Below are 144179 nucleotides of genomic sequence, written 5' to 3'. Positions count from 1 at the left end.
ACAACAATACTCAACTGACGACAAGAATATCACTAACAAACAACAATACTCAACTGACGACAAGAATATCACTAACTAACAACAATACTCAACTGACGACAAGAATATCACTAACTAACAACAATACTCAACTGACGACAAGAATATCACTAACTAACAACAATACTCAACTGACGACAAGAATATCACTAACAAACAACAATACTCAACTGACGACAAGAATATCACTAACTAACAACAATACTCAACTGACGACAAGAATATCACTAACTAACAACAATACTCAACTGACGACAAGAATATCACTAACAAACAACAATACTCAACTGACGACAAGAATATCACTAACTAACAACAATACTCAACTGACGACAAGAATATCACTAACTAACAACAATACTCAACTGACGACAAGAATATCACTAACTAACAACAATACTCAACTGACGACAAGAATATCACTAACTAACAACAATACTCAACTGACGACAAGAATATCACTAACTAACAACAATACTCAACTGACGACAAGAATATCACTAACTAACAACAATACTCAACTGACGACAAGAATATCACTAACTAACAACAATACTCAACTGACGACAAGAATATCACTAACTAACAACAATACTCAACTGACGACAAGAATATCACTAACTAACAACAATACTCAACTGACGACAAGAATATCACTAACAACAACAATACTCAACTGACGACAAGAATATCACTAACTAACAACAATACTCAACTGACGACAAGAATATCACTAACTAAACAACAATACTCAACTGACGACAAGAATATCACTAACTAACAACAATACTCAACTGACGACAAGAATATCACTAACTAACAACAATACTCAACTGACGACAAGAATATCACTAACTAACAACAATACTCAACTGACGACAAGAATATCACTAACTAACAACAATACTCAACTGACGACAAGAATATCACTAACTAACAACAATACTCAACTGACGACAAGAATATCACTAACTAACAACAATACTCAACTGACGACAAGAATATCACTAACAAACAACAATACTCAACTGACGACAAGAATATCACTAACAAACAACAATACTCAACTGACGACAAGAATATCACTAACAAACAACAATACTCAACTGACGACAAGAATATCACTAACAAACAACAATACTCAACTGACGACAAGAATATCACTAACAAACAACAATACTCAACTGACGACAAGAATATCACTAACTAACAACAATACTCAACTGACGACAAGAATATCACTAACTAACAACAATACTCAACTGACGACAAGAATATCACTAACAACAACAATACTCAACTGACGACAAGAATATCACTAACTAACAACAATACTCAACTGACGACAAGAATATCACTAACTAACAACAATACTCAACTGACGACAAGAATATCACTAACTAACAACAATACTCAACTGACGACAAGAATATCACTAACTAACAACAATACTCAACTGACGACAAGAATATCACTAACTAACAACAATACTCAACTGACGACAAGAATATCACTAACAAACAACAATACTCAACTGACGACAAGAATATCACTAACAAACAACAATACTCAACTGACGACAAGAATATCACTAACTAACAACAATACTCAACTGACGACAAGAATATCACTAACAAACAACAATACTCAACTGACGACAAGAATATCACTAACTAACAACAATACTCAACTGACGACAAGAATATCACTAACTAACAACAATACTCAACTGACGACAAGAATATCACTAACTAACAACAATACTCAACTGACGACAAGAATATCACTAACAAACAACAATACTCAACTGACGACAAGAATATCACTAACTAACAACAATACTCAACTGACGACAAGAATATCACTAACTAACAACAATACTCAACTGACGACAAGAATATCACTAACTAACAACAATACTCAACTGACGACAAGAATATCACTAACAAACAACAATACTCAACTGACGACAAGAATATCACTAACTAACAACAATACTCAACTGACGACAAGAATATCACTAACTAACAACAATACTCAACTGACGACAAGAATATCACTAACTAACAACAATACTCAACTGACGACAAGAATATCACTAACTAACAACAATACTCAACTGACGACAAGAATATCACTAACTAACAACAATACTCAACTGACGACAAGAATATCACTAACTAACAACAATACTCAACTGACGACAAGAATATCACTAACAAACAACAATACTCAACTGACGACAAGAATATCACTAACTAACAACAATACTCAACTGACGACAAGAATATCACTAACTAACAACAATACTCAACTGACGACAAGAATATCACTAACTAACAACAATACTCAACTGACGACAAGAATATCACTAACAAACAACAATACTCAACTGACGACAAGAATATCACTAACAAACAACAATACTCAACTGACGACAAGAATATCACTAACTAACAACAATACTCAACTGACGACAAGAATATCACTAACTAACAACAATACTCAACTGACGACAAGAATATCACTAACAACAACAATACTCAACTGACGACAAGAATATCACTAACAAACAACAATACTCAACTGACGACAAGAATATCACTAACTAACAACAATACTCAACTGACGACAAGAATATCACTAACAAACAACAATACTCAACTGACGACAAGAATATCACTAACAAACAACAATACTCAACTGACGACAAGAATATCACTAACTAACAACAATACTCAACTGACGACAAGAATATCACTAACTAACAACAATACTCAACTGACGACAAGAATATCACTAACTAACAACAATACTCAACTGACGACAAGAATATCACTAACTAACAACAATACTCAACTGACGACAAGAATATCACTAACAAACAACAATACTCAACTGACGACAAGAATATCACTAACTAACAACAATACTCAACTGACGACAAGAATATCACTAACTAACAACAATACTCAACTGACGACAAGAATATCACTAACTAACAACAATACTCAACTGACGACAAGAATATCACTAACTAACAACAATACTCAACTGACGACAAGAATATCACTAACTAACAACAATACTCAACTGACGACAAGAATATCACTAACTAACAACAATACTCAACTGACGACAAGAATATCACTAACTAACAACAATACTCAACTGACGACAAGAATATCACTAACTAACAACAATACTCAACTGACGACAAGAATATCACTAACTAACAACAATACTCAACTGACGACAAGAATATCACTAACAACAACAATACTCAACTGACGACAAGAATATCACTAACTAACAACAATACTCAACTGACGACAAGAATATCACTAACAAACAACAATACTCAACTGACGACAAGAATATCACTAACTAACAACAATACTCAACTGACGACAAGAATATCACTAACAAACAACAATACTCAACTGACGACAAGAATATCACTAACTAACAACAATACTCAACTGACGACAAGAATATCACTAACTAACAACAATACTCAACTGACGACAAGAATATCACTAACAAAACAACAATACTCAACTGACGACAAGAATATCACTAACTAACAACAATACTCAACTGACGACAAGAATATCACTAACAAACAACAATACTCAACTGACGACAAGAATATCACTAACTAACAACAATACTCAACTGACGACAAGAATATCACTAACAAACAACAATACTCAACTGACGACAAGAATATCACTAACAAACAACAATACTCAACTGACGACAAGAATATCACTAACAAACAACAATACTCAACTGACGACAAGAATATCACTAACTAACAACAATACTCAACTGACGACAAGAATATCACTAACTAACAACAATACTCAACTGACGACAAGAATATCACTAACTAACAACAATACTCAACTGACGACAAGAATATCACTAACAAACAACAATACTCAACTGACGACAAGAATATCACTAACTAACAACAATACTCAACTGACGACAAGAATATCACTAACTAACAACAATACTCAACTGACGACAAGAATATCACTAACTAACAACAATACTCAACTGACGACAAGAATATCACTAACTAACAACAATACTCAACTGACGACAAGAATATCACTAACTAACAACAATACTCAACTGACGACAAGAATATCACTAACTAACAACAATACTCAACTGACGACAAGAATATCACTAACTAACAACAATACTCAACTGACGACAAGAATATCACTAACTAACAACAATACTCAACTGACGACAAGAATATCACTAACTAACAACAATACTCAACTGACGACAAGAATATCACTAACAAACAACAATACTCAACTGACGACAAGAATATCACTAACAAACAACAATACTCAACTGACGACAAGAATATCACTAACTAACAACAATACTCAACTGACGACAAGAATATCACTAACTAACAACAATACTCAACTGACGACAAGAATATCACTAACTAACAACAATACTCAACTGACGACAAGAATATCACTAACTAACAACAATACTCAACTGACGACAAGAATATCACTAACTAACAACAATACTCAACTGACGACAAGAATATCACTAACTAACAACAATACTCAACTGACGACAAGAATATCACTAACTAACAACAATACTCAACTGACGACAAGAATATCACTAACTAACAACAATACTCAACTGACGACAAGAATATCACTAACTAACAACAATACTCAACTGACGACAAGAATATCACTAACTAACAACAATACTCAACTGACGACAAGAATATCACTAACTAACAACAATACTCAACTGACGACAAGAATATCACTAACTAACAACAATACTCAACTGACGACAAGAATATCACTAACTAACAACAATACTCAACTGACGACAAGAATATCACTAACTAACAACAATACTCAACTGACGACAAGAATATCACTAACTAACAACAATACTCAACTGACGACAAGAATATCACTAACTAACAACAATACTCAACTGACGACAAGAATATCACTAACTAACAACAATACTCAACTGACGACAAGAATATCACTAACTAACAACAATACTCAACTGACGACAAGAATATCACTAACTAACAACAATACTCAACTGACGACAAGAATATCACTAACTAACAACAATACTCAACTGACGACAAGAATATCACTAACTAACAACAATACTCAACTGACGACAAGAATATCACTAACTAACAACAATACTCAACTGACGACAAGAATATCACTAACTAACAACAATACTCAACTGACGACAAGAATATCACTAACTAACAACAATACTCAACTGACGACAAGAATATCACTAACTAACAACAATACTCAACTGACGACAAGAATATCACTAACTAACAACAATACTCAACTGACGACAAGAATATCACTAACTAACAACAATACTCAACTGACGACAAGAATATCACTAACTAACAACAATACTCAACTGACGACAAGAATATCACTAACAAACAACAATACTCAACTGACGACAAGAATATCACTAACTAACAACAATACTCAACTGACGACAAGAATATCACTAACTAACAACAATACTCAACTGACGACAAGAATATCACTAACTAAAACAACAATACTCAACTGACGACAAGAATATCACTAACTAACAACAATACTCAACTGACGACAAGAATATCACTAACAAAACAACAATACTCAACTGACGACAAGAATATCACTAACTAACAACAATACTCAACTGACGACAAGAATATCACTAACTAACAACAATACTCAACTGACGACAAGAATATCACTAACTAACAACAATACTCAACTGACGACAAGAATATCACTAACTAACAACAATACTCAACTGACGACAAGAATATCACTAACTAACAACAATACTCAACTGACGACAAGAATATCACTAACAAACAACAATACTCAACTGACGACAAGAATATCACTAACTAACAACAATACTCAACTGACGACAAGAATATCACTAACTAACAACAATACTCAACTGACGACAAGAATATCACTAACAAACAACAATACTCAACTGACGACAAGAATATCACTAACAAACAACAATACTCAACTGACGACAAGAATATCACTAACAAACAACAATACTCAACTGACGACAAGAATATCACTAACTAACAACAATACTCAACTGACGACAAGAATATCACTAACAAACAACAATACTCAACTGACGACAAGAATATCACTAACTAACAACAATACTCAACTGACGACAAGAATATCACTAACAAACAACAATACTCAACTGACGACAAGAATATCACTAACTAACAACAATACTCAACTGACGACAAGAATATCACTAACAAACAACAATACTCAACTGACGACAAGAATATCACTAACAAACAACAATACTCAACTGACGACAAGAATATCACTAACTAACAACAATACTCAACTGACGACAAGAATATCACTAACTAACAACAATACTCAACTGACGACAAGAATATCACTAACTAACAACAATACTCAACTGACGACAAGAATATCACTAACTAACAACAATACTCAACTGACGACAAGAATATCACTAACTAACAACAATACTCAACTGACGACAAGAATATCACTAACTAACAACAATACTCAACTGACGACAAGAATATCACTAACTAACAACAATACTCAACTGACGACAAGAATATCACTAACTAACAACAATACTCAACTGACGACAAGAATATCACTAACTAACAACAATACTCAACTGACGACAAGAATATCACTAACTAACAACAATACTCAACTGACGACAAGAATATCACTAACTAACAACAATACTCAACTGACGACAAGAATATCACTAACAAACAACAATACTCAACTGACGACAAGAATATCACTAACTAACAACAATACTCAACTGACGACAAGAATATCACTAACTAACAACAATACTCAACTGACGACAAGAATATCACTAACAAACAACAATACTCAACTGACGACAAGAATATCACTAACTAACAACAATACTCAACTGACGACAAGAATATCACTAACTAACAACAATACTCAACTGACGACAAGAATATCACTAACTAACAACAATACTCAACTGACGACAAGAATATCACTAACTAACAACAATACTCAACTGACGACAAGAATATCACTAACTAACAACAATACTCAACTGACGACAAGAATATCACTAACTAACAACAATACTCAACTGACGACAAGAATATCACTAACTAACAACAATACTCAACTGACGACAAGAATATCACTAACAAACAACAATACTCAACTGACGACAAGAATATCACTAACAAACAACAATACTCAACTGACGACAAGAATATCACTAAAAACAACAATACTCAACTGACGACAAGAATATCACTAACTAACAACAATACTCAACTGACGACAAGAATATCACTAACTAACAACAATACTCAACTGACGACAAGAATATCACTAACTAACAACAATACTCAACTGACGACAAGAATATCACTAACTAACAACAATACTCAACTGACGACAAGAATATCACTAACTAACAACAATACTCAACTGACGACAAGAATATCACTAACTAACAACAATACTCAACTGACGACAAGAATATCACTAACTAACAACAATACTCAACTGACGACAAGAATATCACTAACTAACAACAATACTCAACTGACGACAAGAATATCACTAACTAACAACAATACTCAACTGACGACAAGAATATCACTAACAAACAACAATACTCAACTGACGACAAGAATATCACTAACAAACAACAATACTCAACTGACGACAAGAATATCACTAACTAACAACAATACTCAACTGACGACAAGAATATCACTAACTAACAACAATACTCAACTGACGACAAGAATATCACTAACAAACAACAATACTCAACTGACGACAAGAATATCACTAACTAACAACAATACTCAACTGACGACAAGAATATCACTAACTAACAACAATACTCAACTGACGACAAGAATATCACTAACTAACAACAATACTCAACTGACGACAAGAATATCACTAACAAACAACAATACTCAACTGACGACAAGAATATCACTAACTAACAACAATACTCAACTGACGACAAGAATATCACTAACTAACAACAATACTCAACTGACGACAAGAATATCACTAACTAACAACAATACTCAACTGACGACAAGAATATCACTAACTAACAACAATACTCAACTGACGACAAGAATATCACTAACTAACAACAATACTCAACTGACGACAAGAATATCACTAACTAACAACAATACTCAACTGACGACAAGAATATCACTAACTAACAACAATACTCAACTGACGACAAGAATATCACTAACTAACAACAATACTCAACTGACGACAAGAATATCACTAACTAACAACAATACTCAACTGACGACAAGAATATCACTAACTAACAACAATACTCAACTGACGACAAGAATATCACTAACAAACAACAATACTCAACTGACGACAAGAATATCACTAACTAACAACAATACTCAACTGACGACAAGAATATCACTAACTAACAACAATACTCAACTGACGACAAGAATATCACTAACTAACAACAATACTCAACTGACGACAAGAATATCACTAACTAACAACAATACTCAACTGACGACAAGAATATCACTAACTAACAACAATACTCAACTGACGACAAGAATATCACTAACTAACAACAATACTCAACTGACGACAAGAATATCACTAACTAACAACAATACTCAACTGACGACAAGAATATCACTAACTAACAACAATACTCAACTGACGACAAGAATATCACTAACTAACAACAATACTCAACTGACGACAAGAATATCACTAACAAACAACAATACTCAACTGACGACAAGAATATCACTAACTAACAACAATACTCAACTGACGACAAGAATATCACTAACTAACAACAATACTCAACTGACGACAAGAATATCACTAACTAACAACAATACTCAACTGACGACAAGAATATCACTAACTAACAACAATACTCAACTGACGACAAGAATATCACTAACTAACAACAATACTCAACTGACGACAAGAATATCACTAACTAACAACAATACTCAACTGACGACAAGAATATCACTAACTAACAACAATACTCAACTGACGACAAGAATATCACTAACTAACAACAATACTCAACTGACGACAAGAATATCACTAACTAACAACAATACTCAACTGACGACAAGAATATCACTAACTAACAACAATACTCAACTGACGACAAGAATATCACTAACTAACAACAATACTCAACTGACGACAAGAATATCACTAACTAACAACAATACTCAACTGACGACAAGAATATCACTAACAAACAACAATACTCAACTGACGACAAGAATATCACTAAACAACAAACAACAATACTCAACTGACGACAAGAATATCACTAACTAACAACAATACTCAACTGACGACAAGAATATCACTAACTAACAACAATACTCAACTGACGACAAGAATATCACTAACTAACAACAATACTCAACTGACGACAAGAATATCACTAACTAACAACAATACTCAACTGACGACAAGAATATCACTAACTAACAACAATACTCAACTGACGACAAGAATATCACTAACAAACAACAATACTCAACTGACGACAAGAATATCACTAACAAACAACAATACTCAACTGACGACAAGAATATCACTAACTAACAACAATACTCAACTGACGACAAGAATATCACTAACAAACAACAATACTCAACTGACGACAAGAATATCACTAACTAACAACAATACTCAACTGACGACAAGAATATCACTAACTAACAACAATACTCAACTGACGACAAGAATATCACTAACTAACAACAATACTCAACTGACGACAAGAATATCACTAACTAACAACAATACTCAACTGACGACAAGAATATCACTAACTAACAACAATACTCAACTGACGACAAGAATATCACTAACTAACAACAATACTCAACTGACGACAAGAATATCACTAACAAACAACAATACTCAACTGACGACAAGAATATCACTAACTAACAACAATACTCAACTGACGACAAGAATATCACTAACTAACAACAATACTCAACTGACGACAAGAATATCACTAACTAACAACAATACTCAACTGACGACAAGAATATCACTAACTAACAACAATACTCAACTGACGACAAGAATATCACTAACGAACAACAATACTCAACTGACGACAAGAATATCACTAACTAACAACAATACTCAACTGACGACAAGAATATCACTAACTAACAACAATACTCAACTGACGACAAGAATATCACTAACTAACAACAATACTCAACTGACGACAAGAATATCACTAACTAACAACAATACTCAACTGACGACAAGAATATCACTAACAAACAACAATACTCAACTGACGACAAGAATATCACTAACTAACAACAATACTCAACTGACGACAAGAATATCACTAACAAACAACAATACTCAACTGACGACAAGAATATCACTAACTAACAACAATACTCAACTGACGACAAGAATATCACTAACTAACAACAATACTCAACTGACGACAAGAATATCACTAACTAACAACAATACTCAACTGACGACAAGAATATCACTAACTAACAACAATACTCAACTGACGACAAGAATATCACTAACAAACAACAATACTCAACTGACGACAAGAATATCACTAACTAACAACAATACTCAACTGACGACAAGAATATCACTAACTAACAACAATACTCAACTGACGACAAGAATATCACTAACAAACAACAATACTCAACTGACGACAAGAATATCACTAACTAACAACAATACTCAACTGACGACAAGAATATCACTAACTAACAACAATACTCAACTGACGACAAGAATATCACTAACTAACAACAATACTCAACTGACGACAAGAATATCACTAACAAACAACAATACTCAACTGACGACAAGAATATCACTAACTAACAACAATACTCAACTGACGACAAGAATATCACTAACTAACAACAATACTCAACTGACGACAAGAATATCACTAACTAACAACAATACTCAACTGACGACAAGAATATCACTAACAAACAACAATACTCAACTGACGACAAGAATATCACTAACTAACAACAATACTCAACTGACGACAAGAATATCACTAACTAACAACAATACTCAACTGACGACAAGAATATCACTAACTAACAACAATACTCAACTGACGACAAGAATATCACTAACTAACAACAATACTCAACTGACGACAAGAATATCACTAACTAACAACAATACTCAACTGACGACAAGAATATCACTAACAAACAACAATACTCAACTGACGACAAGAATATCACTAACAAACAACAATACTCAACTGACGACAAGAATATCACTAACAAACAACAATACTCAACTGACGACAAGAATATCACTAACTAACAACAATACTCAACTGACGACAAGAATATCACTAACAACAACAATACTCAACTGACGACAAGAATATCACTAACAAACAACAATACTCAACTGACGACAAGAATATCACTAACTAACAACAATACTCAACTGACGACAAGAATATCACTAACAAACAACAATACTCAACTGACGACAAGAATATCACTAACTAACAACAATACTCAACTGACGACAAGAATATCACTAACTAACAACAATACTCAACTGACGACAAGAATATCACTAACTAACAACAATACTCAACTGACGACAAGAATATCACTAACAAACAACAATACTCAACTGACGACAAGAATATCACTAACTAACAACAATACTCAACTGACGACAAGAATATCACTAACAAACAACAATACTCAACTGACGACAAGAATATCACTAACTAACAACAATACTCAACTGACGACAAGAATATCACTAACAAACAACAATACTCAACTGACGACAAGAATATCACTAACAAACAACAATACTCAACTGACGACAAGAATATCACTAACTAACAACAATACTCAACTGACGACAAGAATATCACTAACTAACAACAATACTCAACTGACGACAAGAATATCACTAACTAACAACAATACTCAACTGACGACAAGAATATCACTAACTAACAACAATACTCAACTGACGACAAGAATATCACTAACTAACAACAATACTCAACTGACGACAAGAATATCACTAACTAACAACAATACTCAACTGACGACAAGAATATCACTAACTAACAACAATACTCAACTGACGACAAGAATATCACTAACTAACAACAATACTCAACTGACGACAAGAATATCACTAACTAACAACAATACTCAACTGACGACAAGAATATCACTAACTAACAACAATACTCAACTGACGACAAGAATATCACTAACAAACAACAATACTCAACTGACGACAAGAATATCACTAACAAACAACAATACTCAACTGACGACAAGAATATCACTAACTAACAACAATACTCAACTGACGACAAGAATATCACTAACAAACAACAATACTCAACTGACGACAAGAATATCACTAACTAACAACAATACTCAACTGACGACAAGAATATCACTAACAAACAACAATACTCAACTGACGACAAGAATATCACTAACTAACAACAATACTCAACTGACGACAAGAATATCACTAACAAACAACAATACTCAACTGACGACAAGAATATCACTAACAAACAACAATACTCAACTGACGACAAGAATATCACTAACTAACAACAATACTCAACTGACGACAAGAATATCACTAACTAACAACAATACTCAACTGACGACAAGAATATCACTAACTAACAACAATACTCAACTGACGACAAGAATATCACTAACTAACAACAATACTCAACTGACGACAAGAATATCACTAACAACAACAATACTCAACTGACGACAAGAATATCACTAACTAACAACAATACTCAACTGACGACAAGAATATCACTAACAAAACAACAATACTCAACTGACGACAAGAATATCACTAACTAACAACAATACTCAACTGACGACAAGAATATCACTAACAAACAACAATACTCAACTGACGACAAGAATATCACTAACTAACAACAATACTCAACTGACGACAAGAATATCACTAACTAACAACAATACTCAACTGACGACAAGAATATCACTAACTAACAACAATACTCAACTGACGACAAGAATATCACTAACTAACAACAATACTCAACTGACGACAAGAATATCACTAACAAACAACAATACTCAACTGACGACAAGAATATCACTAACTAACAACAATACTCAACTGACGACAAGAATATCACTAACTAACAACAATACTCAACTGACGACAAGAATATCACTAACAAACAACAATACTCAACTGACGACAAGAATATCACTAACTAACAACAATACTCAACTGACGACAAGAATATCACTAACTAACAACAATACTCAACTGACGACAAGAATATCACTAACTAACAACAATACTCAACTGACGACAAGAATATCACTAACTAACAACAATACTCAACTGACGACAAGAATATCACTAACTAACAACAATACTCAACTGACGACAAGAATATCACTAACAAACAACAATACTCAACTGACGACAAGAATATCACTAACTAACAACAATACTCAACTGACGACAAGAATATCACTAACTAACAACAATACTCAACTGACGACAAGAATATCACTAACTAACAACAATACTCAACTGACGACAAGAATATCACTAACTAACAACAATACTCAACTGACGACAAGAATATCACTAACTAACAACAATACTCAACTGACGACAAGAATATCACTAACAAACAACAATACTCAACTGACGACAAGAATATCACTAACAAACAACAATACTCAACTGACGACAAGAATATCACTAACTAACAACAATACTCAACTGACGACAAGAATATCACTAACAAACAACAATACTCAACTGACGACAAGAATATCACTAACTAACAACAATACTCAACTGACGACAAGAATATCACTAACTAACAACAATACTCAACTGACGACAAGAATATCACTAACAAACAACAATACTCAACTGACGACAAGAATATCACTAACTAACAACAATACTCAACTGACGACAAGAATATCACTAACAAACAACAATACTCAACTGACGACAAGAATATCACTAACTAACAACAATACTCAACTGACGACAAGAATATCACTAACTAACAACAATACTCAACTGACGACAAGAATATCACTAACAAACAACAATACTCAACTGACGACAAGAATATCACTAACTAACAACAATACTCAACTGACGACAAGAATATCACTAACTAACAACAATACTCAACTGACGACAAGAATATCACTAACAAACAACAATACTCAACTGACGACAAGAATATCACTAACAAACAACAATACTCAACTGACGACAAGAATATCACTAACTAACAACAATACTCAACTGACGACAAGAATATCACTAACTAACAACAATACTCAACTGACGACAAGAATATCACTAACAAACAACAATACTCAACTGACGACAAGAATATCACTAACTAACAACAATACTCAACTGACGACAAGAATATCACTAACTAACAACAATACTCAACTGACGACAAGAATATCACTAACTAACAACAATACTCAACTGACGACAAGAATATCACTAACTAACAACAATACTCAACTGACGACAAGAATATCACTAACAAACAACAATACTCAACTGACGACAAGAATATCACTAACAAACAACAATACTCAACTGACGACAAGAATATCACTAACAAACAACAATACTCAACTGACGACAAGAATATCACTAACTAACAACAATACTCAACTGACGACAAGAATATCACTAACAAACAACAATACTCAACTGACGACAAGAATATCACTAACTAACAACAATACTCAACTGACGACAAGAATATCACTAACAAACAACAATACTCAACTGACGACAAGAATATCACTAACTAACAACAATACTCAACTGACGACAAGAATATCACTAACTAACAACAATACTCAACTGACGACAAGAATATCACTAACTAACAACAATACTCAACTGACGACAAGAATATCACTAACTAACAACAATACTCAACTGACGACAAGAATATCACTAACTAACAACAATACTCAACTGACGACAAGAATATCACTAACTAACAACAATACTCAACTGACGACAAGAATATCACTAACTAACAACAATACTCAACTGACGACAAGAATATCACTAACTAACAACAATACTCAACTGACGACAAGAATATCACTAACTAACAACAATACTCAACTGACGACAAGAATATCACTAACTAACAACAATACTCAACTGACGACAAGAATATCACTAACAAACAACAATACTCAACTGACGACAAGAATATCACTAACTAACAACAATACTCAACTGACGACAAGAATATCACTAACAAACAACAATACTCAACTGACAAGAATATCACTAACTAACAACAATACTCAACTGACGACAAGAATATCACTAACTAACAACAATACTCAACTGACGACAAGAATATCACTAACTAACAACAATACTCAACTGACGACAAGAATATCACTAACTAACAACAATACTCAACTGACGACAAGAATATCACTAACAAACAACAATACTCAACTGACGACAAGAATATCACAAGAATATCACTAAAACAACAATACTCAACTGACGACAAGAATATCACTAACTAACAACAATACTCAACTGACGACAAGAATATCACTAACTAACAACAATACTCAACTGACGACAAGAATATCACTAACTAACAACAATACTCAACTGACGACAAGAATATCACTAACAAACAACAATACTCAACTGACGACAAGAATATCACTAACAAAAAAACAATACTCAACTGACGACAAGAATATCACTAACTAACAACAATACTCAACTGACGACAAGAATATCACTAACTAACAACAATACTCAACTGACGACAAGAATATCACTAACTAACAACAATACTCAACTGACGACAAGAATATCACTAACTAACAACAATACTCAACTGACGACAAGAATATCACTAACTAACAACAATACTCAACTGACGACAAGAATATCACTAACTAACAACAATACTCAACTGACGACAAGAATATCACTAACTAACAACAATACTCAACTGACGACAAGAATATCACTAACTAACAACAATACTCAACTGACGACAAGAATATCACTAACTAACAACAATACTCAACTGACGACAAGAATATCACTAACTAACAACAATACTCAACTGACGACAAGAATATCACTAACTAACAACAATACTCAACTGACGACAAGAATATCACTAACAAACAACAATACTCAACTGACGACAAGAATATCACTAACTAACAACAATACTCAACTGACGACAAGAATATCACTAACTAACAACAATACTCAACTGACGACAAGAATATCACTAACTAACAACAATACTCAACTGACGACAAGAATATCACTAACTAACAACAATACTCAACTGACGACAAGAATATCACTAACTAACAACAATACTCAACTGACGACAAGAATATCACTAACTAACAACAATACTCAACTGACGACAAGAATATCACTAACTAACAACAATACTCAACTGACGACAAGAATATCACTAACTAACAACAATACTCAACTGACGACAAGAATATCACTAACTAACAACAATACTCAACTGACGACAAGAATATCACTAACTAACAACAATACTCAACTGACGACAAGAATATCACTAACTAACAACAATACTCAACTGACGACAAGAATATCACTAACTAACAACAATACTCAACTGACGACAAGAATATCACTAACTAACAACAATACTCAACTGACGACAAGAATATCACTAACTAACAACAATACTCAACTGACGACAAGAATATCACTAACAAACAACAATACTCAACTGACGACAAGAATATCACTAACTAACAACAATACTCAACTGACGACAAGAATATCACTAACTAACAACAATACTCAACTGACGACAAGAATATCACTAACTAACAACAATACTCAACTGACGACAAGAATATCACTAACTAACAACAATACTCAACTGACGACAAGAATATCACTAACTAACAACAATACTCAACTGACGACAAGAATATCACTAACTAACAACAATACTCAACTGACGACAAGAATATCACTAACTAACAACAATACTCAACTGACGACAAGAATATCACTAACTAACAACAATACTCAACTGACGACAAGAATATCACTAACTAACAACAATACTCAACTGACGACAAGAATATCACTAACTAACAACAATACTCAACTGACGACAAGAATATCACTAACAAACAACAATACTCAACTGACGACAAGAATATCACTAACTAACAACAATACTCAACTGACGACAAGAATATCACTAACTAACAACAATACTCAACTGAACAATCACTAACTCAAACTGACGACAAGAATATCACTAACTAACAACAATACTCAACTGACGACAAGAATATCACTAACTAACAACAATACTCAACTGACGACAAGAATATCACTAACTAACAACAATACTCAACTGACGACAAGAATATCACTAACTAACAACAATACTCAACTGACGACAAGAATATCACTAACTAACAACAATACTCAACTGACGACAAGAATATCACTAACTAACAACAATACTCAACTGACGACAAGAATATCACTAACAAACAACAATACTCAACTGACGACAAGAATATCACTAACTAACAACAATACTCAACTGACGACAAGAATATCACTAACTAACAACAATACTCAACTGACGACAAGAATATCACTAACAAAACAACAATACTCAACTGACGACAAGAATATCACTAACAAACAACAATACTCAACTGACGACAAGAATATCACTAACTAACAACAATACTCAACTGACGACAAGAATATCACTAACAAACAACAATACTCAACTGACGACAAGAATATCACTAACAAACAACAATACTCAACTGACGACAAGAATATCACTAACAAGAATAACAACAATACTCAACTGACGACAAGAATATCACTAACAAACAACAATACTCAACTGACGACAAGAATATCACTAACTAACAACAATACTCAACTGACGACAAGAATATCACTAACTAACAACAATACTCAACTGACGACAAGAATATCACTAACAAACAACAATACTCAACTGACGACAAGAATATCACTAACTAACAACAATACTCAACTGACGACAAGAATATCACTAACTAACAACAATACTCAACTGACGACAAGAATATCACTAACTAACAACAATACTCAACTGACGACAAGAATATCACTAACTAACAACAATACTCAACTGACGACAAGAATATCACTAACTAACAACAATACTCAACTGACGACAAGAATATCACTAACTAACAACAATACTCAACTGACGACAAGAATATCACTAACTAACAACAATACTCAACTGACGACAAGAATATCACTAACTAACAACAATACTCAACTGACGACAAGAATATCACTAACAAACAACAATACTCAACTGACGACAAGAATATCACTAACAAACAACAATACTCAACTGACGACAAGAATATCACTAACTAACAACAATACTCAACTGACGACAAGAATATCACTAACTAACAACAATACTCAACTGACGACAAGAATATCACTAACTAACAACAATACTCAACTGACGACAAGAATATCACTAACAAACAACAATACTCAACTGACGACAAGAATATCACTAACTAACAACAATACTCAACTGACGACAAGAATATCACTAACAAACAACAATACTCAACTGACGACAAGAATATCACTAACAAACAACAATACTCAACTGACGACAAGAATATCACTAACAAACAACAATACTCAACTGACGACAAGAATATCACTAACAAACAACAATACTCAACTGACGACAAGAATATCACTAACTAACAACAATACTCAACTGACGACAAGAATATCACTAACTAACAACAATACTCAACTGACGACAAGAATATCACTAACTAACAACAATACTCAACTGACGACAAGAATATCACTAACAAACAACAATACTCAACTGACGACAAGAATATCACTAACTAACAACAATACTCAACTGACGACAAGAATATCACTAACTAACAACAATACTCAACTGACGACAAGAATATCACTAACTAACAACAATACTCAACTGACGACAAGAATATCACTAACTAACAACAATACTCAACTGACGACAAGAATATCACTAACTAACAACAATACTCAACTGACGACAAGAATATCACTAACTAACAACAATACTCAACTGACGACAAGAATATCACTAACTAACAACAATACTCAACTGACGACAAGAATATCACTAACTAACAACAATACTCAACTGACGACAAGAATATCACTAACTAACAACAATACTCAACTGACGACAAGAATATCACTAACTAACAACAATACTCAACTGACGACAAGAATATCACTAACAAACAACAATACTCAACTGACGACAAGAATATCACTAACTAACAACAATACTCAACTGACGACAAGAATATCACTAACAAACAACAATACTCAACTGACGACAAGAATATCACTAACTAACAACAATACTCAACTGACGACAAGAATATCACTAACTAACAACAATACTCAACTGACGACAAGAATATCACTAACTAACAACAATACTCAACTGACGACAAGAATATCACTAACTAACAACAATACTCAACTGACGACAAGAATATCACTAACAAACAACAATACTCAACTGACGACAAGAATATCACTAACAAACAACAATACTCAACTGACGACAAGAATATCACTAACAAACAACAATACTCAACTGACGACAAGAATATCACTAACAAACAACAATACTCAACTGACGACAAGAATATCACTAACTAACAACAATACTCAACTGACGACAAGAATATCACTAACTAACAACAATACTCAACTGACGACAAGAATATCACTAACTAACAACAATACTCAACTGACGACAAGAATATCACTAACTAACAACAATACTCAACTGACGACAAGAATATCACTAACAAACAACAATACTCAACTGACGACAAGAATATCACTAACTAACAACAATACTCAACTGACGACAAGAATATCACTAACTAACAACAATACTCAACTGACGACAAGAATATCACTCAACTAACAACAATACTCAACTGACGACAAGAATATCACTAACTAACAACAATACTCAACTGACGACAAGAATATCACTAACTAACAACAATACTCAACTGACGACAAGAATATCACTAACAAAACAACAATACTCAAACTGACGACAAGAATATCACTAACAAACAACAATACTCAACTGACGACAAGAATATCACTAACAAAACAACAATACTCAACTGACGACAAGAATATCACTAACTAACAACAATACTCAACTGACGACAAGAATATCACTAACTAACAACAATACTCAACTGACGACAAGAATATCACTAACTAACAACAATACTCAACTGACGACAAGAATATCACTAACTAACAACAATACTCAACTGACGACAAGAATATCACTAACTAACAACAATACTCAACTGACGACAAGAATATCACTAACTAACAACAATACTCAACTGACGACAAGAATATCACTAACTAACAACAATACTCAACTGACGACAAGAATATCACTAACAAACAACAATACTCAACTGACGACAAGAATATCACTAACGACAAGAATAACAACAATACTCAACTGACGACAAGAATATCACTAACTAACAACAATACTCAACTGACGACAAGAATATCACTAACAAACAACAATACTCAACTGACGACAAGAATATCACTAACAAAACAACAATACTCAACTGACGACAAGAATATCACTAACAAACAACAATACTCAACTGACGACAAGAATATCACTAACTAACAACAATACTCAACTGACGACAAGAATATCACTAACAAACAACAATACTCAACTGACGACAAGAATATCACTAACTAACAACAATACTCAACTGACGACAAGAATATCACTAACAAACAACAATACTCAACTGACGACAAGAATATCACTAACTAACAACAATACTCAACTGACGACAAGAATATCACTAACAAACAACAATACTCAACTGACGACAAGAATATCACTAACTAACAACAATACTCAACTGACGACAAGAATATCACTAACAAACAACAATACTCAACTGACGACAAGAATATCACTAACAAACAACAATACTCAACTGACGACAAGAATATCACTAACTAACAACAATACTCAACTGACGACAAGAATATCACTAACTAACAACAATACTCAACTGACGACAAGAATATCACTAACAAACAACAATACTCAACTGACGACAAGAATATCACTAACAAACAACAATACTCAACTGACGACAAGAATATCACTAACAAACAACAATACTCAACTGACGACAAGAATATCACTAACTAAAACAACAATACTCAACTGACGACAAGAATATCACTAACTAACAACAATACTCAACTGACGACAAGAATATCACTAACTAACAACAATACTCAACTGACGACAAGAATATCACTAACAAACAACAATACTCAACTGACGACAAGAATATCACTAACTAACAACAATACTCAACTGACGACAAGAATATCACTAACTAACAACAATACTCAACTGACGACAAGAATATCACTAACTAACAACAATACTCAACTGACGACAAGAATATCACTAACTAACAACAATACTCAACTGACGACAAGAATATCACTAACAAACAACAATACTCAACTGACGACAAGAATATCACTAACTAACAACAATACTCAACTGACGACAAGAATATCACTAACAAACAACAATACTCAACTGACGACAAGAATATCACTAACTAACAACAATACTCAACTGACGACAAGAATATCACTAACAAACAACAATACTCAACTGACGACAAGAATATCACTAACAAACAACAATACTCAACTGACGACAAGAATATCACTAACAAACAACAATACTCAACTGACGACAAGAATATCACTAACTAACAACAATACTCAACTGACGACAAGAATATCACTAACAAACAACAATACTCAACTGACGACAAGAATATCACTAACAAACAACAATACTCAACTGACGACAAGAATATCACTAACAAACAACAATACTCAACTGACGACAAGAATATCACTAACTAAACAACAATACTCAACTGACGACAAGAATATCACTAACAAACAACAATACTCAACTGACGACAAGAATATCACTAACTAACAACAATACTCAACTGACGACAAGAATATCACTAACTAACAACAATACTCAACTGACGACAAGAATATCACTAACTAACAACAATACTCAACTGACGACAAGAATATCACTAACAAACAACAATACTCAACTGACGACAAGAATATCACTAACAAACAACAATACTCAACTGACGACAAGAATATCACTAACTGACGACAAGAATATCACTAACAAACAACAATACTCAACTGACGACAAGAATATCACTAACAAACAACAATACTCAACTGACGACAAGAATATCACTAACAAACAACAATACTCAACTGACGACAAGAATATCACTAACTAACAACAATACTCAACTGACGACAAGAATATCACTAACTAACAACAATACTCAACTGACGACAAGAATATCACTAACTAACAACAATACTCAACTGACGACAAGAATATCACTAACTAACAACAATACTCAACTGACGACAAGAATATCACTAACTAACAACAATACTCAACTGACGACAAGAATATCACTAACTAACAACAATACTCAACTGACGACAAGAATATCACTAACTAACAACAATACTCAACTGACGACAAGAATATCACTAACTAACAACAATACTCAACTGACGACAAGAATATCACTAACTAACAACAATACTCAACTGACGACAAGAATATCACTAACTAACAACAATACTCAACTGACGACAAGAATATCACTAACTAACAACAATACTCAACTGACGACAAGAATATCACTAACTAACAACAATACTCAACTGACGACAAGAATATCACTAACTAACAACAATACTCAACTGACGACAAGAATATCACTAACTAACAACAATACTCAACTGACGACAAGAATATCACTAACTAACAACAATACTCAACTGACGACAAGAATATCACTAACTAACAACAATACTCAACTGACGACAAGAATATCACTAACTAACAACAATACTCAACTGACGACAAGAATATCACTAACTAACAACAATACTCAACTGACGACAAGAATATCACTAACTAACAACAATACTCAACTGACGACAAGAATATCACTAACAAACAACAATACTCAACTGACGACAAGAATATCACTAACTAACAACAATACTCAACTGACGACAAGAATATCACTAACAAACAACAATACTCAACTGACGACAAGAATATCACTAACTAACAACAATACTCAACTGACGACAAGAATATCACTAACTAACAACAATACTCAACTGACGACAAGAATATCACTAACTAACAACAATACTCAACTGACGACAAGAATATCACTAACAAACAACAATACTCAACTGACGACAAGAATATCACTAACTAAAACAACAATACTCAACTGACGACAAGAATATCACTAACTAACAACAATACTCAACTGACGACAAGAATATCACTAACTAACAACAATACTCAACTGACGACAAGAATATCACTAACAAACAACAATACTCAACTGACGACAAGAATATCACTAACAAACAACAATACTCAACTGACGACAAGAATATCACTAACTAACAACAATACTCAACTGACGACAAGAATATCACTAACAAACAACAATACTCAACTGACGACAAGAATATCACTAACAAACAACAATACTCAACTGACGACAAGAATATCACTAACAAACAACAATACTCAACTGACGACAAGAATATCACTAACAAACAACAATACTCAACTGACGACAAGAATATCAACAACAAACTCAACTGAACAATACTCAACTGACTGACGACAAGAATATCACTAACTAACAACAATACTCAACTGACGACAAGAATATCACTAACAAACAACAATACTCAACTGACGACAAGAATATCACTAACAAACAACAATACTCAACTGACGACAAGAATATCACTAACAAACAACAATACTCAACTGACGACAAGAATATCACTAACTAACAACAATACTCAACTGACGACAAGAATATCACTAACAAACAACAATACTCAACTGACGACAAGAATATCACTAACAAACAACAATACTCAACTGACGACAAGAATATCACTAACTAACAACAATACTCAACTGACGACAAGAATATCACTAACAAACAACAATACTCAACTGACGACAAGAATATCACTAACAAACAACAATACTCAACTGACGACAAGAATATCACTAACAAACAACAATACTCAACTGACGACAAGAATATCACTAACTAACAACAATACTCAACTGACGACAAGAATATCACTAACAAACAACAATACTCAACTGACGACAAGAATATCACTAACTAACAACAATACTCAACTGACGACAAGAATATCACTAACTAAAACAACAATACTCAACTGACGACAAGAATATCACTAACAAACAACAATACTCAACTGACGACAAGAATATCACTAACAAACAACAATACTCAACTGACGACAAGAATATCACTAACAAAACAACAATACTCAACTGACGACAAGAATATCACTAACAAACAACAATACTCAACTGACGACAAGAATATCACTAACTAACAACAATACTCAACTGACGACAAGAATATCACTAACTAACAACAATACTCAACTGACGACAAGAATATCACTAACTAACAACAATACTCAACTGACGACAAGAATATCACTAACTAACAACAATACTCAACTGACGACAAGAATATCACTAACTAACAACAATACTCAACTGACGACAAGAATATCACTAACTAACAACAATACTCAACTGACGACAAGAATATCACTAACTAACAACAATACTCAACTGACGACAAGAATATCACTAACAAACAACAATACTCAACTGACGACAAGAATATCACTAACTAACAACAATACTCAACTGACGACAAGAATATCACTAACTAACAACAATACTCAACTGACGACAAGAATATCACTAACTAACAACAATACTCAACTGACGACAAGAATATCACTAACAAACAACAATACTCAACTGACGACAAGAATATCACTAACAAACAACAATACTCAACTGACGACAAGAATATCACTAACAAACAACAATACTCAACTGACGACAAGAATATCACTAACTAACAACAATACTCAACTGACGACAAGAATATCACTAACTAACAACAATACTCAACTGACGACAAGAATATCACTAACTAACAACAATACTCAACTGACGACAAGAATATCACTAACAAACAACAATACTCAACTGACGACAAGAATATCACTAACAAACAACAATACTCAACTGACGACAAGAATATCACTAACAAACAACAATACTCAACTGACGACAAGAATATCACTAACAAACAACAATACTCAACTGACGACAAGAATATCACTAACAAACAACAATACTCAACTGACGACAAGAATATCACTAACTAACAACAATACTCAACTGACGACAAGAATATCACTAACTAACAACAATACTCAACTGACGACAAGAATATCACTAACTAACAACAATACTCAACTGACGACAAGAATATCACTAACAAACAACAATACTCAACTGACGACAAGAATATCACTAACAAACAACAATACTCAACTGACGACAAGAATATCACTAACTAACAACAATACTCAACTGACGACAAGAATATCACTAACTAACAACAATACTCAACTGACGACAAGAATATCACTAACTAACAACAATACTCAACTGACGACAAGAATATCACTAACTAACAACAATACTCAACTGACGACAAGAATATCACTAACAAACAACAATACTCAACTGACAACAATACTCAACTGACGACAAGAATATCACTAACTAACAACAATACTCAACTGACAACAAGAATATCAATAATTAACAACGATACTCAACTGACGACAAGAATATCACTAACTAACAACAATACTCAACTGAGGACAAGAATATCACTAACTAACAACAATACTCAACTGACGACAAGAATATCACTAACTAACAACAATACTCAACTGACGACAAAAATATCACTAACTAACAACAATACTCAATTGACAACAAGAATATCACTAACAAACAACAATATTCAATTGAAGAGATGAATATCACTAACGATCAACAATACTCAACTGACAACAAGAATATCAATAGTTAACAACGATACTCAACTGACGACAAGAATATCAATAATTAACAACGATACTCAACTGACGACAAGAATATCACTAACTAACAACAATACTCAAATGACGACAAGAATATCACTAACTAACAACAATACTCAAATGACGACAAGAATATCACTAACAAACAACAATACTCAACTGACGACAAGAATATCACTAACAAACAACAATACTCAACTGACGACAAGAATATCACTAACTAACATCAATACTCAACTGACGACAAGAATATCACTAACTAACAACAATACTCAACTGACGACAAGAATATCACTAACAAACAACAATACTCAACTGACGACAAGAATATCACTAACTAACAACAATACTCAACTGACGACAAGAATATCACTAACTAACAACAATACTCAACTGACGACAAGAATATCACTAACTAACAACAATACTCAACTGACGACAAGAATATCACTAACTAACAACAATACTCAACTGACGACAAGAATATCACTAACTAACAACAATACTCAACTGAGAACAAGAATATCACTAACAAACAACAATACTCAACTGACGACAAGAATATCACTAACTAACAACAATACTCAACTGACGACTAGAATATCACTAACTAACAGCAATACTCAACTTACAACAATGTATACAGCAGTATATGGTTTCGTGGTTTTTTTTTTGATTTGTGAGCTGTATTTACTTTAGTTGGTTGATTTTGCTTTCTGTCTAGGTGGGTGCGTATAATGTTTTCTACGGTTTGTGGAGGAAACTTATACTGCTGTATACCATATATTCCTGATATCAGCAAACAAATAACCAACATTTGGCAAAAATTAGTAACAAAATATGACATTCCAATTAATACCAAATTTATTCAAAAACCCGGCACAAAAGTGAGGTCTATACTATGTAAAAACTACACTGACAAACACCACACCAACATTATTTATAAAATACAATGTGATAACTGCCACGACTTCTATATTGAGAAACAAGTAGAAAAATGGAAACCAGATTCAAAGAACATAAAAGTCACCTTCACACGTTTTCGAACACTGCAAGTCAATCAAACACAACATAACCATAGAAAACACTCAAATACTAAATAAAGAAACAAACATAAACAAACGCAAAATTAAAGAAGCCTTACTTATACAACAACTTAAGCCCAAAATAAACCAATATAAAGGAACGCCTTTATACCTATATTAATAAAATAAAATAAATAAAATTATATATTCAAACATCTAATACCGCCCTCTACATTTCGACACACAGTTACACAACCCCTTTCAAACATGTGGTCAGCTTCCGGTCAGTTACCTCTTTCTTTGTGAACCTGACGATGACCGAAGAAGGTCGAAACGTTGTTCGCTCTTCTATGTAAAAGTGTTTTCTCAGCCCAAACGAGCCGTTTTTGCATATAAATTTCTCAACAAGTGGGTTTCTCGTCATCACTAATCGGAAACTTGATTTTATTTGAAGTGTGCTATTTCCCCGAAAAGAAACCGAAGGTAACCTAGAGGACTCTTGTATTTTAACTACTCGCACCCCGGTACAGTGGACTTGTCCGGCAGGTAATCATCAGACACTAAAATGACGTCACATAAGAGAAGCTTTCACGTTGCAATTTGTACTGTCGTGACGTCATTAAAATGTACGAGAAGTACTATACACTCTCTACACTTCAACCCAGAGTGACATATGAATTTCAAAACCCTTAATTTGTAACCCTTAATTTGGGTTACATTTACTTATGAAGAACACTTTCGGGGACCTAACAGAAGTAATTCTAGTAATTTTTAATATAATTTTAATTACGGAAAGCAAAATATTCTTCTTTTAAGGTCTTCATAGTCCTTTGGATCCTTATCACCATCTTCTGCTTAAATTAGATTTTTCATAAAAACATAGACTGAAATGTAGCAGTTAATTAACACATCACGGAATATCCCCGAGAGGTTTCATAAAAAACCCGCTTTTAGAAAAGATAAGTTTATTATAAAGTTTTGTCATTTCCTAGTAAAGTCGTCGGAAAAAATTCACTGTCTTGAGACATTTGCAATAATTTAATAAATCTTATATGAAACAAATTAACTTGTCTATGTGTTCTTAATAATGTGTACAGTAAGATATGCGACACTACACTATTAACGGTCTTGAGAAATAACTACACTTCATTTTGAAAATAATTGTATTTTAAATTATAATTACTTTTACCATCAGAAACATAAGACGGATGAGAAGTAAGAAACAGTAAACTAATCAATAATGAAGTGAGTATATCCAATATTTTAACCTTTATTACAGACAAAACATGTACTTTGATAAACTGTACAGATGTTAGTATTTGTTAGTGAAAGGATAAAAGTGCATTCGAGTCCTTGTCAGTGAGATGACAGAGACAAAATTCGAATGTGCACTACAGCAAGAAGAGATACAATTATAGAAACTTATACTTTGGTGATTAAAATTATAAAAATAAAGAGTACAGGTCAATTAAAGTTAGTAAAGATAAAACTGATTTAAATTTAATTAGAGGATATGTAAGAGAAAACTTAATCACACTTTTAAAGAAAATGAAAGAAAACCCTGTAAAACGCTGAAAACACAAAGGAACGTGAAAGTTTCACGATATTTTTAAAGTAGTTATTCGTTTTTCAATAGAAAAGGTCCGGCATGGCCAGGTGGGTTAAGGCGTTCGACTCGTAATCTAAGGTTCGAATTCCGGCCACACCAAACATGCTCAACCTGTCAGCCGTGGGAGCATTATAATGTGATGGTCAATCTCACTATTCGTTGGTAAAAGAGTAACCCAAAAGTTGGCGGTGAGCGGTGATGACTAGCTGACTTCCTTCTAGTCTTACACTGCTAAATTAGGGACGTTTAGCGCAGATAGCAATCGAGTAGTTTGAGCGAAATTAAAAAACAACTTGAATAGAAAACAAAGTGCATTACAAAACCCAAGCTACTGTTTTCTTCCAAAAATTTCTAGGTGTCTGACAGATCGTATCTGTTTTAAAAAGATGTATAAATACTTTATCTGTGATATAAAGTTTACTACAAATATATACATGAGTCGAGCATACAAATCTGAACACCTCAGGAAATAGTAATATTATTTGAGATACCCACAGGTCTTACATCTCTTGCTACACATAGCTTTGTAGGATATAAGCTCTTTCGAAATTACTAAAGGTAAATCCATAAGATGCCAATGGATATCTGTCCAGTTCAGCTGTGTGAATGTGTTATATTGCAAACAGACACTATCAATGTGAACTCTTTGACAAAATTGTCCATTTTATTAGTCCATTACTCTGTATTTTACCTCCCAGGTGACTTAGGTTACCGTGGTTATAACGAGGCAGGAAAACAGTTTTTTCTATAAAGATGGATACAACTTTTTTTAGTGTGGAAGATCTAAAATATTTGTTGCTTACAGGTGTTTTTAAACTCGTAAATGTTGTTAATTTTAGAAGTCACACAAAGATCTAGAGGTGGAGTTAAAAGAATTGACAAGAAAAAAGTCGGTTCTACTGTAGAAGAACAGGATCTGGAACCTTTACCAACTGTATAATCTTAACGTTGTATTTACTCAAAAAGTTGACGAATGAATTTTCTCATTAATATTAGTTTTAAGTAAACTTTTAGCTTAATTATTTTTATTTACGTAAAATAAGATATTTGAACATTTTTTCTTGGAATGGCTATAATGATTCTCTATAAGTGTGTTTACTAAACGTTTATTTCTAAACATTTATTCAAACGAATCTTTACTTCTAGAGCCTGAAACTCACACCAAAAACACCTTAATTAGTCTAATGGTGGTTGTAATGTTGGTTCTGCTAAATAAATATAATTATAGAGCAACAAGCGTGTGAACAATGAAATATAATAAGGGTGACTTATTTTACATAAAATATTTTCGTTGCACTAACACAAGGATAAAATAAGAAAATTGATATTCTGATCAAAGTAGAAGAATGAGTACCTTTATGTGACTACAAAACTGATATAACTCTTGGGGAATTAAAGAAACTGTTTTATCTTCTCCCTTCACATTCAGCGATCATTGTGATTATGTGTATTTTTATAGGAATTAGAGAACATTGTATAATGAAATATTATGCTATAATTATATGTGTAGCAAAAACAACAACTATTTAATGATTTATGATTTTAGTATAAAATATTTTCTCACATTATTTTAAAATTTAATCGGATATATAACTTCTCATCCCCCTACTTTACAAGTCCCTGTCAAGCTACTGTTTGTTAACGTAATGAATAACACGTAACGTTGAAATATAAATCTACATGATATAGGGGTTAGGGGAAGCTGGATTTACCAAATATTCACAAACAATTAAACAGTAACAAGTAAATCTTAAAAAAAGTAAGCTAATAAAAATATATCACATTTTCTTGGACGATTTTGTGAGACCACACGACAGTGAGATTTGTAATTATTTATTTTTAAATCTTTTTTTCATTGAAACTCTACCATATGTTTCCAACAAAAGAAAACAATATCACCTTGACCTCTTCAGAACTCCTGCTGTGAATGCCGGTAATATTGGTTGTACGATATCAGAATTCATCAGGTCGTAATGGAAATACATTCGATAAAATAATATGGAAGCAGTAAAAAACATTTGTGACAAGATAAACGTTCTTAGTGTTGCGTAATGACACACCAATACAATAGATTCCATCTCACCAGCATGAAACATTATTTACTATCATAGATAATAGCCTGTATAGTGTCACTATCTGACACAACTTGTGTCATATTTACTCCCTTGTCTTTGTAAAACTTAAATAATATCAAACAGCTAACTTATTTCTCATAATATGTCTATAGTGGATTAGAAGTAGAACATTTCTCACATTTTTATTTGATTGTTTGTTTTTTTTTGCTTTGATGCAAGTGGAAATGTGAACATTCAATATGATTTTTGTCAACATGTTTGTAAACGTATCGTGGGTTCTTGGATAGTTTCCCTTCATCTTCTCTCTTCATTTCACTGAATTTACACTCTCAAGCTATTTCACGGGTTGCACCCTTTATATCCGGTACTGTCCGTGATGTAGTTTGTACAGTATTCAAGCTGAGAGGTGACTTAGAGTGTTGTATGAGTTACCATGACTTCCTTATTTGTTCGAGTTTTCATTCTTCTTCGTGTCTTAACTATCCTTGCAAAACGTCCCGACTGGTACGGCGGACTAACTGCTTGAAACCGGATTTTGATATCCGAGGTGTGCGGAGCACAGATAGCCCATTGTGTAGCTTTGTGCTTAATTCCAATTAATCATTCAATCAATCAGTATTTGCAAAATTTATCCTAAGTCTGCTGTATATTAACGATCCTTAAACTTTAACCTGCAGAGCATAAATTTCCTTTATATACTCTTCAAAAAAAGAAACGCAAAAGGGATATTTTGTTATTTTAAATAGAAATATATGTAATAACGTTACAAGCTCAAAGTATGTGATGTTACACGTGTTAAGGCACTGATCGTCAGACCAAAGTGACAATAAAAGTTGTGCACTTTGAAAACGGAGGAAAACATCGGATTTTTCGCCAAAACGGATGCGTGACCAATAAATTTGTTGCATGTTCTGCAAGTGCAACATGTGCAAAATCCCTATAAAAGTGACGGGTTCTCGGTTTCCATAGCTCAGTGTTAAGCCACCGACACGCAATACAGCTTCGCCATGACTGACTGAAGCACAACGCAACAACGCCATTGATCGCTTGGAAGCAGGCGAATCTCGATCAGATGTTGCCAGAGCTGTGAATGTCCACCAAAGCACCATCACAAGGCTATGGAATTGTCACCAACAACATGGATTAACTCGTGACCGTCCACGATCTGGCAGACCTCGTGTGACCACGCCCGCACAAGATCGCTACATTCGGTTACGTCACCTTCGGGATAGGACCACCACTGCGACGTCTACTGCCTCAAGAGACCTTTTGCACATTCGAGGGAATCTTACGGCTCAACGATACGTCGACGAGATTCTAAGACCCCATGTGCAACCCATCATGGTGAACTTCAATGACGTTTTTCAACATGACAACGCCCGTCCTCACACATCCCGACTCACCACTGTCTTCTTGAGACACCACAACATCAACGTTCTTTCCTGGCTCTCCAGATCACCACATTTAAGCCCCATCGAACATCTTTGGGACGAGTTCGACCGACGTCTGCGACGGAGACAACCTCAATCGCAGACTCTACCTCAGCTTGCAGCAGCTTTGCAGGCTGAGTGGACAGCCATTCCACAGGATGTGATTCGTCATATCAACGCTTCCATGGGCAGGAGATGCCAAGTAGTTATTGATGCTTACGGGAGGCATACTCGTTATTGACGTTGAGTGACGTTAAACTTCAACCAATGAGCGTGGACTTCGCCTTTGCAGACTTTGGATGTTCAGCAGTGAATGTGCAGTTTCACACATGTCAAACAGAACTACCTGAAATAAACTTGTTAACAATTTGTCTCATATTTTGCCTTTTGCGTTTCTTTTTTTGAAGAGTATATTAAGTAAAGTATCTGAAACCAAGTGATTCATCAACAGTCACCTAGAAATATCTGTTTCAATGAAATCCAAACCTCATCAGTAAATTGTGACTATTTAAAAAGATAAAAGAAAACAAGAGTTGTGGGATTTTATGAATGGTGTTTTTGATCATACCACTATATTTTATTGAAATTTCTAGAATATTTAAAATTGGTGCCATTCACGTATTGTTGAGAATTATTCATCCAAACAAGCTGTTTAAAATGATAAAAACTTGAAACCTAATTTACCACTTGTCATTGAGTTACACTGATTACAAAGAATTCCACTTGCCATTTTCAAAGTTGTATGTTTAATTACATTTTTCTTTAAATTCTTTTTACTTTTGTGTAATTTAAACTTGTCTAGGTTTTAAAATGGATCCATGCTATTAAATGAGTAATGGTTACATGAAGCTACAAGCCATGTCCTTAAACAATCTTAGTATTTTCGAAAACAGAGAGCCTGGCATGGCCAAGCGCGTAAGGCGTGCGACTCAAAATCCGAGGGTCGCGGGTTCGCGCCCGCGTCGCGCTAAACATGCTCGCCCTTTCAGCTGTGGGGGCGTTATAATGTTACGGTCAATCCCACTATTCGTTGGTAAAAGAGTATCCCAAGAGTTGGCGGTGGGTGGTGATGACTAGCTGCCTTCCCTCTAGTCTTACACTGCTAAATTAACGACGGCTAGCACAGATAGCCCTCGAATAGCGTTGTGCGAAATTCCAAAAACAAACAATCAAAAACAGAGTTTAAAAATTTCTGAGAAATATTTTCTCTATTGTGACTCAGGAAACATTTAAAAGTAAAGATATCGAAACTTCTAGAAGCGGGGTGAATGATTCTCATGTTGTCAATTTGTACCCACTTCTTCTGGTTTTTGATTAGGATTCTTCTTCTGTTTGTTTCTACTGTCCTGTCACGGGTGTTGATACATAATTGACGTAAGAAACGTCTTTCATAGCTGTGTTGAATTTCGTTTACTATTTGTTTAATGGCTTTAGTGAATTCATTATAACTGTTTTTGCATTTCTGATTTCTTCCTAGTTAACTTGTAAAACTTCGTACTTCAAAGTATTAATAGAGATTGTTTGGAGCATGGCCAGGTGGTTAAGGCACTCAACTCGCAATCTGAGGGTCGAGGATTCGAATCCCCTTCACACCAAATATGGTCGCCCTTTCAGCTGTGGGGCGTTAAAATGTGACGGTCAATCCCACTATTCGTTGGTAAAAGAGTATCCCAAGAGTTGGCGGTGGGTGGTGATGACTAGCTGCCTTCCCTCTAGTCTTACACTGCTAAATTAACGACGGCTAGCACAGATAGCCCTCGAATAGCTTTGTGCGAAATTCCAAAACAAACGATCAAAACAGAGTTTAAAATTTCTGAGAAATATTTTCTCTATTGTGACTCAGGAAACTTTTAAAAGTAAAGATATCGAAACTTCTAGAAGCGGGGTGAATGATTCTCATGTTGTCAATTTGTACCCACTTCTTCTGGTTTTTGATTAGGATTCTTCTTCTGTTTGTTTCTACTGTCCTGTCACGGGTGTTGATACATAATTGACGTAAGAAACGTCTTTCATAGCTGTGTTGAATTTCGTTTACTATTTGTTTAATGGCTTTAGTGAATTCATTATAACTGTTTTTGCATTTCTGATTTCTTCCTAGTTAACTTGTAAAACTTCGTACTTCAAAGTATTAATAGAGATTGTTTGGAGCATGGCCAGGTGGTTAAGGCACTCAACTCGCAATCTGAGGGTCGAGGATTCGAATCCCCTTCACACCAAATATGGTCGCCCTTTCAGCTGTGGGGGCGTTATAATGTGACGGTCAACTTAACTATTCGTTGGTAAAAGAGTAGCGCAAGAGTTAATGGGAATGAGTAGTCTTACCCAGATAAATAATAGAAACAACAAAAGTTTGGTCTTGGTGTCCGCTGATGCTTTCGTGCATTTGGAAGTTGGATATGCGAGGTATTAATTCATATAGAAAACATTTTCAAGTCTGGTATAAAGTAATGTATTATAATTATGATTGAGCGTGAAATGTTACTGTTAGATTTACACCGAGTCTATTTTTTGTTTTAATCATGTAAGATGGAGGATTTTATTAGTACTTATTTGAATGAGGCCCGTTTCAGAGTAATGGAAGATAATTAATATAAGCAGCATATAAAAAATGGCTATTCCTCTTTTGTTTGGAGACAATGTTGAAGTTAGGACACTATTATCGTTTAGTAATGTTTCACTAAACTTTTATTTTGGTAACTTGTTTTTATTACAGCAGGTTAAATCTTTTTTATTTATATTAATGTCAGGTTATCATTTGGATTTAACTTTGTGTAAAAGTGATGATAAAGAGCAACTTCAATTCTAGTTAATTTTTAAGGTTTTCTATTTAATTTCTTTCGTTTTGGAAGATGTTTTTAATGGAGGGATACACCCACCTGATAAGAGCTTTTATCTCGCTCTTACAAGTTTCATACAAACTGTTAAAATAGTTATCTTTGGTTTGCGTTTTTAAAATACCAATACATATTTTTTTGCAATATGCTCCACTTTACATTGATCTTTCCCACATAAAGTGAGTAACACAGTACAGTAGTTGGCTAGGACGATATGAACCTATTGGATCACTTCACCGACATTCAATAAATCAATCTTCAATCTCAGTTATTAAGTTATATGATGTATTGACGGTACTTGTGAAAATATCTGAATTTCAACTGTAAATATAAAGTACCAGATGTACTTCATTCTATTACTGTGCTCTAAAGCTGACGAGTTAGATGGTCGTGTAATTATTAAAAAACACCTACTCTTGTCATATTGTGAATATTAATGAAAAATTCAAAATGAGAAATATATTTTTGGTTTGCAGTTTTAATAATTTCGTATTAGAGGATTTGTAAAGGAAAAATCATGAATTTGTTTACAATGTATAATTACAAATATATGCTGCAGATTATGTACTTAACATTTTTTGTACGCATAAGTGTACGTCATAACATGTGATATATTTTAACACCATTAAAAACAACGTAAAATCAAGAATAATTGGCCTTAAAATTATTATGTGAAAGAAACAAGCTATTTTTATTGTTAGACTAAACAAGATAGGATAAAGAGTCATAAGATGAGAGTAAACAGATTATGTGAGGAAAGTGGAAAATTATTATAAAATTACTTAAGTAAATCTGTAAGAAGCTGAAAAGAATTGAGAAGATTATCAGAACTATTACAGACAAAACACAGTTAACAAAAAGAAACCTGAGAAATATTCAGAAACAAGGACAGGCTTAAGAAGAACATGTCGATACGTGAGGAAACAGGAATCTGAGACAAGTAGCAGGGAAAGAGTAAGGGTAATCTGTATAAATAAACAAAACTGAAAATTCAGGTTAGGCCGAGAACCAATTTTTCAAAGTAATTTTATTTAAAAACTGAGAAATTCCCTCACGCTACACTTTTATAAAGTCAAATATTACACTTTAAAAAATACACAATCTGTTCTACCAATATCAGCATGAATTTTAAAAACCATTTAATCCGTAATAAGTGAGACATCTTTAAGGTGTCCCCATTCTAAACACTATTCACATGAAATATGTACATACACAACAAAATCAAAACCAAGGTTCCTTGTTTCTCATATTAACTTCACGTTTTCAAGTGCCACACTCAAGGCTTACAAAAAACTTCTGGAGACTTTAGGTGGAGAAGAATCAAAAGAGTTGAACTGTCTTCTCCCTTATCTGTCTTTTGTTTTCTCATAGTTTGGTTCAACAAAGGGAATATCACTGACATCAAGAGGATTTTGAAAGGTTTTGTTGCTAATCACAACAGAAGGTGTGCTAATTGCCCTCTTCGAAAAGTAGAAATGACACTTTTCTTTGGAGTATGATGATTTGGAGTTTGAGAGTGTTCTTCAATTCTGCTCCTTTTCCTTACTTCACACTAATGCACACTAATTTCTTGTAGTTTTGTTTTAGCTGCCTCAACATCCATTCTGTCGAACAAATCAACTGAAAAACTAGCCAGCTTTACTCTGTTTAGTGCATTTTCTTGTCTACCACATAGAATCGTTTTCATCACATGTGTTTCTTGAACATTTTGCTCTTAATAACTGTCTTTGGGAAGAAATTAGCTTTGCTGCTTCCACAGTTTACTTTACTGAATTTATTAAGTTACTTTTTGGTGTGTGAATTCTGGAAACAGTGGATGGGGTGGCTAGCTCGGCAGAAGTAATGACTGGCTGAAGTGTGTTACCTTTCTCAGATGCTCTCTTCGAGTTTCTCTGCCTTAAAGCATTTTCAATGTTCTTGTTTTTCCTCCTCTTGCTGTTGTTCAAAGCAACGAAGATCAAATTCAGTCTTGTTGTCAAGTTGTTTGTCTGCTGACATTATTCTTTTACTTTTGGTTTCTTTCTGGTTCATTAACCAGTAATGAAAATATTTCCAAGCTAAAACATCTATAATTAACCTTAGCATGTCGTACCAACCAATGCAGCCATTTCAGCAAATGATCCAGTTGGAAAACATTTCAGTATATCTGTACAAGCTTTGGCTACTTTACATCTGAAGTCTGATTTATCAACAACTTTGGTACACAAGTGTTAGAAAAGAACTCTCACACCCTTCAATGAAGCTTCTTGGTTCTTCTTCATAAGGTAACAAATAAAATTAACAGCGTTATCTTTAACTATTTGCTGGGCTCGAGGGATAGATTGACTTCCCTCAACATCAGGATGTTTGGTAGTCATCATCAATCTGATGATGACTGTCAAAGAACAAACATTTTTCAGTTTCTACTTTTGTCAGTTATGTTAACTGCTGGATAACATGTTCAATGAGATGTATATTAAATTTCGGAGTAAAACCTTCCAATAAGGTAGTAAAATCAGAAAGTGCATTGGATAAGATACTGATTAATTTCTGAACCTCTTCAAGAGACAGGTCAGTTGTCTGCAGAACAACAGGAAAGTTGTTATCTCTAACGTACTGTGACGATCTTCTATCCAAGTCCAAATATGCTGGGATAGGGTTCCAGATTGAATAAATATCATATTACTTATCTCATTTCTGTCAGACTTACTTGGATGGCAAAACAAAAACCTACAGAGATAATAATAGTATAGTTGTTAATGATTTTGCTGTGAGACGTTTTCATACAAATACATCTTTAATAATTGGTTTTTAAACATTTGTATTTGTAGCAACAATGTTAACAATAGATCACTGGTATTTCATACATAGTATTTATTTTCAGGCCATAAGTATAAATACAGTGGTTTTAGATCAGTGTAACAGTTATGTGTTCATGTTTCATTAGATGTAATGTGTGGGTTTTATTTAGGAACTTAATACTGACATATACTTTTAATTTTACTTAATCTATGATAATATTGTCTTTAAGGATAATTTAATTAAATGTTAAGGTTTGTTTTTGTTTGTTTGTTTTGAATTTTGTGCAAAGCTACGCAAGGGTTATCTGCGCTAGCCATAACTAATTTAGCAGTGTAAGACTAGAGGGAAGGCGGCTAGTCATCACCATCCACCGCCAACTCTTGGGCTACTCTTTTTACTAACGAATAGTGGCTCAGCGGTATGCCTGAGGACTTACAACGCTAAAAACCGGATTTCGATACCCGTGGTGGGCAGAGCACAGATCGCCCATTGTGTAGCTTTGTGCTTAATCAAAACAATAACAACAACAAATACATATGTAATACGATTATTAATAAAAATGGTAACAGAGGTCCCAGTTTCAAATCTTCAATAATTAGCGGGTCAACGATGACCGACGGTCATGCATATTTTGTTCTGTAATGCGCTAAACTTTCGTCACCTGCGTAAAACAAACAATCTACTGAGCAAATTCAATGTTTCATAATCTCTCATCTGGGTTATGACCACTCCTCAAACCATCAAGACAATATATATGTATACATGAATCGTTGTAGGATTTAATCATTGTTACAGCGTTCTCTCTACCCAAATAAACTTCATCTAAAATATCTAACTAGCCTTGTTCGCCTATGTAAGTAAAGTTAAACACGAATATGAAATAGCCCGAAAAGTAGTATCCGTACACAGAAACAAAATGCTTGAAAATATAGATCGCGTTAACCAATTAAAATCTCTCTTACATCAAATTATCTTATTCTCGTTAATGATTCGACAGTTACAAATGATAAAACTGATGTTCTGTCCCAGTACTCTTTATCATTTTCTATAAGTAAGGATTTCCCAAACTGACAATTCATAATTCTAACAAATGAATCATAATGGTTATATTGAATGTTGTTCAAAAGTTTTTGGTATAAAAAATAATAACAATACACTGAATCTTTTTCTCGTTTTTGCCACGACATGAAAGGGAGGTTCAAGAATTGATGGTGGGTTTTATTCACTAAATAAAATATGTTTGTGTGTGGGTTTAATCTTAACAAGTGGGTATCTGCGACAGGCCCACAATAGCTATTCTACAAACTTTATTTTTAGCTCAAAATGTAAAACTAATAAAGAGAAATTTAAAACGTTAAGATAAAATCTTTTCAAATGCGATGTAAAACGCTTTATCCGTCTCTGATTTGAAAACCAAGTAATGATTCAAGTAACTTTTACATAGTTTGAAATAAAAGAAAATTCCGATTGGTACAAGATTAAATAGCGTCTAAACTAGCTTTGTCTTGATATCTGTTTTGTTTTTGAATTTCTGGCAAAGTTACTCGAGGGCTATCTGCGCTAGCCGTCCCTAATTTAGCAGTATAAGACAAGAGGGAATGCATCTAGTTATCACCACCCACTGACAACTCTTGGCCTCCTATTTTACTAACAAATAGTGGGATTGACCATCACATTATAATGCCCCACAGCTAAAAGGGCAAGAACGTTTGGTGTGACAGGGATTCGAACCGGCAACCTTCAGATTACGAGTCAAGTTTCTTAACCATCTGGCTATGTCGGGCCACAAATATCTGGTAAGGAACCTGCTAGGTTGAATAAATAATATTAAAATACAATAAGAGTAACTTTTACATAAGGTAAATTTTGACTTTTAATAACTTCATCCTTTCGACCTTTGGTAAGACATAATCATCAGTTAGAAATAGTTGTTATTGTATTTTGAAATTATCTCTTACCTTATTTTCTGAGATATTATACCATGATACTTGCCAGGTTAGTTTTGTTTTCCTTGCAATGAATTAACTACAAAATAATAAGTTGAATATATATTCCTTTTATCTTTCGTTAAATTCTAACCTACGAAATATATTAATAAACTAGATATTTGGTGAAGCGACCTCTGACGTGTTTTCTTTCAACAGCAGATAAAAACAAAATGAAGAGTAAGAAAAATATTTTTTCAAGTTCATAAGTCATGTTGTGTTCTATCGTACAGTTTATAATTCTTTTCGTGATTTATGGCATCTGCACGTTACACTAACGTCACGACAGTACAAATTACAACGTTAAGTACCCCTTACATGGCATCATTTAAGTGTTTACTGACTGAGGGACAGACAGATAACACCCTACAATATAATAGTGCAAATGGTTAAAACAGAAGATCACCAAAGGCTCTCTTACACGGCAATAGTAATAAAAAAGAGCCGCTCTGTATTCGGAGAGTGGTTGAGAATTGATACCATATTATTAGTATCCTCCGGTGTAGAGTGACGTGAGTGGGGTTTGATACGTCACTTGGGGAGAAAACAGTTGTAGTTAAAGTACAGATTGTTGTTTTTCTTTTATATTAACATGGATTAAAAGTTTAAGTATCCAATTTCTGTCATGCCACACGGATGTTGGTATAAAACATAAAAACACCGCATGGTTATAAAAATAGTTGTGTCTCTTAGTGTCTAAAATTTGAGCCAAAATGTAGATAAATCCAGTAAGTAATTTCAACTGAAAATATCAGTATAAATCTATTCAGAGACATTTCAGAAGGGTTAGGAAAATTATGAACTCTCGACCTTTAACATATTTCTGTTCAAATGTATGATAGTCTAAAACACAAACTAAATATCCATTGTAAGTTTGAGTTCATCTCCCTCTACACATACAATCTCATAAGGAGTTTTTTTCTAGATCTCTGGTGCCCCGATAAAGTTCATGATAATAATACCATTTTGTGGATCAGATAATGATTATTGTATAAAGAACACTTTTATGTAATAACTTGACCACTAACCAAATATCGTCATTTCACCAGGTAAAATATATCTAAGTAGTCAGTACGACTTCCAGTATTATCAGAAAAGTACAGAAAACAAACCCAACATTCTCTGTAAAGCCACTTACCCACAAAGTTTAAGTGTTTAATCGTCATCTAAGAAATAATGATTATTCAGTCGTGTGTAGTCAGAAACGTAGGTTTTTGAAAACGATAAGGCCATGGCCTGACCACTTGTTAATAGCTACAATTAATGAATTTAAACTTGCTTCTTGTAATACAATACATCACGTTCTATATACGCAGTATAAAAATTCAGTATCCTACTAAAATCATAAAAACCAGACACTTACAGATCGTCACACATTGGTTACCTCAGTGTCACATGATCGTTTAGATCTTCAAAATGACGAAACATAATATTTCTCCATTTCACGAGAAACAGATGTTCGTAAACGGTGGAGAAACTTCTTCAGAGATTTTATGGATTTTTTGTCACTGAAATAGAAACAATAATTACAAATACTGAATTTGTTTTGGTACATTTACACAAAAGTGAATTTCATCGGAGAAGATCTATAGATCTATATTTATTTATATAAACTGTATTATACTGATAAATCCTGGCATTAGGTTTAGTGGCTAATAACTTTAATAACATTGACAAATGTCATGATTTAAATAAGTTCAAACATAAAAAAAATATTGTTCAATCAATTTGACAGTACGAGTAGTGTCTCAACAACTACTAGATCTACCGTATACCAGCTAAACTGAAGAGTCCTGATATTACATGAAATACTTCGATAACACAGAGTTTAGTAGATGTGATGTACTTTACATCTTGAAGTTCGTCCTGTGAAATTAAACGTGCTAGAATATTTACATGTTGGCATAAATATCGACTAAATATTCAATATGTATTTGAGGGTCACGTAAAATACGTCACAAAATTTGTTTTCCTGATTTTCAAATACAAGAATTAAAGTTTCAGATAAAATTATAATTGAAAATCGACACTTAGAAAGTATTGAAGACAAAGATGATATGAAAGGTTGCGTTTAGCTGTCCCGGCATGACCACGTGGGTAGGAGGGCCCTGGACTCGTAATCTGAGAGTCGCGAGTTCGAATCCCCATCACATCAAACATTCCCGCCCTTTCACGCGTGGGAGAATGTTTAATGGTCAATCCCACTATTCTTTGATTGTTAGCGGCGTGTGGTGATGACAAGCTGCCTTTCCTTTAGTCGTCCGCTGCTATATTAATGACAGTTAGAGCAGATGGCTTTCCTGTAGCTTTACGCGAATTCAAAACAAACAATTATAACACCATGACTACTTGATAGTAGCTAATACACAAAAGAAACAAACAATTACAACACCATGACTGTTTGATAGTAACTAATACAAAAACAAACAAACAACTGGCCCGCCATGGCCAAGCGCGTAAGGCGTGCGACTCGAAATCCGAGGGTCGCGGGTTCGCGCCAGCGTCACGCTAAACATGCTCGCCCTCCCAGCCGTGGGGGCGTATAATGTGACGTTCAATCCCACTATTCGTTGGTAAAAGAGTAGCCCAAAAGTTGGCGGTGGATGGTGATGACTAGCTGCCTTCCCTCTAGTCTTACACTGCTAAATTAGGGACGGCTAGCACAGATAGCCCTCAAGTAGCTTTGTGCGAAATTCCAAAACAAACAAACAACTATAATACCATGACTGTTTGATAGTAACTAATACACAAAACAAACAAACAACTATGACACCATGACTGTTTGATAGTAACTAATACACATCACTGATGTATGTTCTTAAAATCTATCAATATATATGTTCACTATGGTGATTGAAAGACAACTATAAAGAAAAATATATAATATACATTAACTGATACACATATTTTTCAAACCTAACGTGTCCTATTTGATTTAGAAAACATATGGAAACGTCTTTCTACTTTCAAAATGTTTATTCAGTACTTCATCAGTTTTCGTAATTTCATAAATGCTACATTTGGCTAGGTTGTTTTGAATTTTGCACAATGATACATGTGGGTTATCTGCGCTAATTGTCCTTAACTTAGTAGTTATAGACTAGAAAAGAAGACATATAATCAACACCACCCAATGTTAACAACTCGGTTACACTTTTACCAATAAATAGTGAGACTGATCATCATATTATAACAGTCCCCCCCCCCCAGCTAAACTGAAAGTGTGTTTGGTATGACGGGAGTTCAAATCTACGAAATAAAGGTGGGATATTCCAGTGTTTAATCAGATATATTTGTATTATATTTACCTGGAATAAATTTCTTTTCATCAAATAATCGATATTTGTATATAGGAGGATGAACTTTGATGATAAACAAATGTTAGGAATACATTGAACTCATTTTATTTTTAAGTATCACGTATGTAGTTTTTAATATTTTCGCCTACCAATATCTAATGCAAATATTAATCTGTCCTTGATATAAATTTATGATGGTTTGTTATTTTTATAATTTAACGACACTTCGATGAATATAAGTGGTGAACAAATAATATTAATGTTAAATTATTTTCAACTATAATGAGATTTATCAATATAAATATACGTCTAATATACACTGCTGGCCAAAGTCTTAAGGCCAACGAACATAAAGAAAAAATATTCATTTTGCGTTGTTAGACTGAACCACTTATTTGAGTAAAGCTTCGAAAGATGAAAATAAGCAAATGGAAAATAAAAATAAAAAACTTTTTAGCACCTAATATGGAAAATGTGAACGCTATGAAATTAGCTTGAATACTAGCTGGTCAAAAGCTTCAGACCATATTGAAACGAAGCATTAATCGGTAAACACGAAACGAAATTTAGTCATTTATGTTCAAGCAAAAGCGTTGAGAACATTTCCCACTGACATCTCCTATCTCCTGTTTTACATTGGGTAAGAACAAAACAAAGGCTAAAAAGCTGACAGAGTTTGAACGTGGCAGAATTGTCGAGCTGCAAAAGTAAGGTCTCTCTCAGTGTGCCATTGCTAGTGAGATTGGGCGTTGTAAAACTGCTGTTGAAAATTTCTTAAAAGACCCCGAGGGATACGGAACAAGGATTTCATGTGGTCGCCTCAAGAAAATTTCGCCGGCGTTGAGCAGAACGATTCCAATGTGATAACTGCCACCACTTCTATTTTGGAGAAACAAGTAGAAAAATGGAAACCAGATTCAAAGAACATAAAAAGTCACCTTCACACGTTTTCGAACACTGCAAGTCAAATAAACACAACATAACCATAGAAAACACTCAAATACTAAATAAAGAAACAAACATAAACAAACGCAAAATTAAAGAAGCCTTACTTATACAACAACTTAAACCCAAAATAAACCAATATAAAGGAACGCCTTTATACCTGTATTAATATAATAAAATAAATAAAATTATATATTCAAACATCTAACACCGCCCTCTACATTCCGAAACTCAGTTACACAACCCCTTTCAAACATGTGTTCAGCTTCCGGTCAATTACCTCTTTCTTTGTGAACCTGACGATGACCGAAGAAGGTCGAAACGTTGTTCACTCTTCTATGTAAAATATTTTTTCAACCCAAACGAGCCGTTTTCGCATATATATGATTCGACGGGTTGTCCGGCAAGACACCAACCGATCGTCGAAGCAGATTAAGGCCCTTACGGACGCAGAATGTGGCTCAAGAACAATAAGACGGTATCTACGAGAAAAAAAAACTTTAACATCTGTAAACGTTTTCAAAGGCCAAACCTCCTTCCACACCATGAAACAGCTCGGTTACACTTTGCTGAAAAGCACCAAACATGGGACGTAGAAAAGTGGAAAAAGGTTTTGTTTTCTGATGAGACAAAATTTAACCTGGATGGTCAAAATGGCTTCCAACGTTACTGGTACGATAATGATATCCCACCGGCGACATTTTATACACGACACAATGAAGTAGGTTCCATCATGATCTGGAATGCTTTCTCCTTTTATGGAACAATGGAGCTTCAGGTTATGCAGGGGCGTCAAACAGCAGCTGGCTACATTGCCATGTTGGAGAGAGCATCCTTATTGACTGAAGGCCCTCGTTTGTGTGGAAATGGCTGAATCTTTCAGCAGGACAACGCTGCAATCCACAATGCCAATGTCAGGACAAAGAACTTTTTCATGGCGAATAACGCGATTCCTTTGAACCATCCAGCGTGTTCTCTCGAACTGAACCCCATTGAAAATGTTTGGAGGTGGATGGCAAGGGTAGTCTATAAAAATGAACGTCAATTCGAAACAGTGTTTGATCCTCGTGAAGCCATCTTCACTATTTGGAATAACATTCCAGCCAGACTTCTGCAAACGCTTATATCGAACATGCCAAAGCGAATGTTTGCAATTATTCGCAATGACGGCCGTGCAACTTAGAACTGAGACCTCTTGTTGGGCATTTCTTACTCTGTTTATGACTTATTTTTGGTATTATCTTAAACTTTTGGCCAGCTAGTATTTGTGCTAATTTCATAGTGTTCACATTTTCCCTATAAAATACTGAAAATGTTTTTTATTTTTATTTTTCCTTTTCTTATTTTCATCTTTCGAAGTGCTACTCAAATAAGTGGTTGAGTCTAACATCGGAAAATGCATGTTTTTTCCTTATGTTCATTGGCCTTGTGATTTCGGCCAGCAGTGTGTGTATACAGATAACATTACTTTGTGTACGTGACAACCTAAAAGAAAATTCGTTAACCACTTGGTCTATCGGAACTTGTAATTTAGTTACAGTTCATACACTTCAGACTGTAAAACACATTTGTTTATTTTTAAAATATAATAAAATCATTTTAAATATAATAAATTAGTACGTTAAAGAATTTAATCTTTAATGTCAAAGAATCAAACTTAAAGTAAATTTGAATTTATTTCAGAAGAGTGAACGGTGTATTCAAATTACAATATATTTTTAATATACATAACTATATATTTCAAGTGTAATATAAATGCAATATGAATAAACGTTTATTTCGAGTGGAAGTACAATTATGAGTAATTAGGTTTATCCGGGGTTCACTATCTAGTTGATCTATATTTTATGTATCAGTAGATTTGCTGTTTAATCAGGTGTACATACAGAATGTTTTATGTTTCTCTTATCACTTGTCCAGCGTGACTTAGGAATTAAAATAGGTTCGCAGTTCGAATTATGTTACTGTGAATTTACTTTCTTGATTTTTCAGGCTGAGAGTTCGGTGAAATCACGTAATTCGATTAGTTTGTTGTTGTTTGGAATTTCGCACAAAGCTACTCGAGGGTTATCTGTGCTAGCCGTCCCTTATTTAGAAGTGTAAGACTAGAGGGAAGGCAGCTAGTCATCACCACCCACCGCCAACTCTTGGGCTACTCTTTTACCAACGAATAGTGAGATTGACCGTAACATTATAACGCCCCCACGGCTGGGAGGGCGAGCATGTTTGGCGCGACTCGGGCGCGAACCCGCGACCCTCAGATTACGAAGCACACGCCTTAACGCGCTAGGCCATGCCAGACCAACTCAAGTTCTAAAATTAAACAAAAGAAGCTAAAAAAGTAATTTAAAAATACAGAACTTAGTGTCGTTCTTATTGGAACGTTAATTTGATGAACCTAGGTAAAACGGTTAGGCCTACCTTAGGCTTAAGGAACCTTATTTAAATAATTATATTAATAACTTTTAGAGTTTTATTCTTGCTGTATTAAAATACCTTGACAGAAGATTTATAGTTTCGATCTGTTAAACAAACATAAACCTACCACTAAAATATTTCTTAGATACTACTTTAACCTAACAGATAACGAATGCAACCGAATTTTTGTAAGCCAAAAAACGTCTTTTCTGACCAACAGAAATAAGATTATTACGCTTATTATCTTCACAGGTGTTGTGTGTTTTTTAAAAAACAAAATCACAAAAATATTTTAATATGTAAAAAAAGACAATGATGATAAACTCCAGATTATTTAAATTTAAAATTAAAGTTATTTACTTATCTCTACTTTAATGATAAAGAAGATTGTTTTGGTAACCATGAAATTACTCTCGATTCCATGAAAATTTAAAGTTAGGCCTATACCTCTTGTGGCCATATTGCTCATTGATGCATTGGAGTTTTATTTGAATGTACATATTTAGAAATAAAGAATTGTAAAAAAATTCATACAAATATTGTTACTATTAAGTAATATAGTAACACCAGTTAACATACGGAAATAACCGGGGAACACAACAAAATGCAGTTTTCTCTAAAGGCTTTTGCAACAAAACTAAAACAGTTCTTCAATATCTTTCAGTTATATAATTGTCTCCCGGTGTGACAGCGATAAATCTTCCCTTTCCCTTGTTCATAGAATTAAAATGTTATGTTTTATTTTCTCAATCTTTAAATAGCTTTTCGTGATTACTTCCTTATTCATTTAATTGAGTCACTAAGTATTAAAAGAAGGTTCATAAATGATTCCCGTGAAACTACTTACCATGAGGACATCGACAAGTCTGTACCTATAGGTCTTGTGAATGTCTCTGGCATCTTGAATACTCTCAGCATACCTTATAAGTATGAGTGCTCACAGTTAAATTCAACAAAGAAAGACGATCATTGTGTAATACCTGTTGTCTTCATTTCTATGATAAAAACTCATATCTGCAAAGCAACTTTTCATGTGCACGTGATATTCTTGATTTACAAAAGAAATTAAAAATGATGAAAAGGAGAAATATATTTAACCTATAGTTATGGAAGCGAGTGTCTAGGACACCTGTGAACATCGATCAAGCTCCTTTCAGCTTTGACCTATCCAGCTTTGTCTAGAAACAAAACAATGCATTCCCGATACCTTATCCACAGTTAAGTGCCCCAAGTCAAAATTACAGTCTGCCTCGAGGGCTGTTCAGGGTGTAAGTTTGGCCTTTCTATTTGATATAGGTTAGCTAAAATTGGGAAGAAGACCTACTCGTGGTTTATGACGCTTCCATACTTCGTACTGCACAAAGCAGTTTTCCCTTGTTCATAGAATTAAAATGTCATGTTTTATTTTCTCAATCATTAAATAACTTTTCGTGACTACATCCTTATTCCTTCAATAGAGTCTCTAGGTATTAAAAGAAGGTTCATGAGAAATTGATGTCAAACTAGTAACAATCAGGACATCGAAAAGGCTGTATCGATAGGTCTTGTGCATGTCCCTGGAATCTTGAAAACTCTCAGTACACGTTATAAGTATTAGTGCTCACAGTTAAATTCAAGAAAGAAAGATAATCATTGTGAAGTACCTGTTGTCTTCATTTCTGTGATAAAAACTTATATCTCCAAAGCAACTTTTACTTTGCATGTAACACTCTTGAGTTAGAAAAGAAATTAAAATGATGAAAAGGAAAAATATATTTAACCTATCTTTATGGAAGCGAGTGTCTAGGACACCTGTGAACACCGATCAAGTTCCTTTCAGCTTTGACCTATCCAGTTTGTCTAGAAAGAAAACAATGCATTCCCGATACCTTATTCCACAGTTAAGTGTCCCAGTCAAAATTACAGTCTGCCTCGAGGGTTGTTCAGGGTGTAAGTTTGGCCTTTCTATTTGATATAGGTTAGCTAAAATTGGGAAGAAGACCTTCTCGTGGTTTATGACGCTTCCATACTTCGTACTGCACAAAGCAGTTTTCCCTTGTTCATAGAATTAAAAAGTCATGTTTTATTTTCTCAATCATTAAATAACTTTTCGCGATTACTTCCTTATTTCTTTAATAGAGTCTCTAGGTATTAAAAGAAGGTTCATGAGAAATTGACGTTAAACTACTTACCATGAGGACATAAAAAAGGCTGTATCGATAGGTCTTGTGTATGTCCCTGGAATCTTGAATACGTTATAAGTATTAATGCTCACACTCAAATTCACAAAGAAAAATGATAATTGTGGAGGACTTGTTGAGTTTATTTCTCTGATAAAAAATTAGACCTGGAAAAAAACTTTTACTTTGCATGTAACATTTTCGAGTAACAAAAACATAACAATGATGAAATGCAGAAATATGTTAAATCTATCGTTTTGGAAGAGTGTATGGACATCTGTGAACTTCGATCAAGCCCCTTTCAGCTTTGACCTATCCAGCTTTGTCTAGAAACAAAACAATGCATTCCCGATACCTTATTGCACAGTTAAGTAACCCAAGTCAAAATTACAGTCTGCCTCGAGGGCTGTTCAGGGTGTAAGTTTGGCCTTTCTATTTAATATAGGACAGCTAAAATTGGGAAGAAGACCTTCTCGTGGTTTATGACGCTTCCATACATCGTACTGCACAAAGCAGTTTTCCCTTGTTCATAGAATTAAAAAGTCATGTTTTGTTTTCTCAATCATTAAATAACTTTTCGTGACTACATCCTTATTTATTTAATTGAGTCACTAAGTATTAAAAGAAGGTTCATAAATGATTCACGTAAAACTACTTACCATGAGGACATCGAGAATTCTGTACCTACAGGTCTTGTGAATGTCTCTGGCATCTTGAATGCTCTCAGTATACGTTATAAGTATTAGTGCTCACAGTTAAATTCAACAAAGAAAGATGATCATTGTGTAGTATCTGTTGTCTTCATTTCTGTGATAAAACTTATACTTTTACTTTGCATGTAACAATCTTTAGTAACAAAAGAAACTAACATTGATGAAGAAGCACAAATATATTAAAGCTGTTGTTATGAAATGGTGTTTTTAGGACACCTGTGAAGATCGTTCAAGCTCTTTTCATCAATGACCAGTCCATCTTTGTGTAGAAGGCAAAAACAATGAATTCCAGAAAACCCAGTTGATAAATACATAGCATGGGCATTTTCCAAATATGTAACATGAGCCAGCTCATTCATCAAAGACTTTTAATTTCAAGTCTAATCTAAATCAACTTAATCATAAAGCCTTAATGGCCAGTTTCGGTGTTAAACATCATATTTTAATACCCGTAACTTACAGCGCCGGATTAAGGTTTAATGGGGCTTGGGGTAATATTTTAAAATAATACTAATAATTATTCACTCTTGTTTCTATTCTTCTATATTCACGAACTATAATTTATTTATTTGGGTGACATGTGCATTAATATGGTACTGGTGGTTGGTAAAGGGTAACTAAAAGAAAGATGTTGAAGGTAAAACCACCAAGAAAGTTAACTGTATATATTTTGTTTTATATACTATTGTCGAAACGGACAATGCCATTATTCAGGTATAACTAACTGAACGAGCAACTTGTCTAATTAGTTCTTAAGTTGTCTCAAAAGTTTCACTCCAGCTACAAATGAAATTCCAAGGAAATAAAAGTGAGAATAGAAATGTTTTCATATGGTTCTATATGGAATAAAATAGTTCATGAGTGAGAAAAGTTTTAAACCTAATCTGACGGGCATCTTGTACTGCGCACACCTGAGGTTGCATTTACGTTATTTCAGTAAATATAGAATAAAACCTTAGCTAATAGTCCATATTTTAACAGTAAAGAAGTTTTAAGTTCATGAGTTTATATGATAATATTTTTACAAAATCATAAATTTTCCCTAATGTGTCACATGTGACATTATGATTCATGGCATTCTCCAAATATGTAACATCAGCCAGCTCATTTATCAAAGACTCTTTCAATTTCAAGTCTAATCTAAATCAACTTAATCATAAAACCTTAATGGCCAGTTTCGATGTTATATCCCTTTTCACAGAAGTTCCAACCACTGAAGTCTGCAAGATGGCCTTAGAACTCTATATTCGAGATGCTAATCCAACTATAGACATTCCCAGCAAACAATTGCAACCCTCATAGAATTCACCACGATAAAGACAAAATTCATGTTCAACAACCAGAACTATATACAAACAAATGGGCAACCCAGTATCACCTGTTCTAGCCAATATTTTTATGACGCAAGTTGAAACATAAGCAATTAACACAGCATTACATCCACCACTATACTGGTACAGATATGTAGATGACACGGTTGCGGGATTCAAGTCTACAGAAGACATACTTAATTTTTCAATCACATTAACTCTATACATCCCAACCTTAAGTTCACATGTGAACAGAAAGAAAGCAATCAAATATTATTTCCTAACTTTAAAATTACAAAACTGATACACAATTCAAAACAGAAATCCACTCAACAATCACCCATACTGGACTATACATTCCTTGGGACTCAGCACATGAAACTAAAAAAAAAACCTCAACACACTAAGAAACCAAATAAACACAGCCATAAAACTATGCTCACCAGATAAAATTATCATTGAATTAGACAAAATAAAACAATATTTCATCAACGTCAATAAGTTTCCTCCACAAACCGTAAAAAACATTATACGCACACACCTAGACAGAAAGCAAAATCAACCAACAAGAGTAAATATATCTTACGAATCAAAAAATCACGAAACCATATATTCCCGATACCAGCAGACAAATACCCAACATTTGGTAAAAACTAGTAATAAAATGTGACATTCCAGTTAATACCAAATTTATTCAAAAACCAGGCACAAAACTGAAGTCCATACTATGTAAAAACTACACTGACAAACACCACACCAACATTATTTATAAAATGCAATGTGATAACTGCCACGACTTCTATATTGGAGAAACAAGTAGAAAAATGGAACCCAGATTCAACATAACCATAGAAAACACTCAAATACTAAACAAAGAAACAAACGCAAAATTAAAGAAGCCTTACTTATACAACAACTTAAACCCAAAATAAACCAATATAAAGGAACGCCTCTATACCTGTATTAATATAATAAAATAAATAAAATTACATATTCAAACATCTAACATCGCCCTCTACATTCCCACACTCGGTTACACAACCCCTTCCAAACATGTGGTCAGCTTCCGGTCAATTACCTCTTTCTTTGTGAACCTGACGATGACCGAAGAAGTTCGAAACGTTGTTCGCTCTTCTATTTAAAATATTTTCTCAACCCAAACGAGCCGTTTTGCATATATAAGTCTGCCTAGAGGGTATTTCACGGTATAAATTCGGCCTTTCTATTTGGTATGGGTTAGCTAAAATGACCTTCTCGTGGTTTAAGACGCTTCCGTACATGATACTGCAGATAGCAGTTTTCCATTGTTTATAGAGTTAAATAGGCTTGTTTTAGTAACTAAAATAGCTATTGGTGACTACTTCTGTATTCAATTAATTCAACCACTAGGTATTAAAAGCAAATATTTGAAGGTATTTGTAATGACGACCATGCAACTCACTGGTGCTACCTCTTGTTAGTCATTTCCTACCCTGTTTAGGACTTCTTTTGGTATGGTCTTAAACTTTTGACCAGCTAGTATTTAGGCTAATTTCATAGTGTTCACATTTTCTCTATTAAATGCTGAAAAAGTTTTTTAAATTTTATTTTCCCTTTTCTTATTTACATGTTTCGAAGCTCTACTCAAATAAGTGGTTGAGTCTTACGACACAAAATGCATATTTTGTTTTTATATTCATTGGCCTTAAGATTTTGGCCAGCAGTGTAATGTTGAAGATACATATTTTGGTAAATCCAGTATCAAGAATTAATTTGGTGATATTTTCTGATCTTACTGTTATTTTAAGGACATGGAGTGCACATTTGTATCTGTGTGTCTAAAATAATAAATACATTGTGTCACTTCCTATTTTCCGGGCAGCTATTAATGTTCACTATATTCTCAAACAAATCTCCATCTGCAGTATAACATTTTATATTTCAAACAAATGCGATCAAATAGTTAAGAGTACAGTAAATCATCACGCACCGTATCAACTAGGTATTAGTTATGTTTATTGTCATTACAATGTATAAAGTTTGCTACCTTACCCAATAATCTTTTGTTCATATTCCAGTTTATGAAGTAAGTAAAAACTGAGAATTTAAAAATCCGCAAATAGACGCCATAAAAGAATTAGGAAAGAAAGTTCATTTTGAAAACACCAAATATAATGAAAGGTAAAAGTATGAAACCAAAATTAGGGTTTCTTGTTTCAGTAAATAATGTTTACAGTATCTCCGGTTTCCTTGTTTTGTTTACAATCCATATTTACATATTTTTAAATACCCATTTTCATATTTATTTTGTCGTGATAAGTACAGTAAAAAATATAGTTTATTTGTCACAAAAGATAGTCGTTTTTACTGGAGAGTTCTGTTTGAAGTTCTTGTGAATGTTTGAGAGAAAATCATCAGTAAGATTGGCTGTATTGAGCTACTCTTCAGATTCAGTTTGTTAGTATTGTGTTTCAAACAGTAAATATCACGTTGCTCAGTCTCCTTGATAATGTAAAATTTGTCCAGAATGACTATCACTACGTATATTTTTATTTATTTGTGGTTGTTCAGCCGTCCGTAATTTTGAATTTAAAACACTACAAATGAGGCAGCTTGTTAATATCATCCTCCGTGAACTCTTGGACAACTCTTTACTATGGAATATAAAGATATAAAGTCATAATATAATGCTTAGGGTCAACAAGGGACTTGTGCAAAGCACCAAATAAATATAAATTAAACTATTTAAAAGTAGCTTTTGTAAGATAAATATTAATTTTAAAGATAAACATATGTATATATACACTTTTGTAAATGTAACCAAGGAAACCGGAACTAGATCGTTCTTGTTCATTTCAGTCAGAATTAATTATATTAATTACCAGTAATAATGTTAACGTAATAGATAAAAATCAAGATTGAGATGAACAAAGTGAATTATAAAGAAAACCAGCAACTCTGAGTGAGGAAATAACCATTGTAAGTACTTGAGAAAGACAGAAAAAACGAAGAGGTTTTTTTCTAGACTGACTCAAGTTAATCGCTATTAAAGAGTTTGAATATTGACCTAGTGACTGGTATAGTAGAGGAAGTTGTTTGACTGACATTAGAAAGTGAACAACTGTCAGACAATTATCCTATCACAAAGTCACTGAAAAAAACCCAACAGAAATGCAGTTTACTCCATGGGAAGAAGTCAAGAAATCAGAGAAATGCTCTGCAAGAATGTTCTTTTCAAACGTGAATATGCCCGGTATGGCCAGATGGCAAGGGCGGTCGACTCGTAATAGGGGAGTTGCGGGTTCGAGTCTCCGTCGAACCAAACATGGTTGTCCTTTCAGCCGTGGGATATAATGTGATGGTCAATCCCACTATTTATTGGTGAAAGAGTAGCCCAATAGTTGGCGCGATGGGTGGTGATGACTAGCTGCCTTCCCTCTAGTTTTACACTGCTAGATTAGGGACAGCTAGTGCAGATAGCCCTTGTGCAGCTTTGCGCGAAATTCAAACCAAACCAAACCACGTCAATTTAACATTAACACGCACTGTGCCTGCAACTGTATTTTTCCATATTCAGATATAAAGAAACGAAAGAACAGCTTCAATAATGTTTTAACATTTAAAGTGTTAAACTCAAACAACAATTAATTGACATAATTTTTGTTTAATGAATTATTTTATTTCACTTTCCCTTACTGGCTTCACACATTACTGGGAACTATAGAAAAACTTCAGGCTCTTTGCATGAGAGCGTATGTGTGTGTTTTCTTATAGCAAAGCCACATCGGGCTATCTGCTGAGCCCACCGAGAGGAATCGAGCCCCTGATTACATGAGGGAAATTTACATAATTTCAATGTACAATATTGTTGTAGATTATTGGTTCATATAGACTTGAGTTATAGAAACACATGTAAAACACTGAGCGACATATTCTAATTTATTGTGGTTTCAAAGTAAAATGTTATGTTTGGTTAAGTAAAGCGTAATGAAAACTGAATCGTGTTCTGTTAGGAACTTGGTATCATTCATGTGGAAGTGCTGTTACAACTAAAACATTCTTCTTTTATAGACGATATTCCAATTTATGGTTGTTTAGAACCAAATTCAAATTGGTTAACGTTGACAGTGTTTTAACATCTTAACAAAACATATTTAGCATTATTTCAAATTGTATACGAAACATTTCTATCAAACCATCTAACAAATATTATGTAAAACCTAATCATATGTCACAGAGGACAAAGGAACTTCCTTCTGTCAAGAACAAATAAACAAACAAAAAATGAAAAATATCACAAGGATTTGTGGAGGAAACTGGAAGGGATGTTTCATTTTACAATATTTAATTTAAAGGTGAGGACAGAAGTTTAGTTAAAATAATTTATTTGTTATTCATTAAATTTGAATGTTATATGAGCAAAACAAATGGCTTTTAGGGTTTTGCAAAAGGGATTTATTTACACATAACATTTGAAATTAAAATATATTAATCAGTTTTACATTTCGAAAAATTGTAAAAATGAGATTTAATAGTTTAAAATAACGACAACTCTCTTAAACATGGACTTCATTTTAAAATAAAATTTATGAGTAGGAATTTAATTCGTTGTTTTAGGGCCAATCTAACTTTTCTATTGTGGAGGTCTTGTACTTTCCCAAAAATGTTTATTCAATTGTAAAATAAAAGTGTATTTAGTACTTGTAGAAGAAAGTTCGTTAATTATAAACTAGTTTTATATACACATATATACCCACCGGTTGGGAACCCCTGGTATAGAACAAATCTACAGACGACAAATAAACGTTGTCACATCAAAAAAACTTCTTGCTCTGAGATCTACACCAACAAATCGTCATTCCTGTAGTCGCGAGAAACAAACCTTCATTTATATTCTATATGCAACTTGTTAACTAGATTTAAAGGATAAATTTTCGTTTTCATAACTCAACTAAGAATATCTTCTGACTTTTCCAGCTGTTATCCCTCACTTATCAGTTTTATTTTTCTGTTATTTTACTTTCCGTTTGCTTACGTCATTTCATTACAACAATTTAGTCAAGAGTATTGTTGCATTTCCAACCAACGTGAAGAAAGACAACAATAAAATGGAACCACAATATTGCTGAATATTTGTACATAGTAACTACAGAGACGAGACATTAAATAAAGCGGCCGAACTTTGAGAAGAAAGAACAAAATGTCACATCAGAAAATTACTCACCTTGCATTTCACGCGTATTTCAACTAGTACAATTTGTAGATATAAAGTTTTGTATAAATATTTTAATTGTATATATTTAAATAAGGTCATTTTGTGAAAATGAATTAAGTTCTTGAAATGAGAAACAAAAGTCAGACAACTAGTAAGAAATATTTACTTCACTCTGCAACCTGTGAGAGTCTAGTCAGGTACTATTAACTAACACTGTACTGTGTTAAGAAGCGTCGTACTGAAAAAGGGACTATTTTTAAGATAAAAATATTCTTTTACGGCAATTAATGGAGAGGAAAACTGTTCTGATTGTGATAACACAAATACTATTTTTGATCTATTAAGTGTGGTACCGTTTATTTAAAAATCAGTAGATTTTTTAATTGCATTTATAAAAAGCATATTTATAAATTACATCAATAAAGATATAATAAAACCTTCAGATTTAGTTCTAGTGAAAGTCGAGTTCTTGATACAAGGACAGTACTTTAAAATTCTGTTCTTTGATAAACAAATGTTTGTCGTACGTATTGTAGTTATTTTTATAATTATCTGAATTTAGAATACCAAAGTGGGATTTTTTATAGATTATTGATTATGGTGCCAATAAGTAGGTTTTGTTTTGGAATTTCGCACAAAACTACTCGAGGGCTATCTGTGTTAGCCGTCCCTAATTTAGCAGTGTAAGACAAGAGGGAAGGCAGCTGGTCATCACCACCCGCCGCCAACTCTTGGGCTACTCTTTTACCAAAGAATAGTGGGATTGACCGTAACTTATAACGCCCCCACGGCTCGGAGGGCGAGCATGTTTGGCGCGAACCCGCGACCCTCAGATTACGAAGCGCACGCTTTATGTATAGTAAAGGAAAACTATATACAAGACACAATCTCCACTACGTGAGTATAACATTTTACAAGTACAATAGCAGTCTTTCAAATAAAACATGAGACTAAAATGTCACTATAAATATTTCTTCGTGTATTTTAAAGTAATTATTATACGATGTGTGTAATAAATTTGATATTATGTGTATTGATATATTTACTATTTCTCTTCATATATAATATAGGGGTTGGCTACTTAAAAACACCGTTTGTTTAGAATTTAACACAAAATTACATGGTGACCATGTGTATCGAAACTCGGTGTCTAGCGTTATAAATTCATAGATGTACCACAGTGCCACTAGAGGTAACCGAATGTATAATGTAGAAAGCATGTAGTATCTACATGTTACGATCATATAAATATGCCCCCCAGTGGCACAGTGGTATGTCTGCGGACTTACACACTAAAAACCGGGTTTCGATAGCCGTGGTGGGCAGAGCACAGATAGCCCATTGTGCAGCTTTGTGCTTAATTCTAAACAAAAAAGCTCTTGATTAACAATAATTTCTCTTCATTAACCATTTTATGATAACTAATTCTGCTGTTCTATCGACGTGGTTTGGTTTGAATTTTACACAAAGCTAAAGGTGGGCTATCTGCGCTACCCGTGCCTAATTTAGCAGTGTAAGACCAGAGGGAAGGCAGTTAGTCTCGAGTTAGTATCTGTGTGCTCCATTCACCCACTACATCCTCACTTAAAATAAATAAGTCGTGTAACAACACGTACTGTCATTCGAAGTTCTAACAGCTAAGCTGAACCAACCACTCGGCCTGCCTCCTCACCGTTACGTGATTGGTGAAGTCTTGGAGGATATTTTGAAGTAAATGACAACAGGTTGATTAAAATAAAGAAAAAAGTTGAGGTAGAGAAGTTAGTTTAATGTTCTATAGGTAGGGTAAGTAGAAAATCAAATTGAATAAGTTACTGTTGCTACTACTGGCATAGACACTACTACTACCAGAAGGGCTGATGATAATGTGAAGCTGTGCCAGATACACCCACTCAGGTAGGTTTGTAAGGCACTAGACACTATTACTAGCAGAAGGGCTGACGATAATGTGAAGCTGTGCCAGATACACCCACTTAAGTAGATTCGTGAGGCACTAGACACTATTACTACCAGAATGGATGATAATAATGTGAAACTGTGCCAGATACACCCACTCAAGTAGGTTTGTAAGGCACTATACACTACTACTACCAGAATGGATGATGATAATGTGAAGCTGTGCCAGATACACCCACTCAGGTAGGTTTGTATGGCACTAGACACTACTACAACCAGGAGGGCTGATGATAATGTGAAGCTGTGCCAGATACACCCACTCAGGTAGGTTTGTAAGGCACTAGACACTACTACTACCAGAATGGATGATGATAATGTGAAGCTGTGCCAGATACACCCACTCAGGTAGGTTTGTAAGGCACTAGACACCACTACTACCAGAAGGGCTGATGTTAATGTGAAGCTGTGCCAGATACACCCACTCAGGTAGGTTTGTAAGGCACTAGACACTACTACTACCAGAATGGATGATGATAATGTGAAGCTGTGCCAGATACACCCACTCAGGTAGGTTTGTAAGGCACTAGACACTACTACTACCAGAATGGATGATGATAATGTGAAGCTGTGCCAGATACACCCACTCAGGTAGGTTTGTAAGGCACTAGACACTACTACTACCAGAATGGATGATGATAATGTGAAGCTGTGCCAGATACACCCACTCAGGTAGGTTTGTAAGGCACTAGACACCACTACTACCAGAATGGATGATGATAATGTGAAGCTGTGCCAGATACACCCACTCAGGTAGGTTTGTAAGGCACTAGACACCACTACTACCAGAATGGATGATGATAATGTGAAGCTGTGCCAGATACACCCACTCAGGTAGGTTTGTAAGGCACTAGACACCACTACTACCAGAATGGATGATGATAATGTGAAGCTGTGCCAGATACACCCACTCAGGTAGGTTTGTAAGGCACTAGACACTACTACTACCAGAAGGGCTGATGATAATGTGAAGCTGTGCCAGATACACCCACTCAGGTAGGTTTGTAAGGCACTAGACACTACTACTACCAGAATGGATGATGATAATGTGAAGCTGTGCCAGATACACCCACTCAAGAGGTTTGTAAGGCACTAGACACCACTACTACCAGAAGAGCTGATGTTAATGTGAAGCTGTGCCAGATACACCCACTCAGGTAGGTTTGTAAGGCACTAGACACTACTACTACCAGAATGGATGATGATAATGTGAAGCTGTGCCAGATACACCCACTCAGGTAGGTTTGTAAGGCACTAGACACTACTACAACCAGGAGGGCTGATGATAATGTGAAGGTGTGCCAGATACACCCACTCAGGTAGGTTTGTAAGGCACTAGACACCACTACTACCAGAATAGATGATGATAATGTGAAGCTGTGCCAGATACACCCACTCAGGTAGGTTTGTAAGGCACTAGACACTACTACTACCAGAATGGATGATGATAATGTGAAGCTGTGCCAGATACACCCACTTAACTAGGTTCGTGAGGCACTAGACACTACTACTACCAGAAGGGCTGATGTTAATGTGAAGCTGTGCCAGATACACCCACTTAACTAGGTTCGTGAGGCACTAGACACTACTACCAGAAGGGCTGATGATAATGTGAAGCTGTGCCAGATACACCCACTCAGGTAGGTTTGTAAGGCACTAGACACTACTACTACCAGAATGGATGATGATAATGTGAAGCTGTGCCAGATACACCCACTCAGGTAGGTTTGTAAGGCACTAGACACTACTACTACCAGAATGGATGATGATAATGTGAAGCTGTGCCAGATACACCCACTTAACTAGGTTCGTGAGGCACTAGACACTACTACTACCAGAAGGGCTGATGATAATGTGAAGCTGTGCCAGATACACCCACTTAACTAGGTTCGTGAGGCACTAGACACTACTACCAGAATGGATGATGATAATGTGAAGCTGTGCCAGATACACCCACTCAGGTAGGTTTGTAAGGCACTAGACACTACTACTACCAGAATGGATGATGATAATGTGAAGCTGTGCCAGATACACCCACTCAGGTAGGTTTGTAAGGCACTAGACACTACTACTACCAGAATGGATGATGATAATGTGAAGCTGTGCCAGATACACCCACTCAGGTAGGTTTGTAAGGCACTAGACACTACTACTACCAGAATGGATGATGATAATGTGAAGCTGTGCCAGATACACCCACTCAGGTAGGTTTGTAAGGCACTAGACACTACTACTACCAGAATGGATGATGATAATGTGAAGCTGTGCCAGATACACCCACTCAGGTAGGTTTGTAAGGCACTAGACACTACTACTACCAGAATGGATGATGATAATGTGAAGCTGTGCCAGATACACCCACTCAGGTAGGTTTGTAAGGCACTAGACACTACTACTACCAGAATGGATGATGATAATGTGAAGCTGTGCCAGATACACCCACTCAGGTAGGTTTGTAAGGCACTAGACACTACTACTACCAGAATGGATGATGATAATGTGAAGCTGTGCCAGATACACCCACTCAGGTAGGTTTGTAAGGCACTAGACACTACTACTACCAGAATGGATGATGATAATGTGAAGCTGTGCCAGATACACCCACTCAGGTAGGTTTGTAAGGCACTAGACACTACTACTACCAGAATGGATGATGATAATGTGAAGCTGTGCCAGATACACCCACTCAGGTAGGTTTGTAAGGCACTAGACACTACTACTACCAGAATGGATGATGATAATGTGAAGCTGTGCCAGATACACCCACTCAGGTAGGTTTGTAAGGCACTAGACACTACTACTACCAGAAGGTTTGTAAGGGCTGATGATAATGTGAAGCTGTGCCAGATACACCCACTCAGGTAGGTTTGTAAGGCACTAGACACTACTACTACCAGAATGGATGATGATAATGTGAAGCTGTGCCAGATACACCCACTCAGGTAGGTTTGTAAGGCACTAGACACTACTACTACCAGAATGGATGATGATAATGTGAAGCTGTGCCAGATACACCCACTCAGGTAGGTTTGTAAGGCACTAGACACTACTACTACCAGAATGGATGATGATAATGTGAAGCTGTGCCAGATACACCCACTCAGGTAGGTTTGTAAGGCACTAGACACTACTACTACCAGAATGGATGATGATAATGTGAAGCTGTGCCAGATACACCCACTCAGGTAGGTTTGTAAGGCACTAGACACTACTACTACCAGAATGGATGATGATAATGTGAAGCTGTGCCAGATACACCCACTCAGGTAGGTTTGTAAGGCACTAGACACTACTACTACCAGAATGGATGATGATAATGTGAAGCTGTGCCAGATACACCCACTCAGGTAGGTTTGTAAGGCACTAGACACTACTACTACCAGAATGATGATGATAATGTGAAGCTGTGCCAGATACACCCACTCAGGTAGGTTTGTAAGGCACTAGACACCACTACTACCAGAATGGATGATGATAATGTGAAGCTGTGCCAGATACACCCACTCAGGTAGGTTTGTAAGGCACTAGACACTACTACTACCAGAATGGATGATGATAATGTGAAGCTGTGCCAGATACACCCACTCAGGTAGGTTTGTAAGGCACTAGACACTACTACTACCAGAATGGATGATGATAATGTGAAGCTGTGCCAGATACACCCACTCAGGTAGGTTTGTAAGGCACTAGACACACTACTACTACCAGAATGGAGGGCTGATGATAATGTGAAGCTGTGCCAGATACACCCACTCAGGTAGGTTTGTAAGGCACTAGACACTACTACTACCAGAATGGATGATGATAATGTGAAGCTGTGCCAGATACACCCACTCAGGTAGGTTTGTAAGGCACTAGACACACTACTACCAGAATGGATGATGATAATGTGAAGCTGTGCCAGATACACCCACTCAGGTAGGTTTGTAAGGCACTAGACACTACTACTACCAGAATGGATGATGATAATGTGAAGCTGTGCCAGATACACCCACTCAGGTAGGTTTGTAAGGCACTAGACACTACTACTACCAGAATGGATGATGATAATGTGAAGCTGTGCCAGATACACCCACTCAGGTAGGTTTGTAAGGCACTAGACACTACTACTACCAGAATGGATGATGATAATGTGAAGCTGTGCCAGATACACCCCAGAGGTTTGTAGGCACTAGACCTACTACTACCAGAATGGATGATGTTAATGTGAAGCTGTGCCAGCACTAGGCACTAGACACTACTACCAGAAGGGATGATGATAATGTGAAGCTGTGCCAGATACACCCACTCAGGTAGGTTTGTAAGGCACTAGACACTACTACTACCAGAATGGATGATGATAATGTGAAGCTGTGCCAGATACACCCACTCAGGTAGGTTTGTAAGGCACTAGACACTACTACTACCAGAATGGATGATGATAATGTGAAGCTGTGCCAGATACACCCACTCAGGTAGGTTTGTAAGGCACTAGACAGGTTTGTAAGGCACTACTACCAGAATGGATGATGATAATGTGAAGCTGTGCCAGATACACCCACTCAGGTAGGTTTGTAAGGCACTAGACACACTACTACCAGAATACCAGGATGATGATAATGTGAAGCTGTGCCAGATACACCCACTCAGGTAGGTTTGTAAGGCACTAGACACTACTACTACCAGAATGGATGATGATAATGTGAAGCTGTGCCAGATACACCCACTCAGGTAGGTTTGTAAGGCACTAGACACTACTACTACCAGAATGGATGATGATAATGTGAAGCTGTGCCAGATACACCCACTCAGGTAGGTTTGTAAGGCACTAGACACTACTACTACCAGAATGGATGATGATAATGTGAAGCTGTGCCAGATACACCCACTCAGGTAGGTTTGTAAGGCACTAGACACTACTACTACCAGAATGGATGATGATAATGTGAAGCTGTGCCAGATACACCCACTCAGGTAGGTTTGTAAGGCACTAGACACTACTACTACCAGAATGGATGATGATAATGTGAAGCTGTGCCAGATACACCCACTCAGGTAGGTTTGTAAGGCACTAGACACTACTACTACCAGAATGGATGATGATAATGTGAAGCTGTGCCAGATACACCCACTCAGGTAGGTTTGTAAGGCACTAGACACACTACTACTACCAGAATGGATGATGATAATGTGAAGCTGTGCCAGATACACCCACTCAGGTAGGTTTGTAAGGCACTAGACACTACTACTACCAGAATGGATGATGATAATGTGAAGCTGTGCCAGATACACCCACTCAGGTAGGTTTGTAAGGCACTAGACACTACTACTACCAGAATGGATGATGATAATGTGAAGCTGTGCCAGATACACCCACTCAGGTAGGTTTGTAAGGCACTAGACACTACTACTACCAGAATGGATGATGATAATGTGAAGCTGTGCCAGATACACCCACTCAGGTAGGTTTGTAAGGCACTAGACACTACTACTACCAGAATGGATGATGATAATGTGAAGCTGTGCCAGATACACCCACTCAGGTAGGTTTGTAAGGCACTAGACACTACTACTACCAGAATGGATGATGATAATGTGAAGCTGTGCCAGATACACCCACTCAGGTAGGTTTGTAAGGCACTAGACACTACTACTACCAGAATGGATGATGATAATGTGAAGCTGTGCCAGATACACCCACTCAGGTAGGTTTGTAAGGCACTAGACACTACTACTACCAGAATGGATGATGATAATGTGAAGCTGTGCCAGATACACCCACTCAGGTAGGTTTGTAAGGCACTAGACACTACTACTACCAGAATGGATGATGATAATGTGAAGCTGTGCCAGATACACCCACTCAGGTAGGTTTGTGAAGCTGTGCCAGATACACCCACTCAGGCACTAGACACTACTACTACCAGAATGGATGATGATAATGTGAAGCTGTGCCAGATACACCCACTCAGGTAGGTTTGTAAGGCACTAGACACTACTACTACCAGAATGGATGATGATAATGTGAAGCTGTGCCAGATACACCCACTCAGGTAGGTTTGTAAGGCACTAGACACTACTACTACCAGAATGGATGATGATAATGTGAAGCTGTGCCAGATACACCCACTCAGGTAGGTTTGTAAGGCACTAGACACTACTACTACCAGAATGGATGATGATAATGTGAAGCTGTGCCAGATACACCCACTCAGGTAGGTTTGTAAGGCACTAGACACTACTACTACCAGAATGGATGATGATAATGTGAAGCTGTGCCAGATACACCCACTCAGGTAGGTTTGTAAGGCACTAGACACCACTACTACCAGAATGGATGATGATAATGTGAAGCTGTGCCAGATACACCCACTCAGGTAGGTTTGTAAGGCACTAGACACTACTACTACCAGAATGGATGATGATAATGTGAAGCTGTGCCAGATACACCCACTCAGGTAGGTTTGTAAGGCACTAGACACTACTACTACCAGAATGGATGATGATAATGTGAAGCTGTGCCAGATACACCCACTCAGGTAGGTTTGTAAGGCACTAGACACCACTACTACCAGAATGGATGATGATAATGTGAAGCTGTGCCAGATACACCCACTCAGGTAGGTTTGTAAGGCACTAGACACTACTACTACCAGAATGGATGATGATAATGTGAAGCTGTGCCAGATACACCCACTCAGGTAGGTTTGTAAGGCACTAGACACTACTACTACCAGAATGGATGATGATAATGTGAAGCTGTGCCAGATACACCCACTCAGGTAGGTTTGTAAGGCACTAGACACTACTACTACCAGAATGGATGATGATAATGTGAAGCTGTGCCAGATACACCCACTCAGGTAGGTTTGTAAGGCACTAGACACTACTACTACCAGAATGGATGATGATAATGTGAAGCTGTGCCAGATACACCCACTCAGGTAGGTTTGTAAGGCACTAGACACTACTACTACCAGAATGGATGATGATAATGTGAAGCTGTGCCAGATACACCCACTCAGGTAGGTTTGTAAGGCACTAGACACTACTACTACCAGAATGGATGATGATAATGTGAAGCTGTGCCAGATACACCCACTCAGGTAGGTTTGTAAGGCACTAGACACTACTACTACCAGAATGGATGATGATAATGTGAAGCTGTGCCAGATACACCCACTCAGGTAGGTTTGTAAGGCACTAGACACCACTACTACCAGAATGGATGATGATAATGTGAAGCTGTGCCAGATACACCCACTCAGGTAGGTTTGTAAGGCACTAGACACACTACTACCAGAATGGATGATGATAATGTGAAGCTGTGCCAGATACACCCACTCAGGTAGGTTTGTAAGGCACTAGACACTACTACTACCAGGGATGATGATAATGTGAAGCTGTGCCAGATACACCCACTCAGGTAGGTTTGTAAGGCACTAGACACTACTACTACCAGAATGGATGATGATAATGTGAAGCTGTGCCAGATACACCCACTCAGGTAGGTTTGTAAGGCACTAGACACTACTACTACCAGAATGGATGATGATAATGTGAAGCTGTGCCAGATACACCCACTCAGGTAGGTTTGTAAGGCACTAGACACTACTACTACCAGAATGGATGATGATAATGTGAAGCTGTGCCAGATACACCCACTCAGGTAGGTTTGTAAGGCACTAGACACTACTACTACCAGAATGGATGATGATAATGTGAAGCTGTGCCAGATACACCCACTCAGGTAGGTTTGTAAGGCACTAGACACTACTACTACCAGAATGGATGATGATAATGTGAAGCTGTGCCAGATACACCCACTCAGGTAGGTTTGTAAGGCACTAGACACTACTACTACCAGAATGGATGATGATAATGTGAAGCTGTGCCAGATACACCCACTCAGGTAGGTTTGTAAGGCACTAGACACTACTACTACCAGAATGGATGATGATAATGTGAAGCTGTGCCAGATACACCCACTCAGGTAGGTTTGTAAGGCACTAGACACTACTACTACCAGAATGGATGATGATAATGTGAAGCTGTGCCAGATACACCCACTCAGGTAGGTTTGTAAGGCACTAGACACTACTACTACCAGAATGGATGATGATAATGTGAAGCTGTGCCAGATACACCCACTCAGGTAGGTTTGTAAGGCACTAGACACCACTACTACCAGAATGGATGATGATAATGTGAAGCTGTGCCAGATACACCCACTCAGGTAGGTTTGTAAGGCACTAGACACTACTACTACCAGAATGGATGATGATAATGTGAAGCTGTGCCAGATACACCCACTCAGGTAGGTTTGTAAGGCACTAGACACTACTACTACCAGAATGGATGATGATAATGTGAAGCTGTGCCAGATACACCCACTCAGGTAGGTTTGTAAGGCACTAGACACTACTACTACCAGAATGGATGATGATAATGTGAAGCTGTGCCAGATACACCCACTCAGGTAGGTTTGTAAGGCACTAGACACTACTACTACCAGAATGGATGATGATAATGTGAAGCTGTGCCAGATACACCCACTCAGGTAGGTTTGTAAGGCACTAGACACTACTACTACCAGAATGGATGATGATAATGTGAAGCTGTGCCAGATACACCCACTCAGGTAGGTTTGTAAGGCACTAGACACTACTACTACCAGAATGGATGATGATAATGTGAAGCTGTGCCAGATACACCCACTCAGGTAGGTTTGTAAGGCACTAGACACTACTACTACCAGAATGGATGATGATAATGTGAAGCTGTGCCAGATACACCCACTCAGGTAGGTTTGTAAGGTAGACACTACTACTACCAAGGCACTGTGCCAGATACACCCACTCAGGTAGGTTTGTAAGGCACTACTACTACCAGAATGGATGATGATAATGTGAAGCTGTGCCAGATACACCCACTCAGGTAGGTTTGTAAGGCACTAGACACTACTACTACCAGAATGGATGATGATAATGTGAAGCTGTGCCAGATACACCCACTCAGGTAGGTTTGTAAGGCACTAGACACTACTACTACCAGAATGGATGATGATAATGTGAAGCTGTGCCAGATACACCCACTCAGGTAGGTTTGTAAGGCACTAGACACTACTACTACCAGAATGGATGATGATAATGTGAAGCTGTGCCAGATACACCCACTCAGGTAGGTTTGTAAGGCACTAGACACTACTACTACCAGAATGGATGATGATAATGTGAAGCTGTGCCAGATACACCCACTCAGGTAGGTTTGTAAGGCACTAGACACTACTACTACCAGAATGGATGATGATAATGTGAAGCTGTGCCAGATACACCCACTCAGGTAGGTTTGTAAGGCACTAGACACTACTACTACCAGAATGGATGATGATAATGTGAAGCTGTGCCAGATACACCCACTCAGGTAGGTTTGTAAGGCACTAGACACACTACTACTACCAGAATGGATGATGATAATGTGAAGCTGTGCCAGATACACCCACTCAGGTAGGTTTGTAAGGCACTAGACACTACTACTACCAGAATGGATGATGATAATGTGAAGCTGTGCCAGATACACCCACTCAGGTAGGTTTGTAAGGCACTAGACACTACTACTACCAGAATGGATGATGATAATGTGAAGCTGTGCCAGATACACCCACTCAGGTAGGTTTGTAAGGCACTAGACACTACTACTACCAGAATGGATGATGATAATGTGAAGCTGTGCCAGATACACCCACTCAGGTAGGTTTGTAAGGCACTAGACACTACTACTACCAGAATGGATGATGATAATGTGAAGCTGTGCCAGATACACCCACTCAGGTAGGTTTGTAAGGCACTAGACACTACTACTACCAGAATGGATGATGATAATGTGAAGCTGTGCCAGATACACCCACTCAGGTAGGTTTGTAAGGCACTAGACACTACTACTACCAGAATGGATGATGATAATGTGAAGCTGTGCCAGATACACCCACTCAGGTAGGTTTGTAAGGCACTAGACACTACTACTACCAGAATGGATGATGATAATGTGAAGCTGTGCCAGATACACCCACTCAGGTAGGTTTGTAAGGCACTAGACACTACTACTACCAGAATGGATGATGATAATGTGAAGCTGTGCCAGATACACCCACTCAGGTAGGTTTGTAAGGCACTAGACACTACTACTACCAGAATGGATGATGATAATGTGAAGCTGTGCCAGATACACCCACTCAGGTAGGTTTGTAAGGCACTAGACACTACTACTACCAGAATGGATGATGATAATGTGAAGCTGTGCCAGATACACCCACTCAGGTAGGTTTGTAAGGCACTAGACACTACTACTACCAGAATGGATGATGATAATGTGAAGCTGTGCCAGATACACCCACTCAGGTAGGTTTGTAAGGCACTAAGGCAGACACTACTACTACCAGAATGGATGATGATAATGTGAAGCTGTGCCAGATACACCCACTCAGGTAGGTTTGTAAGGCACTAGACACTACTACTACCAGAATGGATGATGATAATGTGAAGCTGTGCCAGATACACCCACTCAGGTAGGTTTGTAAGGCACTAGACACTGTGCCAGATACACCCACTACTACCAGAATGGATGATGATAATGTGAAGCTGTGCCAGATACACCCACTCAGGTAGGTTTGTAAGGCACTAGACACTACTACTACCAGAATGGATGATGATAATGTGAAGCTGTGCCAGATACACCCACTCAGGTAGGTTTGTAAGGCACTAGACACTACTACTACCAGAATGGATGATGATAATGTGAAGCTGTGCCAGATACACCCACTCAGGTAGGTTTGTAAGGCACTAGACACTACTACTACCAGAATGGATGATGATAATGTGAAGCTGTGCCAGATACACCCACTCAGGTAGGTTTGTAAGGCACTAGACACTACTACTACCAGAATGGATGATGATAATGTGAAGCTGTGCCAGATACACCCACTCAGGTAGGTTTGTAAGGCACTAGACACTACTACTACCAGAATGGATGATGATAATGTGAAGCTGTGCCAGATACACCCACTCAGGTAGGTTTGTAAGGCACTAGACACTACTACTACCAGAATGGATGATGATAATGTGAAGCTGTGCCAGATACACCCACTCAGGTAGGTTTGTAAGGCACTAGACACTACTACTACCAGAATGGATGATGATAATGTGAAGCTGTGCCAGATACACCCACTCAGGTAGGTTTGTAAGGCACTAGACACTACTACTACCAGAATGGATGATGATAATGTGAAGCTGTGCCAGATACACCCACTCAGGTAGGTTTGTAAGGCACTAGACACTACTACTACCAGAATGGATGATGATAATGTGAAGCTGTGCCAGATACACCCACTCAGGTAGGTTTGTAAGGCACTAGACACTACTACTACCAGAATGGATGATGATAATGTGAAGCTGTGCCAGATACACCCACTCAGGTAGGTTTGTAAGGCACTAGACACTACTACTACCAGAATGGATGATGATAATGTGAAGCTGTGCCAGATACACCCACTCAGGTAGGTTTGTAAGGCACTAGACACTACTACTACCAGAATGGATGATGATAATGTGAAGCTGTGCCAGATACACCCACTCAGGTAGGTTTGTAAGGCACTAGACACTACTACTACCAGAATGGATGATGATAATGTGAAGCTGTGCCAGATACACCCACTCAGGTAGGTTTGTAAGGCACTAGACACTACTACTACCAGAATGGATGATGATAATGTGAAGCTGTGCCAGATACACCCACTCAGGTAGGTTTGTAAGGCACTAGACACTACTACTACCAGAATGGATGATGATAATGTGAAGCTGTGCCAGATACACCCACTCAGGTAGGTTTGTAAGGCACTAGACACTACTACTACCAGAATGGATGATGATAATGTGAAGCTGTGCCAGATACACCCACTCAGGTAGGTTTGTAAGGCACTAGACACTACTACTACCAGAATGGATGATGATAATGTGAAGCTGTGCCAGATACACCCACTCAGGTAGGTTTGTAAGGCACTAGACACTACTACTACCAGAATGGATGATGATAATGTGAAGCTGTGCCAGATACACCCACTCAGGTAGGTTTGTAAGGCACTAGACACTACTACTACCAGAATGGATGATGATAATGTGAAGCTGTGCCAGATACACCCACTCAGGTAGGTTTGTAAGGCACTAGACACTACTACTACCAGAATGGATGATGATAATGTGAAGCTGTGCCAGATACACCCACTCAGGTAGGTTTGTAAGGCACTAGACACTACTACTACCAGAATGGATGATGATAATGTGAAGCTGTGCCAGATACACCCACTCAGGTAGGTTTGTAAGGCACTAGACACTACTACTACCAGAATGGATGATGATAATGTGAAGCTGTGCCAGATACACCCACTCAGGTAGGTTTGTAAGGCACTAGACACTACTACTACCAGAATGGATGATGATAATGTGAAGCTGTGCCAGATACACCCACTCAGGTAGGTTTGTAAGGCACTAGACACTACTACTACCAGAATGGATGATGATAATGTGAAGCTGTGCCAGATACACCCACTCAGGTAGGTTTGTAAGGCACTAGACACTACTACTACCAGAATGGATGATGATAATGTGAAGCTGTGCCAGATACACCCACTCAGGTAGGTTTGTAAGGCACTAGACACTACTACTACCAGAATGGATGATGATAATGTGAAGCTGTGCCAGATACACCCACTCAGGTAGGTTTGTAAGGCACTAGACACTACTACTACCAGAATGGATGATGATAATGTGAAGCTGTGCCAGATACACCCACTCAGGTAGGTTTGTAAGGCACTAGACACTACTACTACCAGAATGGATGATGATAATGTGAAGCTGTGCCAGATACACCCACTCAGGTAGGTTTGTAAGGCACTAGACACTACTACTACCAGAATGGATGATGATAATGTGAAGCTGTGCCAGATACACCCACTCAGGTAGGTTTGTAAGGCACTAGACACTACTACTACCAGAATGGATGATGATAATGTGAAGCTGTGCCAGATACACCCACTCAGGTAGGTTTGTAAGGCACTAGACACTACTACTACCAGAATGGATGATGATAATGTGAAGCTGTGCCAGATACACCCACTCAGGTAGGTTTGTAAGGCACTAGACACTACTACTACCAGAATGGATGATGATAATGTGAAGCTGTGCCAGATACACCCACTCAGGTAGGTTTGTAAGGCACTAGACACCACTACTACCAGAATGGATGATGATAATGTGAAGCTGTGCCAGATACACCCACTCAGGTAGGTTTGTAAGGCACTAGACACTACTACTACCAGAATGGATGATGATAATGTGAAGCTGTGCCAGATACACCCACTCAGGTAGGTTTGTAAGGCACTAGACACTACTACTACCAGAATGGATGATGATAATGTGAAGCTGTGCCAGATACACCCACTCAGGTAGGTTTGTAAGGCACTAGACACTACTACTACCAGAATGGATGATGATAATGTGAAGCTGTGCCAGATACACCCACTCAGGTAGGTTTGTAAGGCACTAGACACTACTACTACCAGAATGGATGATGATAATGTGAAGCTGTGCCAGATACACCCACTCAGGTAGGTTTGTAAGGCACTAGACACTACTACTACCAGAATGGATGATGATAATGTGAAGCTGTGCCAGATACACCCACTCAGGTAGGTTTGTAAGGCACTAGACACTACTACTACCAGAATGGATGATGATAATGTGAAGCTGTGCCAGATACACCCACTCAGGTAGGTTTGTAAGGCACTAGACACCACTACTACCAGAATGGATGATGATAATGTGAAGCTGTGCCAGATACACCCACTCAGGTAGGTTTGTAAGGCACTAGACACTACTACTACCAGAATGGATGATGATAATGTGAAGCTGTGCCAGATACACCCACTCAGGTAGGTTTGTAAGGCACTAGACACACTACTACCAGAATGGCTGATGATAATGTGAAGCTGTGCCAGATACACCCACTCAGGTAGGTTTGTAAGGCACTAGACACTACTACTACCAGAATGGATGATGATAATGTGAAGCTGTGCCAGATACACCCACTCAGGTAGGTTTGTAAGGCACTAGACACTAGGTTTGTAAGGCACTACTACCAGAATGGATGATGATAATGTGAAGCTGTGCCAGATACACCCACTCAGGTAGGTTTGTAAGGCACTAGACACTACTACTACCAGAATGGATGATGATAATGTGAAGCTGTGCCAGATACACCCACTCAGGTAGGTTTGTAAGGCACTAGACACTACTACTACCAGAATGGATGATGATAATGTGAAGCTGTGCCAGATACACCCACTCAGGTAGGTTTGTAAGGCACTAGACACTACTACTACCAGAATGGATGATGATAATGTGAAGCTGTGCCAGATACACCCACTCAGGTAGGTTTGTAAGGCACTAGACACTACTACTACCAGAATGGATGATGATAATGTGAAGCTGTGCCAGATACACCCACTCAGGTAGGTTTGTAAGGCACTAGACACTACTACTACCAGAATGGATGATGATAATGTGAAGCTGTGCCAGATACACCCACTCAGGCACTAGTATGGGTTTGTAAGGCACTAGACACTACTACTACCAGAATGGATGATGATAATGTGAAGCTGTGCCAGATACACCCACTCAGGTAGGTTTGTAAGGCACTAGACACTACTACTACCAGAATGGATGATGATAATGTGAAGCTGTGCCAGATACACCCACTCAGGTAGGTTTGTAAGGCACTAGACACTACTACTACCAGAATGGATGATGATAATGTGAAGCTGTGCCAGATACACCCACTCAGGTAGGTTTGTAAGGCACTAGACACTACTACTACCAGAAGGGCTGATGATAATGTGAAGCTGTGCCAGATACACCCACTCAGGTAGGTTTGTAAGGCACTAGACACTACTACTACCAGAATGGATGATGATAATGTGAAGCTGTGCCAGATACACCCACTCAGGTAGGTTTGTAAGGCACTAGACACTACTACTACCAGAATGGATGATGATAATGTGAAGCTGTGCCAGATACACCCACTCAGGTAGGTTTGTAAGGCACTAGACACTACTACTACCAGAATGGATGATGATAATGTGAAGCTGTGCCAGATACACCCACTCAGGTAGGTTTGTAAGGCACTAGACACTACTACCAGAACTACTACCAGAATGGATGATGATAATGTGAAGCTGTGCCAGATACACCCACTCAGGTAGGTTTGTAAGGCACTAGACACTACTACTACCAGAATGGATGATGATAATGTGAAGCTGTGCCAGATACACCCACTCAGGTAGGTTTGTAAGGCACTAGACACTACTACTACCAGAATGGATGATGATAATGTGAAGCTGTGCCAGATACACCCACTCAGGTAGGTTTGTAAGGCACTAGACACTACTACTACCAGAATGGATGATGATAATGTGAAGCTGTGCCAGATACACCCACTCAGGTAGGTTTGTAAGGCACTAGACACTACTACTACCAGAATGGAGGGCTGATGATAATGTGAAGCTGTGCCAGATACACCCACTCAGGTAGGTTTGTAAGGCACTAGACACTACTACTACCAGAATGGATGATGATAATGTGAAGCTGTGCCAGATACACCCACTCAGGTAGGTTTGTAAGGCACTAGACACTACTACTACCAGAATGGATGATGATAATGTGAAGCTGTGCCAGATACACCCACTCAGGTAGGTTTGTAAGGCACTAGACACCACTACTACCAGAATGGATGATGATAATGTGAAGCTGTGCCAGATACACCCACTCAGGTAGGTTTGTAAGGCACTAGACACTACTACTACCAGAATGGATGATGATAATGTGAAGCTGTGCCAGATACACCCACTCAGGTAGGTTTGTAAGGCACTAGACACTACTACTACCAGAATGGATGATGATAATGTGAAGCTGTGCCAGATACACCCACTCAGGTAGGTTTGTAAGGCACTAGACACTACTACTACCAGAATGGATGATGATAATGTGAAGCTGTGCCAGATACACCCACTCAGGTAGGTTTGTAAGGCACTAGACACTACTACTACCAGAATGGATGATGATAATGTGAAGCTGTGCCAGATACACCCACTCAGGTAGGTTTGTAAGGCACTAGACACTACTACTACCAGAATGGATGATGATAATGTGAAGCTGTGCCAGATACACCCACTCAGGTAGGTTTGTAAGGCACTAGACACTACTACTACCAGAATGGATGATGATAATGTGAAGCTGTGCCAGATACACCCACTCAGGTAGGTTTGTAAGGCACTAGACACTACTACTACCAGAATGGATGATGATAATGTGAAGCTGTGCCAGATACACCCACTCAGGTAGGTTTGTAAGGCACTAGACACTACTACTACCAGAATGGATGATGATAATGTGAAGCTGTGCCAGATACACCCACTCAGGTAGGTTTGTAAGGCACTAGACACTACTACTACCAGAATGGATGATGATAATGTGAAGCTGTGCCAGATACACCCACTCAGGTAGGTTTGTAAGGCACTAGACACTACTACTACCAGAATGGATGATGATAATGTGAAGCTGTGCCAGATACACCCACTCAGGTAGGTTTGTAAGGCACTAGACACTACTACTACCAGAATGGATGATGATAATGTGAAGCTGTGCCAGATACACCCACTCAGGTAGGTTTGTAAGGCACTAGACACCACTACTACCAGAATGGATGATGATAATGTGAAGCTGTGCCAGATACACCCACTCAGGTAGGTTTGTAAGGCACTAGACACTACTACTACCAGAATGGATGATGATAATGTGAAGCTGTGCCAGATACACCCACTCAGGTAGGTTTGTAAGGCACTAGACACTACTACTACCAGAATGGATGATGATAATGTGAAGCTGTGCCAGATACACCCACTCAGGTAGGTTTGTAAGGCACTAGACACTACTACTACCATGTGAAGCTGTGCCAGATACACCCACTCAGGTATACCAGAATGGATGATGATAATGTGAAGCTGTGCCAGATACACCCACTCAGGTAGGTTTGTAAGGCACTAGACACTACTACTACCAGAATGGATGATGATAATGTGAAGCTGTGCCAGATACACCCACTCAGGTAGGTTTGTAAGGCACTAGACACTACTACTACCAGAATGGATGATGATAATGTGAAGCTGTGCCAGATACACCCACTCAGGTAGGTTTGTAAGGCACTAGACACTACTACTACCAGAATGGATGATGATAATGTGAAGCTGTGCCAGATACACCCACTCAGGTAGGTTTGTAAGGCACTAGACACTACTACTACCAGAATGGATGATGATAATGTGAAGCTGTGCCAGATACACCCACTCAGGTAGGTTTGTAAGGCACTAGACACTACTACTACCAGAATGGATGATGATAATGTGAAGCTGTGCCAGATACACCCACTCAGGTAGGTTTGTAAGGCACTAGACACTACTACTACCAGAATGGATGATGATAATGTGAAGCTGTGCCAGATACACCCACTCAGGTAGGTTTGTAAGGCACTAGACACTACTACTACCAGAATGGATGATGATAATGTGAAGCTGTGCCAGATACACCCACTCAGGTAGGTTTGTAAGGCACTAGACACTACTACTACCAGAATGGATGATGATAATGTGAAGCTGTGCCAGATACACCCACTCAGGTAGGTTTGTAAGGCACTAGACACTACTACTACCAGAATGGATGATGATAATGTGAAGCTGTGCCAGATACACCCACTCAGGTAGGTTTGTAAGGCACTAGACACTACTACTACCAGAATGGATGATGATAATGTGAAGCTGTGCCAGATACACCCACTCAGGTAGGTTTGTAAGGCACTAGACACTACTACTACCAGAATGGATGATGATAATGTGAAGCTGTGCCAGATACACCCACTCAGGTAGGTTTGTAAGGCACTAGACACTACTACTACCAGAATGGATGATGATAATGTGAAGCTGTGCCAGATACACCCACTCAGGTAGGTTTGTAAGGCACTAGACACTACTACTACCAGAATGGATGATGATAATGTGAAGCTGTGCCAGATACACCCACTCAGGTAGGTTTGTAAGGCACTAGACACTACTACTACCAGAATGGATGATGATAATGTGAAGCTGTGCCAGATACACCCACTCAGGTAGGTTTGTAAGGCACTAGACACTACTACTACCAGAAAGGGACACTACTACTGATGATAATGTGAAGCTGTGCCAGATACACCCACTCAGGTAGGTTTGTAAGGCACTAGACACTACTACTACCAGAATGGATGATGATAATGTGAAGCTGTGCCAGATACACCCACTCAGGTAGGTTTGTAAGGCACTAGACACTACTACTACCAGAATGGATGATGATAATGTGAAGCTGTGCCAGATACACCCACTCAGGTAGGTTTGTAAGGCACTAGACACTACTACTACCAGAATGGATGATGATAATGTGAAGCTGTGCCAGATACACCCACTCAGGTAGGTTTGTAAGGCACTAGACACTACTACTACCAGAATGGATGATGATAATGTGAAGCTGTGCCAGATACACCCACTCAGGTAGGTTTGTAAGGCACTAGACACTACTACTACCAGAATGGATGATGATAATGTGAAGCTGTGCCAGATACACCCACTCAGGTAGGTTTGTAAGGCACTAGACACTACTACTACCAGAATGGATGATGATAATGTGAAGCTGTGCCAGATACACCCACTCAGGTAGGTTTGTAAGGCACTAGACACTACTACTACCAGAATGGATGATGATAATGTGAAGCTGTGCCAGATACACCCACTCAGGTAGGTTTGTAAGGCACTAGACACTACTACTACCAGAATGGATGATGATAATGTGAAGCTGTGCCAGATACACCCACTCAGGTAGGTTTGTAAGGCACTAGACACTACTACTACCAGAATGGATGATGATAATGTGAAGCTGTGCCAGATACACCCACTCAGGTAGGTTTGTAAGGCACTAGACACTACTACTACCAGAATGGATGATGATAATGTGAAGCTGTGCCAGATACACCCACTCAGGTAGGTTTGTAAGGCACTAGACACTACTACTACCAGAATGGATGATGATAATGTGAAGCTGTGCCAGATACACCCACTCAGGTAGGTTTGTAAGGCACTAGACACTACTACTACCAGAATGGATGATGATAATGTGAAGCTGTGCCAGATACACCCACTCAGGTAGGTTTGTAAGGCACTAGACACTACTACTACCAGAATGGATGATGATAATGTGAAGCTGTGCCAGATACACCCACTCAGGTAGGTTTGTAAGGCACTAGACACACACTACTACCAGAACTGGATGATGATAATGTGAAGCTGTGCCAGATACACCCACTCAGGTAGGTTTGTAAGGCACTAGACACCACTACTACCAGAATGGATGATGATAATGTGAAGCTGTGCCAGATACACCCACTCAGGTAGGTTTGTAAGGCACTAGACACTACTACAACCAGGAGGGCTGATGATAATGTGAAGCTGTGCCAGATACACCCACTCAGGTAGGTTTGTAAGGCACTAGACACTACTACTACCAGAATGGATGATGATAATGTGAAGCTGTGCCAGATACACCCACTCAAAGAGGTTTGTAAGGCACTAGACACCACTACTACCAGAAGAGCTGATGTTAATGTGAAGCTGTGCCAGATACACCCACTCAGGTAGGTTTGTAAGGCACTAGACACCACTACTACCAGAAGGGCTGATGTTAATGTGAAGCTGTGCCAGATACACCCACTCAGGTAGGTTTGTAAGGCACTAGACACTACTACTACCAGAATGGATGATGATAATGTAAAGCTGTGCCAGATACACCCACTCAGGCAGGTTTGTAAGGCACTAGACACTACTACTACCAGAATAGATGATGATAATGTGAAGCTGTGCCAGATACACCCACTCAGGTAGGTTTTAAGGCAGTATACATTACTATTACCAGAATGGATGATGATAATGTGAAGCTGTGCCAGATACACCCACTCAAAGAGGTTTGTAAGGCACTAGACACCACTACTACCAGAAGAGCTGATGTTAATGTGAAGCTGTGCCAGATACACCCACTCAGGTAGGTTTGTAAGGCACTAGACACTACTACTACCAGAATGGATGATGATAATGTGACGCTGTGCCAGATACACCCACTTAACTAGGTTCGTGAGGCACTAGACACTATTACTACCAGAAGGGCTGATGTTAATGTGAAGCTGTGCCAGATACACCCACTTAACTAGGTTCGTGAGGCACTAGACACTACTACCAGAAGGGCTGATGATAATGTGAAGCTGTGCCAGATACACCCACTCAAGTAGGTTTGTAAGGCACTGTTAGCACCTCCTGGTAAAGTAAATATATAAATGGAATTGTCAAATATTTTACCAAAACAATACCACTCTGTCATATGTATGTTTTATGTAAATATAAGTTTTGACAAAAAATATTAACATACTAAATCGTTACAACAACTGTTCCCACCTCCTGGAAAAGCTTTTCTGTAAAAACCAAAGCTGTTTAATACAGTAAACTCTCATTGTTTCGAAGTCGCTAGAACCGAATATATCACTTGTATTGAAGTTGTTGACTGGTCCGGCCAACTGTCCATATAAATACATAGTAACAAAAGCCCCTTGAACCGAACTGCATGTATCGAAGTGTCGGCTTGTAACGATGTATAATTATAGTCCCTAGGGTGTGAAAAGCATCAATATTACATCCTTTGTATCGAACCAGGTACAAAGATATTTATTTTCTCTTCTTCCCTAAATTAATTGTCACCTCTGCCGGCTCCCGACCACCCGCTACGCCGCTAGCAAGTGCAATTAGTTAGTCTCCGCGCAACAATGTGTGGTGCCACCATCAAAATCTTACACTTGAGAAATAGCGGACTGCAGATGGGGTAGTAGATTAGCCTACCAATGTTTTACAATTATGGTCAATAACACTTTAAACCCTTGCCCGCCCCAACTCACCCGCCCTCCCAGCAAAATTAGCTTAGATATAAAATTTTCAGATTATGGCTTGAGTATATTATGCCTGGGCAGCCTGCATGCTGTGGCCTATAAAAGGCTAATCACAGTCAAATTAAACAGATCATTAATCATTGATCATGGCGAAGCGCAAGCTTGTATCGATAGAAACTAAAATTACAGCAATAGAAGAAGTTGAAAAAAAAGTTAAAACAAAACAGAAATAGCAAAAGCATTTGATGTGCCTCTGAACACTTTGTCAACATGGTTGAAAAATAAAGAGTCCATATTGTCTTCTCGAGACAACTTTTGTCCCAATAGAAAACGCATGCGAACTGCAAAACATTCTGACGTAGAAGCGGCATTGCTTCTGTGGTACAAAAATGCTGGATCAGAGAATGTTCCTATCTCTGGGCCTGTTATGCAAGCAAAGGCAAAAAAACTTGCTGATCAAATGGGAATCACTGACTTTTGCATGAGTGATGGGTGGTTAACCCGATTCAAAAAAAAGACACGACATTCAATTTCGTACGATCTGTGGTGAGTCTGGTAGTGTAGAACCAGAGCAAACAAACCAGTGGACATCAACAACACTGCCACGCCTGCTAGAAAACTACAGCCCACGGGATGTCTTCAACGCAGATGAGTCTGGCTTATTTTTTAAACTTCTGCCAGACAAGTCTCTTGTTATCAAGGGAGACTCCTGTCACGGCGGGAAGCGAGCGAAGGAGTGGCTGTCTGTTTTGGTATGCGCCAATATGGACGGCACCGAGAAGCTTCCTTTACTTGTCATAGGTGAGTGTCAAAAGCAGGTAAAAATATTTTCCTGTGTTTTCTTTAGAAGTTGTTATTTTATGATTTTCTTCAGATTATTGACATGTAAATGTTTCATTTTTAATTTCAAGACATTAACCATGTACATTTTCTTTCTTTCTTTTAGGAAAGGCAGCAAAACCGCGTTGCTTCAAAGACGTCAAAACCCTGCCAACACCATACAAAGCCAACAAGCGAGCTTGGATGACATCAGATCCATTCACCGAGTGGCTGAGAGAACTTGACCGAAAGGTTGTGCTGCAGAAAAGAAAGGTCCTTATGATAATTGACCACTGCCCCGCCCACTCCAACCCCACTGGACTTAAGGCCATCAAGCTGGTGTTCCTGCCTCCCAATACCACAAGCAAGACACAGCCCATGGACCAAGGCATCATCGCCAATCTAAAACATCATTACCGCACCCTACTGCTACAGCGTCTTATTGATTCAATAGACAATAAAAGTGTTTTCACTGTGACTGTGCTTGAAGCCATGCGACTGCTACGCTCTGCCTGGTCATTGGTAAAGCAATCAACCATAGCCAATTGCTTCAGAACTTGTGGCTTCTCCTCTTCAGAGCCAGCAGAAAACAGTGAGGACCCCGAGGATGACATACCATTGGCCCAGCTCTTGACACGGCTGAATGACACTGGGTTTACGGTGGATGGCACAGCAGAGGACTACGAGACTGCTGATAATGATCTGATCACTAGCGCGCCCCTGACAGACAGTGATATTGTGGCCATGGTGCAAAATAAACAGACACCAGAAAATGACAGTGAAAGTGAAGATGACGACCATGAGGAACCCCCCATCCCAACACATTCTGCAACTCGTGAGATGTGCCTGCAACTTCAGAGATATCTTGAACACCAGGCTAACGCAGGACAGTTTATCTCTCAATTAAACATGATGGAGCGTTTTGTGACCAAGTGCCAGAGGGACAGCAGTTCGCAAAAAAGCATTGTGCAATATTTCAAGTGACTCCAGTTAGACGTTCTTGCTGGTGTTTGTATCCTGTACATTATAATTACATATATCTATATTATGAATGTTATTTTTTTACATTTTTTTTTTTTTTTACAAGTGCTGTTAATTGTCCTTTTGAATTTCATTAAATGTGTTCTAAGTGTTTACACACGTGTGACTTATGAGTCTTTAATCCAATTACCGGTACTGCAACAGCCGTCAGTTATAGGGTCTACCATTACCAGACTTGGCTAGTGAATGAAAAAAAATCCTTTTTAACGAACTTCTTTTGTAACGAACAATTCTCTTTGGTCCCTACAACTTCGTTACAACGAGAGTTTACTGTACAATAAAAACATTAAACTTTTGAAGATGTATCTCATTATAACAATGTGTTTTAACAAAAATAAACATTTTTTTTAATTTTAAAGCAACAATAAAAGAAAACAATTTTTTGTACAAAGATCTTTACTATCAGCTCCTTCTTCATCAGTAATTTTATTTTCAGGACAAGGTATAAAGGCGTCAGAAGCAAAATGTGCCATATGAGTCTTTCCTGGGCATGTAAGTTTGTAATCCATTGTCATAGTGACCAGGAGGACATGGATCTAAAGCCGTTAAAAGTACATAGCTAAACATTTATTTACCCAGTGTTAATTTTATAATCCTAACAACGAGTTTATTATCAAAAAACAAATTTGTTGTATCAAAACTACATGATATTAAAAGTCTTTCATCTTTTGTGTTTAATGGAAACTATTAACCTTATTGTGTGTAATATATACTTACAACACCTGTCAGCATATCTTCGGTATTCTCGAGGGCAAGTGAGGTTTTCTGCTGGAACATACACTGAAGAAAACAAGAGAAAGTTAAATCTTTTTTAGCTCATTTACTGTCGCCGGTAGGATTTGTTTGTTTGTTTTGGAATTTCGCACAAAGCTACTTGAGGGCTATCTGTGCTAGCCGTCCCTAATTTAGCAGTGTAAGACTAGAGGGAAGGCAGCTAGTCATCACCACCCACCGCCAACTCTTGGGTTACTCTTTTACCAACGAATAGTGGGATTGACCGTCACATTATACGCCCCCACGGCTGGGAGGACGAGCATGTTTAGCGCGACGCGGGCGCGAACCCGCGACCCTCGGATTACGAGTCGCACGCCTTACGCGCTTGGCCATGCCGGGCCACGCCGATAGGAATAGAAAGTTTTACACAGTGCGAGATCCGTGAGAAAAATAAAACGCGTTCTTCAAAATGGTTTATTGACAGCAAAGTTTTATTTCTTTATATACTTAGTAACTGAATCAACTCATTAAACTAATCACAGAGTTTATCTCTATCAATCATGTTGAACCTTGAGGTACGTTTCATTTACTTTGGTATTTCTCTTGTAAAATTTGTATTTAGCAAAGTTTAATGTAAAACTATTTATTCTAATGTCAGTTATGAAAATACAGGTTATTTTGGGAATATTACGCTGGTAAAATGTGTCAGTATATGATTTGAAGGTGTCTTGCAAACAAGAGTTGGAGGTCGGTGGTGATGACTAGCTGCCTTCTCTCTATTCTTACACTGCTGAATTAGTAAGGACGGCAAGCCATCGTGTAGCTTTGTGCGAAATTAAAAAAACAAATAGATATGTGTTCCAGAATCCGTTACCAGATAGACTCCTACATAATACAATAATGTACTTTAATCAGAATTGGATGAAAAACTAATTACAATGTGAACTAGATAGGCATCTCATACATGATGAAGCTAGTCCTAAATATCTCTCCCCAGTTAATTTATATTTTAAATATAAAAATAAATTAAAAAATAATAAGAAATATATATATATATATACACACATATATACATGTATTAAACAATAATAAGAATGCCTTGTTTGTTTTGGAATTTCGCACAAAGCTACTCGAGGGCTATCTGTGCTAACCGTCCCTAATTTAGCAGTGTAAGAACAGAGGGAAGGCAGCTAGTCATCACCACCCCCCGCCAACTCTTGGGCTACTCTTTTACCAACGAATAGTGGGATTGACCGTAACATTATACGCCCCCACGGCTGGGAGGGCGAGCATGTTTAGCGCGACGCGGGCACGAACCCGCGACCCTCGGATGACGAGTCGCACGCCTTACGCGATTGGCCATGCCGGGCCCAAATAAGAATGCCACCAACAAACTTGACATTCTGGTGATAGAATAAAATAATCACTTTCTATGAGCCACAATACATGGACATTGCCCTGAAAAGGATCAAAATAATATTCAGTTCTGCAATTACAAATACCAGTCTGGCAAGAACATAAGTACGGGGAGGAGGAAGAGGTCATAAAGAACCTGACCCTCCAGGGTATGAACTTTTCTTACCCAAACACTGACAGAAAGAATCCGTTAAAACAAAATATAATAATTTTGCTAGGACGTGAAGACAACAAGGTAGAACTGGTGTTTATTGTAGACGGAAATTTATTTTCTCATATGACAAATACAGTTGTCGAGAACATTCCATTTCTTGAATATTTCAAATTGTAAATTCTATTTTTAGGTGAATTAATAACATTCGAATAATCATTTAATAAAACAGACCAGTGAAAGATTCTGAAACTGGATAAAAGTGATGGAATAATAACCTTAACGAATAAGAGAATTAAAGTACCAAGAGACAGACAAATAGAAGTGACAAGAAATTTTATTAAAGTTGTTAAACCCAATCATATCAAAATGTGATAGTTCATATCTTATTAGAATTACATGCTATAAAATAAAACGTATCGTTTCCTGATAGGTATCAACATTACCGTTCAAGCCATAAAACTATTTTCTTTTTTTTTTAGAATGATGTTTTTAATTTATGTGAGATGAAAGAAACTATTACTGAAATACTTTCTACTGTCTGTAAATTCCTAATAAAGTATATTACTTCAACACTTTTGATCCAAAATTGGAAGTCTTGAAATTTTTACATTTTGAAATTAATTCATATACTTTGCACTTATTGAAAAACATTGAACTTATATTACATACATTTGTATGTTGAATTTCGCGCAAAGTTTCACGAAGGCTATCTGCGCTAGCTCTCATTAATTTAGCAGTGTAAGACTAGAAAAAAGGCAGCTGGTCATCACCACCCACCGCCAACTCTTTAGCTATTCTTTTACCAACGAATACTGGGGCTATCTGTCATTTTACAACGCCCCAACGACTGAATGGGCGAACATGTTTGTGTAATGGGGATTCAAAGTCTTTCTTTGGATTACAACGAATTATGGTAATCCTTACCAAATCAGTCTTGTCTTAATAATACCAGCAAAAATAACAGGATTTACCATAAACAACAGTCATCAATGAATCGCTTTAACATAAATGTATCTTTCACTTGTTATTGAATATTCTATAAAGTGATATTTACGTTATCAAATCGCTCAGGAAAAAGTGTTAGAAACGAAATGTTAAGTAGTTATTATTTAATTCTTCTGGTGTTTGTGGTAGTTAAATGTACACAATATTCTCCAGTCTGAACCAAAGCAAATTTAACTTTTTAGAAAGTTTTGAAGGATTTGTACGAAAAGAAAATAGAGAAAAACACAAATTATTATTTACAATGTACGAGTGAGGGTTTGAGAACTGCATTTGATATATAAAAGTTTAAGCGTGCCAAAAATAAATGAGTTGAAATACCATTCATGAACAGATGTAGTAAAGAACCAGCTTACTTGTTTACAGGTTTTTACTTCATGTAAATGTAATGTAAAATGAATGAAAGGGTATGTTGTGACCAGAGTCGTATTTATATTCAGTAACGCAAGGTTGATGATTGTGCTCGTTTATGTGAGTGCTTTACTCCCTATTTCTCTGACTTAGGCTTATATACTGTTATTTGTTTTTGTTTTGTTTTTGAATTTTGCGCAAAGCTACTCGAGGGCTGTCTGCACTAGCCGTCCCTAATTTTCCAGTGTAAGACAAGAGGTAAGGCAGCTAGTTATCACCACCTTGATACCTTATATTTTTAGGTTTAGAAAGTTTAAAGAAAACTTTGTATTCGTGAGGTTGATTTGACGAAGAGCATCATCTTTACTTTAACATTATTAGCTGCTAAAACAGAAGAATCACATTTTGCATAACTCTAACCAACGCATTCAAATGAGCTAAAACAAAAATATCGCAAACACGTGGTTACATTAATAATCAATATTGCCAGTTAAACTACTCTTTTACCAACGAATAGTGGGATTGACCGTCACATTATACACCCCCACGGCTGGGAGGGCGAGCGTGTTTAGCGCGATGCGGGCGCGAACCCGCGATCCTCGGATTACGAGTCGCACGCCTTACGCGCTTGGCCATGCGGGGCCAGAGTTGGCGGTGGGTGGTGATGACTAGCTGCCTTCCCTCTAGTCTTACACTGTTAAATTAGGGACGGCTACCACAGATAGCCCTCGAGTAGCTTTGTGCGAAATTCCAAAAACAAACAAACAAACAGTTAAACTATAATTTAAATGCTTTCCGAACAGTAAATATGGAGGGAATTCATTTTTAATCAATACACATGGTGGGGGAAATATCAAATTCAAAGGTTACGGCTGAAATACTATCTGACCATGCCGGACCTGAAAAACGTATTGTTGTCTCAATCAGTCTAAAGCAGCTTACTTTGTTGCTTTGATAAAAATCACATGAACTACATTTTGTATCAGGCTGGATATACAAATGGCGTTTTGGGAAATATTTTGTCTCTCATTATTATTGGTTTGTTTGTTTTGGAATTTCGCACAAAGCTACTCGAGGGCTATCTGTGCTAGCCGTCCCTAATTTAGCAGTGTAAGACTAGAGGGAAGGCAGCTAGTCATCACCACCCACCGCCAACTCTTGGGCTACTCTTTTACCAACGAATAGTGGGATTGACCGTCACATTATACACCCCCACGGCTGGGAGGGCGAGCATGTTTAGCGCGACGCGGGCGCGAACACGCGACCCTCGGATTACGAGTCGCACGCCTTACGCGCTCGGCCATGCCGGGCCCATTATTATTGGAATGTAGCAGTTGATGTACTTCGTTAACATGAAAAAGTTCTTATTGGTGTTAATCACACAAGTGTTTTAATTTTACTGATACTACTTATTGTTAATACGTTTTAGACGTACTCTTTAGACAATGTAATAATAGCTGGATTTCATTACCAAAAGAGCTGTTCTCAACTGTATTCTCGCCGAGGTCAAAGCACTGTATAGAATTGTATTTAATTCAAAATCTACACCACAAAATAAAAATAATTGTGAAAAATTAATTAAGAACCAGAGTTATTCAAGTTTTTGAAAACTTATTACAAAAAATCCAAATCTGTTTTTAAATAACGTGTAGTTATTTTAGTTTCTTAATTCTTTTTGTCCGGTCATACGTTATACTGTTACATTTCTAGCATTTACTCTGTAGTTATTACATGTATGTGGACCTCAACATCAATACAGAATATTAAAAAAATATATATATCCAAGACTTTAGCATCTCATTCTTTGAGGGCTAGGCTACTCATACCATCAGCATAATTAAACAATTATATAAAAAAGTACTGTTACATTGGATAAGTATATCGTGATATGTTTGTTTTGTTTTCAATTTTTCGCAAAACTACACAAGGGCTACCTGCGATAGCCGTCCCTTCTTCAACAATATAAGAGTGGAGGGAGGGTAGTTAGTCATCACCTGCCAGTGCCAACTTGCTAACGAATAGTGAATAGTGGTATTGCACGCAACTTTATAACTCCACCATCTCTGAAAGGGCCAGCATGTTTGGTGTGACGGAGATTCGAACCCAAACCAACTGCGTGTTCCGACTTTACGCTTATCTATCTCTTTATTTGCTGTTAAGGTACTCTTGTACCCAGCATCTTAATATATCCATTTCTCAGTTAAACTACCAATAAACCGAGAAGAATAACATCCAAAACTTAAACACAAATCATTTAACAAACTTGTAATATAAGTAATGCAAACTTTCGTTAATGTATTTTTTTGTTACTGTGGCATTTCAGTTTTTGAAACGTTCTTTTATATTTCTATAAATGTTTAATTTAATAAATACCATCATAGAAACTTCTCTTCGTCTTTGAAATGTGTTCATGGTTCGAAGAGTGACGTCCTCATAACTTATATATTGTTTTACTTTAATTATTTGTTTGAAAAAAGAAGCATCATTTCGAATGAGAGTTTGGTTATTGGAAATCCAGCTCCTTTAATCGCTACAAACTTCATAGAGCAACAATTTGGCCAAGCTACTACTATTGCCATCAGACTGTTATATAAAAAAGTGAGGTTTTTTTCTTTGGAGTCTTCAACAGAATGTACTTTGTGATCACGAGAAACCTACTTGAAGTAACAATGTATTTCAATAGGCTAGTGTGGATATCAAAAGTGTAGTTGTAATTTATAATGCTAAATTTGAATATTCATTTTATAAAATAACCGATTTTAATTTAAACTTATCAAAACTTCTGTGAATCAGTATTAAGTTTAAAAATAAGAAAAGTCAAATAGTATTAATATTTTGAAGTGCAAATGTTGTTTGGGGTAAAAGATCTGTTTGTAATGACCGCTAGGTAGAGCTAGCAGCAGTGCATGTGTAACGTGTACACGCTTGGAGTACGGTTTGGTTGTATTTTTATAAATTAACTTTTGATGAAAGTTAAGCTGTGTTGCCAACGTTGAGCTAGAATAAATTTGTGTCTAAGAGAAATAATCTCAGATTCAAAGAACAATGGAAAACATTCAAGAATCGTTATAAATTTGTACCGGCACATCTGTCTTAAGTAATGTGGTACTAGTATTAAAGGTCGTGTATGAGTTATTTACATTTTTTAAAATTTGAATCAGTAACAGCAAGATAGTTGTACAATATTTTCTATCCATTTTCCTTGTCGTGAAGAAAATTAAATTTGATAACTGAGTTAGCTCAGATGTTATCATTTTTATGATATGCACAGTTTATAGTGTACATTCGGTTAGATTTGATTAGTATGTAGCTTACCTAGTTGCAGCCAACAGTATGTAATATTCCCCAGTTAAAATATATATGGATGAGTGCAAAGTGAATTGTTTTAATTTGACTGTATACACAATGTGTAGTTATTCTAAGTTTACTATATACATGACAACCATGTATGTACCTTTTCGTAACTTGTAATGACTACGTACGCTACTGTATACAGTATTTTGCACGTGATTACGTAGCTCAGACTACATAACTTTAAGATTCCAAGACAGACATGTATGTAGTCAAAGTTTAAAACCAACTGTATTATAGTTATCTATTTATTTTCATTTACCTCTGCACAAACAAATTGTGTGTAAAACCTTAGCAGATATTTACAACAATGTTATAACAATAACTTGACACACATAAATGTATAGTCATAGTAATATTGTCTTACATGGCATATTTTAAACTTGAAGTGACCTAAACAAATCATCTTATTTAAGGCATAATGAACAATAAAATTTTAGCACGTGCATAAGCTCTTAACTTTAGGCTTAAGTTAGTTTTATTTCTGTTTAGCAGTGTTTTGACCAGAATTGTATATTTCTACTAAATAGGTTTGCCACATATTTTTATGTTGAATGGGCAGGCTTGATAAATTGTGACCTTCAAGTCATTTGTTAAAAATGGTATGGGGTATTATCCATATTAATATTTAGAACTCTGTTGTCTCTTGTGAGTGTGTTTAACTGTTGGTTATTGTGGAGGACTGAATTTGAACTTGAGTACGAAAAACAAAACAGGTTATTGCAATATTCTAGATGTAAGAAATAGTGTGTTATAAGGAACTCTACAAAATAATACTGTTTACTAAGATTGTGGGAGTTTTAATATTTTCTAACAAAACAGTAAGAATACTACTGTATTTTTGTTTGAAATGTTTCCAGGGTCTTTTGCTTATAATACTGTACTGGTATCTCTCACTTTCTTTAAATATTGGCTTTGATTAAGTTTTTGTTTGCCATTCTTTATTTCACTTTTATATTGTTTTAATAATTTTGTATTTTGCTTTTTGCTGTTTTTTTTACCTCATGAATTGTTTGTACTGTCTTACTGTATGGGTATTGTAGTTAGTAATTTAGTCTGCATATTGTTTGCTGTACGTGAGGAAGTGCCTACTTCAAGTTTTTCCACTTAAGAACTTTAAAGATTTATATTGAATACTATTCTGTTTTTTCTCAAAGTTTTTATTGTAACATTAAATGAATAGCAGTATAACTTGTCAAACAGTTAACATTTTTATAATTCTATATTTAACTGGAAAAGAAAAAACTTTGCAAACTTTAGGTGACTTGAATCTTAATTGTCCAGGAATTAGTAAAATGTTAAAAATAAATTGGGACTAAATTGAGATTTTGTGTTCGGAACAAGATTTAGTGTGAATGAAAGTGCATTTTTCTTCTCTACAGAACTATAAGATTTTAAGCCTTTTTCACTGTGTGAATGGCCTTCAAGTTCAACTTTCCAGCTCCTAGTAGTCACGTCAGTGATGCTGAACAAGATAACTGTGAAGAAACCTGTGAAGGAAGAATCTGTCCATCAGAAGGAAAGGTACCAATAAACAGTGGAGGTGAAACTATGGGAGTAGAGGTTACAGTCACTCCACAGCACGCACACGCTTGTCCATTTCATTTTTTTTTAGGTATGTTGCTATGTTAATTTTAGTTTTGTTGAGGTTTAAAAAATATTATTAAACATTAAATTTCTTGAAGTGAGCTAAACATATATAGTGTAGCTCCTACAGTAACATTATAAAGGCAGGGAACCATCAACAAAACGGGGGTCACAGAAGGCTGTGGGTTTCCTCTGCTACATAGGGGTTGATCGATGTAAATCTCTCATTCTCTTCAATCAGTCTTACAAACCCTTTTAAAATGTAAAATTGAACAGCAATTTCTTGTATATCAACATTTAATATTTGTATATGTGCCAATTATTTTTAAAGCTGACATTTGTATTTCCAAGCTCACAGCAGGCAAGGTTTGTTTGTTTTTTGTTTGTTGTTTTTTTGACGAACTTTAGAAACATTTCTATCTCAAAAATCTAACCGCATCTTGACCATTTGGCACGATCGCGAAATCTAATGTAAGAATCAGAGTACTTTATGAGGGAGTTAATGTGGACAACATTACATTCAAGAAAGTGGCGCCACAATAAAGATTTTCTATCAGAAATTGGGTCAAAGATGAAACTGTCTCAGGTCAACACTACATTCCAAAAAGGTGGTGCGGTAATACAGATTACCTATTAGAGATTGGGTCAAAGATAAAATATTTCGGGTCAACACTACATTCGAGGAAGGTGGCGCCGCAATAAATATTTTTTATTAGAGATTGGGTCAAAGATAAAACTATTTCAGGTCAACATGACATATGTAATTGGTTTGACTATGACTAATTTCTTCAATTTCATGTTTCTTGGAAGCAAGTGCACCTTTGATATTGATATATAAGACTGTGAATTTAAGACATTATACATCCATTGATCAATTGTACAGTTAATAAACTGTGATAAGTATAGTGTGCTGTGTTTTTTATAATTGTTTACCATCAATTCCATACAGTCTTTGGTATTTCTTGATTTTAAATATTCTGTAATGAAGTATTTTTCTTCCTCCGTTATTTTTTTATTTTCCGCCAAAAGGCCGACCCGCCCTCGCCACTGTCTGGAAAACGCTATCCTAAGAGGTTTATTCATCTTGTTGAATGTTTTAAGGAATATGATAGCACTTAAAACCGATAAACATAAGAGATGAACTTTTATATACACGTTAAAAACATATTAAATACATATTTAAATACATTTTTTTCATTTTGGAATTTTACACAATGTAAAATATTTACACCTTTTCGTGATGACGACAAACCCACTTGAAGTAAAAAATATATGTCAGGATGGCTGGTATGAGTATTAACACAAGTAAAGCAGAGAACAACGTTTCGACTTTCCCAGGCCATCTTCAAACTAATACCCGTCATGAAATATAATTTTACAGCTCTTTCGTAAATAATTTGTCAATGTAAACTTCATTTTATAAATTGGCCGAATTTTAAGTGAGGGATTTGTTAAATGTTTAAAATTTTTATTTCTACGCTGATAGGTTTTGATAAATAACATTCTCAGAGGAGTAAAGGCAAATTAAAAGTGGGGGCAAGGTTCATTTGACCAAGTAAAGTGAGGGAATACACATCAAAGTCGTGCATACTGAGGCCAGAGTTTAGGGCACGCTTAAGAGCCCAAGAAGCTCTTTATTCATTCTCCCACTTTTCCTGACAGTTTTCTGAATTTTTGTGCCCTTTAAATGGAACATATTGAAAAATATGGATTTCCTGCACTGATAACAGCTGTATAAAAATAAAAGTTACAATCAAAGAAAAAACAGCTTTAACTGTTCTCTAGACAGACAAACTTCTGGAAATATAATCTTAAAAAGCAGTGTTTCTTCCTGTTACCTTCACAATGTTCCAGCAACAGCATAATCTTTATTTAAATTTTCTTACAAAAAGCGAGCTGCCACACAATGTTGTTTTTCTCTTTGATTTTTTTCTCAAAACAGTCAAATGAACTTCTTGTGTCATATGTTGATTACAACTCATTATTATTTGTTTATTTACACTGGTTGTTGTTATTTGTTTAATGCAATTTTAGAAGGAACTGAAAATTTATTTCCTAAAAATATGATTACAAAGGCTCCTGGTTAAAATTATGATTTATGCTAAATGAAAACAACGTAATACAATAGTAATTCTAAATATTCGTAATTATGTTGGCAACTTATACAACAACAATTTAGTGCAGATTTTGAAGACTAAGTTGACAGTTAATTTCAGATTATCTTAATTTGTTTCCTTCTTATTTTTAAACACAAAACTGCACAGTAGGTTATTTGTTAGCCAAGGGTATCGAAACCCGATTATTCACATTTCAGGCCCAAAGACCAGAAGAGCGATTATATTAAACAATTTCTCCAAACCTAGATAACGATTTTAAACTGGGTACAGTTTTATCGAGCAAACGATTTAAAATAATCCTAACGCCCCCTCGAATTTCTGACATGTTACGAAATTCTCATCATCTACGAAGTTTGATATTCTTGAACGATTACTTGTGCTTTTTGTATATTTCCTATACTTAGTGTTATCTGCTATGTACACTTTATCAACATGATTAAACAAAGCCAGCTCAGCAAGACGTCAACGTTTGTAAATAATTGTTACTAAACTATAAAACGTGTTAAATATAGAAATTATAAGTTTTATTTTCATTATACTTCACAAGCATTATTTGTTTTGAATTTCACGAGGGATATCTGCGTTAGCCGTCCTTAACTTAGCAGAGTAAGACTAGAGGGAAGGCAGCTAGTCATCACCACCCGCTGCCAACTCTTGGGCTTCACAAGAAGTCATACCTTTCAACTCTAATTTTGAAATACTTCTAAGTTAGACTATATACTATTACTATAACAAAGTGTGGTAGACCTACGTTCATCTTCCAGCAATTAATATTTCTAAAAATTATGTAAAATTAAATCAATATACTTGTAATAGTTAACCCATTCATTCACTTTCTAACTAGAAATAAACTTCTATCATCATATCTATCTTTTCATGCCCGGCGGTTAAGGTACTTGACTAGTAGTCTGAAGGTCGCGGGTTCGAATCCCCGTCATACCAAACATGCTCGTCCTTTCAGCCCTGGGGGCGTTATAATTTAACAGTCAATTCCACTATTCGTTGGTAAGAGTAAAACAAGAGTTGACGGTTGGTAGTGATGACAACTAGCTGCCTTTCCTCTAATCTTATACTGCTAAATTAGGGACGGCAATCGCAGATAGTCCTCGTGTAGCTTTGCGCGAACTTCAAAAACAAACAAACACTATCTTTTAACTTTCTCAACTCTTCAACATTACCTCATATTTATAATTACCTTTTTAATATGCTAGAACATAAATTTGATATCAAATTCGAATTAAATTTGCCCTTCAGCTAACAAAATATTACATCATTAAAAATATAGGTTATTATAATATGTTACACAATAGTATTCGACAAAATGAAGGAAAACTTCATTGTACGGTTACTTACGAATGACATCACTCAGCTTCGAAGGGATACACCATTTTTCTTAAGGAAGGTTAACTGTTTGGAACATAAACTTGTGCTGTTCAAGTTGGGCAGAAAAACGATTGGTCTTGACGTTAAGATAAGTCATTTTGAATAAATAAACTTCTGAAGTAAGTTTTCTCTATGGATACAATTAGAAAATATTATTACTATACGAACAGTTATTTCGAAATATAATTACATATTTCATTATAACTTTCGAAAGCAAGATAATTTATATTTTATCAAATTTTCTAAAAGAAAAATTAAACATCTTATAATAAGGAAGCAAACTTTTCCTAAAAACTAATTAAATAAATGAGTAAACTAATTGTTTCCCAAATTAATATAATTTAAAAAATTTCTCGTAATATTAAGTTTGTTTTGAATTTCGCACAAAGCTACTCGAGGGCTATCTGCGCTAGCCGTCCCCACTTTAGCAGTGTAAGACTACAGGGAAGGCAGCTAGTCATCACCACCCACCGCCAACTCTTGGGCTACTCTTTTACCAACGAATAGCCCCCACGGCCGAAAGGGCCGTTGTTTTTCACGACGGGGATACGAACACGCGACCCTCAGATTACGAGTCGCACGCCTTAACACGCTTGGCCAGGCCGGGCGCCGTAATATTAAATGCTGTAGTGCAGAATTTACTATATCGAAAGTACTGGAGGCTGAATAATAATTATTACTGGAATTACATTTTTATGAAATATTTGTGTTACTCAGATACTGTCGAGTTTACTTTATTGTTTTTAGATTAATTTAATAACTTCTCTTTCTTTATCGCAGTTTTGTTTGCTATTATGCAGATAATTACATAATGAACTGTTTCAAAAACACAATTTTTAGTGTTATAAACGCTCAGACTTACTGCTGAGCCTCCAGGAAGGGCTTAACTTTCAAAAGTTCTATTCCACATCTAATATAAACCCAATACTGGAATGAGTAGTGTTGCAGGTCCAGAAACAGGAGAATGAAGAGATGAAGTTTATATAAATTATTGTGATAAATAGTCGTAGTATTCTACCTGCATGAATGAAGCAGTGTTTCTGTTGTGGAAGTGACTGTGTCATGTAGAATGGAATCTATTTTGTGTGTATGTGTGTGTGGTTGTTTTCGCTTTGCTTAACAACTTCCTCTATTACTTGTATCGTTTCGGTTCTGACTGCAAACTTACATTCTTCTGAAAGGTTTGTGAATGGATGGAGCAGAATATCCTCAACTCTATCATTGTCAGATGTATATTTTTTTTATTTTACGAAAATACCCAGCACCTGTTTCTCAGATTTGTACAGAAAGAAATTTGATGTGTCCTTCTCAGTTTCTTTTTCTTTTAAAGTTGCTTGCCGCTAAGACTTTCCTCACAAACGTGTTTCACCAGTGTCCGGGTTGTTTGCTTTGTCATAACCCACAACTGCCACGTAACTCGATATCCCAGAATAGGGTAAATCATTGATTGTGACAGTGTAACTATTGTGTTATGTTTTGAAGAGAGAAGAGAACTTTGAAGATAATCAACGATTCTTTTGTTGTTGTTGCTTGTTTGACAGAAACATTATAAATATTCAAATAGCGCCTACTTTCGTGTGGTAATAAAAATAACAGCTCATCATGTTTCTGAAATGTTTTCCTTTAGAGATTTCACTGACCTCCTGAAAGTGTTTGTAAGCGCATTCCCTTCTTCTGAAGTATTCTTCCCAACGTAAAAAAGTAGAAGAACATATTTATTGCAATAATGTTTTCTGTAAAAATACACTAGACCACTGAATGTACTTCAGCACGTTTTTGTTTTCCTAATATCGTGCAATTGGTAATGTATTTGAGTTTTTGTATTTTGATTTTCACACTCAAGAAGAAACAATTAATATTATCATGATGGACACTTTCTCTGTCAAAACGTGTGTAAAGCAGTGATAAAGTGGAACTTACCACAGAAATTGGTTACAAATACCAGACGATTTTGTATAAGTATATCAATTTTCTGTACTGCACAGAAACTGCCGCCGGGACGAATATAAAAATAAAAATACTTGCTCGTAATGGATCTCTATTTTAGAATTACAAGAATTTTTTTTCTCGATTTTTCTTCATTATTCTTATTTCTTTATGCGTGAGTTTAACATATAACCAAGGCTCATTGTTCATTCTGTGCGCAAGCAAGCTACACTTTTCATGTATTGCTCACAATCTGCGTCCAGTTACGTAAAAAATTAGCTGCGAGAAAACACACAGCCTCATCTAATTTAATATAACATTTAAACTGAAATGTGGTTGGACGAATTCTTTGCGATTGAAAATCACCAAGAAAAATTTGTTCATTATTCTCATTGCCTGTAACTTTTACTTTTTCTTGTTTCTGAGAAGAAAGCGTTATTTCCTAATCGCTTATGCCTAAAGTAGATGAAAAAGACCTATTTTTCTCTTCAAACTTTGTTTTTATGGCTTGGGTAATGAAATTTTCCAATTTATCCATTTTCCAGAACATTCCAGGTAGATTCAGCGCTGAGTAACTGATAGAGAATTTTCACGAACTTACAAGAATATTCAAGAACTTTCTAGAATGTTGTAGAAGCCTAAAAGCTGTGCTGCTCCATAACGGGAATAATAATCGATCTCTTTCCCTGGCTTATTCGGTGCACCTCAAAGAGGAATACAACAGCGTAAAGACCTTGCTAGAAGCTTTGAAGTATGATGAGTATGGATGGGAGGTTATCGGAGACTTCAAAATGGTGGCATTCCTGATTGGTCTCCAAGGAGGCTTTACCAAGTATTCCTGTTACCTTTGCCTCTGGGACAGCAAGGACATTGCAGCACACCACAACAGGAAGCACTGGCCACAACGGACTGAATTCTCTGTGTGGAGGTGCAATATCAAGTGTGAGCCACTAGTGGACCTCCAGAAGGTGTAATTTCCACCATTGCACATAAAATTGGATCTGATGAAACAAATTGTCATGGCTCTTGATAAGGAGTCTGCAGCCTTCAAGTACCTTCGAGACTTCTTCCCTAAGCTGTTTCAGGCAAAGGTCAAAGCTGGTGTTTTCGTTGGACCACAAATAAAGATCCTCGAGTGCGCAGAATTCCTCAAGAAGCCCAGTAGGAAGAAAATAAAGCTTGGAGCAGATTTGTCGCAGTGATTCAAGGTTTCTTGGGCAATCACAAGGTTCAAACTCATGTAGAACTGGTTGAGACTCTGGTAAAGAACTACGGTAAAATGGGCTGCAGGATGCCCCTGAAAGTCCATATCCTTAACGCTCACCGTGATAAATTTAAGAAGAACATGGGAGCATCCTTAGAGGAGGAAGGCGAGCGCTTCCACCAAGATATACTGGACTTTGAACGCCACTACTAAGAAGCGTATAACGAAAACATGATGGAAGACTATATTTGGAGGCTGTTACGTGAAAGTGATTTACATTACAGTTGCAAATCTCGAAAAACTACTCACTTCTAAACATTTTTGTATAACTTTAGTATAAATACATGGAAATCTTGATTCATATGTTATTTTATTCAGGCATTGTGTAAATGAACACGTGCAAATTTGCCTGTTTTTCATAGGAAATAGGTTAATTTCTAAATTTCATTATCCAGGTCACAAAAGCAAAGTTTGAATGGAATAATGACCATTTTCTATACTTTTACAACATAAGCAATTAAAAAATAACACTCATTATCCAGGAACAAAATTTATGTTACACAGTGTAATTGTTTTGAAAAACCATCAGGACATATGGACTTCAAACCTATAAAAATATTAAACAATAAAGTGTAAGTGATTTTTGTTTGATTGTAATTAAACACAAAGCTACACAACGGGCTACTTATACTCTACCCACCACAGGTATTGAAATCCGGATTGTAACGTTATAAGTCCGCAGACATGCCTCTGTGCCACGGGGGGAGGCTTGTAAGTAAGTGAGAATTTCTTATACAGAATACCTGGAAAACATTTTGTAAAGAAAATCAATTACAATTAAGAAATTTTAACATAAAACTTACCCAAAGTCATTTTTAATCTAGGAATTTTCCATTTGACAGAATTGTTTTTCATAAAATGATGGATATATTAATATATGAAAACAGTCTTTTGAATGTGAAGTGAAATGCATTCTAATTTAACATCAACATTAGGAGATTACACAGCGAGCATTTAAGACCTTTACACTGTGTTATATTCGTTATAACTTTTTGAAACATTATCTGGATTTATTAACCTCAAACGTGATTTTTTGAATCAAGGTTTTCTAAAACGTAAATAGACTATTCATGTTTAGCCATAAATAAAAAATCAAGGGTAAATGCGAAAGCTTAAGAAATTCTAATTGGCAGATAAACCGGAAGTTTTGCAAAGCTATAGAAAAGCGGAAGACTTAGTTAATATAAAATTAGAGAACCCACAACGGGTTATGGGTGACATATGACTGATAATGTTAAAACGCTAATAATCTAGCAACAGCATCAAAATTTCACTTTACTTACTTCTCTGTTGCATTTTCTGACTCACAGATTTCACTTAAAGCAAACAGTATGGGTCCACTTACTGGAGTAAGATAGATACGAAGTTGTGAAGTACGTGTCTGTTTCTCTCTCTGCTCTCTTGCTGATTCGTCTGAAATAAAAGTCGAATTATGGAAGGAACACGAGAGCTATTTTCACCCACAAGCTAAGCGGTGAGTGTCTGAGTGCTTTTTCTGTTAAAAATCAGGTTTCGATACCCAAGGTGGGCAGATGATGCATTGTGTATCTTTGTATTTAACAACAAAACAAACAAGGTTATTTTTACTTCAAAATGTCAGCAAAAATACAGTCCCAAACAAAACAATCAAGCGAGTGTTTCAGCTGAAGCATTGTTTTGTCAATTTTTTTTCTTTTCGAGTGTGTCGGTTTTTAAAGGACAGATGGCGAAGTATACAAATGGCGCGAATTACAGTGTTACTGTTAGAAGTTGGTATTAGAATGTTAATATACATGCAGTGAGTTAGTAGGACTTGATTTATTATAAATTTTAGAAAAACTTACATTTCAAAAACAAAAGTGTGCTGTGTTGCAAATAACGATACTTTTGCTCTTGTTTGTTATGAAGCTCTAAGATATATCTACTCGTAGCAGAACTGATTAAATCTAATATAAATTTCCTGGAAGCAAACCTAACGTTCTGTACAGCTACAAATGCTACAATGGATACACATATTTTGATACTGTGTAAAGGTAAGAAAGTAAAAGTTATTTATCTTATTATTTAATTATGTGAGATGAATTAAATAGATTCAAAGACGTAAGAGGAAAAAGCTGAAACTTAAAAGTACAGAACTGTATTTTAATTAAAGTTTTACTATCCATACCAGCCATCTTAAGAATACATTTTCACTTCAGGTGGATTTCTCGTCATCATGAAAAGCTGAGAAAGATAATTCCTATAAGAAAATAAGTTCATTAAACTCGAAGTACAAGTTAAACAGCGATTAGCCTAACGTAATGTTTTCAATATACCAAGGTTATATTTCTAGTATTTAGTATTAGAACTGTCATTGACAGTGTCAGCAGCAAGCATACTAATTATAAGGTGTATTTAATTATAATAGCGCATTACAGCCGACATGGTTCTGCAAATAGAAAACACGGCCTTAATACCCCTTCTGACAGCACTGCTGTTTGTACTAGTAATAGCATTACTAATGTTATTCATTTATTGTTGCTGTAGAAATTAACTTTGGTAGTGAAATATTCTAGAAATATGTAACTACCTGTAAAGGTTAAATGGTTCATATTGCATACTGTGTTATTACTATTGTCTGCATGTTTTCTGTTTAAGATGATACATTGTGTTCTTTTAGTTAGTTTAGTTTGAAATTTCATACAAAGCCACACAAGGCCACTTGTAATAATCGTCCATAATTTTAAGTAATAGACTAGAGAGAATGTAGTTTGTTGACACTACCAACTCTTTAGCTACTGTTTACAAATGAGTAGTGGGATTAAGTGTTGCATATAATGTTCCATGGTTGTAAGAGTGAGCATGTTGAAGGATGAGAAATGGCACCTCAACTCTCAGTTGCAAACTGAGTGACCTAATTACTGGACCAATTATTGTAGAAATGACAATACTGTAATACAGGTGTAGCAGTAGCTCCCATTTGCTAAGGTGAAGTTCATACCATGGAGCATTTATTAGTTCATAATTGGAAAAAAACAACAACAAAGTCTTTAAAATTACACTATAGTAAATATATAATCAATTTGCAAGTTTCTATTATATGTGTGTTATTTTATTTATGTATTTTAATGAAGAAATAGTATTGTTTTGGGTAAATATTTTTATAGCATATAATTTGATTTAAATTTTTCCTCCTCTAAATTTTAGCATTGTTGATGAGCACTACTTTTAACAAATAGTAACAGACTATAAAAATAATAGCACCATCAATAACCTTCAGACATTTTCAGATTAACTGTGATACCCAGATTTTGACAAGATATTCAAGCTACCAAACACTAAGTGTAAGTAATAAAATCATGGTGTACCATCAGATGGTGCATTCTTTATAAACATTCTTCATAGCCATCTTTACACTGACAGTTGATTGATAAAATGTGCTAATCTTTGACCAATGACTTAGCATCACAGGGTTGTAAATCAACCAATTACAAATTATCCTCATAATTGTGAATACTTTATAAGGTGATAATAGACATAACATTATAAACAAATAATCAAATCAAAACAAACACTGTTGAGAATGTTTCTTTGAGAAATAACCAGAAAAATAAATGAATTTGTTATTGAAATAAAAATTTATTTTCTACAGCACAGTTGGAATCAGCAGAAAATAGGTTGATTCACACAACAGTCTCTTTACAGTGATTACAGTTTACACATTTCTTGGTGTTATGTTTATTATGTGTGAAAAACATAATGATTAATGTCTATTGCTTGTCTTTTGCAAAATGAATTATAACTTGCTTTCAAAATTATTTTAAATTTATCAGTTGTGCTTTAACAACAATTTCATTATTTGCTTTGAATAGTTTACAAAATACAGCTTTTTTGATGAATAAAATATTTTATTAAACAAGTTACATGTTTTATATTTCTTGCTCAAAAAGGATCTCAGTTTAAGTTGTTTTCAGAGTGTATTTCATAAGCATTTAACTAAAAAAATCCTCAATGAAATATGTTGACTTCAAACACTTAATGAGTTACAGCTTTCTAATATTGTGCATTTTTTCTTCATAATTCTTGACTTAATAGGATTCCATTCTTAAGATATTACTTTATGTACTTGTAATATATAACAATAGTATGACAACAGAGGACTATTTGGTTGGTTTTACAAAGCTCTCCTTACATATCCACTTGTGAGAAAGTAAGACTGTAAACCCATCAATAAACTCTTGTAAAGTGCCAACCTTCACTATTGCCAGTAGTAACACACTCCTTGAGTCAGTCATCCTGTTATGTAAATAAAAATGTATTAACTGAAGCCAAGTCTGTTTTTCCAAATCCTAAACTTGTGTCCTCTATTTGTATTGTCTTCAGATGCTGTTATCCCATCGATCCACCAGATCAGAGATTTGCAACAGGTGGCACGCAGGCTGCATGGTTTTATGTGGCCTGCGAAAGTCAATTGAAACATAACCTACTTTTATAATATTTTTTTTTGTAATGAAGAAATGAAAAATTCTTACTTGTGAGGTAAAAATGCATGAAAGCTCCAACTAGTATTCACTAATGAATTTTAAAATTTATTTTGTCAGCACCTATATGTTTATTAATTATGCCTCTATAATTTTACAGTAATAACTTGATAGTAAGAGCTTTTAAATTATGTCACATACACCTCAACATAGTATACCATCATTCCCCCTGCTAGATAAAGTGGATTCACTGAGTTATATACTCCCTCCCTTCTGCTAGACAAAGTGAACATAGTATACCATCATTCCCCCTGCTAGACAAAGTGGATTCACTGAGTTGTATACTCCCTCCCTTCTACTAGACAAAGTGAACATAGTATACCATCATTCCCCCTGCTAGACAAAGTGGATTCACTGAGTTATATACTCCCTCCTTTCTGCTAGACAAAGTGAACTTGCCCAGCTGGTGGCTGTTGCCAGTCTGTCTGTTTGCTGTTGTGGTGGTCGATATGTTGTAAATTATCACTGTTTAATTCCATGTTAAATATAAAAATGAACAAACTTTTTAAGAAACGTAAGATTAACAGTGAAAATAGTGTACCAGGAATGTTGGGAACTTGATTATTTAATTACAAACAATATTGGCAAGTTGTAGTGTTTGATTTGTATGCAAATTATATCAATGCCCAAAGAATTTAATGTGAAAAAACATTATTCAACTATGCACGAATAAAAGTATAAAAAGTATGAAGGAAAAACTCAAAGTTCAGATTGTGGATTTCAGCAAGAAATTAAAACAACAAACGAATATGTTTAGCAAGTTGTCAGAAAGCCAGACATCTACTTCATATGCTTCATACATCATTTCTCTTGACCTTGCAAGGGCAAAGAAACCTTTTTATTGATAGCAGTTTAATAAAGAAATGTGCTGTTGAAATGGCAAAGGTGTTTTGGGATGCCAAAACTGCTGAGAAATTTTAATCAGTGCCACTTTCCAACCAAACCATACAAAGAAGGGTCACTGATATGGGAGAACAATTAGAAAACTCGCTTGTTGGACTGGGAAAAAAGTACTTATTTCTCTCTGTCTTGACGAAAGTACTGATGAAGCAGATGTTAGTCAGCTGTTAATATTTGTATGTGTTGTTGAAGATATTTCAAAGAAAGAGGTATTATTGAATGTATGAGCTCTTCATGGGGCCGCAAAAGGAAAGGATATCTTCAAGGCAGTGAAAAATTCAGTTGATAAAATCGGAGGTTTCAATAAGTGTTCAGCAATAGTGACAGATGGCACACCTGCAAAGATTGGAAAAAAATTAGGCTTTGTTGGTTTTTTTAAGGAAAATTAAGTAACTTGCCCAACATTTCATTGTGTTATTCATCAAGGAGCTTTGTGGTGGAAATCAGTGAATCAAAACAAAGTTTTAAATTTGTTAAAGTTATTTACCTGATAAGAGGAGGAAACAAAGCTTTTTTACATTGGCAGCTAAAGCAATTCTTGGAGGATATGGAAGCAGCATATATTGACTTTAAAACCAAGTAAGGTGGCTCAGTGCCCGAAAGTGTTGTGAACAATATTTTGGAATAAGGAAAGAAATCCCTGTATTCCTCAATCAATTTGTTTCATCAGATACAACACAATTGGAAGAAGAGCTCAAAAGTAAGGATTTTCTGATACAACTGGCTTTTCTCATAGACATCACCACTCACCTTAACGATCTCAACCTAAAGCTCGAGGGGCAGAACTAGATGATATCAGATTTAATGGGAAACATAAATGGGTTTCAAAAGAAGTTAAGAATTTTCAAAGTTTACTTAGAAAACAATGACTTGGGCCACTTTCTGAGTTGTCAGTAATTAATAGAACAGTTCAAAGATGATGAGTCACTTGATTTTTTAGAATTTTGTGTAAATTTTGAAGATATTATTGATGTGTTTAATGCAAGATTCGAAGAATTTGAAATTATAAAAAGCAGGATAGAGCTGTTCAATAATCCTCTTTGTGTTAACAGAAAATCAACAAGCTGATGTTCAACTTGAATTATGTGATTTGCAAGCTGATCCCTTTCTGCAAACCAGACAAGAAGAAGGACCAGATTTCTTTAAACTACTTTCAAAAAATCTATTTTCAAATCTGTGTACTTTGGACAGAAAATTACATCAATGTTTGGTAGCACATATATATATGTGAAAGTGTGTTCTCCACTATGAAATTCATTAAGAACCACAACAGATGTTGCCTCACAGATTCTTCTCTACTTCACCTCCTAAGACTAGTAATGACAGAACTCCATGTCAACAAACCTGCTTTGGTCAGTGTTGCTGAGCGACCTCATAGTTCTCATTGAAACTTTTATGTACTTAGTTTATTAAATATCATAGATATGTTTACTATTCTAATTTCTTTTATATGCAGCATTTTTTCAATAAAATTATTCATTACATAATTGAACATGTTTAAGTTATATTTTCCTTTTATTTTCACAATGAAATACATCTTTTTTTGAAAATATGTCCATCCAAATATCATGTAACATAAAGTAAGTCCCATTCAGATTAACTCCTTCCCCAATCATAACTCATTTTACTATGTTGAAAGGACATAAATTAACCCTACCATGGATCTATTACTCTTTATTTTGCATTATGTAATACACTAACAAGCCCTAATTTGACAAAAATATAATGCCGCCCACCACTAGACTTGTGACTGTAGTTGTGGCCCTCGGGCACTCTTACGTTGGAAACCCCCTCACTAGGTAATTTTGCTTATTTTAGTACTATTATCTCTTAACTCCCAACCTTCCTTATAAAACTTAATTATTAAATCCACCTCCAAATGTTCAACAGCTCTTTTTCTTAAACTTCTGTAGAATTGCATTATAGATGACAGATTCTTCCCCACATTCACCACCCTATTGAAAGAAAAAATCCTCAACTGGAGATGAGTTTGACCTTTCCAGATCTTAAATTTGTGAACTCTTGTTTGACCTACCATCCTTAGAATTTAACAAACAAAAGGTTGATCTATTTACTTGATAGTTTTGAATTTTTCAAATCATTTTGGGCCTTCTCTTTACGTGAGAAAAGTAATTAAGAAATAAGAATCTGTCATCATAGTTCAACCTATCTATCCAAGAAATAATATCCTTGTGACCTTTCTCTGAATTATATCTATCAACTCAATGTACTTATTACAATATGGAGACCAAAACTGCATGCAGTGCTCCAGATGATGCCTGAATAGTGATTAATGATACTGTAGCCATCTGAGACTGATAATCAGTATATTCAACCCAAAATTTACCATATGTAATAGAACACTGTCACGAAGGCTTAAGAATTCAGCCAGTGCCCTGAGTCATTAATTTCATGAACATAATTAAAAGCATTCCAATCTAAAGTTTATCATTAACTTGTAGTGGTAATCCCAGTGCATAACATTATAATTATATGTTATAATTATATACCATTTGTCATGTATTTACCTAACAATCAACTAATCTAAGTTTGTGCAAAATCAAATCATTTCTGACTGAAGATGTTTGTATCTTCTGTAAACTTAATTAACAGTGTTTCAGTAATGTAAATGAGGAAAGCAGTGATCCTATCACAGGTCACACTATTTGTAACATTAGTTTGTCTGAACTCTGTTAACTTTTCCCATCCTTCCACATAGCCTGTCTTCAATCCATTTAAATAACTTATCCAGCTGCATGACTGAGGTAATTTTTCTGCACTGGTACTCTATGTGACACCTTAAAAAAGCTTTTGATTATTATGTTAAAACTAAATCATTTCTTTCATCCTCACTTAGATAATAAATTGTCAATCAACAGATTAATAAGGTAGGGGCTCTTTCTTTTAAACCTGTTTTGTCCTGTTTTGATTTTACTTTATTTAATAAGAGGAATATGGTTGTCTTGATTAAAAGGAATAATTAAAATGATGGTCAGTAGTGTGTTCTTGAAGTTCTAAGGCAGGGATAGCATATTAAAAGCATTTACATCTTAAGTTTAAAATCTTCTGTAATGAATATGATAGATGCCAATAATCTTAGGATCCAGGACAATTTCTTATTTTCATGATCACTGACTTGTGCTCTAAAACAAAACTTATGATGTTACATTCCTGTTCATAAGTACAGTATTGCAAAAATTTGGGATTACTTTAATAAAATATAAGATGCATACTTTATGAAAAATTAGAACAAGACTTGAATGCAGTAATCAAACGAAGTCGACCACCAAAATTTCTTCAGTTTTTCTAAATATTTAAGAAATGTGTTTGAACAATGTTTCAGTTGTGGGTGGTTGCTCTATGTTTTTCTTTACATGAAGTAAACCATCATTTTTGTTTTATGTTCAGACAAATTTTTTCATATAAATGTCTTGCATTTTCCAAAATAAACTTTTAGTCTCTTGTATTCAACTGAAAATGTGTTTGACAAATGCTTTATTGCAATAGAACCATTTCTTTCTGATGAGATTCTAATTTTATGCAACAATGTTTAATTTCTTATCCTGAAAAATACAAATTATAATTACCAAATTACCTACCTAAATTTTCATTTGGAAACATTCTTTTGAACTAATTTTCCTCACATAGTCAAATTCTTGCTTTAAAACAGGCAAACAAACTTTCAAAATGCTTCAAAAAGTAATAAAAAACAGATAAAAACACAGATCATATAAAAATATTTGGGTGAGACATTGTCCTTTATTTTCAAAACCTGATGAGACATTACCAGTATTCCCACAATCTCAAGTTCTTTGAAAGAGAGGCAGAAATAGTTAAATGTAAAGCATGGTTATTGTACGACTCTCAGTTGGGTAAAGACTGGTTAGGGTAGCTATGATAGGTCAAGAGTTTAGGTTTCAAAATAAGGTGTAAGCTTGTAAAATTTATAGACAACTACACACTAACTCCTTTTCAGAATTGCGAAGCTTATTGTTGTGCTGTTCTTGATAATGGACTTCAGTAAAACATCATTAACCATTGTTTTAATCATTCATTTTAATTTATACTGCCATATTTTGACTTAATAAAGGAAAAATTTTGCCTGTCAAGTTTTGTTGAAGACTTTATTTCTTATCTGAATAATGATGAAAAGTAGATTTAAGTTGACTTTTCAGAAAGCTTTTGTAAGGAGCTGCATATAATATTAATTAAGTTAAATGTGATTTAGAAAACCAAAAAATGATTGTCATGACAATTCTTTTTCATCTAGCAACTTGTTACTCTCTCTGGCAAAACTTGAAATTATGTACATCAATCATACCTTTATTACGGAAGAATTTCTGAACTTATGTTATGGTGCTTGTCCTGCTAGAGAAGTTTAAGGAAATGCCACATACCATTTTGTAAAATATTTCTTATGATAGTTACTGCCATATTTCTTTCTAACAAAGCAAAACTTACCAGAATTGTTTTGCTTGTTTTTAATATTTTTTTAGCTGGTGACTTCATTTCTTATCTGAATGAGGATAAAAAAGTGGATTTATTTTGTAGGACCCATGGTCATGTTTATCACAAATTCTGCTATCATAACTCCGTAAATAAAATAATAGAGATTAAAGATTGGTAACTGACATCAAATGTGCCTGATACAAAGGGGGAAGGTTTTGTCTGAAAAACAGTTGTAGGTAACTTGGATCATTATTCTACAGTAGCAAAAATTTCTGTTGCAGCACAATAATGACACTTACTACTTGTAAAACTTTGCACTATTTTTGAAGTAATTTGCAACAGTATTTCCATTGGATTATCTCCAAAAGTTAGTATGAACATTTTTGGTGAAAGAAGTATTATAAACATGGTAAATCAAGTAGTGCTAGAATTTTTGAAGTATATATAGATACTAACTTTGTACTCTCATCAGGTTAAAACTTTAAAATATTCATAGTCTGTATGTTTGGGACAAATATATAGCCAATAGTTCAGTTTAATAGACAATGGAATGTTCATGGGATAAGCTCCAGAGGTAGGTCTCGTACAAAACAACCGTTCCGAAAGATTGGGCTGCTTATCTCTGCAACAGTGGAACAGGAGGTCTTTTGTTATCTCACCCACAAACTTTTTTGTGATTTGCATTAAGAGGATGGGGTTGTACAACACTTAACTTGGTCATGTTATTGGTAAGATGGAGTTGTACATCACTCAGTTTGATCATGTGTTTACAAGACATTGATGATCCATGCAGGCATGAAGATGCTAATGTGAATGTTGTTGCATTTGCGAGGTCCAAGTTGCACAACCTACACGTTTTGGAACTCTGGCTAACATTTAGTGTTGGTTGACACTACTATTTTATTACTGCTTGCATCATTGCCTCAAATGTGTACCCATAAAAGGTTGTGATATTACCTCAGCTTCTGTTGGAAAAGGAGAAGAGAACAAGACGTTTGAACAGTGTTTTTTGACATATCTGCATTTGAATTTATCTCAATATGTCTTCCATGTGCAGCATGTTAGGTGAGCCACTATCCAGGCTTGCTATGTCTTGAGCCAAATTTTGTGTCTACAGCCAGACTTTCATTTTTTTGGTGACTGGAGTTGGAAACAAACTGAACATAGATGAAGGCCCAAAGTGGATACTCTTTCCTAAATCCTACAATTTTTGTCAGTAAGTCAACAATATGTATGCACAATAACGTACAGAGGACAGTGTAAATGCTTTTGGATCAATATGAGCTGCACAACTGGATAATGCAGCACATAATAGAACTAGTATTTTGAATACATTTGAGATGTCTTGATAATTGAACAATGTTAATGATGTAAATTGAGTTAAAATCTGTTGTCTCACTAAAAGTTTTAGAAGAATATATATGTGTATGTTCTTACCTCATTACACTAACCTTAAAGCCATTTCAGCAATTATTTCATAAACATGCTATTTACTTTTCCCCCATCTGTACTGCCCTCAGGTCATCAATTTTTCATGGCTCATATTCCTGAATGAACTGCCATTCCTCACCTCTATAATTGATTGTATTCTGATAATTTGTTATATCCAGTGGGGCCTTTGAAGTGTTATGTTGCCTCTCAGAATGCTTTTAGATGTGCTATGATTTTTTATTCTTTGTGATCCTTCAGTTCCTATGATTAATCCATGGCTACTTTGTTGAGGTGAGTACAAAAATTGATTCATATCACTTATTCTGGGCTCTCTTTAGAGTTGAGGAAACTTCTGTAAGTCATGCTTCACCAGATTTATCATATCTTTATCTCCTTTACAGCTTGAATTGAATTGCTATGGCTCTAAACCTTAAAACAGATCACCTTTTTTGACCAGACTGGATTCTACCTACAGAGTGGTCACTCCACTCTCATTTTCTCATTGGGCATGCTCCTAATACCTTTGCCACTGCTATCAACACCAAACTTCCATTTATCTGATTTTCAGTTCCTTCTTAATCTCTGATGGTTGATGCTTTCAGCCAAGACTTTTCTCACCTTTTTCTGAATGTCTATTTCATTCTTCATCTTGTTCCTTTTGTCAAGGCCTTTATATATAACACTCCTCATTGGGTCCTGTTGCTGGTTCCTCTTCTCTTCATTTGGCTTTGAAATCCCCTTATCCTCTGCCCTTTCCCCCTTTCTTGCTCCAACCTTACGTGGTGTCACCCTTTCTTCTTGTGTCGAATTTGTTTACTCCACTTCCTGGTGGGCTGGACTTTGAATTGTTTTGCCTTCTTATCCCGTTCCTGTCATCTTTGAACTTTGTCACTGGAAGTTGCAAGTTCTTTATAGTTGTTCCATCTGCCATTTGCAACTCCCAGGTTTTCTTGACATTGTCCATATTTTGGCCTTTTTCACATAATTGTTCAATTACGGATTTTCAGTCTCTGCCATAACTGATTAGTGGACAAATTTGTCAATTACACATATCCTTTCTTGTTACCATCAGGTGTTTCTTTCCTCTGTTTTTTCCACTTTGTTTGGTCATTCCTTCTTCACTAATCTCTTTGCCTGACTGAGACTTTCATGTAGTTTTACATGCTCTCACACATGTCCTATTTGAAACATTGGCTTCTTGATATCTGTACCATCTTTCTCTAAAGACATTTTTTTTTCTCCTTTTCAACTGTGGTATCTTTCATTTGGATGTATATGTTGTCAATTCTTTCCACACTCCTTTTCACCATGCTTATTTATTTCTCCTCCCAGATCAAAGTTTTCTTTTCAATACTTCAGCTTATCAGGAAAGTGATCATTCTTTATCTCCTATCTCCTTCTATCTTTTACCTCTATTCTTATTTGGATGTGGACAATCTGCTGTTTCTGGTTTATGTATTATCAGATGGCACGAATGTCTTTTTTTTGTGGTTTCCATCACTGTTTTTATTCTTTATCTGGAGACCTATTGCTTCCTACACTTACTAGATAGGTCTGCCAGCTCCTTATGTTGATGTATTCTTACCTGGATATTGATGCTTGCAGACTTTATCTCACATTTGTCATCTATCTTACTTTCTTGTGTCTCTTTTGCACCTTCAGGTTGACTTATGAATTAATCTAAACACATTCATCTTCATGAACAGTCTTCATGATTTGATAGTTTCATCTCCTTGTTCTTGATATTCTTCAATCTACACACAGTTTTTGAGAAAGAAAAGTACACTGTTTTTTCATTATATTCTTTCACCAGCTATTGATTTTGCCTCCCATGGTATGATTATTTCCTAAGATTCACACTAGGCTGTAGGTTAAGGAAAATGCCCACACCCCATTTGTCCTGGTTCGAACAGTGCCTACTCTTGAGGAAGGGAGTTATGGAAGACCACCTTAATTATCTTCATGGTATTAAACTTACTCATTTGCCCGACCATGCCCGTACCATTCCATGGACTATCACGGAAAACGTCAGCACCAAAGAAGTAACTGACCACTTCTTTGGCTTGCATTTGTTAGCTTTTCAAAATCGTGTTTCACAGTCATCTCTTGCACTGTCTATAGGAAAAATTCTTTCCGGCAGATGTTTAATGGGGATCTGGGCATTTATTTGCATTCAAGTAGAATAAGGATGTCCTTGCCACTTACCAGTTCCTGACTGCTTGGATGGTGTATCTTGTAGAGTTCTTCAGTGATTATGTACAGCACAATACAATATGGTGAAAAGTAGAGCAATGGTGGCACTGTGTAGTGTGAGTCACCCCCAATACAGCTAGTGTATTGTACGAGGGATGGATTCGTATTCCTTGTCTATGTTTATTCAGTTGAGTTAAGTGAGAGAGACACATGCATTTTAAATTCTGATCATGCTCTAATCAAACTTCATCCTTCACTGTCATCTCATGTGTGTTTGCTTAGTTTGTGATGTTAAAATTCCACCCATCAAATTTCCTTTGTTTCATTTGGATCTCTTTTGTGAGTGGTAGTAACATCATGAGGAAAAATTTTATAGTTAGTACTCAAATTCTTTGAAGCCTGGTCATTTTATACATATGCAATTTAAGCCTGATCTTAGACTCTGTGTGATCATTTATTGCTGGACTCTCTTACAGTTTGATTGGTGAGGTGTACATTTTTTGTCTGATTAAAACAAATATCCCTGATGTTAGTCATTTGCAAGATGGAGACAATATTGAACAATGTTATCACATCAGTTCTGAAATTGTTAAGAAATAACTGGAAAATTAAAGAGTAATAAAGTTCCTCGACTAGATAATATTTCCATAAGGAGTTTGAAGGATGTTAAAATGGGAATACGTGAGCCACTTGATAATATTTTTTGTTAGTTCTTGAATAGTGGGCAGGTATCAGCAGGTTGGAAGTTGGATAATGATACCACACTTTTGAAGGGAAGAGATAAAAAATTGTCCAGGTGATTACAAGCCTATTAGCCTTATATCAGTTGCATAAACATCTTTTTGAAAGTATGATAAAATGTGTTTTCTAAGTTCAATGAACAAAATTTTAGAATCAGGTAGCCAACATTGTTTCAGTATCCAAGATCCCAACCCATTGACACACACCCCCAGCAACCAATTAGTAACCCTTATAGAATTCACTACTACCAAAACTATCTACAAATAAATGGCATGAGTATGGAGAATCCCATGTCAACATTTTTTATGACACAGATTGAATCACAAGCGATCAATTCAGCCTTCTATCCACCACTATACTGGTACAGGTATGTTGATAATACAATTGCTAGATTTGCATCTACAAGAACTCAACATATTAAGAAACCATATAAACACAGCCACAAAACTATGTTCACCAGATGAAATTAACTATGCATTAGACAAAATAAAATGACACTTTTCCTCAAAAACCATGGAACAAATTATACACGCGCACACCTAGACCAACAACAAACAAACAACAATAAATCCCAAGATACAACAAACTACAAAACCTTATACTGTTGCATACCATATGACCCCGACATCAGCAAAAAAATAATAAACATTTCAAAAAAACTTAAAATGCAACATTCCAGTAAATATCAAATTTATTCAAAAACCAGGTAAAAACTAAAGTCCATTCTATGTAAAAACGACACTGACAAATACAACACCAACATAATTTATAAAATACAATACAACAACTGCCATGACTTCTATACTGGGGAAATAAGCAGAAACAATGGAAACTAGATTCATAGAACACAAAAACACACTTTCACATGTTTTTGAACACTGCAAATCAAATAAACACAACACAACCATAGAAAACACCCAGATATCAAGTAGGGAAACAAATATAAACAAACACAAATTCAAATAAACCCTACTTATACAACAACGAAAACCAAAATTAAACGAATATAAAGGAACACCTTTCTACGTATACTAATTAATTTATACTCTTGTCCATAAGAAAAGTCACACTAAAACTCTCTCTTTTTTTAATCTGAAGATGACCTAGGAAAGTTGAAATATTGTTCTCTCCTTATCAATAAAAGTGTTAATACCCATACCAGCCATTCTGAGATCAAATTTGCTCTTGGATAGAAAGATGGCTGGATGGAAGAAGGTAGAGGGTTTTTTTTTTTTAAATGGAGTTCAATCAAATTTGATTGATGTCACAAGTAGGCATACCTCAGTGTTTGGATGTATGCTGTTATTGATTTACACAATAATATGGATAAAGTAATGATTAAATGATGCTTAAAATTGCTGATGGTGTTAACCATACATTAACCTATTTTGCATATGTTGCAACCTCTCTACATAATTACATTCAAAATCCAATTTATCTACTTTGATATTAATGTATTGCATTAAACCTAATGTCAAAACATAATTAATAAATAAAAATGTTAATATTATACCATATTTAAGTTTCTAATTTTATGTGGAAGTATCTTTAAAAAATTCTCAATCTTCCTTAGTTATAGAATCAATAATTTACTTTCTAAGTCTCTCTTTGTATTTAATTTATTGACCTTTCCTTTCAGAAGTACACAATTTAATATAAGCTGCTTATTATAATATAATTATTATTTTGAACAGAGTGAAATGTTTATAGCCTTCATTCTTTGTGTGCAAGGCCATAAACTAGAAAATCACTCACTTGACATGCCAATCTGCCACATCCTCTATTTCACAAATTGCTGTTAGTCCTTTGTAACATTTAATACTACATTATATATAACCAATAAAAAGTTAAAGTTTAAATTACATGTATTGTTTCCAAAACATACCTCCTCTCACACTACAGCTATTCTTGACTGCCAGCATTTCTTCATTTGTCTATCAAAGCATTGGTCTGATTATTTTCTTGCTTGCTCCATTCTTTTATATCACACTTAATTGCCCTAAGTGATATTTGTCTCGTTACACTCTCCATCTACATCAGTTGGTATCCTGGTTCTTCATGTAAACATCTTAATCAGATAAAGTTACCACTTTTGCTTGACAGTATCACTAATGGGTTTTCCAGTGCTGTAATTTTTCAGAGATACTTTTAGCATTCTTCATGTCACTTGGTTTATTTTTTTAAAAGAAAAATTTATTATCAAACTAATTTTCAGTGATTTTGTTTATTGTGATATTGAAAAATATATTTAATTTGGTGTTTTTTTGGAAGGTGAGGCTCTGAGGCTGCAATTATGGGTGCTTCTTGACGTTCCGGAAAGAATTTAGAATAGTTTTTTGCTGCAACTTCCTTTGGCCTGTTAGCTTTTCAGTCTCTTCGTGGGACAGTGGTAAGTTTACTGATTTAAAACACTGGAATTTCAGGTTCAGTTTTCCAGATAGCTCAATGCTGGTTTGCTCAAACGAAACAAACTTACCTAATTAAATGTTGTCCCAAACAATGGTAATAAATACAGTCTTTAAAAGAAATACACAAGCAGGCCACTTTCGGATAAGCTGCTTCAAAAGTGTTTTCTTCATTTGGTTCATTAAGGGTATGATGTTTTGGGTCTTTTCCCTGATTACTTTTGAGCCTGCACACCTTACTTGATGGCTGAAAGGCCTGGAAGCAAATATTTAGTTTTTTTCTCCATCTATAACATTGTGTTTTATGCAAAGAGCTTTGCTACTCAGTAACATGAAGGAACAGTTATGACTTATCCATCAAGGTTGTTGGAACTATGTGATTTAGCCAACCACTGCTACATGAAAACTCATCCCAACTCTTAAATAATGCATCTGTTTCTCAAACGTAAGGGTTCTAAGGTGGAGTTTGTAGTTAACCTGAATAGGTCAATGGCCTCTGGTGGGATAGTGGAAAGTTTATGGACTTACAACTTTTAAAATCCAATGTGTTTTTTCCTGACAACAAACTGTTGGAAGGTTCTCAGGATCAGCAATTTCACTGAAGACAAGTTGAACTCATTGTAAGCATGCACACATGCTGTTACATTCATCTTTGTCATTGTTGATGTGTCATGTTTCATTGCACTTACAAAAGATTATACATCTGTGCCTCTTCAAGGGTCCTGACCACCTGGCATTAGCCTCTTCTTACATTGGTACCAAAATAGATTCTTTTCATATCCAAGGCTTCTGCTGCTTGGTCTGAATGCTGCCAGCAGCATCAGTGATCATTTTCTACCTTCAGGTTCTGTGGCAACTTAGCCCTAAGAATTTTTGGACGTGTAGTAACCTTAACCAAGGATCTGTGGGAACTCCATATCCTTAAATAAGGGTTAGTCACTTACTTTACACCTTCCTTGTCATTATCAATCAAACCTGTAGCATATCCATTACCTGCAGATCTTCAGACTTTAGAACTTGTGGCTATCAGAGTTTGGTTGGTGTTGGGGTAAGAAGAGTACTAGTTCTTTCAGGGCTTTATTTCCATCAATTATTGGTCCTAAGAAGACAAGGAATTGGTGTCTAGTTGTTAATCTTTCTCATCTGTATCAATACTTAGATTTTCTAAGGTACACAAGTTGCTCATTCCTCATTCTGAGTTTCCATTTATTTTGCTGGGATTGTGGATGTCCAAGTTTTTTGTAGTTGGTTCCATTTTGCACATTACCACAGTGGTGGTACACCAACACTATCAGCATTTTTTGTGCACAAGGGTCAGGTGCTGCAGTTCGAGGTTTTTACCATCAGACTAGCATCAGTGTCACATTGGTTCTATTGAATCATATAAGCTTTTTTCATCACCTTCATTGCCTAGCACTGTGCACCATTGGATCAAAAGTGAAACAATTTGTAAGTAGGTCAAATGCATGTATGATGCTGAGATGTAGCGTTGAAGCTCAGTATTATTGAACAAATTAACTTGTCCATGGCACTGTGCTATTGATCTTCTTGAACGAGTTATCTCATCTGTGGCACTGAACAGGTTAAACCAAGACAGATTGTTCTAACAAAATAGTTGATTGGTTATGCCTGGTTTTGGCAAGGGATGCATTCCATTAGGATATAACAGATTTACAATTCTTGGCATTCTCTTCAATTGTCATGTTACTCAAGGTATTAGCAATGATTTGTTCCATTCCATTATTGGGTCCTGTTGATAGCACTAGATTTGCATCCTGTTCCTGTTTCTGCAGTACATTCATAAGTGGCTACTTCTTCTATTTCATCTTTAGTCACCTCTGTGGAGGCAGCATGATTTGACGTGGCACACCCAGCTATCCAGAAGTTAAGCTACAGGTATGGAGGTTATGCAGTTCTTTGCATAGTACAAGCATTTAATTTTTAAGGTTACTATGTGTCTTTCTCGGTTTTTGCTTTGTTCTGTGATGGATATTTAGCTACAAAAATGACACACATTGACAATGGTGGATTGAGAAGAGGTTGAATCCACTTCAATCTTAAGTGCCAACCATAACATGTATTTCGATCTGGCTATTTGGGAAATATTTTTGCATCTTCCTTGTAAAAGATGGCCATATTGACTACCATCTGATACAACAAAATATTTTTTCAGTTCCTTTACTTTCCAAATTCCTCAAGTTAATTTGGGGTCTTTGGGTACTGGTATGTTAAGGTTGCATAACATGCCATTTTTCAACACTTGTTTGTGATCTGAGTCTCGTATGTGATGTCTCGCCTTTACCTGAAAGTTTATTTTTTGTTGCTGCTGACCTATGGACATTGCCAGTTAGAATAGTTTGTGCTGACTGTCCACAGGATGTTGTATCATTTAACTTTCATTCCTGGACTGGTCCTTTTTACCCAAGACACAATCAGGATTGGGGATAAATTATTTTCCTGTTTTATGCCATCACAATTTTTCACTTCTGTGACTGATAAGACTTTGGTTCAAATGAAAGTGTTTTGGTTTCTTTATGTTGTGTTATTTAATTGACGAAGGTATTCTCAATAGAAATAGTACATTTTATGGTTTAAGTTAAAATATCGCTAATAATTCCTGAAAGAGTAACTGACATAACACAAGAACTATCAATACGAAAAAATTCTGCATTGTAGAAGATAAGCTACATAAATATCTCTCTCCTTCAGGGAAACCTTGGTTGCATCTTTTATAGTCAGAACATCTGACAACAGAAAGCACATTGAAAGATGTTAAGTAATCAGATCTGTAATTTTCGTAAAATGGTGAATAAATCATGCCTCATACAGATACCAATAATATAGATACACTTGGCAAAATACGTGGAACAAACAACTGAATTGAATCAATGTAAATATCCAGTTACTGTAAAAATTAACACAAACGATCTTCATTAATCACTTATTCCACATCACGTGTAAAGTGATATTACAGATATTTCCTATCCACCGAGAATGAATAAAAATAATCTGGCTTATACCATACATGTTATAACAAAGTGCAGCAACAACCTGAATCACCACTAACAAGTAGATTCTGTTCTTAATAAAAAATTCAAGAGGAACCCTTTTGAAAAATGAAAACATTTTCATCAAATATCACTTTGTACTACATTTGTTTCAGCATTTAATGATGATTAGAATTAACTGTTCTAGTTTCTAAAGCTTTACACTTTAAAAAGGTTACTATTTGTGTTGATGAGAGTAAGAGTAGATCAGGAAGAAAGGATTGTCACAAATGTAGTTCAACCAAACTAGATTAATGTCACAAATGAGGTACCTCAGGGTTCAAGTCTTAGGACCTTTGCTCCTTTTGATATGCATCCATGACACAGATGAAAGAATGGTCAATAAATAATTAAATGTGCAGATTACATTAAGGCATAGGGTGTTACTGCCTGTGAAGAGAATGCTGCTGATTTACAGAAATATTTGTATCATTCAGTGAATTGGGAAAATGAATGGCAGATGGGATTTTATTATAATAAATGTAAAATAATGCCACTGGATTATCATTATATGAATAATAATTTGGATGGGAATAATCTAAACAATAGAGAAAAAGGGATCTTAATATAATAGCTGATCAGTCTCAGAAGCTATCCAAGCATTGTGTTATTGCTGGTGGTAGAGCAAATAAAATTTTAGGTTATATCAACAGAGATTTTCAATATCAGTCTAAAGCAGTTATTATTTCATTGTATGATTCATTAGTTATATCATATTTGAAGTACTGTGTTCAGTCTTGGTATCCTTATCTTTGGAAGGGCTTTAAATTTTTGAAGGGGTTCAAAGTTGAGTTACTAGAAAGATGTCTAGGATGGAGTAGTCATATGAGGAGTGGCTGAAATCTCTCATTCTGCCTTCTCTTAAAAAAAAGAATTGAAGGAGGGATGTGATATGATAGAGGTGTTTAAGATTGTAAAAAGAATTGATAAAGTTGATGCATCATCTTTATTCATACTTAACAGTGAGAATTGTAAGACAAAGGAACCCAAGTATAAACATTGGCAGAGTAGATGTCACCTTTCAGGATATGTTGGAGTGTTTGTTTTTACTACGTCTTAGTCAGTAGTTGTGAATTATGGGTAAAACGTTGTTTGTTTGTTTTTGCCAAACAAGTCATGCATTCTTGTTGAAGAGAAAACAACAGTCATGCATTTTTTGTTGAAAAACGAAGCAAGTCATGCATTCCTGTTTAAATACAAAACAAAACAGGTAACGTGTTACTGTTTATTAAAGGCAAAATATTTTGGTTTGGTTTGTTTAGAAGTAAGCACAAAGCTATACAACGGGCTATCTATGCTTTGCCCACTACATGATTCAAAACCCGGTTTCTACCGGTGCGAGTCGTCAGATATACTTCAGTGCCACTAGGGTGCAAAAAAAAAAAAAAAGAAACAATTTCAAATTTCCGATGACAGTGCTTGTTGTCTTGAAATCATTTTAGGTGTTATTATTATATTCTCGTTGCAAAGTTGTATAATGAATTATCAAACTCTGTTTACGGTGGGAAATCTAAAAACCAAATTTACGAAAACGTTACTTCTTTTTTTCTTTGTAACTCTGACGATAACCAAGGAAGGTCAAAACGTTGTTTGTTTCTTTACATAAAAAAAAAGTTCTCAACCCAAACGAACTGTTTTTACATACATATAAAAGTACAGTGCATAATTATCGAAGTTTAATTTTTGTAGAGGATTTTATGTGGTAACTCAATTACAGATTATTAGTTGTCGCGAGAAAATTTCAATCTTTATCTAAAAATAGAGTTTGACGCAATTGTTATTTGCAAATTTTAATTTTAATGGCTATTTAACAGATAAACAACAATATTACTGCTGTAAAATAATGACAAAGGCGAACGTCATATTTTCTGTCGTATGCAATGCGCATGTCTTCTTTTCGAACCTGCGCAGTTGCCTTCGTTTGTTCCTTAAGCTTCATCGTTACGATTTGAAAGATAATCGAACGTTCTAGTTGTAGAAAACAAATTTTTTATAAAGAGTATTTTAAAGGTATTTTTCGCATTAAATCGTATCTTAAGTTAATTAGATTTATTTTAGTTTAGTCTTTTGAATTGTTTTATTGCATCACAAGCCTACAAGTTGTGTTTTTCTTGTGATTCTTACCAATCGAATTACATAATTAGGCCTAATATAGGCCTAATTATATAAATAATATATCTTTAATATAGGCGTGCTTCTAAGCTTTTCGATCTAAGCGATAATTCGTAAGTATCAGTCAGTAGGCCTAAGTATACATGCAAGTATTGTGGCAACAAGATTACTTTGTGACTGCATGTTTATCGCTCTCAGGTTCACGTAATCAGAGATTACCAATTTGCAAATTGAACAGTCCACATAAGTGGTTAGAAAAATCATTCCCCCCATCGGGTGTAAAACATCTACGACCCTGGACTGCCAAGTGCATCATTTTCTTAAGGTTGTACTTAAAAAATGTTGGAATTGAGAGTTTTTCTACACTATTTTTGATCTACTGAATAATTAGTTTCAAACATGTATCTTTTTCCTTAACATCTTCAAAGTTGAGTGTTGCACCATGTTAGGTCATCATCATTTGTGAATATTCTAGCTTTGGCTATTTCTGCTGTAACTTGGGCTAGTTGTCTTCATTCTCATGCATTTCACTTATCACAGTGCTTGCACATGTTCTTTATAAATAAATGGTTTTGTGGATAATGTGTCAGTATTTCTATAACTGTTTAAAGTGGTGCACAACATTTAAGTTATACAGTTGAAGTTTATGGAGTCATCTTGCTGTACAGAACTCCGAACTACAAAATTCCAGCCACCTACTTTGATGCTTCAAATAATAATAGTGTAGATGACAAGTTGTATCACAACAGTTTTACAGAATGACTATACTGAGAGCACAGTTCAAGAAAGCCCCTAACTTCACACAGATTGAGTAATTTGGTTGAATAAATAATAATAATAATATATGGTTACCTTTAGCAAGTGTAGTGTGTCTTAAAGTTTCTGTAAATGTCACATTTGGTTATCCAGATTAGCTGTTCAACATTAAGAAAATGAGGGCCATCATTTCAACATCAGGCCAAAGAAGTTTAGCAGGTAAGTACAGAATAAGAATATTAAATATTTCAAGACAAATATTGAAAAAGAAACATGTTTTCCATGTTGTAATGGTACAAGTTTTTCTTGTCATTTTATATATGTGTTTAATAATTTTGATTTAATATCATCATTTCAACTGTTACTTTCTAAAGAAAAATGTGCTTTTGTCTGTTCTACAAAATGTTTTATATGTACATAAAATGTGCTGAATTTATTCTTGTGAATTACTTACCAGAGGGATTTAAAATAATAAATATGAAGTAAGATCTTTCATTTCATTCACCACTTGTTGAAACATTATACCAGTTTTAGGGAATTTAACCCCTCAATTTGCGCTTGTCGAGGCTAAATCATTAGTGGTGAAATTCTCTGAAACTGGTATAACTCACGTGACGAACGGCAAATCAAATATTTGTAGAGACACTGTAGTTAAATGACATTTATAATTGTTTTGAGTCTGATTTTTTTTTTAAATATCTAAAAAACGATTTACAGCTAACAGGAGATTATATTCAACAAACAGTTAATTTAGAGCCATTTTTTATGATTGATTGGTCACTAACTACAGTTTGTCATTATCTCATTGAAAACGTAACCTGGCAGATATAAAAGACTGGTTAGTGTAGGTAGTGTTTGTTTGTTCATTTTGAAGGTTAATATTTGAAAAGTAAAAAACATTTGGACATAAGAAAACCAGATTTTCCTTACAATTTACTTTTAATTTCAACAGTGAACAACATTAAAAAATTACCATTTTTGTGTATTCTTTAATTGTTTTTATTATTATTATTTCTGTTAGATTCAGAGTCTGAGTCCAGCACTTATAAAAGTGCTGAAGATGCGAGATCAATATCAAGTGAAATTGATATTCAGATTGAGGAATCCACAGAGGTATTATTACATTGTTCAATAGTTAAAAAGAGTTTATGATTCTGTTTATTATTTATTACATGATGCATGTTTATTAGCACTTCTCCTGTTTTGTCATTACAAAATAGTTACGTTGCTAACTTTTTTTACTTAAAAACATCAACAAATATTCAAATTTCTTGTATTTTAAAGTTCTAATGGTGTATGTAAAAAAATCAAATCTTATAAACAGTTTTTTAATGTACAACTGTCATGTGAATTAAGTAGTTCAATAATTGAGGTATTGAATGGTGGAATAAATGTGTCTTATATACACCTTAAGTTGGCTTGATTCTTTCCAGCATTTTAAATACATATATATATAGAACACTAGTGTAATTTTGATATGATTATATTTTGTATATTTATTCATAATATAAATATTTACTGTGCCCCTTTGTGTATATAACATGTCTTGTTTTTTATCAAGGGAATTAATATGACAGGTTTGATGTACATGATGTAATTTTTTTGCATCAATTACTGAAATTAAATGCTTTTTTTCCTCAAAATCATAAACTATTCTGCAACATTTAAAGATTTTCTTTCAACATTTTTTTCTCGAAGGGAAGAATTGTATTTGGTGAATTCTGTGGTGCAAAAGATTCCTGTGCTAAAGACACACTATGTCTATAAACATTGTCTGGTTTTATATTCAAAGATCTTTTTTTAGAAGTATGTTTAAAATGGTCCTGTTTTAAGGGCCCCTTATTTATTATTACAAAAGTTATCATTTAGAAATAAAACCCTTAAATTTTGAACAAAGTTTTTTGGGTGGGAGTAAGTTTAGGGGAGGTTTCCCCATGTTCTGTGGTAAGAAAACTTATTCATTTATGCAGCTCGTGAGCTTTACATGTACAGAAATTACAAACTGTCACTAGGATATTTCAGTAAATGTGCTTATATACCCTTTAGAAGCCTATTAATAATTTTTTATAAATACAGATTCACTTTTGATAGATGAGAAAAGATCAAGTGTATATGTATATATTAAATTATTTTCATTATGAACAAGAAACAAAACCTTCAGATAAACCAATAATGATTTTGTTTAGATGAAATAAAAACCTAATTAGAGTTATAAAATTTTGGAATTGTATTAACTAGGAACCTTCTCTGTTTGATGATGAACACCATCAAACTGACTTTGTGTTGGTTTATAAGCCATCTTCAGAGAAGGACAGTGGTCCTCACAGAAATATTAGACAAATTTTTGAAGCCAATTTGGAGGACGAAGGGCTTGAACTGGAACATGTTCATCAAGTAAATGTTGTTTTTTCATTACATATTTGTTATTTCATGATGAATTGTTAACAGATGGTTCAGGTGTTTGTTTTACATAAGAAAATAAAGTACGAAACATAATATTTATGATAATATAAAATGTAATTAAAGTAACATTGTGTGTTTGGGTACAAGATTTATTTTCATATCATGTAGTTAAAGTAATAAATGCAAGTCTTCAGATTTTTGCTTATTTGCAAAGCTATTATTTTGCTGTATCTTTCATTGTTGTGTTTTTAATGTGTCTTTTTTCAGACTTGTTTTATATTTATATTACAAAAATATTCCTTTTCTTTAGTTGTTAACTTTAAATAGTTCATCATATATTTAACAAACTACCAGTACTTAGAAAAAAAAATATTCATTTCAAGAGTTTATTCATATGAAATATTTAAAGCTAGTGCTATAATTATTAGTGTAACATTTGTTTTTAGTAATTTCTTAAGATAAAAGATAGCTTTGTGCATAGATCAACAAATTATGTAACAAGCTTGATACACTGGTCTGTCTAATGGTATACTGTATCACAAAAATATTTACAATGGTTACGTGAAGAGTTGGGTAACCTGTTTTTATTAATAATTTTACTTATAATCCTAGTAATATTTTATAAGGTTTATTAGGCTAAGGAGATTTAGGTTAAGCTTAAATTAATATATTAAGTTGTATATACTCTGTTTGCTGTGGAAATGAATTTTTACCCAAAAACGGTTTTTAACTTAATAATATTTGACAAAAGTACGTTAAAGAAATCACATATTGCTCATTCTTGCTTTTGTTCCCCTGGTGGGATAGTGATAAGTTTAGTGATAACACTAAAATCCAGGGTTGTATTCCCTATGGTGGACACAGCAGATAGCTCAATGTGGCTTTGCTCTAAAACAAACAAACATTGTACTCATAACAAAAATATGATGTAGAAACCACACTAGAAACATCTTTTACTGTGTGAACCATGATATTCATATGTTATTTAATCAATTCTTTAATGTATTAAAATATAGAACCAGAGCTGACTTTAAATAATAAAGTAATAACATGATGTGATTAGTGCATTTAAGTTTTCTCCTTTTGAGACCTTTTATGGGCTGTTATAAAAGAATTAAAAATAAATGAAATATAGCATGTGGTAAATTGGTTACTCCTCATCCTGAGGATAGGTCTTAGGGCTTATGTCACATTTTCACAGTTATATTTAAAGTGTAACTATCTCACTTTAATATCATTGTATATGAATAAACATGAAATCAAAAGATGTTTAATAATTAAAATATTAATATTACATAAATTTTAAATTCTTAATTTTATAAGTAAATACTTTTAAAAAAATCCTCAAACTCCCATAGTATGAAAATTGTGTAATTTACCGTCTAGTTTTTGTCTCCTCTCTTATTTATTTTCTTCTCCTAAAAGTAGATGTAGAAATTATTTGTTGTAACATAGTTATTGCTCAAGCAAAGCATATTTTTAAAGCCTTCAATATAATTAATTTACAGAGCCATAAATAAGAAAATCAGATCCACTTACCACACCTGCCTCTCACATTCTTTCTTTCACAAATTACCAGTAGTTCTTTCTGATGTCATAAACTATATTTATTTACATGCAATAAAAAAGTCAAAGATTTAATCTAACAAATTATATATTATATTACTTCATTTTTTTTCTTCAGAGAATTGTTTATTTTCCCTCCAGTTCAAATGTTATTTCCATGTGAAACATTTTGATGAGCTTACCTGAAATTTTATCTCATAGGTGGAAAGCCAGAGAAATTGTGATAGTTGTAGGAGATTGTTTGTTTTCCATGTTTTATTATTTTGTGTATGTAAGTGCATTAATTAAACAAATCAAAAATTTTTAGCCTGTTTATACTACTAATACAAAACACTAGGCTTAAATTTTGTCAAAAACAAAAAATTTGAAGATCCAGTGAAGTACTGTAATTTTTTGTTTTTCACATCTATTTTTTATTCATTATAATGAAGGTAAATAAAATGTAAAAAAAGTAGATAGTTGTTAAATTGAAGAAGGTTTAATTTGGTAAGGTAGAGAAAAATAATAATGGTACTACAAATGCTTCACAAGGTATGCTTGTGAGTAGTTCATGAGTTACATTATTTGATCATGTAATATATGATACACTTTGTCATGGGATTTTCAACTTTTGTGGTGGAATTATTAGTTAGACACAGTTCAAAGAGCAATAAAACAAAAATATTTCAGTAGAAATTATATCATCACAATATTTAAGCTACTTTTGATAAAATCATAGTTTCCTGTTACAATTTGCAGTCATTATGGAAAGAACATAATGATAATTTTGATTTGTTTCCTTTTTTTTTATCATGGTGTTTATGAGGAGTGTCAAACTGAAAAAAATGCATGGAGAATTAGGATAGAGAAAATAGAAGATAGAATATGAAGTTTTATTGAGAAAAACTTTTGATATTTATTCAAGAAGTTTTGGAGATTACACAAATGAAATTTGATAATTTTCAGATGAAGGAAATTATTTTTTATCTTTTGTAATAACCACTTGGAGCAGTCAATAATTTGATTTATTTCTGGTGTTTGTATTCAAAAATCTGGTAATGTTCACTGAAAGCTTGTGAAATTTCAATACATAAAACATTTTATGTAACTAAAGGTTTATGGGGCCACAAACCAAGTTGATTGTACTGAGCTCGTGGTAAGAGTGTTAAAATATGAAAAAAGTTATTTATATTACTGAAAAACATATTTTTGGACTATTATCTTAAAATTTTCAAACTTTTTGAATTGTGTGAAATATGTTTTAAATCATATATTTATTTATATTTTTACTCACAATACCATTTGAATTGAAAATAGACAATAAGAAAACCTCTGTAAGGTTACATCTTATTTTTTATCTTTCAATAGTGCTCTGTTGGTGTAAACTTTGTCAAAATTCATGCCCCATGGGAAGTTTTAACTCGATATGCTGAAATATTAAAGATGAAAATGCCGATTAAGGAGGTAAGATGATTTAATGATAGCTTGTTATACAGTTTACAATGAGTATTTGCTCATTGATTTGTAAAGATATGCAAGCTTTTTATGAGACTGACGAAAATGTGATGGAAGTTTTACCAGTGTTTAGAATTATGTTGAAAACTTGTACTGTATTAATTATAACCAAATATTTATGTAATTATTCTTTTCAACTTTGTATATTCTACTTCAAATTGTCTTCAACTATATGCAAGTTTGAACTAAAAATATTAAATAAATTAATTAATTTACACAAGTATATTTATGATGTGAATAAAAGTATCTTCAAACAAAACACTGTATCACTGATATTAATCAGAGCTGAAGTTATTATACTATTACTGTATTTAGTTGTTATACAATTATTTCTTTGTAAATTCATGGATTTCCCTTTTTGTCTGGTGGAATGTGTTAAGTAAGTTTGTTTCCTTTGCATGACCATAAAACTCAGTGTGATGTTCCTTCCTAAATGATGTTCAACAGCTGTGTGACACTGCATGTTGTTAATCCACCACTGGAAGTAGTTCTTTAATTTGATTTTGTGATTACACTGAAATGGTGTTTAGAAGAGAACAGCTTTTGATTTTCTCATTTTTGGATTAAGTAAAGTAAAATGCAAATAAATTCTTAGCATTTACAGACATTTGTGAAGAGATAATTTTAAAGCAACATATCAAGGGAGTTGAAACCAGTTATGTCTTAAATGTTGCATTTTGTAGAAAAGAAATATTACATATTTGGATAGGGTTTTTTTGTCTACCATCACATCCATCCTGGTTGATAAATCCTTGTGTTGAAAAAATGTTTGTGTTGGCACAGAAACGTTACATACAAAAGATGGATTTAAAATCCTGTTTTTACATACTCTTAATTTGGAATCTATAATCAACTAATTAAGAAAAATTTACAGTTTACTGTGACATGAAAAATTTCTTCATGAAATTCCACATAGTGGTTATATTCCCAGTCTTTGCTGCTTCTGAGATATCTTAATGTTAAATGTATGTGCAATGAAGAGGTCAATGGAACAGTACTAACTTATGAATTGTAAAAGATATATCACAGCTTTTATAGTTGGCTAATTTTTTTTTCAGAAACATTACAGGATCAATTACTTTTATGAAATATTAATGAGTTTTATTTGTTCCACAATTTTTTTGCACACAGTTGTCAGCTATAAAACTTAACTACTGATTGTAGCAGTGACAGTTTGAAATAATTTTCAAAATGTTTGGCAAAATTTGTGCATTTTTGTTTGGATTAAAATGATTATTATAACATTCTTGTATTATTTTAAAAATGATCGTGTTGTTATACTATTCCTTTGATATTTTCTATACATCAATCCTGAAATATTACACGTCAGATAGAGCATAAAATACTGATATACGTGAATTCTGATGAATCATAAGTTAGAAAAAGTGTTCTTTCTTGCTGTCCTTTCGTTTTAGAGATTAATGTAAATTTTGGAATAATTGTTTATTATCTTTAGAGTAGAAGGGTATATTTTCCTAAGCCAAATTTTTAAGTTTGCTCTGTACTTGTTTGGGATGTGGTTTTGAAGCTTGTTACTGTTTTTGAATGTATTGTTGCAAATTCTTTCATGGATTTTAAAAGGTTTTAAATTGTTTTGCTTCTCTAAATATTCTGTATAAACATCTTTCCTCACAGAGGACTGTGATGTATTTCTCGAGTGTATTTAGTAAATCCTTTCATGGCTGTGTTGCACTGTCAAATTATTTGAACTGTGTTTCGTTAAAAGCATTCCGTATCAATATTCTTCTTCATAAAGGGCTTTGACAAACATTCTTGAGTCTCTTCTGTAAGTATACTCATGACATTTAATATTGTCAAAGGACCATTGATTTGCCATAAACCAAATGTGTAAAAGTTAATCATTTTAGGTACAGTGCTGTAATTCAAATCTGTCTCATCATACTAGAGCGTTAACATGCAGATCTTTCTCTTAAAGTGTGATTAAGGAGATAACTCGTTATATTTGCACTTAAGCATTTTTTTTTTTTTTACTGTAATGACTTTCATTCATTCTGAAGCAACTAGTGCTAAATACCACTTATATTCTTTAAATATGTTTACAAATGTAGGTGTATTGTGGTGAATAAAGGAAAATTCAGTCATATAAATTACAGTCCCCTACTGCAAGGAGTTTACTTTTCTGGGGTTACTGATGAGGGGAGCTGATTTCGAATAAACTGCTCTAATTTGGTGAAAAGTAATGTTTCAAATGATAAGCTTGACTTCATGTTTTTTTCTTGCTGAAACATATGGTATATATATATGATAATGAGAAAAAGAGTCAACATTATTCTAAAGACCACTGTCACTCCTTGTACCATCCCTAATTGCTATGTAGCATAATACATTCAACTGGTGGGAACTTATTCAGTGTTACATCATCACTGTTTACAAGGAAGGGATGATAGGAGGATGTCAACAGTATAATGTGGAGTTGGTGTGATAAAAAACTATTGTTGTGATACAATATTTTAACAGAAGGCTACAACAAAGTCAAGACCATTATGTAATTAATTTGAATATCTGATACAGGACAGCTGTCCACATAAAACCGATGAAAATCAACTCAGTAATAGATATTACTAATTAAATATACGGTTTTACATTTTTGCTTGTAATCTCTTTGTTGTTGTCAGTTGAGTATTGTTGTTTGTTAGTGATATTCTTGGCTGTAATTCCAGTTATAACTCATGATAATAATTAGCTTAGGTGATTTAGGATAGGCTTAATTCCGTATAATAAGCTAGCAATATAAATTAATTTTTATGATTAAAATGTCATGACAAAAGTAGTGCTAATAAAAATAGATTTATAAAACAAACTAACTTGTATTGGTACCACAAAAATCCATAAAACAATTCTCCACTTTGTGCTGCATTCAAGATTCAATAAATTAGAAAAAAAGTTTATGCAAGAGCTATTTCTTTATTGCAGAACATAGTTTCAAATAAAAATACTCTGATAACAAGAACATTACTTCACTGTGGCTGCACATGTGTGTTTCATTATATCTTTACTGATGTAATGTGTAAGTACAGGAAGTAATGAATAAAGTGAAACTATAAGAAGTAGCTGGAAAGCTAACATCATTATTATTATTATGACTAAGGACAAGATGTAGTACAAATGGTAAATACATTTACTACAACAAAATTACTGTTAGTACTGTAATAATACACCATGTAAAGAACATGCTTTAATTATATATAGTAAGATATTAAAGAGAAGTAAAGCTAATCGTGGCTGCAATATAACAGTGATTCATTATTACCTTAAAATTAATTTTAGAGAAATTATATTGTTGATTGTTATGTATTGTAATTTATCTCAGATCAGTCTCCAATTTATCATGTTACGTACATAATGTATTACAATTTCAAACAGCTGGAAATTTTAATTTAAATGTTAATTAAGTGTTGATATGTATTAAATTTGTCATTTGTCAACAAGATTGATACACACAAAAGATATTTAATGTCCTTGTAAATATACTAATGCCATAACTCAATTCACTGAAGTTAAACAGGTTGTGATGTTCAGTATCTATAAACATTCCTGATCAAATTCTATAGTTTTCTGATTAATAAGTATTAATCACAATTATAGCTTCTGTGGCTTGCAGTGCACTGATTGTAGTGATAAAAAAAATTGTTCTGCCTTTTGGTGCATCGATTTATATGGTTTAAGGAGATATTCTTGAATGTTAAACCATTTTTAAATATGTGTAAGCATTTTTGTAAAATAAATATTGTTGATTCTTACTCTCAAGAATCTTCTACAAAGTTAGAAAACAGCTGGGGCTTGCATAATACACGTCCAACAATATACACTACAACCATCAAATTGAAAGAAATGTAGGCATCAGAACAAATGCATAACAGTGAATCTGTTGCATGATGTGTGAAAGATTTGAAAAAAGTTTTATTATTTTGTAAAACTGTTACTCGTGTTATTGGTGGCAAAAAAGGTTATTGGATTTCTAACAATGTTGAAAAAATATGGTGTTTGCTTTGTGATAGGGGAAACATCATTTGTGAAACATTAGAGTGAGCATATGAGCTCTGTCTGTGAAATCTTGTAATGTTGTTTAACCAAACTGTTATTTGTCAATATAGAATAATATGCTTTGATTTTTTTTTTTTTCCCCAAAGTAAATTCTGGCAGATATGTTTTATAGTGTTTAGAACTCTGATCATGACTTTCACAAACACAACTAATATGCAAAGATTTATTGTGTAAAATATTGAAGTTGGAAGAAATATAAATCTGAAACTTGTGAAATTAATTCCTTTAGTTATTTCCTGTATTTGTTGAGTAAAAATACATAGCTTGTAAGAATTTGCGTGTTTAAAAACCGTGATAACTTTGATGGAAAATATTATCATAGAAACATCTAACATTGAGTATTAATTCCTGTAGTTTGCAAAATATATTGAAATTATTTATGAATGATATTTTTAAAATTTTAATTAAAAGAAAATGGTGTAATTATTACTATAATCAAATGTTTTTATTTATTTTTTTTTTTATTTTAAACAAAGCTGCATGAGGGCTATCTGTGCTAGCTGTCCCAAGTTTAGTAGTGTAAGACAAGAGGAAAGGCAGCTAGTTATCATCACCCACTGCCAACTCTTGGGCTACTCTTTTATGAACAGATAATGGGATTGGCTGTCACATTATAATGCCCCACCACTGAAGTAGTGAGCATGTTTGGTATAATGGGGATTTGAACTCGCGACCATCGGATTACGATTACGAGTGGAGTGCCTTAACAACCTGGCCATGCTGGACCTAGTGGGAGTGTCAACATCATCGTGGCTAGGAAGCAGTGGTGTAGACTGATTGAAGAATGCTGCCAATGCTGTTTGTCTAGCATGCTCACCTTTTATCTCTGTAAAGTTCTTTATACAAGATTAGGGCATTTTAAACATTGTGTTCAATTATTGAGGGTTCAATCACAATTTTGGTCTGGATTTTGACAGTTTGATAAAATAGTAAAAATCAATTTGGCAGCTTTTTCTGTTTTAAAAACAATTGTTATTCTGGTTCTTAGTCATCTTTCTATTCATAAGCAGCTAATTTTGGTCAGTGTTTTATCAGTTCTTCATTGGAAATTTGTTTATTGTATGATATCAGTAAGTCATTGATGAGTTGCTCTTCAATTCCACTAAAATCCAAACTGATGTGATTTTTGTTTAACAAGAGGTTGAAAATTGTGCACACGTTTTAGCCAGTTTTTTTTTTTTTTTTTTTCCAAACTGCATTCATATTGGAGGTTGTAACCTCTTCACGTTCTTGATGTTCAATGGTTTCCAGAAACTTCTGATTTAGGTGTTTCTGTTGCTATCTACTGCCCCTGATCATTTATCTGAAGATTTGTCACAAGTTATATGTTTTAAAAGAAGCTATGATGTATTGATTTATAGGTTGGATCAATGAAGTGGTGTTTGGAGGAAGAAACTCCACAGAAATGTTTGTTGATATGTAAATTAGGTTGTTAGGGTGATTTTGTGATTTGTCATCAACCACTAGTGATTTATGGGCAGCATTTTCCATAGAGAAACATCTCTCTACTGCAGGGCAGAAAAGTTGTAAACAAATCCTCAAAATTTGTTTTTGTTGTTTAAACTTGTTCTGTCTGGCATCTTCTTCCAATATAGATCAGTCTTTCAAATGTTGAAAACCTGATGGGTCATATGTCCTCTTTGTTCAATAATATCTTTTAAAACTGGTTGGCATATTGATGTTGCTTCCTTGTCAGCACTTACCACCTGTAGGCTGTGTAAATTATGCTCTTTTTTTTTAATCTGTCAAGTCAGCATTTGCTATCCATTATCTTCAGGCAATACTGATTTAGTAACTTAACAGATGCACGTATGGAAGACTCAGCATTTTGAATAATTTTCTCTTTCTTGATAGTTGCTGTAGTTGATGGTGAGAACTTAAATGCTTTGGAGTTTTTAGTAAGTCTTTGGCTTTCATCAAACTTCTTGATGGTTTCCAGTTTTGTTGTAACTGAGAAGGCTTTTCTCGCAGTTTTTTTGGCTTACCGCTGGCACTGGAATCACTTGCAGTACACTTGCTAATCATTTTGTATTTAAGGACAGAGTATAGTCCAAATAAAACTATAAGTACATTGGTTGATGCCTTTCATGATCCAGACAAGACACTTGGGATGTATGAACTTTTAGCACACAGACTGGTTAAACTAACGTGTCATGACTTTTTTTAATTTAGATTCAAAATATAATTAAACCACTTAACTACCATGATGTACGAACAAACTTGACAACAAACCATAGATGATAATGCAGCTTTTAAGATATAAATATTTTTAGTTCTTAATAATATAAGAAAATATTTAAAACAATTTTAAATTACCCTAGTGTGAGAATTTGAATATTTGTTCTTTAGTTATGACCTCTTTTGAACTTCCCCCTTAAACTATGAAATGTTATGTAAAATGTCATTGATCTTCTAAATCTTTATCTTATATCCTTCAATCATATGGAACTACAGAGCAACCAATGAAGATGGAAGAACTTCTTGCCACACGTGCCCTTCAACTTGCTCAAATTTACAAATTGCTGATACATTTTTCTAAGTCCTATTAAATTTATAACCAATAGAAAGTCTAGAATACAAATAATTGATTAAAGTATGATTCATCCCATATGATCTTACAGATAATTGATAAATTTAGCTAATTAGAGAGCCAGAGACAGTGAGATATTTTCTCAATGACACACTGAGTATATCCTGCTTCAAACATAAATTATTGTGATATTATATTTTCCTTCCTTTCTCTCTCTCTCTTTTGAAGAATAGTATCAGTTTTTTTAACAGATTTTCTACTGGTTATAAATTATGTTGTGATAAATTTGTTATACATTTCACATGTATTTTGAGGAGTTCAGCATTTTTAAAATCATACACCAGTTTAAAAATGTTATTTTTGTATTTCTTTTAGGTACCAGAGTTTCAGCTTTCAAGGGGTAATGAAAAAAAATTAAAAGGAGGTATAAGTGGTGTTTGTCATTCAATTTCACACCTCTTTGCCTCCAAAACATCAAAGAGGCAACAGTTTACAACTGAATATAGAAGAGCTAGGGAATACTTGTAAGTACACATGTTTGGGCTTTCTGGATTTTATTTGCTACAAATCTTTGTTAATTTTAGTCAGGTGATATCCTGTACATTGAGTGTTTTAATATTTTTTAATGTTTGGTTAGTTTTGTATTTTGGCCAAAGCAACTTAAGGGCTAACTGTGTTAGTCATCCCTAATTTAGCAGTGACATACCAAAGAGAAGACAGCTACTTAGAACCACCTACTACCCACTCTTGAACTACTTTTTTTATTAACAAAGAGTGAAATGGATTTTAATGTTACAACATCCCAATAGGTAAAAGTATGAACATGTTTTGGGATAACAGGGATTTGAACCCATAAACAACAGATAGTGAGTCAAATCATTACCATCATTTCTTTTCACTGTGGGCTTGGTTGAATCTGCCAAGTTTGTGACTCCAAATTTATCTTTATAGTTTCACCACAATAATTTCTAATACGTTTTGTGTATCTTCATAAAAATTTCATCAACTGTGAATGATCATTAAATCATTTGTTGAGAAAAACATAATTTATAATGAAGTCTCTTTCACTGCAAGAGTCTGTGAATATGTGGAATCAGAAAATTGACTACTGTGGGTGTAAAGTGATTATCATGTAGATTAAAAACGTAAATCATCTGAAATTTAAATTTAAACATCGTAAATAAACTTAAAACATTTTAGTCAGTGAAACTAGACTGTATTTTGTATTATTCTACCCAAACTCTGTATGAGGTTTGTCAGTATGACCAATCTTGTAACCATTAAAATAAATCAAAATTATCCTTTTTTTATTTGTAAAGTTGGTTAGAAAGTATTTTAGATTTAACAAAAGATTTGTCTTTATTATTAAGCCTGTATGGTTCATCAGCTTCTATATTAAACATTTTAGATTGGCAAGTAAGATCTATATTTAGTGCATGTAATGTCACATCAGAATAAGATAAATAACATAAATCATAGCATCCTTTACTGGCCCAGTAAAGGTTTCCAGTAAGAAAAGAGTATTGTCATGTCACTACATCTGTGTTATTATTTATTGTGTTATACATCTTAAGGAACTCTAATAGTTAATTACTTTTTAAATGTGACTTGTTGTTCTGACAGATGAAAGAGGTTTGTAATTTTAAAATATTTTGTTCATGTGTGTTCACATTTGTGTAAAAGTTATTTTACTGGTCTTGTTAAAGATATGATGTTCCAGAGAAAAAAGAAGATTTTTTCAATCCAGCCCAACGTGCTCAAATTGTGGACTTCATTTTGAAGAGAAAAGATTCAGTAACAACACAAACGAATCTTATGCATTTGGCAAGTGAAAAAAAACACACTATATTTTAACATAATATGTATTTAGTTTCTTTTCTGTATAATTTACTGTGCATTAGAATTACTGAAAAAAATTCTTAAGCTAAATTTATACATTTTGAAAATATATTTCTTCATTATGAACTGAGTCATTAGATTATCTGGGAGAGAAAACTGATTTTTTTCTATTACTTTTATAAAATATGAAATTCTTTTATGTATCATACTTATACCTTGTATTTCAAAATGATAACACTTAGTGATGAGTTTATAATAATTAATATGCATGTAGGTAGCTTTTTCTGAGAGGTACTAAAGTATAAAAAAAGTTTCCAAACAAAGCAAACTTTTAAATTGACTTTGTAATAATTTCTGTAAATCTTCCAACTATTCTGAAAGGTAGTTCATCATGTTTACTTGTAAAAAAGTTTTACACAAAGTACCATCATATACAAGTGGTGATACAAATTTCAGTTTTGAGTACAAATTAGCTTTCATAAATTGTTTTCTCTTTTGCTGCAACCTCTTCTGCGAGTGATTCAAAGTGCTTGTTCCACAACTGCCTCCGTGTTGTACACAAAAATGAATCACACACTTTTATGGAAAGTCTATGTTAGGATTTACTAACAGGAACAGCAAGCAAGTAAAATTTACAGTAAGATGGAAACATGAGCTAAACATAATTACAAATAAGAATCTGAAATTTGCATAGCTTACCTTTTTTGATTTACTGATATATCCTTAAATTATTTAGTTCAGCATGATCAGATGGACAGGGCACTTGCAACACAGTCTGAGGGTTGCAGATTTAAATTTCTGTCACACCAAACATGCTTGCGTTTCAACTGTGGGGGCATGATTGTGTAACAGTCAATCCCACTATTCATTGGTAAAAGAGTAGCTCAAGAGTTAATGGTGGGCAGTGATGATTAGCTGCCTTCCCTCTAGTCTAAATTTGGGACATCTAGCACAGATAGTCCTCAAATATTTCGTAAAAATCATGTTAAGAAATCTGTTAATTAAAAGTTAGTGTGTATTTTTAGGGCTAACACTTAAATATCTGTGTCTTAAAATACCCTTTGGGTTATAATGATTTGTACTTGTCATCATTATATTTTGTTTTGACCTTGTACTGACCAGCTGCTGATTTATTTTCTCATGTATATATAAAATCCCAAGATGGAATGTCCACCTGAACTTTTCTGTCATATTAAACTTTACAATTTAAATTCAGAGACTTGTATTTTTTAATGTAGTTTGACATAAGACTATCAGTGTGTACTAGAAGTTTTGTTATTTATCACATGATGTGAACAGTTAATGAATCTAATTTTATATAGCAAACTGACAAGAAGTGTTTAATATTCATAAGTTAATACACAGAAAACAAGAAGCTATAATTATTAGAATGTACTGATTGATTGGTTGGCTACCTTTGCTTATTAACACTTGATTATATCTCATAAGTTTCAACTAGATTAAGTTTTAGTCCTAAAATTAATTGTGCTGAATAATATTCATAAATATAAAAATTAATAGCTATAACTGTACTGTACACAAGTAATCAATATTTCTCATAAAGATCTGTCTGTGAATTTCTAAAGCCTAAAATGAATCAGTCTGAGTGAAAGTTTCCATTTGAAAAGTAAAAAAAAATACTTCTTTTCAAAAATATTTTTCTGGCAAAACTTTACATATCATCTACTATTTTTCAACCGTAATACTAATAGAAATGAAATTACCAATGTGCAGTGAAATGAGAAACTGAAAAATATGAAATATAATGAACAAACATGTTTTTCCTCTCTGAATGCTAGGCTTTCTATTTTCTTCAAAGTTTCAACTTAGCATCTCCCTATACTCTTCTTTTAATTTTATGGTTTTACTGCCTGTACATAGAACAAATGTCTCCTGTCTAAAGCTTAGGAAGTTGTAATATTGACAGATTAACTGATGAATAAAGAAATAGCAGAACATAGGTGAAAAACTAAAGATGTTATGAGAACAGTATAATTATGATGTGAGAAAAATGTGAGTTCAAGAAGTCTTAATAGAAACAAATAAAATCTTTGTAACCCTGGGTATTCCTGATACAATCACACAGAAGTGGAAACCAATGCACAGTTAATTTAAATAACTTCAGCTGTGGTCCACTCTGTATTTTATGTAGAAAGTAAGCAACTTTCCCTAATGTTTAGGTCAGTCCTATATAGTTAGCATTGTAACAGGTAAAAACAAGTTGTTTTGTGTTGTGATATAATATACATAGTCGTTTGATAATAAACAGTTTGGAAAGAAGTCAGTTAATTCTGCTCTTAGACTGTAACCCACTATAAGTATTGGAGGTGTGTGTGCTTTTTTATTTGGACAATATATTGTACAGGTCATTCAAGATGTTGTAAAAACATGTTGGTTCAAGATGTCTTGATAGAAATGAATAAAAAACCCACAATTTGAGCACTTTTGAAAAGTGGATCTTTCTTCAGTTACAAATTAGAAATGGTGGTGTAATCAAATGAGTGATATACAAATAAAGGTAGTTTAGTGACATCAGGAACATCATGTGGTTTTCCAAGAAATGTCTATTTCTCTATGTTCTTGTGTAAACGTCTCATTTCCAGTATAATATAGCCAATGGTGATAATATATGCGAAAAGGTGCAAGGAATATTTTACTTCAGAAATGGCTGAATATGTGTGTATTTAAAACTGCACTTATAAGTAAAGTAAAGGTGACACCTGGAGACAGGTTGAAAAAGATATACTAATTAGTTTATAAAAAATTATATGAAAAATTATCTTAAACAAATAGTATGTGTCAGTAAATTCAGCTTTCACAATATGAGAATAAATAAGCAAAGAATAAAAATAATTTTTTTGACAAAGATGAAACCAGTGAACGAAGATCAACGATTCCAGGTTCCAGATTAAGTCCAAAAGGTTGATCAGTATTTAGATTAGCAATCCAATAAGTTTCTTTTTTATTTCTCTGTAAGCTTTAATTTTGAATCCTGTTTTCAATGGTTCAGCAGAACAGTATAATGAAACCTTATTTCATCTGAATAAGAAAGTGAAAATTTGGTAAATAATAATATGGTTATAGGCTTCTTAAACTACTAAAAAAGACTTAGTCACTGGCAACCCTGTAGTACTTGACATGTGTGCTTGGGTTTGTTACGTATGATATGTGCGTTTCAATATATATGACATGATATATAGTGATGAATAAAAGTCATTGCAATCACTGTTAACATTGTTTTATTAAATATTTTTATATTTAAATATTTCATGCCTTATGTATTTATACTGTGTTTTTCTCCTATTTTTTCAGGAATAACAAAGCTTATCAAAGATCGTGTCTCTGAAGCTGCCTTTCCTTTACATGAGGTCAGTTAACTTATTGGATTCTTCTTTCCAAGTGTGCGTGATGTTGATAAAGTACAATTTTTCATATGTTAAAAGTATTGTTCACAGTTATTTCTACAGCCAGTGTGTATTATATCAGGTTTATGACCTGATGAATTTGTGTGATAGGGTTGCTCCTGTAGTTTGTTATTAATATTATTTTCCAGCAAAGTACACTTTAACATATTTTTATTAGTTGATATTTCACTTTCTGTATCAGTAAAATAATGGTTATGTTGATAATTTATTTTGACGTATTATTAGGGGGAATGTCATTCTTCAGATGACAAAGCTCCCAGGAAATGGTTATTGAACAACTGGGCTTCGTTTTCAACAATATTTAAAAAGCAACCCCTTGATGACATCAAGTGAGTGTTAATAATTTCCTGGACAGAATTTATTTATTTAATATAAAAAATCACTTGGTAAAAGTTTTGAGTTTTACCTAAAGATTGAAATTACCAAAAAAACATCTTATATTTGTATGCCATGTTTAGAGTCTCAGTTGGAGTTTTATTCTTACAAGTTGTGTTTTGAAAGCGATCATTCTGAATACAATAATTATGTATAAGGAGAGTCAGTCATGATAGGAGGGAGAGAATTCTCTTTTGTTGCTATTGTATTATATTTATTGAGCTACAAAATTCAATAAAGATGTGGTAATAACCAACCAAAAGAGATGTAGATCTAATAGAATTAGCATGTAGTTAATCAGATGTTTCTGTTATATAATAGTTTTAATTTCTGAATTTCAAAAGTAAAATATTTTAATTTGTAACGTCTTAGTGTTTACATTTCTGTATCACGTGATGGCACTTGTTTGTTTAAAATTGCTAAACTTAGACATCTTTTCACTTGTGTTTGGTTCACTGAAATTGAATACAGCTCTGTTCGACATACAGTCTTTCAAAATGTAAATAATTCTCTCTCTCTGTCTTTGACATTTGCTATTACATTATTGATAACCATTAGAAAATAAATATTTAATATTCTCTTTTATGTATAATGTCATCTCGTTCACAGGATGGCTTTTAATTTTTTTGGAACATAGATTCAAATCTGCTATTACTATGTTTAGTTTAACCAGCCAAGGAAAGTGTTTTGATGCACAATGTTTAGTTAGAAAACCAGTTAAATTGTAATAATTATAAGACATTGAATTCTTTGTGTTTATTATTGTTTGTGCTCTAAATTGTGTGTATGAAATTAATAAATAATTTGGGGAAAAATGAAAAACAGCCCCATGGAAAATTTGGGTTAGCCTCTATCAATACTTTAAGTCTTTGACAACAAAAGAAATTACAGCATTCACAATAAAGTACTAGATTTTGTTATTTTTATGCACATATTTTGTTTGTTTTTATTATAAAAATAATACTTATTAGGTAACATTAGAATATATGAATGAAGAAATAGATTAATTTATTTGCAATATATGTATATACTTTTGAAGATTGTTTGTATGACATAACTTTATGCTGTAATTTGAACGAAGTGTATACAAGGTGATTCCTGGGTTGTTACATAGGCTTAGTATGAAGGAAGTTGTCATATTTAACTGATACAAGCCTGAAGATAGTCAGGATAAACAATGATAAGCTTTTATTGTGCTCTGCAGGGATTTTAGAAAGGAAAATTTTTTTCATATTTTTTTTGGTGTGGTTACAAGGTTAAACAAATGGCCTGAGCTCATGTAATGTGAAGGTAGAGACACTAATGCATGACATATAAATATTTTCCAAAAATAACTTGATATTCAATTAGAAGATTTTAGAAGCTATGCAAATGAAATTTGGAAACTGTAATATTAAAGATATAAACATATTATTAATTTTAGCATGAAAATCACTTTGCTCTCATACTAATCAGAGTTTAAAATTGAGACAAATCTTTAAAAAAAAAAAAAAAAGGTTCTTATGGATTGATTTTTTGGAGTTCCTCATTAGTTATTGTATCCACTATATTTTGTTTGATAAGAATCACTTTATTGTTTGTTCCTTTCAATTTTTTCAGGGAATATTTTGGAGTGAAAATTGGCCTCTACTTTGCTTGGCTGGGATTTTATACCTGTATGCTGATCCCAGCTTCAGCAGTAGGAGTGCTGTGTTTCATCTATGGGTTCTTCACCTTGGTGGGTGATGCTCACAGGTATGAATTAGGGGAGAAAAAAGTTAAAAGAGTTATCAAACAGTTTATTATTTTATAACTCATGTTTGATCATTTTCTAAATTATACCTCAAATAAATCAGTTATTTAGAGATATGTAATTGATGGAATGTGTTAAGTAATTAATCACTGGACTAATTAATCAGTGTTTAACTAATTAATTATTTTGCACAAGACATTTGTAGCTGGAATAATTGCAAAGAGTAATAATTGGAACCATTAATTTTATTGGTTGATATGTTTTAACCATTAATGTACCTAAAAATATTTTCAATAATTTTGTGACAAATTGATTTAAACATAATTTCAATTAATTAGTTAGTTTATGTGGCATTATCATTGAAATTGATAGTTGTATATTATGATTGATTTAAATGTTCAACTGTACTGTGTTTATTCTATAAATTTAAAACAAAATTGCATTTTTTTTTTTTTACAGCAAGGACGTCTGTGAGAACCACAATGACGTAATTTTATGTCCTCGGTGTGACATAAAAGGATGTAAATATGAACAGCTAGGACAGACATGCACTTTTGTCAAAATTACACATCTTTTTGACAATGGTGCTGCTGTATTTTTTGCTGTTTTTATGTCACTCTGGGGTAAGTATTATATAGATTTACATGTTAAAGTTATATAAATAATATTCTCTTCTTCAGACTCTGTTAGAGCTTTCATACACAAAATATCAAATTTTTTGTAAATTAGTTTTAAGACTTTTTTAAGTTACGCTTTTCTTATGCCTATTTTCTTTTAGCATGTTGACTATCTAACATGCATAGTAATTTTGATTTTAAGGTTAAAAATGTTTGTGTGCATCAGAAAATGTTCAAATTTTACATATAAAATTTTTATAACCTCCAGATAATTATCAAACATTTTTGTACAAAGAAAAACATAATGTTTTGTCTGTTATTTTACTAATGAAACTCTGTATGGGCTTGATAGATTTGACCACTATAAACAATTAGGAAATTAATATAAATAATGCCTTTTTTCATTCTAGAATAACTACAAACTATAACTCATATAAAATAGCTTAAATTTGATAACATTATACATTTATATAGAAGGGGAGGACAAAAGAGTGCCTCTCCCTTGAAAATGTTAATTTATTTGATATTATTTTGGAATAGATCTTGTGAAGTGCATTTAACACATTTTTCTATTATCAAATAAAATATATAACAAATTAACAGTATTTTCGAGGAGGCCACTTTTCTTGTCCACACCACGTACATATATAAATTTATTATATTGATCTTTCAACTGTGTCTGGATAACAGTGTAGAAGTTACAATGACAAGGTGCATGTATGCTCATGCTACCATATCCAGTAACATAAAACTGACCTTACAAAGGACCTGAATTTTGGGAAAGTAACTCACTAAGAAAATCCTCATGATATGTGTGGTAATGGATGCCCATAGCAAAAGGGTTACTTCAACATAAAAACGTCCAACCTGCAATACTTGAAATGGTCTTAATTTCAAACCAACATAAAGCACATCAAATTTGCTACACATTCAAGACTTTAAACTTCTATTACTGAAGTCTCACATCAAACACTTCAAATTAATTCCAAAAGCATGTTATTACTTTGAGATATCTTGTCTGTAATTTGGGACTTTTCAAGGAAAAAAGAAAACACTTTACAAAGTTTATTATTACTAACACTTTGGTGAACAAAAATAGTTGAATAAATTATCATGAGCCATATAAGTTTAAAGAGTAATTTGTATTCTGTTGCGATTTTTGTCTTTAGTGATGATAAACTTTATCACTTTGTTTTTATTTACTTTCAGCCGTTATCTTTATGGAATTGTGGAAAAGATACTCATCAAAAATCACCCACCATTGGGATGCAACGAATTTTGACACCTTAGAGGTAATGTGTACTTTTATTTCAGTTATTAATTTATCACAATGGACTTGTGTATTTGACATGAACTTTTAACCATGGCAGTATACCTATTGTGATTGTGAAGGTACTAGTTGTGTCATGACAAATTTGACAGTAATCATACAAGTATTTTAATTATATGTTGTCAGTGTTGACTGTTATGATTGCAAAGTGATTTTTCATGTTAAGATTAAAAAATACTTCATTTAAAAATTTTCAAATTTCACTTATGTAGTTCTTTAAACCTCCTTCATAAATATCAGATGATGTTTGCTGTCAGTAAAAAAGTTTATTTTATCTGTTATTTTACAAGCTGTAACTTTCAAATGATCAGCCAATCTAAACATCCTCATAACCACCATAAAAATTATGAAATAATTGTTAATTACTTTTTTATTGTGCTAAAATGACAACAAATTGTGACAATATACATCTTCTGTTTCTTCTTAATCTTACAGTTTTATTGACTTTTGAACCATGTTTAACTATTAATCCTTCCTTTGAGGGTTGCGGGTTTGCATTCCCATCACGCCAAACATGCTCGCCCTTTCAGCCGTGGAGGCATTCTAATGTCATGGTCAATCCCACTATCCATTGGTAAAAGAGTAGCCCAAGAGTTTGCGGTGGGTGGTGATGACTAGCTGCCTTCCCTCTAGTCTCACACTGCTAAATTAAGGACGGCTAACACAGATAGCTCTCGAGTAGCTTTGTGCAAAATTCAAAACAAACAGTCCTTCTTCACAAGTTTTAAATCACTTGGTGAACCTTCAGCTCATGTTACCCTTTTGAATTACATTAAACAATATGAAGAATATTTCTTATTACTATTCATTATTTTAGCTAATCTAACCTAACAACTTTCTTGTTTTTTCATTTTAGTTACTTTTATAGTAATAAATAAAGAATATTCATGAAAAACATAAAATGTACTGTTTACCAGCATCTTTTTTTGTTCTTTACTAATGGCACTACCACACTAAATGCCCCTTGCTGATATAGTGGTAAGTCTATGGATATACAACATCATAGAGAACTATTGGCAGCTTGTAAAAGAGAAGCTGTGTGCGTGCTAAATGACTAATTTCCTAGTGTATGACATCATGAACGAATAAGATAGAAAGCCGTAAAATAACTACTTTATAATAACTAATTTACATAAAATTATTCAATTCTTGTAGAGGTGATAAGTAAATTATAAAAAAAGGAAGAATCTAAGAACTTAAATACTATTAAAATTTGATTCAGTAATTACATTGTGATGCAAAGTTTACTTGTATACATCGATAATAAACTAGTTTAATTAAATTTTGAATTTAACTCTGTAAAAGGTTGTGACATATGCAGCTTGACCTTCTTGATGTGAAAGGGTTAATGACCTTGTTTTCCTGCCTTGAGTGGGTGCTCAGGACAAGTTTGTTTGTTTCCAGTATGATATTTACAGCTACTCTCTAGTATTTTCCTTTGAACATCTTTTCAAACTTTGATTTATAAAAATAATGTTTGAATGTTCCCTAAAGTTATTCTTTTGAGAAAGTTTCTCAAAAATACATGTTTAAAAATGTAAATTTCTTAACACACAGATATGATGTTTTACCTGAACTCTTGATCATAATGTGTGTTTTTTTTATATCACCAGGAACATCCAAGGCCAGAATATTTAGCCAAATTATCAACAGTAAAGAAAAAGAAAGTAAACTTTATTACAGGGTAAGAACAGCAGTTATCAATTTATAATAAACATCAAAACAAACATCTGACTTTTTGTCCAGTTTTTATACAAGTCTAGATCTATCTGTTGATGATGATTTTGCAATGTTGTAGTTGATTATCAGATTATAAGTTTTATGATGACACTAAAAGTGTTTGGTATTGGTTTTACAACAAAACTGTAACTAAATAACTCTATCAAACAAAATTAACAAGCGATGTATCTTTTGTATAAATTCTTTCTTAAAATTATTAAACTTAAAAAATGCCTTATTCTTCTTCAAAAATGCAGTTATTTTGAGTAAATGGTCTTCAGAGGTACAATTTTAAAAGGGTGATAAAACACTTTTCTAAAAATAATTCAGTGTAAATGCATTACATGTAGTTTAAAAGACAGCAGAGTATAAAAAATACATGTGAATATCAAAAATGTAAAAGATCTTGGTAGAACATTGTTTGAAATTGAAAGTTTAAAATGTCAACTTTATGCTTGTTTCAAATATTCTCATTTAAAGTCCCCGCCTGGCTGCCAGGTGGTTAAGGCTTCGACTCGTAATTATAATGTGATGGTCAATCCCATTATTTGTTCGTAAAAGAGTAGCCCAAGGGTTTGTAGTGGGTGGTGATGACTAGCTGCCTTCCCTCTAGTTGTATACTGCTAAATTAGGGACAACTAGTGCAGATAGCCCTCGTGTAGCTTTGTGTGAAATTTAAAACAAAGCAAATAATTTAAAGTTCATTACATTTATTTTATCCCTTTTTTAAAAAAACAAACAAACAAGTTAGATGTTCCAATGCCTAAGTTGTGGTTTTATTATCCCCTTCAAAAATAATGTAAATTGAACTTCAGAAGGAATATTACAGTAGTTTTTCATCAGTTCTGGTTCTTTTTCTAAGGGCATGTGTTTGAACTTTGTTTCTTACGAGTTATGAAAATTTATTACTTAGTTTTTTACTGATGTGTTTTTCTAAATGCTTCTGTGATGTACACTGTAACAGGTAAACGAACCATGTGTTTCGTTTTGGAAGAGACGAAAGTACCGTGTACCATATTTTCCTGGTCTGTGGTGTTACTACTTGTGAGTATTTATTTATGAATTAATTTGAGTATGTAGGTGTGTACACTAGAGCTATGTGAACATTTAAGATTTCAGATTTAAAGAAGAACCAATTTTGAGAACAGTGAACTTTAGAAACAGGTTCAGTAGGTAATGAAGACTATTTGACACAGTGATGGTGTTTGGTATTCAGTGGGAATGAGAAATTTATCTGTATACAGGAATATATGTGTATGTGAACTTTATTATTAAAATTATTAATTTGGGAAGGGGTGTATGGATCATCAGAAAAGTTGAATCAAAATATAAAAATTGTCATTTCAAGCTGACAACTCGGGACTCTTAAAAAGTAAACAAACTATTTTGTCCCCACTAAAATTGATAAGTACTGTAGGCATGGAGTTAATAGAGAGATTTATAATAATCTTAAGAAAATAATACAGACATTACTTGCAGCTGTATTTATTTACTTTGTTAGAGCCTTTGGCTATAGGCTTGACAATACAGTCTCTGCATTTTGATTCATGTTGTTTCTTTATTTTTCTGACAATCTAGAATGAGTTTTAATTATATTGTTACTTAAGATGTTTTTTTTTAATATTCATTAATAGAGAATACATTCTAAACTTCACAAGTGCATGTGAATTCAATTGAATGTTACATAATTTTTGACAGTTTACTGTTGCTTGTGCTTTATGTTCCACTTATCCACCACATATTAAAAATAAATGACACATATTCAAGATAAAATAAACATATTTACTGGTATACACCTGTAACATACAAACTGTAAAATTGTTCTCAAAGGACCATTGTGAAGGCAAAGATTGTATGATCACAAATTTAATGAGTAGCTTCCATCAGCTTGAACTATTATATAACAAAAGATGAACAGTAACAAAGGAATCTCATCAGAATGGAATAATGTTTCTTTTAAAAAAATACAACAAAGTTTAGTGCAACATAAACATACACAGTCACAT

The 144179-nt window shown here is 34.7% G+C and overlaps 3 protein-coding genes and 2 long non-coding RNA genes across 6 annotated transcripts in view; 3 read left to right on the top strand and 2 right to left on the bottom strand.

The window, feature by feature from the left end:
• Positions 1-36581: 36581 nt before the first annotated feature.
• LOC143242851 (uncharacterized) lies at positions 36582-41841 on the bottom strand. Its single transcript, XR_013023335.1, has 2 exons — positions 41703-41841; positions 36582-38282 (listed from the first exon to the last, which is right to left on the bottom strand). It is a non-coding gene; the product is annotated as an uncharacterized LOC143242851 (long non-coding RNA).
• A 51507-nt stretch (positions 41842-93348) lies between these two features.
• LOC143242149 (uncharacterized) lies at positions 93349-98090 on the bottom strand. The gene is made up of 3 exons (XR_013022474.1): positions 97829-98090; positions 97186-97288; positions 93349-93485 (listed from the first exon to the last, which is right to left on the bottom strand). It is a non-coding gene; the product is annotated as an uncharacterized LOC143242149 (long non-coding RNA).
• Positions 98091-98245: 155 nt separating this feature from the next.
• Positions 98246-135855, top strand: LOC143242147 (anoctamin-6-like). 2 transcript variants are annotated; one of them, XM_076485467.1, is made up of 7 exons: positions 98246-98557; positions 119232-119297; positions 120100-120191; positions 121317-121472; positions 124395-124490; positions 131512-131660; positions 132843-135855. In XM_076485467.1, exons 2-7 carry the CDS (start codon positions 119255-119257, stop codon positions 132988-132990), a joined length of 684 nt encoding a protein of 227 aa, XP_076341582.1. In that variant the 5' UTR covers positions 98246-98557; positions 119232-119254; the 3' UTR covers positions 132991-135855. The 2 variants fall into 2 exon arrangements, with proteins under 2 accessions (XP_076341582.1, XP_076341581.1); XM_076485466.1 differs by lacking the exon at positions 98246-98557 and adding an exon at positions 118079-118220.
• Positions 135856-136229: 374 nt separating this feature from the next.
• On the top strand, positions 136230-142142 carry LOC143242148 (anoctamin-4-like). The gene is made up of 6 exons (XM_076485468.1): positions 136230-136343; positions 136626-136729; positions 138375-138509; positions 138967-139130; positions 140334-140416; positions 142068-142142. The coding sequence occupies exons 1-6, from the start codon at positions 136245-136247 to the stop codon at positions 142140-142142; spliced, it is 660 nt and encodes a 219-aa protein (XP_076341583.1). The 5' UTR covers positions 136230-136244.
• Positions 142143-143133: 991 nt separating this feature from the next.
• LOC143242146 (uncharacterized) overlaps positions 143134-144179 on the top strand; it is a 5235-nt gene continuing 4189 nt past the window's right edge. Inside the window, exon 1 of the mRNA XM_076485465.1 lies at positions 143134-143217. Within this exon, the coding sequence (XP_076341580.1) occupies positions 143149-143217 (69 nt within the window). The 5' untranslated portion in view covers positions 143134-143148. The remainder of the gene's footprint in view (positions 143218-144179) is intronic.

The sequence above is a fragment of the Tachypleus tridentatus genome, unplaced genomic scaffold (genome assembly GCF_004210375.1).
Source record: "Tachypleus tridentatus isolate NWPU-2018 unplaced genomic scaffold, ASM421037v1 Hic_cluster_2, whole genome shotgun sequence".
Lineage (NCBI taxonomy): Eukaryota > Metazoa > Arthropoda > Merostomata > Xiphosura > Limulidae > Tachypleus > Tachypleus tridentatus.
Note: the sequence above shows the minus strand (reverse complement) of the source record. Positions and strands in the feature narration are given on the sequence as shown.

What these genes read in the sequence shown, in the direction of transcription:
- LOC143242147 (XM_076485467.1), top strand. Translation starts at nt 119,255, where the DNA reads ATGAGGGCCATCATTTCAACATCAGGCCAAAGAAGTTTAGCAG. An exon ending in AACTGGAACATGTTCATCAA is followed by an intron (nt 121,473 to 124,394) that starts GTAAATGTTGTT and finishes ATCTTTCAATAG; the next exon opens with TGCTCTGTTGGTGTAAACTT. An exon ending in TGAAAATGCCGATTAAGGAG is followed by an intron (nt 124,491 to 131,511) that starts GTAAGATGATTT and finishes TATTTCTTTTAG; the next exon opens with GTACCAGAGTTTCAGCTTTC.
- LOC143242148 (XM_076485468.1), top strand. Translation starts at nt 136,245, where the DNA reads ATGCCTTATGTATTTATACTGTGTTTTTCTCCTATTTTTTCAGGAATA. An exon ending in CAACCCCTTGATGACATCAA is followed by an intron (nt 136,730 to 138,374) that starts GTGAGTGTTAAT and finishes CAATTTTTTCAG; the next exon opens with GGAATATTTTGGAGTGAAAA. An exon ending in TTGGTGGGTGATGCTCACAG is followed by an intron (nt 138,510 to 138,966) that starts GTATGAATTAGG and finishes TTTTTTTTACAG; the next exon opens with CAAGGACGTCTGTGAGAACC.